Here is a 103,988-nt window from a genome sequence, read left to right as displayed (position 1 = left end):
TCCGATAGCATAGATCTGTCAGCTGGGAGATGTTTGTGAGTGGTGAGATTGCTGCGTTCTCTTAGCTTTTTTATTCTAACAAATTAAAATAAACTCACGTCAAGAAAGGAAATATTCTTTCACCTATTTTCCTTATTAAACAGAAAAATACAACTGTACACATTCTGAATTTAAGACTATTTACCAAACTAAAACTAGCTGAATTGCCTTGTTAACTCATCTTAAAAACTCATTGTTCATTCAACGCACTCTTCTTTCAAACTCGACAGAAACAAAATAAAAATTCCCAAAACCGTCTTGTTCAGTCTTTCCACTGTTCCAACAATCGTTAACTCTGGGTTGATCGAAATAACCCTTCATAACCCTCTGGGCTTAAAAACCTCCTCCTCCTGGGCTAACCCTGCTCCAGAGCTCCGAGCTCCCAGTCCGGGCAGGTTCAGCTAATACACATGCAGTACAGCTAATAGGACAGATAGCTGCACAGCTACCGGCAGCTACAGTTCGCAGCAGTTCGTGGTTACTCTGGTTATATGCTGCCCCCTATTTGTTTGGAGTATTAACTTGACAGGTGGCAAATTCTTACATATTGCACAATTGAGAACAGTTACTGGGACCACTGCAGAAAATTGCAGATGAACATTTAATATCCAAAACCTGACATCACAGACACTACTGCGGACCATACGTGGCCCATCCACATTCCATGTTTCCTCTAGTCTTGTTATGTTGTGCAGGTGTTTCACTGTGGAAACAGGTCTCTACAAAACAAAATGAATGCAACAAAAATAGTTTCTCTCATGGAAGAGCGTTTAAAAATGTGCATGGCTTAGCAGACATAGTCTCTTAAGGGCTGTCCACACCAATAACTATAACTACAGCTGTGTTAGCATCCACACTGATTAACAATAAAGTGTAAACAGTGGTCCCAGTGGGCTGCACACTCCAGCTGTGTTTCTGTCTTTTAGGGAAAAATCCAGAAATCTAGAGGTATAAGCGTCCACAAAGTTATTCAAACAGGAGAGTTCGGAGAATCAACACTCTGTTACGAGAGTTGTCGTCTTCTAAAGACAACTTCTTTCATACTTTGGTAAAAAACAGAACATCATTAAGGACTTCAGAGACCCCATCAGTGCTAAAGACCATTTGACAGCATGTCTCATGTAACATTAGTTTTTTATGTGTGATTTGCAGCCTAATATTAAGTTGTATCCCATAATATGTCATGGTTTTTGTTTTTCTTCAGTTAGGTGGATCAAGGTGAATTAGGTGAAAACAATCAAAACCAGAGGGAAAACAGATAAAGACAGGAAGTGAAGCAAGACAAGACACATGAGCAGGAAAATAACAAAATAAAACAGGCAATAACCAAAGAAAGCCCAAAACCATGACGTAATATTGTTCATCAAATCGATCTAAAAGTGATCCCAACGATATCATTGTAGTTGTGGTGTGGACTCTGCCATCCGCTTGAGTTAGGACGATTTTAAAAACTATATATTTATAGTTATTGCTCTTGTGTGGACAGCCCTAAAAAACAATAAATAAGTCTCATATCTCCCAAAATAACAAACCACTAAACTAGTGGATTTATTTTTATTTTTACATAAATCATATAAACCAAGTGTTAAATAATTACTGTTACAGCTGCTATGATAACACTGTTTAAAGAAAGAAGCTGCATGTCGTGTCTGAGGTGGATGACACTGACTGTAACACAGAATCCTCAGTGAAAAAGACAGATCTACGACCCTGGTTTGCCAAAGGTTTATATCTTGGCTTGCAGTGAAAACACCACACTTTCTACAGTAATTTTGATAACTACAACCATTACTATCATAGTATTAACATAATTATTCAAATCAGACAGTATATTGACAGTGTATGGAACTATTGTTTGGATAGCACTCATTTGGGACAGGTATATATACATGATCAGGCATTGTTCACATCAATTTTTCCAGTAGAATCCAAACAATGCTCAGACGCAGTTCTGATATTAACTTCAGGGGCAGCCAGAAGTTGTTCTGACCCAGTTGCAGTCAGACAGGATAAAGCCCCGATTGTCCTCCTCAGCAGTGCAGAGTCCAGTATGTCCAGGCTCAAGCAGACATGGGTTCATAGGTGTGGAAGTGGATTCCCTTGGAGCAGGTGATCTTCATTACCGCTCCATTCAGACTGGAGTCCACGATCAACCTCATCATGCCCTCTGCTATCAGTGACGGTCTGGAGACAAACAGAGAGGGAAAAGGTTGAGATAACACACACACACACACACACACACACACACACACACACACACACACACACACACACACACACACACAGTCTCTCTAAGTAAGGGCAGTAGGAGGTTTATTACTGTCTTTTTAGGGGGGGGGTCTGCACAGGAAATACATCACTAATTACTGATCTGAGTGTGCGTGTGATCAGGAAGTCATCTGGCCTCAACTTCCTCTTTTACTAAATGCTTCTCTCCGGCTGCTCGTCTCTGAGCTGCACAATTTGAACTTTTAAAGAAAGCTTCCCAGAGCCCTAAACAAACACAGTCTGGTCAGTCCAGTATTAACACATTAATGACTAAGGACTATATAAAGTATGTTAAAGAAAAGCCCTGCAGGTGTGTTAAAAAAGAAAGCAAATGCAAACACAATGTTAAATATCTAGTAAATATCTAAATAATAGCCTATTTACACTGGACCAAACATATTATTGAAACAGAAGTTGACTTGAATCCAATGGTACCAAACTAGAGATACAGCACTTTACAACTCATTTTATCCCATAGGGATACATTATAAAAGGTCTGAACCAAGAAAAAAATTATATATAATTTTTTCTATATTGTTACTTTCCAGAATGTGTGTATTAATATGAGGAAGATCTGATAATGCTAACCTACTGTACTAGAAGTGTCTTCCTGGAAAATGACATTAAGACATTAAGACATTATGACGTTAATGTAACCTGACTGATTTGAAAACTTTCAGTGGATTTGTGCTTAGCTAAACTAGGACTCCAAAGGACCAATGTGTAAGACTCAGTGGCATCTAGCAGTGTAGTTTCAGATTGCAACTCTCTTGCTTCACCCATCCCTTCTAAGTGAACGGAAAATGTTAAATGTCCTATCTAGAGCCAGTGTTTGGTTTCTGGGCTACTGTAGAGACATGGCAGTTCAACATGGCGCACTCCTTGGAAAGGCTCATTCTAAGGTAAAAAAACCCCAGCAATTCCTATATTCAGGTGATTATACACTACTTAAAAACATAGCTATGAATGTTATATTCCATTTCTGCCAATAGATCCTCCTGTTACACACTGGACCTTTAAGCATTGTAAGGAAATGATAAAATTCCACAGTGGACATTAATGGGTTCACAGTTCTGATCAATGCTCACTACTATCTGTAATCAACCACTATAGTGAAGTGATGGAGGGACATCTGATTCTTGCATAGCTGTCCTACTATGTCTCTGCTTTCAGAGCGTCTCCAAATAAACACATGCCAAGTTTCCTGAAAGATGAAGTATCATTCGGCTGCCAAGTCGCTGCTTGAGTGAAATAAGAATGTAATCAGAACAGAAGGAGTGGCTCTGAATATTTTCAAGGACACATATTTTTAACTGCAGTTTGTTTGGAAAGAGCCATTAGTTCACAAACACAGAACATCACCAAATCTGACATCCTAAGTGGAAAGAGCAAAGCACATTAGTAGATACAGCTGAATGTCCTCTGGTTGACACGGCTCTGGCTTTGTTGACCAGTAACTGCAAGTACTAGTGACACATTAATCAATGTAATTATTCCTATTACTTGTATTTACATAACACATTCCACATTGAAAAGCTGTATTCTTACAGCAGTACTCTATAAAACCAGAGTACATGAAGTGAATGTGTGGTTTCTATACTGTTATTAAGTTGACTGGTACACATTTCTAGTCTTCTGACCACAAAAGCACCCATTCACACAGTGATGGCACGTGCAACTGCTCATCAGGGAGGAACTAACCCTTCACACACACTCACACACCAATGATACAAGTGCATGAGAACTTGTGGCCAAATGCAGGATACAACAGACCAATGCTGTTGTATTTCTAGATCTGTAGCTCTCATATACATGTATGTACAGTGAATGTGTAGAGTTTTGTATTGCACTACTGGAATTACTTTAATGTCCTCAACCTGCATTTGAAAGTACATAGTTAAACTAGCCTATTAAGTGTTAAAAAAAAAAATAAAACAAAATGTAAAATGGATTGCACTTATATAGAACCTTTTTAGTCTTCCAACCACTCAAAGCCCTTTACACTACATGCCACATTCACACATTCACACACATTCATACACTGATGACAAAGACCATCACAAACACAATTGATAGAAAAGAAGTTCCTTTAAGGAAAGAGGTGGAGAACCACTGCTATAAGTGTTGTAATGGTCTTGGTTTGATGATTAATAAGAAATAAAATAAATGAATGAATAAATGTATAAGAATAATTCAAAGACAAATGTGATACATAATCTTCATCATCACCTTCTTAGCACAGCGGCACTCTTCTTTTGCAAGCACATTAACACCTTTGCATTGGTTTCACACATTTCTCTCCCCCTCTCACCGAACAAAACAGATCTCACTCTAAAGCGCTATTGGATTAACTGTGTTACACTAAAGGAAAGCATCTATTCACAGCTGATAGAAAGTACTTATTATTATTATATTACAATACTTATAATTCATAATGATGAATTTCTAATGCACCTGTGTGAAACTCCTTTGCACAACTCTTCTATCAGATAGCACCTCAGCATTGTTATTTACAAGCATGGATCATAGAAGCCTGTAGTGTACATGAACATTTATTTCTGAGTTTTGTTTTTTAAAAAAAAAAGGTTCTTGAAGAAAGAATGTGGTTCAAAAGCAGTTGTAGAGTGTAGAGGTTGCTTTTACTTCACTACATTTGTCTCAAGGCTACACATGAACACGTGGCTTTTGGGCCACATGTGGTGGACAGAAACAGGAAACCAAATGAGCAACATGACTTACAGAGTGGTTAACAAACATTTGCAAGCAGCTTCCTAATTTAACAACAAACTGCTCCTACAGTTGCAGGGTGCTGTTAAAGATACAGCTTAGGTTTCAAGATGTGAACTATTTGACAGCTGTTGAACTAGAAAATGCATTCCCTGCAGAAAATGCATGTGAATGGTTCTATGGTGAAGAGAGAATGCAGTACAAAAGCTGGACCATAATGAATGTTTGAGTGTGTCTAGTCTAGATGGATAATGAACAGTTCCTGGGCACAGAAAGACCTGCACACAAGAATAAAATGAATAGTAGTACAATAGTGCAATTTTATAATACAGTAACAAACAAACAATCTACAGTACAATCTACAGTACAATCTACAGTACAATCTACAGTTCAATCTACAGTACAATCTACAGTACAATCTACAGTACAATCTACAGTACAATCTACAGTACAATCTACGGTACAATCTACAGTACAATCTACAGTACAATCTACAGTTCAATCTACAGTACAATCTACTGTACAATCTACGGTACAATCTACAGTACAATCTACAGTTCAATCTACAGTACAATCTACTGTACAATCTACGGTACAATCTATAGTTCAATCTACAGTTCAATCTACAGTACAATCTTAAAATCAATTCTAGCTATCAAGTAATCAATAAGAAGACTGATTTAAAGACCATAAATGACTCAAAAGTCCAATTCAAACCGTTGTTCTCTCAGTAAAAAACATGAATGAATGAAGTGTACAGTAATGTCCAGTCCACTATGTAACAATACATTCACAGTGAAACTAGTTACGTGTGTGTGAGTAAACTTACTGTAAAACTCCAAACTTGCTCATGCTGCGTTTGAAATCGTCCTTGAACTTGACAAACTTGCCCATGTTGTCCTCGTGCTCCACTGAGTGCAGTAGAGGAGTGTCGACGAAGGCCGGACACAGGACGTTGATGCGAACGCCGTAGTTGCCCAGAGAGGATGCGTCCTGCGAGAACAGGTACAGTGAGTGTTGAAAAGGATTTCATTTCATCCATTCTGCAAAAGCTCAAGATGACTTTTTACACCGTCTCATTCACTGTGCGTGCCTTACCGCCATAGCTCTAGTGAAGCCGATGACTCCGTGTTTAGTAGCAGTGTAGACAGGCTGATGAGGAGAATGCAAGAAGGCTGAAGAACAAGAGGAGACAAACACGTTACCAACGGCACCGCAGAGCAAAGATTAATCAGTAAACAAGTCATGTTACTGTGGTGTAGCTCCTTCGTAACCTAACATTAGCATTTTACTTCTGGCGAATCAAAAATCCTAAAAGTAATGTTCATTTATGAAGATTATTAAAAGTTTATTTTCTGCAACAATCCAAAATATTGAAATACTAAGTCAATATTTTGAGAATGTTTATCATTATAATGACTTACAGAATCTTTTTTCCCCCTGTCACATGGGTAGGAATGGGCTTCCATAGTATACACACCCAGTCATATTTAGAAGAGGACTGAAACAAAAATATGCTAATTCACATTTGCATGAACACATTTCCCCAGAAAACGATATACTGACACAGACTTGTTCGTGTTCAGACAAGTCTGTGTCAGACACACACACACACACACACACACACACACACACACACACACACACACACACACACACACACACACTGATGTTATCAAGAGTGAAATAAGTGAAAACTGATGACCATATGTTTGCTGTTACTGGAGGCTGAACTGTTCTAGAGCTCCAAGATGATGTGTCCGACTACAAGAACATCCTCTGAAATCTTACAACAACACACAGCTCTAAAGTAAGCATATACAAATGTAAAAGATCCTCAGATGACCTTATTTTAAACAATGCCTATATTGAAATTCCACGAAAACACACAGCAGCAAAGTTCTTGTAAACTTAGTGGAATATTTAGCAGAATCCAGTTCTAACTGAAACCTATTAGAAAAAAACATTCCTGCTTTATTCTTAATGTGCTGCACAAAGGTCACCTTTAGTGCATCACCTGTATGTCATGACTAACTGAAACACTATGCACATTACAGTAAGAATGCACTGACAGTAGCAAATTCTTTAGAGTGAAATATGGGACAGAGCTCTGCCCCAGGCTTTGTTGCCTGTAAGTAATTACATAATCTGTTGGTAAGAGTTGACATAACAGCTACTACCTGTGCACAGTTTCAGGAAACACTATATCTATTGGAGAAGAAAAAGGTTAGAAAAGGAAATAAACAGAGGAAACTGTTCTGGTGAATGTGATTTAATGCATTGTTGGGGTTGGGGTTCGGGGAGTTTTCCGAAATAACTCATATTTTGGCCAAACATGTAGAATTCATATATCTGTTGGGTGGAGCTCTGATTTATGTGGTCTTCTTGATTTAATTTGCATGTAATTAAATAAATAATTCATCCTTTCTTTATCCAGCTGTCTGGACTTCTGTTGGAACAATATTGGATATTTTGTATAACTTAGATCCATAGCTATATATAGATTTTGAAAAATGATTCTAATGTTTCAATTCAATTCAATTCAATTCAATTTTATTTGTATAGCGCCAATTCATAACAGAAGTTATCTCAGGACACTTTTCAAATAGAGCAGGTCTAGATCGAACTCTTTAAAACATTATTTACAGAGACCCAACAGTACCACCATGAGCAAGCACTTGGCGACAAGGGCAAGGAAAAACTGCCTGTTAAAAGGCAGAAACCTAGGATAGATCCTTCGGCTCTAGGTGGGTGGTCGTCTGTCTCGACCAGTTGGGGTGAGAGAGAGAGAGAGAGAGCGAGAGACAGAGAGAGAGAGAGCGGGAGACAGACAGACAGACAGGTGCACAGCAACAACAGTATTGGCAATGGCAATCTAGCAGGACCATGGCAGGAGGCTCCACCAGGGTCGACAAGAACCTTTTTCCTGAAGTTTCCTGAACCTTACAATCAATATTATATAAAAAAAACTTCCCTCTCACCCTCTTGGGGTGGTATCTGTGTCATCCTCAAGCTCGGGTCCTCTACCAGAGGCCTGGGAGTTTGAGGGTTCTGCAAAGTATCTTAGCTGTTCCTAGGACTGTGCTCTTCTGGACTGAGGCTTCTGATGTTGTTCCTGGGATCTGTTGGAGCCACTCCCCCAGTTTGGGGGTCACTGCCCCGAGTGATCCTACTACCACGGGGACCATGCTCACCTTGACCTTCCACATCTGCTCCAGCTGTTCTTTCAACCCTTGGTACTTTTCAACCTTTTCATGTTCCTTCTTTCTGATGTTGGCGTCTGCTGGTATGGCCACATCTATCACCACCGCTTTCTTCCGCTCCTTGTCTACCACCACTATGTCTGGTTGGTTGGCCAGGACCTGTTTGTCAGTCTGGAAGCTGAAGTCCCACAGCACCTTGGCCCTGTTGTTCTCAGCCACCTTCTGTGGTGTGGCCCATTGGGATTTGGGTACTTCTATTCCATACTGGGTACAGATGTTCCTGTACACTATTCCAGTCACTTGGTTGTGTCTCTCCATGTACGCTGAACTGGCTAGCATCTTACACGCTGCTACTATGTGCTGGACTGTCTCAGGGGCATCTTTGCATAGTCTGCACCTTGGGTCAGATCTACTCTTGTAGATCTTGGCCTCTATGGCTCTTGTACCTAGGGCCTGTTCTTGTGCTGCCATGATCAGTGCCTCTGTGCTGTCTCTGAGTCCAGCCTTTTCCAGCCATTGGTAGGTCTTCTCGATATCAGCCACTTCTTCAATTTGGCGGTGGTACATGCCATGTAGGGGCTTGTCCCTCCAGGTTGTCTGCTCCTCTTCCTCTGCACTCTCATCGGGTTTCTGTTGCCTGAGACATTTACTTAGCAGTTCATCCTTGGTGGCCATTTTTCTGATGTACTCTTGGATTTTTGATGTTTCATCCTGGATAGTGGCCTTGATGCTCACTAGTCCTCGGCCTCCCTCTTTCCGCTTAGCGTACAGTCTCAGGGTGCTGGATTTGGGGTGAAACCCTCCATGCATGGTGAGGAGCTTTCTTGTCTTGATATCTGTGGCTTCTATCTCCTCCTTTGACCAGCTTATGATCCCAGCAGGGTATCTGATGACTGGTAGTGCGTACATGTTGATGGCTTGGATCTTGTTCCTGCCATTCAGCTGACTTTTCAGGACCCTTACTCTCTGGAGGTATTTGGTTGTGGTTGACTTCCTTGCGGCTTCCTCATGGTTTCCATTAGCCTGTGGGATACCAAGGTACTTGTAGCTGTCTTGGATATCACCTATGTTGCCCTCTGGTAGGTCAACCCCTTCAGTTCTGATCATCTTGCCTCTCTTTGAGACCATCCGGCCGCACTTGTCCAATCCGAATGACATCCCTATGTCGTTGCTGTAGATCCTGGTGGTGTGGATCAGCGAGTCGATTTCTCGCTCATTCCTGGCATACAGCTTGATGTCATCCATGTAGAGCAGGTGGCTAATTGTTGCTCCACTTCGGAATTGGTACCCATAACGTAATATATATATATATATATATATATACTACTACATCGTGACACACAGAACACACTGACTCTGCTTAGGTTTTTTACCTCTTCCAGCTCTTTGATTTAGTTACACAACCCATAAACTCCACTCTCATCAACTGCCTTTCCATCAGTTTTCTGTGAAAAACCACTGACGTATGTGCTTCAGGGTCTGTGAAGGTAAGCCAAGGCAAACGTGTCTTAAACTTGTTTTCTTTCTAACGACCAGCAGGGGGCAGCTCCATTGGCTGGAAAAAAGAAGTCTGATAGTATTGAGTCATGTGCCGAAAGGACCAGACTTCACACTTTTCCTAATGACTTTATGGTCTCACTCTTTAGTTTCAGTCTTCTTCCATTCAGCATGATGTTCATTTAGTAAATGATGGTCCCATTTAGAGTAAAACAGACCATAAAGCAGGGTATGCCTGAGTCTTTCCAGCTCACTGCACAGAACTCATCAAACTGTCGAACCAGGCAGTTCTGATCAGATATTAATCAATATTCTGTTACTGTGTTGACTATTTCTCTCTTAAAATCATTTCAGAAACATATTTTAGTGTACTGTTTATCTGGAATACAAGAGTGTGTGTGACCTGCTACAAGTCAAAACTAGACAGTGAGCACAGCACCATTCCTGGCTCCAGAAAACCAACTTGGTAATGGTCATAATACCAAACTCAAGGCTTCTAAACGGTACTCCACAAAAAACGAATGTTGTGAAAAACACACGCTACCTGCCCAGCACTAAATGACAGATAAATTTAGCAACTAACTAGTGAACGTAATGAAACATTTAGCTAACAAGCCAAACAATTTTCCTCTAGAGGTGATGGAGATCAAAACAGAGGTAACAGGAGAGTGATTATTGGAATACATCCCACAGGTGGTCTGTGGTGCAAAAAAAATGCTTCAAGATCATCCCTGTCCCCAAAAAATCAAGGACTACAGGACTCAATGGCTACAGATCTCTCATCCTGACCTCTGTGGTAATGATGTAGTTTGAGCAGCTTGTGCTGTAGACCCCCATTACTTTGATTCTAGCTCCCTCAGGAAAACTTAAAAAGCAAGAAAAGGGAAAAATTATACTGGTGGTAATGATACTTGGCGAATAGCAGCAAAGAGTCACGACAATACAATGATGCTTTGTGTTTCTCTGGTATAACCAAACAGGAACAAGCTAACAGCTCACTCATCCAGTATGTGTGGTTGATTGATTGCTTGGATTAAGAACAGCATGTTATCCTTTTATGAGGAGAAAAAACCTAGTGACATTTTCACTAATCCTTTTAATTAACTGCTTCCAGTCCCATCAAAAGCTTGCGTGGTCTTTAAAGTTGTGTAATGTATACATAATGTGGTCTGGTGCTTCCTTAGAACAACTTATTCCTGCAGGGTTTTTGTTTGAGTTTAGACAAAGGTTACAGCTTTTACAGACCTGGCCTGGGAAGTATTGGCCCATCAGGACTATATAAAACCATAAAAGAGCAGGAACTACCTTGTAAAACGTGTGTCTGTGTGTGTGTGTGTGAGTGAGTGAGGGTGTGGGTTTGTAGAGAGCAAAACACAGATGAACATTTTTGGAGTATGAACTTTTCCATGACGGAGACAGAGGTACAGAATGATCCAGATCAACAGTTTCTGTTCTAGTGGATGTCTGCCAACCTTGTCTCATGTATTTCCTCCAATAACATGCACTCAAGGAAGACAGGAACTGTTTTCATAAGCCTGGCTTCCAGAGACTTGGAGAAATTCATCATCCGTGACATTTTGACATAAATATGTGTGTCCTTTAGAAAGGAGTGGTCCGTAAGACATGTGCTTAAAACTAGGACTGAAGTGTCACTGGTCTCTGCACACATTTATATCTTGCAAATTTATTGCACAAATCAAATTAAACAAAGGTAAATGATTAACTTTTCTTTAATCTGTAATTTGAGACTTTTCAAATTCAGTGCAATGTGCTCTCATCTCCTGGCTCAGAGGTCGCAGACTGTAGCATTACATAATACACATTTCAGAACAACCATTCATATTGACAACGTAAAATAGCAGTATGATATTTTGAAATAGCAGTGAAATTTTTCATAAACTAAACCTTTATGTTCCTTCATTCTCGTCGGTGTTTACAATCCACCGTTGGCCAACGTGCAGGATGCAGAGCGCATGCTCGCTGATCAGATACTATGTGTGGAGCGAACAAGCCTGTTCTCTATTCCTGCATACAGGTAAAAATTAAAGCTCTGTAAACTTGGTGTGAGGACAACAAAGAAGTGGAACAGTGAAGCTGTGGAGGGTCTTTGAGCGTGCTTGGCTGTACTGACTGTTATGTTAGCAACAGTTTCTGTGAGGAGGGGTATGTAACATCATGGCCCAGTTGACAAACCCTGGTTCACAGCTAACTGAGAATCAAAATACAGGTTTAACATGGTGGTAAGAGATGCTACGTGAACTCTGAGAAACTTCAACACAAGTTCTCAGCAATTGACTCTGGATCTGTCTGAAAGGGTCAACAGATCACCAACTATAAACCTAAAGCCCAGCCACTCCACTACTGACCTGGTCAATGATCTGAATGTGATTACTGTCAAACTGAAAGACAAAGGCATGGGCCTCTCCACAGCTGTCAACCTCAGAGGGCCCTACCACAATGAAGACTATCCTGGAGAAAGACTGAAGAGGGAGAAGCAACAGACTGTTCAAGAGACAGAACCCGTGAAGAGCAGCAGAAGAGCTGTCTCTCCTTCCAGCCTGAAGCACTGTGCTGATCAGCTATCTCTGGTCTTTATCTTTAACAACTGACTGGAGACATGCCACATACTACCATAGCACTCAATGGCTACAGATCTCCCGCTCTGACCTCTGTGGTAATGATGTAATTTGAGCAGCTTGTGCTGTCTCACCTCAAAACCAGTTTGGCTACAGAGCTAGCAGTGGACAATGCAGTAAACACAGCCTCCCACTTGATCCTCCAGCACCCGGACTGCTCAGGAACCTATCCAGGATGCTGTTTGTGGATTTTACTCTGCCTTTAACACCATCATCCCAGGCTCTACCACAGAAACAAGATCTCTCATCTGGGGATGCTTGACTCCACCTGCAGGTGGATCACTGACTTCCTGTCTGACAGGAGGCCGCACCACCATCTCTCGTGGGGAAAAGTTCGCCTACAGATTGACCATCGGGTGACCTGGTGTGGACAGAACACCTTAGAGCTTAATGCTCTACAGACAGTGGAGATGATTGTGGATTTCAAGAAGAACCCAGTCCCACCCACCTCCCAGTTAACACTGGAGTCCTTCAGCTTCACCCAGGACCTCAAGTGGGAGCATCAGTTTCACCACCAAAAAAGCTCAGCAGAGGATTTACTTCCAAACCAACCCTTTAAAATCGGTGATGGTGCACTTCTACACTGCCATCACTGAGTCCATCCTCACCTCCCCATCACCATATGCTATGCTGCTGCCTCTCCCGAAGAAAAGGGGAGACTGCAGTGAATCATTTGCTGTTGATAAGGTGTGTGTGTGTGTGTGTGTGTGTGTGTGTGTGTGTGTGTATGTGTGTGTGTGTGTGTGTGTGTGTGTGTGTGTGTGTGTGTGTGTGTGTGTATGTGTTACCTGCCATAGAGGACACATTGATAATGATGCCGCCTTCTTTGCCGTACTCTTTACTCATGTGTTCCAGTGCCAAGTAGGTCCCTTTAATTACAGAGGTCTGTATAGATAAGGAGACAACACAGGCAAAAGAAAAAAAACAAAAGGCAAATTCAGCATAAGTGAGCAGGAAGTGAAACCAAAAGGAAAGAATGTTTGAACCTACTGATAAGTGGAGGTGTTGATACAGATGTCCTCTTTGCAGTCAGTTTTCACTGAAGATTTTACTTACCTAATTATATAGAAACCAAATCCCCTCAGTGATAATGAGATAATATGTATGTGTTTAATGGACTTCCGTAAAATATATGCTGTGCCATAATGAAATGAACCAGTTTTTAAAATAATTTGTCGTTTTCCCCCAATTCCAGCAAATGATAACAAACAGATGATGAAATGCATACAGTATATCACAAGGGTAAAGGTATAAAACTCAATGTTGCAATGTTCATTATGCTGCACAAAGTGTTGGAAAGAACACACAACATACAGCACTACATATTTTGCTATTGTTAGAGCTTTGCTGAAGCCAAACAAACTTTGACCGCTAAATTCTTGTTTACTTGGGACCCTGAATGTACTCAGTAAATCTCATGTTAACCTTTAGATTTAGATTTCTACTCTGGAGAAGTACAAAGTTTGGGCTGTTGCTGATAGGGCTAAGTTTAAGGCTAGGTCCTATGGGGATCTTGAATCTCCACAAAATATTTCATAGCAATTTGGCCAGTTGATGTTGTGATATCCTGCTCCGACCAACTGACACCACCATCCTAAGGCTCTGTCATTAGCATTAATGGTTATTACATCCATTATTACATTATAACATGGTGCAAGACAGCTCAGGTAAATAAAAGCCCAATATTTTTGCTATATTTATTGCAATAAGCAGCTAGCTTTGGAAAAAAAGAAATGTTTCTAGAAAATAACGTAGAAGAGTCTAGTAAAAGGAATGTTGGGAAAGTGCATTAAGTGCATGTCGGTTTATCTGAATGAGTGGGATTAAACTATGCATAGCATTACCAAGAGATGGCATATCAGATGAAAAAGATAGTGCCCTGAGGTACCCACAGCTAACATCACTCTAGTGCATCACTCCAGTGCTGTCTAGGGTGCTTTTCCAGTGATAAAGTGCCCTCTGGGGTTCCCTTGTATGCCCCTGCCCCTCACACAGCTATCACTGTTCCCACACCAGCAGTGTATGTAACAAGGTCTGGTCACATTGTACTGAAAACAAGCCTGTTTCTCTTGTGACATGATGCTCAGTAATTCATTTGGGATTAGCTTTGATTTACAAAACAATGCTCTGCTGATGCAACTATGACAGGAAAGGAAGGACTGTAAAGGAGTAATTTCAGTTAAAAATGTTGGTATCAAATGATATGATATGGTCTTAAATCTACTGTCCATTTACTGTTGTTCACTTCTCTTCATTACGTTCTCTGAATGGATGTCATTGCCGTTCTCATTTTATGGCATGGCTGCATGCAGGACAACCATCTGTACAGCAGCTCAGGACTCAAGAGTCTAACACCCTAAAGACAGGTACTGTATCTGAGCAGCTGAAGAACTGTGTCAACTCATGTGAACTCTGCTTTTTTGCCTTTTGAGTGATGGGGTTATGAGTATAAATTGGGAGGCTGTCCATGTTTTTCCAGTGCTGGAAGTTGAGCTGCATGGTGAGATTCTACTTAGGCCTGCTGATGTAATGGAGGAGTCTGAAAAGCCTCGAGAGGGGATGTTGCACTCTGGGGTCTTTTAGGGACAATGAGGCCTCCAGTTTGACAGCAGAAGCATTAAGGATATCAGTAAAGCGTTTTTTCAACCACCACAGCGGCAGTGTTGCTAGAACTGGTTGAAAAGGTCATATAAGATATCGCCAGCTCCACATAATGTTATTTCAGCAGTAGAGTTTAAACCCAGCAGCCTCCAGACAAAAGAAATTGCATTTACCTGAGGGAACTGCTTATGCACATGAATGCAACCGGACACACTGAAATCTCATCTTAAAAATAAAGCTGTGTCTTTCCTTCATATTGGCTCATTTATGGTATATTGTTTTCTAAGGCTTATTAAACCAGTTACATTTCTGCATGCATACAAAGTCATAATTTTGTGTAAAAGTCTTGTGTACTCACAATTAGTAACGTGGTGTTTTTTCTTATTCTTTTTGGATACTTGCATGGTTGCAAGGCTACAATTTATCAATTAAATAAATATTCTGCTGGACAAGAAATTACATTAAGTTAATGTAATATATTGTAACCACCAAAAATGTATATATCATAGTATTTTAGTATTAGAAATAGCAATAACTTATATTCTACTGTTGCTACTCATCAGTGAGTTTTTGGTAATTTGATATTATCATAATATAATAGCTGCAGTACGTGGCTTTTAGAAAAATAACTTTCACTATATCCTGGCAGTAGCACATGAGACAGATAAAAATCAGGTTCCTCTGACTCCTCTTAGTGCTCCAAATGGCATTTGTGAGAATCCACCGGGTCTGAATGAAAACAACCAATCAGACCCGAGAAAGATAGTTGATTGCTGAGTCCTGTTTTCGGGTCATCAAATACCAACATTTTGTGTTGGCGACTTGAAGACTGTTGATTGTTGAGTCTCCTAAGAATGAGACTCAACACACTAGGAGGAGCCAGAGAAACCAGATTATCTGTCTCATGACAAAGTTTCACCAAATATGACCTCTGCAGCTTAGTAGTAGTGTTTGATTTGTATATCAGAGTATCCTCCTGGGTTTAGTGCACTTATTTCGTTTGTGCATCCTGTCCAGAGCTTCTAAGAATTAGAAAAAAAAAGATCTGATTACCAGTTGTCTGTCTGACAGTAATGTAGTAGTCAAAGCTGATGACTGTCAGCAAAATAGTCATAACGGAAGAGTGCAAAGATAACATTGTAGTTCTGCCTTATCGGCCAATTACACCCTTGCTGTCAAACTAGAGACCTGCATGTTTATCATTATCTTCTAGCAGACTGGGCTGAGGGATTATTATCATTCAGTCATATCAGATTTTGTATGAACTACTGGCAACACTCCCTCAGGTTTCTACTGGTTGGCCTATGTTTCAAATAGAAATTGATGAAAATGTAAATGCACTGGCTGCTCTATTTCTTTCAAACACAAGAAAACTTGTGGTCACTTTGAAACCACAATGGGTCAAGTTTCAAATGAGATCGTAGAAGGATCCGTCTGAAGTGAATTTCTTATTGCCTTAGTAGCTGTTGGTTAATGTCCTAGTGGGACAGGAAAACAATGGCTCCATTGGCAGAAAGTGATTTTGTCACTGATTATATACAGAAGCACTTACTGACTTAGATCTGATTTAGGCCAGAAGGTTGTGTTTCCAGGCATTTTTGTAACATTGAGAAACCAACTTAAAAGTTTAAGTCAGTCTATATACTGTATGTATGAAGTCTTATTGTTCTTTAAACAAAAAATTTAAATGTAAGCGTGGAAATCACTCTAAACACTAAGTAAATCTACACGAGTGATGTTTTCTGATAGTGTCATCATTCATCAGATGAGAAACACACAGGATAAAACCTTTTCCAATAAGACATTCATTCATTTATTGGGTGAAAAGATTGGACCTTTAAAGTTGGACAGCTTACTGTGCTAACTGTTAGCTAACAGTGAACAGCACAACTTAAATTAGAATATTCAGCAACACAAAAAGTTTGGCCTCCCCAGTCTCACTCCACTTCCTTTCTAACTGATGTCTGTCATCAGGAGCGGAGGTCACAGACACAAAAATGTGATGATTTGGATTTTGAACACCTTGCCAAAGGACTGCAGTTGAAAATTAGCTTGCTGGCTAACATTGTCACATTAATGAACTAATCTTTCTGGCAAACACACACATACATACACTGGCCTGCAGTGCGTCTTACATCTACCATTTCTGTCTCCATCTGCATAAGGCTACTACTGATCCTGGCCCTGTGTGTGGCCCTGCTGTTGCAGCTTTTATTGACTGCGCGGTTCGAACTGGCTGTGGCAAAGCAACTGATGATTCACTTCTATTATAAAGATATGTAAGCACTGTTTTCAAGTCTCACAAAGTACATGTACTAAGTGCTACCTGGTCATGTTGTTACTTGTGTGTTGTGACCTGTGATCCCATCTGGATCACATTCCAACCAACTTCTTCAAAAGTGTTTTGACTGCCGGTCTGCTTAGAGCTTTCAACCATTCTTGGCATTCCATGTCATGTAGACTCAACGAGGTTCAGCAAATCTCTAACCTGCTGTTCCTCAGCACTGTTCTGGAGGAAGGTGAACGATCTCCAAATTAACAGTACTTTAAAAAACTACAACCCCTCTCTATTCCTTGCTTTTTCAGTGCTTCAGAGTAGCAATATTTTACACTGGTTTCCTCATGACGTCCTACTTCTAAAGAAACATCAGTTACAGTGAGTTAAATTGATTTTAGTTAAGGAATGAACATTTAATTTAGAGTACCACATGGCTAAATAATGTGTCCACTACTTTAATTAATCTTAACAACTAGGCATCCCCATCTGCAAGTAATCTGAAATATTGATTTCCTTAACATGTGGATGACACCTCCATAAACTTAATTCTGATATATTTAACCCTATGAAAGTGCATCTTTCACTAACTAACTAATACATCTAAAGAACATTATACGGGTCAGACATTTTCTTTTCTTGCCAAGATACAGAAGAGTATTGACCACTGAAATGTATTCAGGCATACAAATGGAGCTAAGCCTGCGAGCTAGTTCAGGCAGTCAACTCGAGCTGCGCTGCTATACACACATGACATGCCTCACTCCATAATCACTAACCAAGCGCACCCTTCCAATCTGGCGCTCTATTTAAACTGCACAATTTCCCAGCTCTCCCTCTGCTCTGTCAATGCCGCTGTTGCCCTGCATCTGTATTGCTGCTGCTGCGCTGTAATCCCCACCATCACCCCAGCATCCACCTGTAGGCTCTGACTGGGGGTTAAGGTATTTGGGGTCGGAGCCCAGATGCCAAAATGTTATGCTGCTGGAATAAACATTTCAAACATGACGTGAGAGTGTTAGTAATTTAAGTCATTATTGTTTTGTTGGCATATTTTGGCAGACAGGCACATTCTTGCTTTCAGTAAGCAGATGAGACAGGCTAACAGTCAGGTAAACATGTCCACTTCCTGAGGGGGGTACGAGATATTAATGGATAGCTTATAAGTACACGCCACTTTTCAGGACATTTCAGGATATAGTGAAAGAAATTTATAAAAGTTACCTACTACAGACATTAGCGTGTTATTCATACACCAGTTGGTGAGACCAGGCAGGAGGGGGATGTGGTCTTGAGGGTCACTGAGAGCCTCATATGAAGTAGATACTGGTACATGTGCAAGCAGTCCTTCCTCCCACATATGCAATACATAAGTCAGGCAGTCACCGATAGTGGGGGCTGTATTTTGTACAGATTGAAAAGCTCAGTAATCAGAAATGTGTGATTAGTTTGGGCTGTGTAAACTTGACCTGACTGAAAGTGTTGTCATCTTACCAGGTTGACTTGTATGGTCTTCTCCCAGTTCTTTTCATTGTTGATGCCGGCGTTGTTGATAACGATGTCCAGGCGACCAAACTTGTCCACAGTGCTCTGGAATGCATCTATTCAACAGAAACAAAAAGCCAGCAGTGACTGACTGTATACACTAACACAGTATCTTATACAGTAAGAGCTCAATGAGGATGGCTTTCTTCCAGCTTCAGCTCACTCAGTGACAACTCCAAATCAGAGCAGAAATACTACTCTCCACTGTTTTGCATTGATTATGACTGTGTAAGGATCATCAGGAAAAAGGGACACAGGGAGGGGGTAGAGTTGGCACATAGTGTCTGCCATGACAGAAACTCATTGCCATCATGAAAGCACACTGTTTATACAAGCACAGTCATTTACTCAATTACAGTGTACTCTGGAGCACTGAGCCACTCCTTCATCCACAGCTGATTCTCCAAACACACCATACTGAGTATCCTGGTTATGGGATTTTGTAGTGTCCTAGTTATGTTTTGCACACAAATAATAATAATAACAATTAATATTATTATTATTTAACTTATTTTGTCATATTCACTGAAACTTTCCCTATATCCTGACAGTAGAACATGAGACAGATAATCTGTGAAACAATCAGGTTCCTCTGGCTCCTCCTAGTGCTCCTTATGGTTTTTGTAAGAATCCACCGGGCCTGAACAAAAACAACCGAGGACCGAGGACTGATTTTTTTCACAGATTATCTGTCTCATGTACTACTGTCAGGATATAGTTAAAGTTTCAACAAATGTTAAGATGTAAAGACCCTTCCCCAAAATGAAACTGTAAATCTATCCATGATTAGCCCTCTCTAGGGACGGCCTGTTGAGCTCTCAACTCAGCTCACATACTACAGTGTAGTGTTAAGGACTGAAGGTAATAGCCCATATACTTGAACAATGTTTATACCTATAATAAATATAATAATTCAATGTTTTATGTGAATGTTAACTCATGTTGTTTGTTTGTATCGTTTTAAATTTGATTTTACAATAAAAAAAGGAAAATGTTTGTGGCAAGAAAGAAAATCTCACTTGAAATTCTCGATGAAAGCATTTGTGTGTTTTTCCGTTGCTCTCTAACAATGAGAAGCCACTCCTCCCCCACCAGAGTGTAAGCCCTCATGTTTTGCTTCCTTGTGTATGTTGCCAAACTGACTGCAGTCATGCTGATGGAACATCTGCAGAGAGACAGTGTGAATAAGGGGACATGCATTGGGCTCTCACACAATGAGCCTACTGCAAGTTCTCCCCATGTGAGCAGACAGATGTGGTTGGATAAGCAGCTGAAGGCAGAAACCTGAGATGGTAAAACCTGCATGTGTCATCACCTGCCGAATTCCACACAGGGACACCGTACAATTAGAAACAAACGAACCTGCTCTTAATAGACTCATCTGCGCATGCACACGCACAAGTGTCAGGAAGTACTAATACTCCGTTATTGTACTTAAGTGGCTTTTCAGGTATCCCTACTTTATTTGAGCATTTATTTTTATGACAACTTTTGATTAATCCTCCACATTTTTACACAAATATCTGTGTTTCTTTCAGTTTCCTTTCTTTAGTTTGAATGCATTTGAGAGGAATTGTTAATTATTATATATTTTTGCATCAAGACTAGTGCATACCACGCGTGACAGACAAAACACGGCAAAAATGACAAAAACAAAGTAAAAGACCTCCAATGGATGAAACAGACAATAGAGGGAGTTATGACCCAATTTAAAGTTTCAGTCAACTTTGTACAGAAACAGCCGGTAGAAATGTCCTTCAGAGAAAGTGAGAGAGCACTTTTTACCAATACGTACTTACTATTAATGCTTCTTAATGCTTTGAGAACTTCAGAGCCTGCACACTGCAATAAAATAGTTTAACTCAAATTGTTTGAGGAAACTGATTGCCTTAAACCGTTTAAGTTTATCAACTGTTTATCAACAAAATATTTGATTTGAGTAGAAATAATTAAAAATTTGTTAAAGTACCTTGAGTAAATTAAGTTAATTGTACCAATTCCATTTAAACTAGTAAGCATATTAATCTGATATGCAGTATTTTTCCAAACGTATTTAAAATGTGTTAACAGAATGTATCTGAATAACTAACTAATAATAACTAACTTAAATCCATCTTCTTTATACAAATGATACCACTTACGTTGAATTTACTCACTTTTCTTCAACTAAAGCAGCTGATAAAAACAATGTACAATTAAGTGATTATCCAAATGGTCGAATCACAAATCGCAAAACACTGTGTGTCAACTTAAAGAAAACGAGTCATGTAAGTGCACTCAAAACAATGGAGTTATTCAAGAGTTCATTTGAGGTCAAGTTGAGGTTAATTCACAGAAATGAGGTACTCAAAAATGTTTGTTTTTTTTAAAAACTTATTAAAGAAACATTTTCTTAAAGTAAGTTTTTTGGTCACTTTATTGAGCTGAATTTAAGAATGTTTTACTTTAATTAGAATATTAATAAATAAATCTTACAATAAGACACAATTTCTTCAAACCACATAATAAAAATAAATGACTTTTTCGTAACTGAAGGCACCAGAAGAACAAAGCTTTTTTACTTTCTTGAGATTCCTTTTTTCCAGTGTACTTTTTCACTTTTACTTGAGTAAAGAAGTTGAATATGTCTACCTCCGCCACCTTTGCAAAACACACATGCAAAAATGCACTGTGCGTGCTTGCAGAGAAACATACAAACCTATAAACACAATGAATTTCTTCTTATCACACACACAAACCCACACACATGCACACATATGCACATGCACAGACTGTCATTGGCTCTGCTGCAGGCTCACGCTGTGTCTACATCAACTGTAGTACTATCACACGGTTAGGAGTAACACCAAACAGCATTCCACAGCCGTTAGCCTGCAGGGATTTACTTTTTCACTGTCAGACAATGAATCCTTGTTCCTCTCCCTCGCTCCCTCGCTCCCTCAAAGACACACTTATTCATATACACAGACTTTAATTCACTTCTTCTTCTGTTTCTCACCCTGACACGCCCACACACACACACACACACACACACACACACACACACACACACACACACACACACACACACACACACACACACACAGCAGCAGCACTAACAGGTCTGCAGAAAAAGAGAACGTGAGAAAGTGCACAGCAGTTCATGGAGCAGTAAGCAATCGAGTTGAACCAATAATTGAAATACTGTAAAATAAATGCTCATGTGGCTGCAAAGCAAGACTAGAAAAACTTTAGCTGGACCACGGGTACAACCTGTTGGTATGACACACTGGAGTGACCAGGGCTCGCTGTTTCCACACACATATTGTGTTTGACTGAACCCGCTCTTTCACACCCGCTGAACCAACTCAGAGCGCAACAGCTCTTTCCAGGAAAAAGTTTCTAATGCGTGCCAAAAATAGTCCCTCACTCTTAGGGTCTTTCTGAAGTCACTTCCTCATTCATCACAAGGAAGTTTAGAAAGGTTGAGCAAAGTGCAACCCTCCTGTGAACACTCATATTCCACAGGCTACATGAGGAGTCATAATAAGAGGATTACACACCACAACACACTGAATGCACTGAGGAAATCTTATCTAAGTTTTCATATTGTGTCATTCAACAAGTAGTGAGTGATGTTGTTATCTCTGCGCTCATTGTCCTACAGACAGCATTACCTCTCAGTGCGTCTCCATTTGACACATCACAGGGAATAAAGGTGCAGTTGCCCTCTCCAAACTCGGCGTCCAGCTGCACCTTGCATTCTTCGCCACAGGTCTTGTTGAGGTCGACCACTGCCACCTGAACCACAGAACTCTGTTAGTGAGCTGGACCTTTTAAATTCACACACACACAGACACACACACACACGGACACAGACACAGGCAGAGCGGGAGGAAGTTTCTGTCCATCTCTGCAGAAGCTAGTACTAATATTTTGGTTTCAGTGTTATCATCTCACTAGTCAAATCAGGCTGCATAGATAAGGGACAAAAATAAAAGTCTAACGACATCATACCACAGTTAGTCTCGTTTCACAAGGTGTGAAAGAAGTTCTCAGAAACTAATTTACCTCCTAAGCCTCTTTGCTTCACCTTTCTTACCCTTAAAGTGCACGTTTCCTTCACTGTCAGATCCCTCGTTAATAAAGCCACTTAATCTTACAACATTATTAAAACAAACTTTGAGACTCATGAACTAGTATAAGACACATTAACACTTGGCCCTATTTCAACATATGCCCTGACCTTTAAAAACATATAAAAGCAGGAAGGCAGCTGTGGAGTGACAGTGACATATTGCTAAAGAAAACAAATGTGATAAAGTTGAGATAAGTGAAGTGAAGTGAAGAACTTAAAGCAGTGTTAGTGTGCATTCACTCAATTCAAGTTGAATCAGTAAAAGCCCAGCAGACATGCAGACAGTGAAGACTGAAAGACATTCTAGTGAGGTCAAAACAGGTTGTGTTTGAGCAGCACAGATAATAAGAGTTAAAGCTGCATCAGAAAACATGAAGTTAAAGCACTGAAGTGATAAAGTTCTGAAGCTAACAGCACTGACCTTGGCTGAGCTCTGCAGTAGGGACTGGACCACGGCTTTCCCAATGCCTTGAGCCCCCCCGGTCACCAGAGCCACCTTCCCATTCAGAGACATGGTCCCAGCACAGCAGCAGCAAAAAACCCTTCACACTTTTGTTCTTCCTCCTTCTGCCTCTCACACTTTGTTTCCTCTGGTCTCTCTCTCTCCTTTCTATGTCTCGCTGGCTTTTTCTTCTCTGTGTCTTCTCTTTCTCTGTCCTCCTCTGTGCGCTTGTGCACCTATCTGCTCTCCCCGTCACAGTCATAGGCTTTCTCACTCTTGTGTGTGTTTTCACTCCTTTAGCAGGGCTGTTTGCCTGCCCCCCCCAGCTTATCAGTCTAGGCAAACAGTGTGTGTGTGTGTGTGTGTGTGTGTAAGAGAGAGAGAGAGAGAGAGAGAGAGAGAGAGAGAGAGAGAGAGAGACAGAGACAGAAAGAGAGAGAGGGAGAGGGAAAGAAAGAAAGAGAGAGAGAGTCAAAGGCTAAGTAAACTCTGTAGGATAGTAATTACAGGTTTTATGCAGCTAGTTGTACCTGCCCTCCTGCTTCCTTCAAACCTCCTCCTCCCTTTTTCTACACTACTCTTACTCCTGTTTCATCCATACACCTGAGCTCTTCACACACGTCACTGTTTCTTGACGTGAGAAAAAAAAAACATGAAAAAAAAACTTGGACATCAACCATTGACGAAGCTGCCAACCTCACGTTCTCCTCCTCCTCCCTCCTCCTCCTCTCTACGTCCATGTTAGCTTATTGTGTGTCCTCTGTTTAATTGCTCTTACACAACATGCTTTTCAGTCATACATCACACCAAGGTTCAGGTCTCTGCATGTTGACTGTGCTGAAATAAATGGAAACCAATAGCTGCTATCCAAATATGTAAGAATACCAGCAAGACCACAGTGACTCCAAGAGAACCTCCTAAAAAACAACACTGAAACAAAAGAACACGTTTTTGTTTTCATGTAAACACCACTATTTATACTTTGCAAAATATCAGATTCAAATTCAGGAACATCCCTACACTACCCTCCTCCTTCTCCTTCCTATACACCCCTCCTTCACCTCGTCGTCCTTATCTTGCGTCCTTCCTCCGTTCTCGAGCGAGAATCTGGAGATGTCTCCCCTCTGGTTTTTGGGATCTCCCAGGACCTGAAGTGCAGGCTGAACACAGGCGCCGTTGATAAAAAAGGCCCAGCAGAGGATGTACTTCCTGCGCCTGTTGGGGAAGTTCAACCTGCCCTAGCAGCTGCTCATCTGTGTCACAGTCTGGATTGGACTGGCCTCCAAACAGGACAAGGCTGCAACAAGCAAGGTAGCTTATGGTCAAATGTTAACTAATGTTGGGAAACTGCAGTTAAATATTGTCAGTTCATTGCTTTTATGACTTTTCTCTATGCAATTTTCTAGCATCTACCAATATGTAAATAAATAGACTGTTACGACACCAAGCCCCCCTAAGTTACAGTTGCTTGTCAATCTTTTCTTTCTTGCACTTTACAATGATAACAGCAGCACCTTTGAAAAAACGGATCAGTATCACGTTATAACGTGATGTGTTGTTGTAATGTATTGTAATAAGAAGATGCCTTTTAAGTTATAGCAAGAGATCTTCATACTATTACGACATACAAACTCATCAAACTTATCATGTTATACCAACAAACCTTTCTTGTTATAATACCTCTCATTCATAGTTCTCATTCAGGGCCGTGTCCAGACTTTTTTAACTGGGGTGGCACAAGTGGAGCACTGACTTATGCAGGTATATAATAGACCCCAGTCTGCAGAAAATAACACATTTAAGCTATAAAAACTGCATGGGATTAACATGAAGTGGGCATGTCTGCAAAGACTTGTGGGTACCCATAGAACCCATTTTCATTCAGTATCCAGAGGTCAGAGGTCAAGGGATCCCTTTAAAAAATGGCCATGCCAGTGTTTTCGTTGCCAAAATGTTTCCTAAATTTGGAGCATTATTTAGCCCCCTTCCCAACATGCTAGCATGACATGGCTGGTATCATTGGATGCGTTAGGTCTTCTAGGTTTCATATGATATCGGTATCTTCACTCTAGCTGGAGTGGCAGAGGTAAGGATAACGGGGTGACACCAGTGACCCCCCTCTGTGAACGCCCCTGTTCTCATTTCTAGCCAATGACCAGCAATTTTACTGGAACGATGATTTAATCAGCTGTAGCAAGCCAGAAGTGGTGAAAGAAGTATTCACGTCTTCTACTTAAAGAAGCTACCAGGAACTTTGATTTTGTGTTGATTCTGGCGGCCCCTCTGGACAAAAATGGTAGTGTTTCTACTGTCTCGTTTCATTGATTTCAAGGAGAATCTGACCGAATCTATCCCAGTGACAGACATTATACGTAACCTCATAGAATATATGTACAGTAGGTCATATTGAGGCATCAGAGTTAAATTCAGACTGTACCTCACATATTCATTAATGAATCATTCCTTGCACTTTTGCTCTTGTGGTTTTGGGATGGATCTGCTTTGTTAATTGGACCAATGATCAAATTCCTTTTGCCTTACCTTAATTGATTAATAGCTATATAAATAAATGGTAATAATTAGGCATATTTTGTGAAGCCATGTGCAGGAAAGGTACGGATTCAGCAACGGCACGCTTGATCCAGTGTATCTCTCCTCTGTACCGTTAAGAAAGGCAGCATTACACAAGTAATCCAGGTGGACTGAGAGACGAGAGAGGACAGACAGACAGTCAACATTAATCCAATAGAATTTAATTGGAACAATGTAAAATATGCACATCTTATTTTACAAAAAATAGTGTGTGTGCTCTCAACTCTGTACTTGGCTAATGTATGAGAGGGCTGCGTGTATTTCCACCTTTAAAGCTGCAGTAAGTAACTTTTATAAAAAATAACTTTTTTTCATGTTTGCTGAAACTGATCTTTTTACTTTTTCAGGCCCAGTGGTTTCTTGTAAATGCCATTAGGAGCACTAGGAGGATTTTTTCACAGATTATCTGTCTCATGTACTACTGTCAGAATATAGTCAAAGTTTCAGCAAATATAACAAAAAGTTATTTTCATAAAAGTTACCTACTGCAGCTTTAAACCAGCATACGTTATATATTTATATTATATAATTACCAGTTTGTTGTGTTTTGACAGACTGTGAGACTTAATTCTGACTGAAGATTTACAACAAGGGTGTGAGCAACATGACATTTTGTTTAAAAATGTGTCTGAAAAAACAGTTTAATGAAATACAACCTCTGAGATATGAAACTGGTCAGTTTTCAACTGAGCTGTGATGTGACTGTAGTCAGACTAACACTGTGGTGAACTGAGACTTGTGATATGCACACAATTTAACAAAATGTCCACACACTTTTACCACATTTGAACCACAATGCGGGTATAAATACAAAGCAAACATAACAAACTTCATGGCTCAGATTAAACATTGTGAAACCTTTTCAGGCTTGTGTGTATATTTTTTACATACAGTGTATTGAACTTACTGTAGGGAAAACTGCAATGGAAATCTAACTCGTGGCCAGGGGTGTTTCCAGACTGTTTTAACTGGGAGGTGTGGGGGGTGTGGATGTGATAGGTCTTCTAGGTTTTAGATGACACTAGTATATTCACTCTAGCTTTAAAATGGGGCCTGCTACAGCCTCTGAAACACAGTTGAAGAGGAGGAGGTAAGGATAATGGAGTGGCACTTGGGGTGCTCCAGGCCCCTCCTCTGGAAGTGCCCCTGTCCATGGCTCCAGTACTTCGGCTCAATTTGTCTTTATAAAAGTGAAGGAAGGCATATTGTGTAGAAAAGTGTTTGAAAATCAGTTCAGATCCGTCTCATCCAAATAGCAACAAAAAGAACAGCAGGACAATAACAGCCCACAGTTTCATGACTCATACAATACTGAGTCAGATTTTTCAATATTTTAAAACCTCTTTCTCTTTGTACAAAATTAATAATCTTTGACCTAACACAGAAATGTACATATAGTATTGTGTAGTTTTGTGTGTGTCACAGCGTGGTAAACTCGTCCAGTTTCTCTTCTACTGGCATCAAGACACTTTAGTTTGTGAGGTTGTGAGGAAGGCTGGCATCCACTGCTAAACATTAAGTACAAAGCCCCGAGTAGGAAACTCAAACACACCCAGTTCTCATTTCTCTTCTGGTCGATTAGACCTCTTTACAGACGATGTATGCTGGGAATTACATGAGGTCACCAAACGACTGCACACGTACTATGGCAAGCACTTTTAACATCTAATCAGCAGCGGTAGTAACAGCTGTAGATATTAACAACTAACCAATTCATTTCTTACTATCTTCATTGTTTTTCATTAATTGTTCTTTTTCAACGTGTAGAATTAGTCAGCTGATTAGATGTAAAAAGGACTTATAAACTTAGTGATCAGAATGATAGTGGTGGGAGGTTTTTCCTCATAAGCAGGTGCAAGCAACAAGAAAGTGTGGAATAAGTCAGCCAAACACAGCCTGAACATGGCCGCATGGTCCTGCAGAGAGCTCTAATCAGTGAGGAGCAATATTAAGGATCACACAATAACAACAGGCCATGTAGACCATATTTCGATTTTGAATTCATTGTCTTCCACACAGTCACTGATTTGCATTAATTTTACATGATGGAAATCAGCTTAAAACCTGTTTGAGATAGTTGCACTGCTGTTGGTGATCCAGACCTTTCACCTTAAAATCAAAATAATTAAGGTGAAGCACAGCGCAAAAAAGCCAAAAGGCCATTCTATCATCTTAAAGGTCCAGAGTGTAACACTGAGGAGGATCTATTGGCAGAAATGGAATATAATATTCATAGGTATGTTTTCACTAGTGTATAATCACCTGATAATAGGAATAGTTGTGTTTTTACTACGTTAGAATGAGCCATTTTTATCTACAGAGGGAGTGGGTTGCCTTACGGAGTCCGCTATGTGTAGCTGCCATGTTTCTACAGGAGCCCAGAAGGGATGAACAAACTCTGGCTGTAGATAGGGCTTTTCATGGTTTTTTTGCAAGTTTCTTGGAAGCCGTGTAGTATTTATATATGAAATACGGGCACAATACTCAAACTAAATGAATGGCTGCTGCTATATGCTATCTAGTAAAATGAGTGAACATTAAATTTGAAACATAGCTGCAGATATCTTTGATTTTTAAGTTGGTAAGAACTTGTCTGTAGACAACAGAAATTCCCGGACTAATGGAAACAACAAGAAGTTGTTTTCATTTGAAGCATGCAAATATTTCTATGGGGGAAACACTGGTGTAAATAACCCACAGCGACTGCACGGAAAGGCTTCATGTTAACAAGCTAACTGGACATCCTTCCAGGAAACACAGGAGGCTCGACTTGTAGAACACTGCAGTCTTTGAGTGGGAAAGTTCAGTGCTGAACTAAAACTGCACCAGTGTTTTGCATGTTGTAGTCCATGCAGGGGACATCTGCTACAGAAATGACAACCATGTTGGAAAGCATGCAGCAGCAGAGAAATGAAACTTGTGTGGATTGGATGAGTAATTGGAGCACCAACAGAGCAGCAACTAGCCATCAGGCAGATCCTGGGTCAGGGCCAACTGTGCGAAAGCAAACACTTCATGAGTGACAGTGCATTTCTTCTGTCACACAGCAGGAATGCTAAATGATCATACACAACTGGTGTTTCTGCAAATTTAAGCCCAGTTATACTTTTATTTTGGATTTTGAATGTAATTTCCCTTCCTAGGCAGTTCTCTACTGACTTCCCTAAAGTATGTAAATCTGAAACAGTGTCCATCATATCACTGTGACGTATCTCAAGCAAGTTTCACAAGTCCGCGAGTTGATCTGACACTGAGCATTCTGAACTGAAAAACTAAAATAATGCAGCATGCTTTGAGAAAAGATGGCAGGAAAATTAAAACCAGCAAAATGACTGTAGCACTCACTTTGATTGGAACAGATTTCAAGCACTCACAGCTGTCTCAGCAGAAAGAAAACACATCTTGTAATACTACAGCTCAGCAGGCTACTGCAATGTTTACAGCTGACAGGAATTAAGGCTAGAGCCAAGTTGTTCCCAGAAAACACATTGAAATTCTAATGAAGGTGTGTACTCAAGGGTCAAAATTTAATAATCCACAATAATTTGGCAACAGACTTTCACTAAATTCTTTTCAGGGGGACTAATTACTAACTGATGTAGACTTTTATAGGACACAGGACACTTAATTTTCACCTGGAATACAATCACTCTTTCATTTAGATTTTTCCAAATTAAGTCATTTAAAAGTTTGATCCAGCACTGGGTTCCCTCCAAAATCTGATTGCTAATGTAAAATAGTGGCTTGTGAATGTAATCTGCAGGAGATGGGGCTGCTCAGAGACACAAAATTAATGAACTTTACTTCTCCCTTTATCGTTTGATCAGAAAAGATTTCCACACATACAATAGTTTCTACAGTTTGGAGCGACTGACCTAGGTTTTCTAAACAGGTAGAAGACACAGAGACTGTTGTTCTGAGTTTGTATTTTGGATGAAATCCCTTCTCTGTCACTTAATTACATTTTCAGCTGAAATGACTGAATGCTTGAGTCAGAAGGAAACTAGGAGGAAATTACCACAGCATTACTCATTGTGTAAACAGGGAATCAGTGCAGGGATGTTTTACCATTTGATGGTTCAATAAAAACAAGTCATGTACAGTGTGTGGGTTGCTGGTAACAGCTGTGCATGTGTGTAATGAGTTTGAGAGCTGAGGTGTGGGCAGAAACTGTTATTTATTTGTGTGTGTTCCCTAATATTTCTTTGAGGAGTCATCTCCAGTCTGTTACAGTACATTGTCTGCTGCTGTCCACAACTCTACTGACTAATCAGACCATGATTGCAGCCTTTTATCACGGTTGATGTTGAAATGAAATTCTTCCCATATCTGGAGCATTTTAGTTGTTCGCTGCCTGTAAATGAAGTGCTTTGTTTCTCAGGCTTTTCTGGGTCTCTGTCAGTGTTTGAAGTCTTGAAACAAATGTAAACATCTCAGGTTAGGGTGGATGTCTCACTGCAGCAATTTCAGGGAAGGACAACACAGTAGGAGGACTACATTTCATCCATAAAGAACTGCAAATTTGATAAAAAATATATATAAACTAACATGGATTTAGGTGGCAACTTCAGTTCAACCGCTTTCTGGTGCTCTCAAAGGGATCCTGTTTTAAGTAAAAACACTGACTTTGTTTTGGTTTGGCTCACTACCATCAGAAAACTGAGGATGGTGATGACTGCTGACCGATCAATCAGTCCACTTATTCCTCTGTCTATCAACATATCTTAACAACCTCCTGACTAGAAATCACCAAATAAATAACAAAGAGAAGAAGATTTAACCCTTTCCATTTTCAGTCACAAAGTACCATGCAGTATTTTGATTACATTTAGCCTCTGGCGGGATTCTAATGATCTCATGACCTTTTATGTACCTCTGACGCCACGTTTGGTGAAGGTGTGGGTGGGTGTGGGTTTGAAAGTTGTCACAGACTCATGATTACAGCGCTAATCTCCACCAATTACAGTACAAATGATTGTGCCACCCATTGTGCGTATGTGGGTTGCATAAGCATTAGAGCGCACAGTTCTGATTTGATAACACTGCACTCGAGTGACAAGGGTGTAAGCTAACACTGACAAACGGGACTTCCAGTACACTGAACACTGAGAAATGACAATTCTCATAATAACCCCCCTTAATGACTCAGTGTCCCATAATTAACCCTTCAGTAACCCTTCTCCACTAGGTGCAGCACATGTTTTTGACTATTACGTCCTACTGAAGCACTTAGAAAGGTCTTACCAGCATGTCCTCAGCATGTACAGTTTTTAAAAGCATACCGAGTGGAATTTGTGCAGTTTGTAAATGCACCATCTGTGGCTCAGAGGAAGAGCGGGTCGTCCACTAATCGGAAAACTTGTTGGTTCGATCCCCGGCTCCTCCCGCCACGTGTCGAAGTATCCTTGAGCAAGATACTGAACCTCGAATTGCTCCTGATGTGTGTGTGAATGTGAAAGGGTGAATGTGGCACGTAGTGGAAAAGCGCTTTGAGTGGTCGGAAGACTAGGAAGGCGCTATACAAGTACAGGTCTATTTACCATTCAAAGTTGAGTGAGCTAGAGAGCGAATAAAAAGAGGGAGCAGCGTTAACAAGAACAAAGCAGTGAATCAAAGAAATAGGATGCAACAAAACTATAAAGCTGATTCTGAACGAATCATCCATCACCGTGACAGCGAGAGGACTTTTAAGGTGAAAGAACAGGTGAATTAGCCATGCTCTTCCAATCAGCAAGAGATAAATACCAGAAAACCTGGCTGTAATTTCCCAAATTACTTGGCAAGGAGGAATGATTATATGTGCCACAGCCAGGCTCAGGGGAGAAGGCTTCACATAAGGTAAGACATGAAGTGTTCTTTAGACAACTTGTAAATTAACATTAACCTGTTAATGCAATCAGCTGTGAAATTCATGCAATCAGGTCTGGGTCTACTGACTGGGTTCGGGTCCAGCATTTCTCAGTTCTGCATGGGTCCCAGCTTTCAAATAACAGACTGTGCCGGCTCGGGTTTGGGTAGTACATTTCCGGGTTGGCACAAATCTTTGGACCTGTGAAGACCTCTATTCCCCACCTGACACCTTACACGCTGCCGTAAGTTGGACGCCCACAAACATCCTGAAAGCAGCACAGTAATAGGAAAATACAGGCAGAGGGCAGGGTCTTTGCAGATGCAGACACTTCTAATGAGTTGTAACTGATGATTAAAAGGGATTATCTTTATGAGTCTATACAGTGTTTTCTCATTCTGTCTTAAAAGAAAAAAAAAGCCACATGGACTAAAAGGGGTGTAAGGGTTTTGTGGTTGTGCTTTCTTCGAGCATTCACACATGACTTGCTTCAGAGGCTGGTATGTTTATTGCTTACACTGGGAGAGTGCGTATGAGCTCACTAAACTCAAGAACCACCCATGAAAACTGATTTGCCTTCACACTTTTGCTGTGTCACACACAGCAAAGACCAAGGTTTTAATTAGACCAGAGGCAGCCAGATCTCAGCTCTCAGATTGTCCACCAGGAGCCAGGGCTTAGCTGCACCCTGCCTACTGCATTTCAATGTGGGAATCTAGTTTGTAGAGACTTATACATTAGTATGCTGATGAGACGCTTCCACAGGGCACTGGACATCTGCAGACACTGCTTTACTGGTTTAACTGGTCCGTCATAGACATCTTCCATTCACACATCAGCCACTCCTGACATGCTTTCTATGCTATGCAGTCCACTTAATAAAACACATGCACTCATTGGCTGCTGTAGTCAATTGTGATTGGTGGAGATTACCTCTGCTCCAGTCATTAATCTGTCATTTGTCTATGAAACAACCTGTTGCTGTCTCTTCCTCTTGCAGTACAAAAATCACTTAATGCAGCTTCAGAACAATATCAATCTAATGTTGGCTGTCAGACAGTAGATTACATTTAACTGATTTCATTTAGATAAGAGAGCATATTACATGCTTTTTTAGAGGCTATATAATGCCTGTTGGAGGTTTCCCTGTGCTTTATTGTGTTATTTAGATTTTTTGTGCATGTAAAAGGTCTGAAAAGGGACAAAGCCCAAAGTGCACACAAAAGAACAAAACACTGCACCTGCACTGCCTGACATGCCTCGTTTGTATTCAGTCTTCTCTTCCATTACTATATTGCATCACATTAGAACATGTACCACTGAAACCTAGTGAATCTACATGGTGGGCTGTGCCTGCTAAGGCTTATGGGAGCTGACCAATCCAAGAGGGGGGGTTGGGTAGAGGCAGACAATGGCATGTATGAGAAAAATAACATGTTTTATAAACACTGAAGCATGTAAACCTATCATAGTAAACCAGAAAATGAGCATAATATGGCCTCTTTAATCTTCCAGGAGCTAAAGGCCACACTCTCCCCACTCTTCATCCACTGACGTCAGTGACCACTGAGGTGACATGGAAGCTGTTAATCATCTGTTGAGATTCATTGTGTAACAGAAACAAGCACTGGCTTTAGTCAGATATGAGCAACAGTCCACTCTGTGCTGCCATGCAGAGGGTGGTGGGTGATCTAGCTTTGTGTTTCTGTACATTGTTAGTGAGAACTGATATGAGCCTTCAGAATCAGGACATTTTTGCAAATTGAGGTCATCTTGAATGGCCCTCAAAGTCAGGGTTAAGGGACAGGGAAATGAGGGAAGTCAATGAAGTTTCCTCATGTATTATAGCGGTACAAGAATGTATGTGTGTGTGTGTGCGGCACATATATGAATAATTTCTTCTCTTTCTTTCTCTATTGCTTATGTACATCTTCATGTCGAAGTATCTTATAAAGAACCCAGTAGAATATATTGAAGAAGAGAAAGGCCAGAGGGAAGCCGGCCCTCGACACAGTGTCAATCTTTTTGGCCCTGTCGATGAATAACTTCCTCATCTCTTCGATGCTTTTACCCCCTCCACCTGCTGTTGCTCCAGGTGGATTCTGGGTAGTGTTTGCTGTGGCTCCTGGGGTGTTCAGTACAGTGACAGTATTGTTGGCGCTGGCCTTCGAGTCCTTGCTGTTGCTGGGAGTGGAGGTCACAGCAGCTGTGGAGGTTAGTCTGCTCTCATGTACTTCCCCTTCCTGTTGGGGAGACAAGGAGGAGGAAGAGGAAGAGGAGGAGGAGGAGGAGGGGTTACAGGTCAGATAATAGTGCTCATTATTATTCTCTTAACAGACGCATGTGCATGTGCATGTGCTGCTGAAGCAGCCTTGAGCACAGCACTGAATGAGGGTTAAAAATGTATATACTGCTTTGTGTATAAGCAATATTGGCCTTGGATAAGTTAGGGCAGAAATGTAAAATACCATACTTTATGTGTTTAGAAACTATATATACTGGTGGTCTCTTAGAAGTTTACATATTTGTTTTCTAATTATGGTTCAGTATTTTGTTTCAGAGGCTCCTGTGCAAACACCCCCAAACATGAAGTTTTGTCATTAAACTGGAAATTCCAGTTGACCATTTATTCATATATTTGATCATTTTACAATCAACAACACGTCCTGTGCAAATTAAAAATGCTAAATGTATTATTTCATGAAACAATTTAATAGGTTCATAACTGGCCATAATGTAACATTTCTTAAGCTTGCTCAATATTTTAAAGGTTTCCTGCAGACACTGTTCTCAATAAGAATGGTAAGATTCAACGATTTGCATCTGTTCATGGCAGAAAAGTTCAAGATGCAGCTGCATGGATTAAAAAAAGTGTGCACTGGATACAATTTGGGATGAAATTGGGATGCATCACTTCTAACACACACCGATCAGCCATAACATTGTGAGCACCTGGGCACCCTGGTGGTCCCATACCAACAGACTGCTCTGCACTGTGTGTTCTGACCTCTTTCTATCAGAACCAGCATTAACTGTTTCAGCAGTTTGAGCTACAGTAGCTCGTCTGTTGGATCGGACCACACGGGCCAGCCTTCACTCCCCACCTGCATCAATGAGCTTTGGACCCCCATCACCCTGTCTCTGGTTCTTTTCCTTCCTTGGAGCACTTTTGATAGATACTGACCTCTGCAGACAGGAACACCCCACAAGAGCTGCAGGTTTGGAGATGCTCTCACCCAGTCGTCTAGTCATCACAATGTGGCCCTTGTCAAAGTGGCTCAGATCCTCACAGTCTTCTAACGCATCAGCTCTGAGGACAAAATGTTCACTTGCTGCCTGATATATACCCCACCCACTGACAGGTGCCATGATAACCAGATAATCAGTGTTATTCACTGTCAGTGCTCACAATGTCCAATCGGTGTACATGCATCGGTGAAAAACTATTTATTTATATGTATTTATGCATGAGACCCGATGTCTTTATTATATAAAAATGGGAGCATAATTTAAGATTTCATTGAGCCCTCCTCTCTAAACAGACTTTTCAAGCTGCTTAAAGCTGCAGTAGGTGCTCATATTTGCTGAAACTTTCACTTTATCCTGACAGTAGAACATGATACAGATAGTCTAAAAACCTCCACCAGAACTAAAACAACCAATCCGTGCTGAGAAAGACTAATTTTTGATCATTATCTTCAAACCAATCACTCAAAACCTCAGAGCCAGAGGAACCAGATCTTTTCACAGTTCTCATGTACTACTGTCAGGATATAGTTTCCTACTGCAGCAACATTTCTAAATAATAAAGGCATAGGACCTCTACTAAAAATGGTTTTACTGATGCAAAGATGTTAGAAATGATGCATCCCGATTTCATCCCAAATTGTATCCGATGCACAGCAATCGGATCGACGAAGCAAAGAAATACAAATCTAACTACCTGTACCATATTAAATTGCATAGCATCATATTTTTTTGCATTGCGTCGCGTTGATTCAAATCGTGTCAAATTGCAATTCATTGTAATAGGGGTGAATTGTGTCGTATTGCATTGGTAGTAGCGTCATGTGTATCTTTAATGTATCAGATTGTCAGTAGTCAAACATATAATTTCTCTCAGTCTAAAATCTAGCATGTCATGCTAGTGTGAGGTATCAATAAGACCTATCCCGGAGCTAAAGGTCCCAAGATAAATCTGAGGAGGCACTGAGGGTTAAGAAGAGTGAGAATACACAAAATTACACAAACTTAAAAATCCCTCAAATGAAACAATCCAAGGAAAAATCCCTCTTTGGTAGAACTGTAGTCCACAACAAAGCCTTAAATCTGTGATAAGGGCTCACAAATAGACATTGACCTGTGAAAGTGACAAAGGTTGGAAACCACTGATCTATGGTCCATTAAAGTTTCAACACCTGTTCAAAAAAAATCTTAAGTGTTCAGCAAATATTGCTGGAGTCATGACTGTTGATTGTTCTAGGTTCTATTGTTAACATGCATCAGGTTTCAATGGGCCTGCTGAACTTCATACTTTAGATCAGCATTATATCACCACCTACAGGCTCAGTGAGTATCAGATTAGAGAATAGGCAGCAACCTGTTTATAAATATATCAGGTTATGATCCCAACAATTCTGAAGCTACATGGACAGATACAAAAAGTATACTAGGTTACTGATTATAATTTAGGCTTATTCTGGAATTAACAATTGCATGTCATATATTCTGTGTGATCCCTTTTGATCTATTTTTTTCTCGGGGGCTTTTATTGCCTTTAATTGATGGAGTGACAGGAAAAATGGGAGAGAGAGAGGGGATGACACACAGCAAAGGGCCAAAGGACAGAGTCAAACCCATGGTCTCTGCAGCAAGCACATATTTCTTGCTACATGGGGTGCCCGCTCTATCGGGTGAGCTACCAGGGGGACCCTGCGTGATGCTTTTAACCACGCTGTGTGCTGTTTCTGGTCTTTTGACCACAATCTTTTCCTAATGAGTTTTTGTGCCTAAACCTAACTGATCCGGGTTTCACAGACGTTAACCAGGCAAGCTTTATTTCAAAATTCTAACTGGACATTGTATTCTTGCTAACTTCACAGCATATACATCCAGAAATGATGCTAGAGTGGTACCTGCCATATTTTAACCACTGATGAAACTGCAGTATTTTGACATGTTGGGAGTGAGAACATGTTACATTTCTATTTCTTCTTTCAGTTTTATTTATATATCCGTTGTCGTGTCCTTTATAACTCTCTATATTGACAACTGCTACATGAACATTATAATGATATGATATGATTATCGTGACCCAGTGTCCCTGTCCATGTCCATGTCTTCACTAAACCAGCAAACTCACGACGGTGGAGGGTCACAACAACACAATGGTTGGGTCATGCAAGTGAAACATGCACAAATACACAAACACACACACATACGGTATGTACTGTACCATTACCCTGTGGTTGCTGGTGCAGATGTTGGTCATAGATCCATACAGAGGGTCTGTTGGTTTGAGGCCGTTGTCAATGTTAACGCGACGGAGGGAATCAGCTAGCTCCTCTGGATCAACTGCACCTCCACTGTTCTACCAGTCAACAGCATGCACACCAGCAGTCAACAGACAGAAACCAAAAGAAAAAAAAAGCATCCAAAAACAGGGTTGGGACACCCATTCATTCAGTCAACCTGTGTCTAAATGTTTATGATAATGCTGTCAATTACAGTTTGTTTGGGTGGGTCTCAATTCTCAACAGTTCAGTTACCTTTATACAACAACTGAACAAAAATATAAATTACTGCATGTTGAAACCACAAACTTCAGTATTAAAGCTGCAGTAGGTAACTTTTCTAAAACAATTTTCTGTCATATTCTGACAGTAGGACATGAGACAGATAATCTGTGAAAGAATCAGGAACCATCCAGAGGAACACTATCTCTCTCATGTACTACTGTCAGAAAATAGTGATTTCAGCAAATATGCCAAATGTTATTTTAAAATGTATAAAAGCTTTAAAACTTCAGGTAAAGACGCTATGAAAGAAAAACAATCTATGTCTTTCTTTCTTAACATCCACAGTTGTTCCATTCTAGTATTGATCCAAACAGACCAAAACCTATCTTGAATAAGCATTTTTGTGCTTTTTACCCATCAAAATGCTTCCCTTGTCTTTAATGTATTGTGCTTTTGTTAATGTCTCATCATGTTCTGATGCTGGGTCGTTCCAACCAACTCATCCAATCATTTAAAACTGCAGTAAGAAGTAAAACCAGTTTGCGACAGCGTACATTAACACCTGCAGTTCTCTCGGCTGCCAAAAACATACAAACATATTCACACACAATATACTTAACTTGTGGGTTGAATCCCACAGGACTTTAGAACATAGGGTCTGGGCAAGATGCTACATGCTGTTGTTTCAACCCATTTTATGAGTATTTCCTCAACATAAATTCAGCTGTATATTGACCTGTTTTATCAATTGTAGTCATTACCAGTACCAATCTCAAAACACATCGGCTATCGTCTGAGAGGATTTAGTCTCTGGGGGCAATGGCCAGTATTTGGCTTCTGGTGTAGCCAGTGCATATCCAAGACTTCCTTTGCAGTTTGATTAGCAACTTGATACATGAGAATGACAGGTACAAGATGAATGAAAAGCAAAACTGACGTCAAACAATAGCCGATGGGTTCCAAGATTGCGTTTCGGCCAATATGTTCAGCCTCATTTGCTTTGCACACAGACTGTTAAGCTAAGCACTATGGAGGACTAAAAGTGCCACAATTAAATAAATAAATACACCATTAAATAATTACTTAAATGTGTCATTAATTAATTAAAATTGGAATTAAATACATAAATGTGTTATTAAATGTGTCATTAATTCATTCAAATACCGATTCATTTAATGTAAAATACATATATCATTATTTCACTATTTATTTAATTATTTCATGGTCCTGCGTTGCAGTGCTTCATGAATTACTGTAATCTGTCAAACTGACCCATCAAACTCAGTGTGTGGGGCTAACGCAAATCTAGCCTGATCCATTGCTTTGGTCCGAAGTAGAGTAATGGTAAATGGTAAATAGACCTGTACTTGTATAGCGCCTTTCTAATCTTTCAACCACTCAAAGCGCTTTTACACTATGTGAGACATTCACCCTTTCACACACATTCACTCAGTGATGGCAAAGTCCATTGAACAGAAACTAACAATCATACACATTCACACACCGATGCACGGCATCGGAAGCAATTTGGGGTTCAGTATCTTGCTCAAGGATACTTTGACATGTGGCACCAGGAGCCGGGGATTGAACCCACAACCTTCCGATTAAGACCCGCTCTGTGTCTGAGTCACAGCTGCCCAGTGCATGGATAGAAACGATGAAGGATCTTCATGAACTTTCTAGGGCAGCGGTCACTAACAGGCGGACCGTGGTCCGAGTCCGGACCCAGACGCAACAGAACAGAAGATTTATGGCGCTCTCTAAGAAGAGAAAAGTGGATAGCGAAAATAGAGCTTTTAACCCGGAATGGACAGATTCATTCATATTCATTCTTCCCACTGGGAGCACATAACCAGTGTGTCTCATGTTCAGAGTCCGTGGCGCTGATTAAAGGTGCCAGTGTGAAACGGCACTATGAGACAAAACACAAAGTTTTAATCAAACATACCCACTCAAGTCTGAACTAAGGTCACAGAAAATAAGAGGTCTCAGATCCCAATATGATCAATCAACCAGTATCCTGACCTATCCATTCACTGCCCAACAACAACAGAAAGTGGGGGCGTAAGATGTGTTGATATTCATTTATTATAAAATTTGTTGAGACTGTTAATCAAGATATGAAACAGTTAACAAAGAAAAAGGGAAAATCAAGCTGCTGCTACACTTTATTTTTCTAAAGTTAAACACTTTATTTTATTTTTTAGACTTAGACATTTTAGACTTAGCAGAGGATGTGGAAGCAGTACCTGCTGACCCAGAGCATGTAGCGAGTAAAGCAGAGAAGCTTATTGAAGTTCTTGGAGTTATTTCAGCACTTTCTGACCAAGATATTGACCACAGAGTGACTGCAGATTTATAAGAAGTAGTCCAATAGCGCCACCCAGTGTATTGGAATGTGTTCACTAGCTCTGCATCAATCCATTATCTGGAATTGATTTGCCTTGGCTTGATGCTCAGCGTAACCAATCAGGCGTTAGGATCCGCCTACCAACTTTGATGGGTCAGTTTGACAGATTAAAGTAATTCATGAAGCACTGCAACGCAGGACCATGAAATAATTAAATAAATAGTGAAATAATTATATATGTATTTTACATAAAATGAATCGGTATTTGAATGAATTAATGACACATTTAATAACACATTTATGTATTTAAGTCCAATTTTAATTAATTAATGACACATTTAAGTCATTTTAATTTAATATTATTTAATGGTGTATTTATTTATTTAATTGTGGCACTTTTAGTAATCCATAAAGCACAGCCAAAGCATTTTATATATATATATATATATATATATATATATATATATATAAAAAAAAAAGTTTTTCTCATTGTTATGCACCAATGTACCAAGGCAAAATCCTATTTACAGAGATCAGATCAGTATAGGTCTTACATTTTCTTTTGATCATAAGATCAAAACATATCAAGCTTTGTCCAGACAAGGCACCAATCAGTAATTTCATTGGTATCTGCCAATGAGATATTAGTAGGTATTTTACCCTGTTTTGTGTTTCACTACAATGTAAAGTGAAGAGTTACACAGAGTTTGGACAGATATTAGGACTGCATACTAATTTATTTTTCAATTCTGATTCTACCAGTTCCCTATTTACTTTACCTTTATTTACAGATTTGCCTCTCTGAGACTGACTGATACATATCAAAATTATCGATTTCCTCCTTTAACCCTCATAATACCTTCCCATTGACTATGCAGTTGTGTTCCTCCATCATGAATTTGACCCCAGTCTGGTTTGACTTGTTTAAAAAACATATGGTATGAATTATGATCCAATACTGTGTTTTACCTTATTAGTCAACTTAATACCAACTCATTAACACCAAGCATGACCCAAATTTCTATAATTTAGGTTCAGTAAACCTCATTTATGCAAAATTATATTGCATTTTTTCGGAAAAAAAATCGGAATAATTTTGACTATAGTTAATATAATAGGAATATATGTTGATTGATTATCACAGTCTGGTATATGTCAAAGTTTAGTCAGGACACTGTTTTGAAAGCATTTAATTTATATTTGTTATTTAAATAATGAGACCTGTTGTCCTTCGGGGTGTGTGTGTGTGTGTGTGTGTGTGTGTGTGTGTGTGTGTGTGTATTTGTGGTGTGTGTGTGTATGTTATATGCATGCATGTGTGCGTTATATGCGCTGTGTGTGTGTGTGTGTGTGTGTGTGTGTGTGTGTTTGCACAGTGTAACCCAATGGCCCTTCTGGGGTAAAATTACAGTAGGGAAGAACAAACGTGTTCTAAAGTTCAATCAAACACCCAAAATTCAGTGAAAGTGGTGAAAATGTATTTTATGTGGAGCTCCCATACCATGGAACCATCCATGTTATTTTGGTGAAATTATATTTAAAAAATGCCATATTTATGACATAATGAACATTGAAATGGGATCAAAAATGACCCCAAGACATTATGAGGGTTAAACTAAATGCTGTTTGTGTGTTTGAGTTGACTGAATGCTGAGATGATCCGTTCCCAACGCACAGAGATCCTAATCATGCACTGACAACAGGCTCATTCTCTGTTTGGATGGCCGTCTGTCAGAGAAATAATTCAACTAAAGAATCATAAAACCACACAGATGAAGTTGCAGCCATGCTTTATCATGCACTGATACAGTAAGTGATGTGTGGTGTTTCAGGAAACTCAAACATGCACAGTCAGATGCACTGACACTTCATATCTACTGTCACATCAGGAATGGTGTCGTTTGCTCTCCAACATCATTTTCTTTTTTACCCCTCCCTTCCACTTTCTCATCTAATGCTGTTCCTGAGTAGCATACTGCAATAGCAACATGTCGCCAAAAGGTGACAGCCTCAAACCACAGAAGTACATTATTACTGATCACACTGGATGATGTAATGTGGACTGTAGGAGGATTTTTTGGTACCTTGCTCTTGCTCTTGGGAGGCCGCCTGAATCGCAGCAGCTCTTTATGTTGCCTCGACACAAAGTTGACCGCAGCATACTCCAGCAGTGCAGAGAAGACGAAGAGGAGACACACAGCCATCCAGATGTCTATAGCCTTGACATAAGAAACCTGTAAACACAAACACACACACACACACACACACACACAACACACACACACACACACACACACACACACAAGTGAACTTTAAGATATAGGGGATGTCGGTTAGTTGCCATTTTGCCGTTTTGACATTTTTGGTTTTTATAACATTTTTAACTACATATGTTCTGTAGATGCAATATTTTTTTGGACTGAAACCTGCTTAACTCCAAACCTGGGTGACCAGGGTCAGGCCCAACCAGAGGCAGAATAGGGCCTGTCTTCCTGTGATGTGAAGTTTGCAAGTTACTAAATTATTATGTCGCAAAACATATAAAAACTAAATGTTGATGTTCATAAATATCAACATTTATTTATTCATAATTTTGCTTAATAGTTGCTAAAATACCAATATTTATATATATATCTTTTCAATGCATTTTCTCAAGTTTGTATTCATCCATTGATTAGACCCTATGTGGCTCAAACATAGACATAGGTTATATGTTCTAGAATTGCGCAGAGTGGCAGCCTAACATGACAGCTCCTGCTCCACCTCTTATTTTTTTCGCCTTAAATCTTACTACTTCTTTATTCCTTCTTAAATAGCACTGTGTTTATTGTTGTAAATAGACCTCCAGTGTTGGTAGTTGATTTTTTTACTTTTTTAGCCGTAGTTGAACTTTTTTAGTTTAGTTTTTTTAAATATAAACAATGTGTAGGAATGTGGACACAACAACCACCACACAACAAAACACTGGAGGTTATTCACGTGAGGACTTCCTACGGTATCAGGATTTACGTGTTGCATGCCCGAGGGAGATCCCGGTGGAGTTAAGGAGACGAAAGAGAGGAACCAGAGCAGGCACGTTGGTGAGGACCAAGAAGACAGAGAGGCGGTGGAGATACAAGCCATGTCTTCCCTCGGTTGTCATGGGAAACGTACGCTCGCTGAACAAGACGGACGAGCTCTCGGCCCTGGTCAACAGACAGCGAGAGTATCGGGAGTGCAGCATATTATGTCTGACGGAGACATGGCTGAATGACATTACACCAGACTGTTCAGTGGAACTAGCCGGCTTTTCACTAGTTCGGGCAGACAGGAAGAAACAGAGCGGTAAAAAGTCTGGAGGAGGGCTCGCTGTCTTTGTGAACTCTAAATGGTGTAACCCTGGACATGTTGTCAAGAAGGCAGAAATCTGCACACCTGATATCTAACTGCTGGCCATAGGGTTAAGGCCGTACTATCTGCCCCGTGAGTTTACGGCCACTATTGTCGTCACTGTTTACATTCCTCCATTGGCAGTAGCGGCGCACGCCTGTGACGTCATCCACTCCACCGTTGCAGACCTGCAGACACGTCATCCCAGGGAAGCTGAAAGCCATCATGGACAACCCCTGTCATCCTCTCTACACTGAGCTCAGGCAGCTCAGGAGCATCTTCAGCTACAGACTGACCCAGCACCGTACCTCAAAGCGGTTTGGAGGCTCATTTGTACCATCTGCAATCAGACTCCACAACGCCACAGCTCCCAGTTCCTCCAACCCCAGCAGACAAAGATTAGTTTAGAACTCCTACCTACAACGCACAAACCTTTTGCACTATTTATATTTAATTTCCACTTTAGTAGTTTAGTAGTTTTAGTTTAGTTTTAGTTTTTTAGTTTTAGTCAAGTTTAATTTTTCTGCTCATATTTCAGACTCCATATCCTACTTGAACAACAAATAGTGTATATACTTTAATTTATAGTTTTTATATCTTCAAATATTAATAATATTAGCAATATTTTTACTGTGATATTCTTTGTTTTCTGTTTTTGCGCTGCTTTGCCCTATTGCTGCTGTGTCAAAATTAATTTCTCCTTAGGGGAATAAATAAAGGAATTATCTTATCTTATCTTATCCTTATTCTCTTTCATAATAGTAAATCAATAATATTTTTTACACAAAATATAATTTTAATTAATTTCACTTCTTCTAATGTATTTCTTAGAGCAGTGGTTCCCAACCATTTTCCTAAAGGGGCACCTTTGAGTAAACTTACAACCCCTGACTAAGTGACATATTTTATAGGTATTTCATATTATATTCAATGCATAACAATAACAGTAGAGAACAACCGATAAACTTTACAAACCCTGTGTAAACCCAAACAGTCAACCCAATGACTGCAGGAAGTTTGAATAAAATTAGTGATTTGGATGAATTTTGAGCAGATTATTTCCTGTGAATATTTATCCGAGATTAGTTTTTCTGATATTTTTAGTAACTTTTTACTATTAAAAATCAGGTTCCTCTGGCTCCTCCTAGTGCTCCTGACGGCATTTGTAAGAATCCACTGGGCCTAAACAAAAATAACCAATCAGAGCCGAGAAAGATAGAAAGATACTTTGGGTTGGTGGCATGAAGATACAGTTAGGTCCATATATATTTGGACACAGACAAGTTCTGTTAGTTTAGCTGTTTACCAAAACATATTCAAGATACAGTTATATAATTAATATGGGCTTAAAGTGCAGACTTGCAGCTTTAATTTGAGGGTCACATCCAGATTGGAGGAATGGTTTAGGAATTACAGCTCTTTAATATGTAGCCGGGACCAAAGGTAATTGGACAATTAACACAAACGCTATTTCATGGGCTGTATGGGCTAGTTCCTCGTTAACCCATCATCAATTAAGCAGGTAAAAGGTCTGGAGTTGATTCCAGGTGTGGCATTTGCATTTGGAAGCTGTTGCTGTGAACCCAAAACATGCGGTCAAAGCAGCTCTCAATGGAAGTGAAACAGACCATCCTTAGGCTGCAAAAAAAGAAGAAATCCATCAGAGAGATAGCGGAAATGTTAGGAGTGGCCAAATCAACAGTTTGGTACATCCTGAGAAAACAAGAGCGCACTGGTGAGCTTGGGAACTCAAAAAGGCTTGGACATCCACGGAAAACAACAGTGGTGGATGATCGCAGGATCCTTTCTATGGTGAAGAAAAACCCCTTCACAACATCCACCCAAGTGAAGAACACTCTCCAGGAAGTAGGTGTATCAGTATCTAAGTCTACCATCAAGAGAAGACTTCGTGAGAGCAAATACAGAGAGTTCACCACAAGGTGCAAACCATTAATCAGCCTCAAAAATAGAAAGGCCAGATTAGACTTTGCCAAAAAACATCTTTGGACGGATGAAACTAAGATCAACCTGTGCCAGAATGATGGGAAGAAGAAAGTATGGAGAAGGCTTGGAAAGGCTCATGACCCAAAGCACCCCACATCTTCTGTAAAACATGGTGGAGGCAGTGTGATGGCATGGGCATGCGTGGCTTCCAACGGCACTGGGTCACTAGTGTTTATTGATGATGTGACAGGAGACGGTAGCAGCCGGATGAATTCTGAAGTGTATAGGGATATTCTTTCTGCTCAGATTCAGCCAAATGCAGCAAAGTTGATTGGACGGCGCTTCACAGTACAGATGGACAATGACCCAAAACACACTGCAAAAGCAACCCAGGAGTTTTTTAAGGCAAAGAAGTGGAATTTTCTGCAATGGCCGATAGGGCTGGGTATTGTTAAGAACCTCACGATTCAATTCGATTTTAATTCTTTAGGTCACAATTCGATTCGATATTGATTTAAATTCTTCAATATCGATTCAGTAATAAGTAGAATTACACAAATGATTAATTAGAGTACCTGTTGATAATTTTAAAAGCTTTGGGACGGCGACTTCCACCATGTGTTTGCGTGTTGGTATGGCGTATCGTGGTTTTAGTGTGTATACCATCTTCTTAAAATCCCCATTTTCCACGACACTGTATGGTCGTAGGTCCTTACGTATAAACACAGCCACATACTCCGTTATCTTCTGTGCGCGGGCAGAGTTTGGCGGCAGTTTGCAAAGGAAGGATCTGTCGAGTTGTGTCTGTTTTGAATCCACGGGTTTAGCCGCGGGTTGCTGCAGAGCATCTGCATGATGTCGGCTTAAGTGGTTGCGCAAATTTGTTGTGTTATTGCAGTATTTTAGTACTGCCTGGCACAGCTTACACAATACCTTACTTTTGTCTATTGTAACACTGCTGCTACTTGCTTCGGTTGCCATGTTGTTGTTGTGTGGTCATGTGCGGTCTCCGTCCATACAACGCAAGTCACACAAAGGTGTTGCTCACCGCGCCCCCACTGGCCAGGGGCTTGAATCGATTCAGAGGATTTAATGAATCGATACTGAATTGGGAAAAAATATATTGCAATGCATTGATGAATCAATATTTTTACCCACCCCTAATGGCTGAGTCAATCACCAGATCTCAACCCGATCGAGCGTGCATTTCATTTGCTTAAGACAAAACTTAAAAGTAGAAAGACCCACAAACAAGCAACAACTGAAAACAGCTGCAATTAAGGCCTGGCACAGCATCACAAAGGAGGAAACCAAGCGTTTGGTGATATCCATGGGTTCCAGACTTCAGGCAGTCATTGCCTGCAAAGGATTCTCAACAAAGTATTAAAAATGAAAATTGTATCTATAGTTCTGTTAATTTGTCCAATTATTTTTGAGCCCTTGAAATGAGGAGACTTTGTTGAAAAATGGTTGCAATTTCTAAACGTTTGATAGGATATTTTTGTTCAACCCCTTGAATTAAACCTGAAAGTCTGCACTTCAATTGCATCTCAGTTGTTTAATTTCAAATCCAATGTGGTGGCATGGAGAGTCTTTTCTTCTCATTGTTCTATCAGCTCTTGGTTGTTTTAACTGTGTACCTTTCTAATGCAGGACGATGCTGTTTAGCAGAGAGTAAAGGCTCTGTGAATATAGCTATTATGGGTTTTGTTAATATCTTAAATAGTAATCTAAAGTTTTAAAATAACAATTTCATTAAGCTTTCTTCACAGAAATGAATGAAATGTTGACATGCCTACCGTATATTTAAAAAAAGAAAAAAAAGTTGTCTTACACCCTTCATCAAGAAGGCCTCGCGACCCTTAGTCGGGGTCAAGAGGTTTGGAAGCAGTGTCCTATCTATTATACTACACATCTTCTGACACTCCTTTCATTACAGAAATTATTTCAGGGTTGCAGCTGCTGCCCTTCACACCCACACACACACACACACACACACACACACACACACACACACACACACACACACACACACACAGTGCCACTGATACATGTGGTGTCAAAATGATGTATCCACCTTACTTTATGAAATAATGACTTATTCAGACACGTGTAACATACTAGAGTGCAAAGTTCTGTTGAGCATGGGAAACATGAGAAACCTCCTAACCTCTGAATACACACACACACACACACACACACACACACACACACACAGCCATGTTGCTGAGGTGTATGTGTGCAGTATGTGTGAGAAAGATGGCTGTGCTAATAAGGGTTATGTAACAAAGTGCTCCATGTCAGATTTTTTCTCATGCATACAAGATACCAGAACAAGACTAAGGGGCTCTTTCTCACACACGCTCTAGCGGATGCATGATGTGTGTAATCAACACATACTTGTGCTTGCCCATGCAAAACATTCACCAATAAAAAAGGAGAAAAAAATAGAGGCATTTCAGGTCTCGGGAGAGAGAAAAAACAACTATGCCACACACATGTGCATTCTCTATGTCCACCTCCTCCTCCAGTTACCTACCTATATACTGTATGTACTGTATATAGAAAGTATGTTCTCCTAAATATGCCACTATATCGGTGCTGCACCAAAGGCTGAGTTCAACCCTTTGAACTAAATGGACACAATCTCTCTGTGCATCTATGGTTACAGTACAAACAGGCAAGTACATCCAGCTGCAGCTGCCGCACAAACGTGAAGGAAGTTCCAAATATGGTCTGTGAGCTGGCTGTGTCACAGAAGTGACTGCGCCCAAAACATATTGACATTTAAATATACCAAACTCAAGGCTCATGCGAAATTCATAAATAGGACAAGTTATGGTAGGGGTCGGCCCATAAAGTGAAGTTTGCAAGTTATTCAATTATTCACTTTACAAAAGGTATAAAAACTACATTTTGATGTTAATATATATATAGCAGGTAACCTAACACAGTTTATAGTTCATCCTCATTATTACTGCAAAAATACCTATATTTATTCTTTCAAATTATTTAATTTTCCTAAGTCACCTTTAGTTTGCATTCATTCATTTAGACCACATTCTTAAAGTTATATATTTGTGGCTCAAACGTAGACATACGTAAGCCTCATTTCTTTGCTTAATATATGCTAAAATTGTTACCTTTACTCACATTTTCAGTTTATTTTTGATCTGCTATGATCTATAGTCTTCCTCAGCCACCATTACTTTGTGCACAAGTGGGTGTGCTTTGGAGGAGATGTGGTTTGGACTCTGCAGCTCCTTTACTCCCCTTGCTGTTAACAAATTCTGATAATTTATTTTGTAGTGTCTGAATAGTGCGGATTCACCAACATGGAAACAATAAAAAAAAAAAAAACGGCCTTGGGTTAAAACATTTAAGGGTTCAGTGGGGTATCTTGTTGAATAGCACTTCAGCTTTATTATACAGTGTGTGTTATGAGGTCTCCAAAGAGAAAAAGTGCCGTTTCTCCCATGTTGTCTTCAACAGAATTTCCACTATATATCTATACTGTACAGGAGACTAGAGTAGATCCCTGTACACACTGGCTAAGAGGTAAAGCGCAGACAGCCAGACTATCACAGTTTCTGACAAATACAGACAGACAACCCTTCACGCTCACATTCACACCTATGGGCAATTTAATTCTCCTAACCTGCATGTGTTGGAGGAAAGTAGGGCACCTAAAGGAAGCTCACACAGATACAGGTGAATAATTAAATATACAAACACAGACCTTAGGCAGTGAAGTCCTGGAGCCAGAGCTCTGTGTTGTCATGGTGAGGACAGTGGTGATGCCCAGTGCCACTCTGGCTGGGGCAGCATCCATGTTGATCCAGAAGGAGACCCAGGACAGAATGACAATGAGCAGAGAGGGGATGTACATCTGGATCAGGTAGTAGCCCATCTGACGCTCCAGGTGGAACCGCACCTCAATACAAGTAAATTTACCTGCAACAAAGCAGAGACATGCTATAAGAATGTTTACTTATTTATAATTACATCATACATTTAATAAGCACAATAAACAACAAACAAGCAACAAATATGAAGCACAGTTATCTTACATACAGCAGATGTCTATCTGACAGTGCTGTAGCTTAATTTAAAGGGGAGATTCCAACAGTGTTTAATTCAATGCCATGTCTGAATATAACAGAGTCCTATAATAACTTTAGTCCCTCCAAAATTGATAATCTTGTTAATAGTGCTGCAGGCTCACTACGATCAACATTACTCTATCGCTCCTATAAAAAGGAAATTATTAAAACATAGGAGATTAGCACCTTGGTACAACCACCAAACCCGCCAATTGAAGCAAAAAACAAGGAAATCAGAAAGGAAATGGCGCTCTTCCAAATTATTAGAATATCACTCAATTTGGCAAGATGCTCTTAAAATGTATAGAAAGGCCCTCCGTAATGCCAGAGGAGCCTATTATTCAGTACTAATAGAAGAAAATAAGAATCACAGCTCTGTTGAGCCACATATCTCCATAAACTTAAGTAGTAATGACTTCATGAGCTTCTTTTATAATAAAATTATTACTATTAGAGAGAAAATTTGTCACCAAATGCCCTCAACAGCTATCACTGGCTCTCCAAGTTCAGGGACTTTAACTAATGTAAACTCAGATATATATTTAGAATGTTTTTCTGCTATCAATCTTCATCAGTTAACTTCAATAATTTCTACATCGAAGCCATCAACCTGTCTATTAGACCCGATCCCAACTAGGCTGCTTAAAGAAGTCGTACCCTTAATTGGCTCTTCTTTACTGGATATGATTAATCTTTCTTTATTATCAGGATATGTACCACAGTCCTTTAAAGTAGCTGTAATTAAACCCCTTCTTAAAAAGTCCACTCTTGACCCAGGGGTTTTAGCCAATTATAGACCGATTTCTAACCTCCCCTTCCTCTCTAAGATTCTGGAGAAAGTAGTCGCCAAAGAGCTGTGTGACTTTCTACATAACAATAGTTTATTTGAGGATTTTCAGTAAGGATTTAGAGTTCATCACAGCACAGAGACAGCTCTGGTTAAAGTTAATAATGACCTTTTGATTGCTTCCGACAATAGACTTGTCTCTGTACTTGTATTATTAGATCTTAGTGCTGCATTTGACACCATTGACCATGATATTCTTTTACAGAGACTTGAGCATCAAATTGGCATTAAAGGAACCGCACTAAGCTGGTTTAAGTCATACTTATCAGATCGTTCGCAATTTCTACATGTTAACGATGAATCTTCAATAAATACTACAGTTAGTCATGGAGTTCCACAAGGTTCTGTACTTGGACCAATACTATTTACTTTATATATGCTCCCTTTAGGCAACATTATTAGGAATCACTCCATTACCTTCATTGCTATGCAGATGATACGCAGTTATATCTATCGATTAAGCCCGATGAAATTAATCAATTATCTAAATTACAAACATGTCTTAAGGACATAAAATCCTGGATGAGCTGCAATTTTCTGATGTTAAACTCAGAAAAAAAACGAAATTCTTGTACTTGGCCCCAAAAACCTTAGAGACTCACTGTCTAAAGATATAGTTACTCTAGATGCCATTACCTTGGCCTCTAGCACCACTTTCAGGAATCTTGGAGTTATCTTTGATCAGGACATGTCATTTAATTCCCACATAAAGCAAACCTCCAGGACTGCCTTCTTTCATTTACGTAATATTACAAAAATTAGACACATCCTGTCACAGACAGATGCAGAAAAACTAATCCATGCATTTGTTACTTCAAGGCTGGATTACTGCAACTCTTTATTATCAGGTTGCCCCAATAAGTCCATTAAGACGCTCCAATTAATTCAAAACGCTGCAGCACGAGCACTGACAGGAACTAGAAAAAGAGCTCACATCTCTCTTGTACTAGCTTCTCTGCATTGGCTCCCTGTAAAATATAGAATAGAATTTAAAATCCTCCTCCTCACCTATAAAGCTCTTCATGGTCAGGCCCCTTCATATCTTAAAGAGCTCATAGTACTCTATTACCCCACTAGAACACTACGTTCTCTGAATGCTGGGCTACTTGTGGTTCCTATAGTCTCTAAAAGTAGAACAGGAGCCAGAGCCTTCAGTTACCAAGCTCCTCTCCTGTGGAACCAGCTTCCAGTTGTGGTTTGGGACGGGCCTGCCACCACTGCTAAAAAAAATCCTAGAGGAAACACTGTTATCATCATCAGTCACTACTATTGGTGTAGTTGTTGCTACTGTTGTTGCTGTGCACCTGTCTGTCTGTCTTTGTCTCTGTCTCTCTCTCTCACCTGGGCGGCTGTGGCTCAGAGGCAGAGCGGGTCGTTCCTAAATTGGAAGGTTGTGGGTTCGAACCCCAAATTGCTCCCGATGCCATGCATCGGTGTATGAATGTTAGTTTCTGTTCGATGGACTTTCCCGTGAAAGGGTGAATGTGGCACGTAGTGTAAAAGCGCTTTGAGTGGTCGGAAGACTAGAAAGGTGCTATACAAGTACAGGTCCATTTACCATTTACCAACTGGTCGAGGCAGATGACCACCAACCTAGAGCCGAAGGGTCTGTCCTAGGTTTCTGCCTCTTAACAGACAGTTTTTCCTTGCCCTTTATTGCCAAGTGCTTGCTCATGGTGGTACTGTTGGGTCTCTGTAAATGTTATAAGGAGTTCGGTCTAGACCTGCTCCATTTGAAAAGTGTCCTGAGATAACTTCTGTTATCAATTGGCGCTATACTAATAAAATTGAATTGAATTGAAATGAATTACAAGGCTGGGTAAAGTTTGCTGCATTTACCTGTGCTCCAACCTTGCTCAACCTTCTGCTCAAATTTGGATTTTCTGGCTCTACTAACTAACATTATGGCAGCAGGCATTCACTTTATGCCCTTCTTTTAAAAAAGTGCCATCAGAAACATATTGGTGAAGTCACAGACAGGGGCGTGGCTACTAAACTTAGGGGTGTAACAATACAGTAAACTCACAGTTTAATACAATTCACAATCCTGGGTTCACAATATGATTTTCTCACAATGTTTTTAATAAAATGAGACTGAAGACTGTGGCTGATAAGGTAGTTCTCAGAAAAAGATCCACAAAATATATGTTTTTTTTATCAAATCATAGAATTTCTTTTTTCTTTGTCAAACTGAAACTGATGTCTTTGCACTTTGACACTATAATTAAAAATGGACATAGTCTCTGTGACGTCACCCATAGGTCTTGACTCCGACAGCTTCTGGCTAATCCAGAAGCGGGCAAGGACGTGGAGCGTAGTTGGAGCTGAGTGTGGATGAATGAAGCCTGGTTACTGAAAACAGCCGTCTGTGACGGCACCCACCTGTCACTCAAAGCATTGCCTTAATTATGCAAAAAACGTAATATAAATTAAACGGATGAGTTGTATAAAATTTCACACAGTTTTTTGTTGCTTTCGTGTGGGCTTCATTAGCAGGCCACGCAGTTTGCCACTTACTACTAGTGAAGTCGGACATTGAACAAGCAAATCCAAAAGTAGATAGTGCTCTCTTTTAGTTAAAAAGAGGACCATGATTAATTTTTCATCTCACTGATTTAAATCTTTTTATTTGTATCCTAATTGAACTGTCACTCAACATATTGTTACATTCTACTTGGTCTTGACTCAGGGTCAGCTCATGCAGCCCAAAATCTATAAATATCTATAATCCCTGTCCTCCTCTGAGCCTCCTGAATCATTCAGTGTCCCAACCCCCCACACAGCGCCTCAGGTCGAAGACACCACATCCATGTTTGTCTACTGTCTATGGTCAGATCCCATTTAATTAAAAGATGACATCAGTCTGGATGTCAGGCTGTTTGTTTCTCCCTCTTGCAGCTGATTTTTTTTCTTGACTTGATCCCAGCAGCACAAACATGACTGATGAAACGTGGCAACAGTTTCACCCCGTGTGCATGTAACCTTTGTTGTGATGCTTATGGCAGAGTGTATATGTATGTGTGTGTTACCTGTGTTGTAGTGCTTGGTGCAGTATCTGAGGTCTGACTCATCTTTGAGGATGAACTGTGGGAGCGTGAGCCCTTCGGCCACTTGGACTGGTCCGTTCTCCTGCCACTCAAAGATCAGGTCGTTCATGGTGTAGCCAACTGAAAGAAGCAAACAACAGGAAATTTTATGGAATAATATTATGCAACAGAAAGATAAGGAGAATAAATCATTAAAGTGATTCATGATTCTCTGACATTTTAAATAATTTCTGTTATTTTACTTAATCTTACAGCAAGTAGGCTGACTGAAGGCTTAGAGCTGCTTTCTGAGATTATTCAGTCTTGTCAATTGTTGTACTTTATTTGTCAAATGTCACTCAAATCACACTTTTCAAATCCTCTGATGCCTGTGTAAAAAATAAAAAAGAATTGTATTGTATAGTATTGTATCAACTTTGTCACAAAAATGCTATTGTTGGTACATTAATTGAGGAATAAAAGAAGAAAGAACAACAGAAAAACCAAACCAGCTTTACCTTCAGCAGATTTAGGTAAAAGTTCTGCTTTTAGATTTTTAAGTAGTATTGGCAAAATGTAATTATTGAAAGTAAACAGGCTCCTTGTGTAGCACAATGAGTTAGAGTTAAATTAGTATTACATTATTGAATCGTATACATAATCTAATTACATGTTACCAGTAAGCAAAGTTAATTTACTTTATGCTTGAAAGTGATTCCATCATCCATTTCGTGAGAAGCGCCACATATTTTTATATGTAACATGTAACTAGAAGCTATAGTAGCTAATAAGTAGAGCTGTCAAAAAAGAAGCAGTGGAGCAAAAATTACAATATATATATATAACATATTACAAATCATATAATATTAATAATAAATTAAGAAGCGATGAACGGGCCCTCGCACTCCACATAACTCGGGGTGTGCTGCGGCCGCGCCACGTGCCGGTGTAACACGTGCGGACCACAACATGTACATTTCACGTAAATCCGATCAAAATCGCCATGCAGCGCTTACTTCCTGTTGCACTATATCTGAATATTGTCATCTAGACGTGTTCATTATCAAATGTGAAGTTTCATTGAGATTGGACCATGTACGCTGAAGTTATGACAACTTCCTTTTGTTATGGCGAATCGTTGAAATTGGATGCCATGCCATGGAATCGACGGAATGTCGTAAATAGCACAACTACTAAAAAAAAATAGAATATAAAATAGAAAATACTAAATCTTGCGCCACGACTGACATGTGCGAAGGGTTTCATGAGTTTTCGAGCACGGGAAATCCTCCAAAAATGTGATTCATTTGTTACTAAAATAATAAGAATCCTTACAGATACAATAGGGCCTTCGCACAGTCAGGGCTCGGGCCCTAAAAATCTATCAAAGATCCACTCTGTAATCTTCTTCATACTGTCCATATCTTTGACAAATACGAACAAATGGCTGGCTTTGGTAGTAGCGTATTTTTGTCCATTTATTCCAGCTACAGTACTGCTGCCCTGAGGTTAATTCTGACAGAGCTCACAGCCCAGTGTGTAATTAAGGTAGTTACATGCACAAGTCAGATGAAAAAAGACTTCGAAATACACTTCACAGCGACAGTGCACAGGCCCATGATCAGTTAAGAGGTGGCACAGGAAGCTGGATGCTTGGCACAAACTGTAACTGTGATAATAAAAATAATCCCATCAAGTTTTTTAAAGCACAGTATTGGAGAGTGCTCCAATAAAACATACATACATCCTTATATCCAGCTAAATTATGTTCCATTCTTCAACCATGCTTGGTGAAGGCTACTAATGGGAAAGAGTGGGAAAAGTACACAAACTGCACAAACAAAACGTATGAGCATAATGACAGAAAGTGGAAGCTACATTAACATGCATGCGGTCCGTGCACTGTAGGGATTTTTGGCAAAAGCAGAAACCAGCTGGTGCATGCTGGTACAAGCCTTCAGCCATAAACAAAAAATTGAGTTCATCTTGCCTTTTAAGGTTCAGCTAAAAGCGTGTGAAAAGCCTATGTATGTTAAAAAAAAACAACAACAAAAAAAAACAAGAAGAGACTATGCCGGCAGCCTTCCCTTGCACACAAGGAAGCGTCTGTGTTTGGCTCTGGATGTTTTTTAAATCTTGCAGTTGCCCCTGGTGGTAACAGGGTCTCCAACTGTCAACTCAAAGCACTTACAAATTCTGCAGCTGCATTTACTCAAAACACTCATTTCATCTAGTAAAAAAAAAACCACTCCTATTACTGTTACAAATGAGGTTACCTGTGCAGGAACATCAGGTTACCCTTCAGTTTGAATTAATTCTACACATTCTATCTATATGTAATGAGGAATATTAATTGAATTGGAGATGGAGATCAAGGCAGTTTTTCTCTCTCAAACATGCATCATGTCATGACTGGAGTAATTTCCTCTCATCCTCTCTCAGTCTCTCTCTCTCACTCTCTCTCGTGTGCGTGCCTTCGTGCTTCCTGTGTTCTCTGCTGCATGACATCAGAGACACAGCCATGAAAATAATCCATAGACATATATACAAATAAAGAAGGAGCTAGATCTATGTATGGTAATGCCTGTGGCCAGTGGGCTGGAGCAGAATAAAACCACCAATGAAGACAACTAATCTGTTCAAGTGTTATCTGTCCCTCCGGGGCCAAGCTAAGCTCCTGATTGGACAAAGGATGAACTAGTCATCATAACCCTATCAACATTATTAAACGACTTTGCGTTTCCTTAAAAAGACATGGCCACGTGTCTGCGTTAGGGCTGTTTCATAGAGGGGGAAGTGGAGGGGAAGGAGGATGGTACTAAATATACTTTGGTAAAATGTATGGATGAATGAACATGTGAGACACATGGCAAAATAAACAGGATAACATGGAAAATTATATATGATCTGTAACTGTTTGCATATCATTACCCACACATTTGTACTTCAATGTAAATGATAGTATCAGAGTTTATACACTGTCCATTTGTTCTAATTCATTTGATTCTTTGCAGTATCCTGCTCCAGTCTGCACAGGTGGTGCTCCCTGTATGAATCCAAGCAGCATGCCAAACAGTCAGTGGTGTGCACAGTTTAAGTCCCTGTGGGAATACAGACAGACCCTAACGGTCCCATCACCGAGGTATGGAATATGCATACGGCACAATGCACGACAAGCCACTGCAATTATGATGAATAATAAACAGAAGCAGGAGGACCGCTGGCTGAGTGATGTTAACTTATTAATCAACCATGTGTGGCTGACATTGTTGATTTGTGAGGATGTGAGAAGGCTTTATTTTTTAAACAATTTGATCGTAAGTGCTGTTTGCAGGTCCTGCTGTCACAAAACCCTTGTTTAAAAAAAAAAAGAATGTATGTAGCTGCTTGTGATACCAAGATGAAACAGACCGCCTTGTTCAGGTGTGAAAGGTGTGAGTTGGATATCGGGTTTGTTGACAAGGCTATACTGCCTAGGTTGTTCCTCATATCTGTAGCGGGCTTATATTACCAACAGTGGACAGAGGTCAGTACACCCCCAGTTTGGAGAAGCAGACAGGAGTCCGGCACAGAAGCAGAGCAATGCACTGCTGTAGGGGTTGCACAGAAACATATTAGCCCCCCCCAAAAAAACCAATATTTTTTTTTGTGTACGCTATATTAAGAATATTTTCACCACTTTAAAACATCTTTAAAATCTTCAGAAATGTGAAGTTTTGATAGGAGCATTGTCTGTTGTTGTCAAAGTCTCCTCTGTGTAGTAAACATCACAGATTATAGATGATAGTGAAATAATGCCTGCTGCCTTTCTCTGTAAAAAAAGACCACTAATACTGAGCTAGATATAACCAGTTCCAACTATGGTTTGCATAATATCCCAGATAGATATTATGGTTTATGCTAGTTTTGAAAATGAAGCCAAGCAAAATTAGCTTACCCCACTCGCAGATTTTATTGCTCAAAACAAGAGAAATATATAATATTTAAGAACATTTGGCTTGTTTTAGAATTGTTCTTATATGGTAAATCCCCCTCCTAAGAGGTGGGTATACTTTCTATATATGTACAACTACACCTCTGTGTGCTAAGAAAAAATTGTCCTAACTGCTATCTGGTGTGACTGAAAGAATCCAAATATGTAAAGTATTTATACTTATATACCTAATACTGTATATCCCCATTTCCAACTGATTTTGGTTAGGGTTAGGAACGGCAAACAGTGTGTGTGTGTGTGTGTGTGTGTGTGTGTGGGGTGTTTATACTGTACTTACAGCTCTCCAGCTGCATGATACAGGTCTGAACATCCATTGGGAAGTTTTTTAGATCCATTGGACATGACAGAGTTAGTGTTAGTCTGAAAGTGAAGACAGCAGAGAGAACAAGCGAGTCAAAGACAGTGACAGGGTTTAAAGTCATTCATACCTGTCGTACACATGTACAGTATCAAAATGCTTTTATCTGGGCTCATTTTATATTAATGCACCACTAAGTGGGATATCTTTGAGGCTCCGAAACAGAAGCATAACCTCTCTGCAATATCTCTGACATTTTTACTCTTGCTTTCCATCACATCCACTATAGCGAGTAAGACCACAAATATAACCTGGTTCTTTTATTTTAGAATCACGTGCAGGTTAAAGCATTTCACATAGACATTAGAAACAAACACAGAAACTTGCATAAAGCAATACAGAACTACTATTAGCATGTAATGTTGAAAGTCAAACAGTTGTGAGTATTAACAGTAAATCTAGGCGTAAAATAAACACATTAACACATTCTTTATAAAATATTTTTGTCAAGGCGTCGAAATGAAGTGACTGTTTATTTGGATCTCAACAGAAACGAAAAGAACCTTTAAGTTTTTGTGTTCTGGACAAAAACAAATCAGAATAAATTACAAATAAGTCTAGTCTTAGATGACTGTTATGCCACATTGTTTTGTTCAGTTTACATTATGTTGGTAGGTTTCAACAGGTTAAATTTCATGCTTTTTCAGAGCATTATGAATACTATTTAAGACTTATTTTACATCCATACTGACAAAAAAAATGTGTGAAGGAAAATTCATATTGTTGTTACAGCATGACCAATATTTTTTTCCCCCAGAAGCGCATTAAAAGCGAGACTGAAAATGCAATTTAATACAAGTAATGTTGATATAATTTTTCAGTCAGGTCCTCCATAAAAAGCGGAATCCTAATGGTGCACCATCATACTAGGGCTGCACAATATGATATATACAGTAAGTATATATAGGGACTATAATATATAAAAACATCATGTTTCGATTATTTTGACAGATATTGTGATTTACAATATGATTCATGATTATTGTAGGAAATATAGCTTTTTCATCACAAATTCAATTTTCACCAAAAAAAAAAGTTTTTTGAGGTCTGTACCAAACAATCAAACAAAGATTTGTAGGCCAGGGACTTTTTGCAGCACTACAGTACTTCATTTTAATGCTGGTTGTCACATATTCTACCTTTATTAAAACAATGCATCTCTTGCGATTTGCATATTGCACATGGCCATAATGCAATTTAGATAATATTTCGATGAACTGTGCAACCCTACATCATACAGACCTACAGTGCTTATGGTGATGTATTCCCACCACAGATAATGTATTCCTCCAAATCTTATTTCCAGCTGAACTGTGGGTGCACTGTGCGCCTCTAGCTATTAAAATGCTAAAGGTCCATCACCGTGTGTTCAAATCACACCCGGCTCTGTGATTCATTAATTCAGGGCCATGTAGCTTTTCGCTTTGTTCAAATTCAAAGGCATGAGTAACTTGAAAAACAATCACCCCCACACTTACCTTATAGAGTACAAAACATTCCCATTCTTAAATATCCTGAGCAGTTTGTTGTCTGTAGTGACTTCGTGAAAGTGGGCCCCCTTCTCATTCGCGAAGAACAGATCTGGTTTCCATATGGAGTCTAACATAGAGGGGTCCAGGTCCAGAGAGTCATCTGGGTATTCAGCATAGGCGAGCCTGGGATCATTCCACTGCTGACGGAGGAAGATATTCACACGGTAGTCCTACAGGCGAAGAGAATAACATGGATAAATCACACACAGTGAGACATGGAAAAAACTATTTCCAGGGATGGGTTACCATAGGTGAACAAAAATAAAACTACACTCATCATTTCAGGCCATTTCTGGACATAACCAATCATCCAAGCTGCTCAGTGTATCATATTTTTATCCTGTTAGTGACCTACTCAAGGAGGCAGAGGGGTGCAAATGATCTTGAGCCCTGTACGCCAGCTGTTCCATTGGATGCAGTGATGTTGAACAGCAGTGGTGGAACCATATTGTACATGAACACATATGTTCCAACTGGATTCTTGATTTCTGCATGCACAAGCACACCTTCCACCACATTTGTAGGCAGCTGCAGCCTCCTCATTTCCATCAGCATATACGGCGCACAGACACAGTGGGTGGGGGAGGCATGGGCACTAATAAGTGGCTACATTGTTGCTAGTTACAGGTTCATGCTCCTAAACCATTGCTTATTTGCCTCAGGTAAGCAAATCATAGTCCAGTCCAGATTGTCCCTGAGGTGTCTAGTGGTTTCTAATCCATGTGGGAACCAATTATAAGAACTAGTAACAGTATTCACAGGAAAAGATTTGTTTTAGTCCCTCTCCAGTAAACAATCAGTCTTTATTTATGTTCCTACAGTGTGCTGTTTGACTGCTGTCTGTGCAGTTTGACACTAGAAGGATGTTGCTCTGTGCTCATTGAACATCTGATTTTAAGGGGCGGGGCCTACCAGTATGATTTGTGACATCACAAATAGATTGGAAGTCAGTCCTGGTCCAGTATGCAACCTGTACAGTGTGATGTAGAAACTTGAAGCCACCAAGAAGTTGTGATGTTGCAATCACAAGAACTAACGCAAATTCAACCAATCCCGCTAAATTCTGTGTCTTGCCATTTTGTCCAAAAAAACCTTTTTCTGAATTAACCAATCATTGTAATTCCCTGTGCAAAACTTTGAGCCATACATCACTAAACTGACTTCAATGTTTCTAGCTCTGAAGATGCAGACCGTGCAGACATGTATGAGGTGAAAGTCTCACATTTACCCTGTCTGAACAGCGAGATTTCATTCTCACTGGAACAAGTTGCCTTTGATTTTTATGGAGCCCCTTGAGGGTCATGGGGGAAGAAAAAAAATTGGTGGGTAAAAAAAAAAAATAAATATTTTTGTTTCCCCCCTGAGAACCTTACATGGGAGAAAAAAAATACATTATATGTATGTCATATTTTTACTTTCTAAGTTTTTTGTCCTCCCCCATGTCCCTTAAGGGGCTCTGTAGATATTTAATCAATTATAAACAACAACAACAACACAAAAAGCAACTTTTTTCCTCCAATTTAAAATTCCAAAGATTTACATCAGGCATTTTAGCCCATAACAATCCCAAACAAAGCTGACAGAATGGACTTTACAGTGAAGTAGGAGACATTTTGTGTCAAGAAGGAAAAACTTTACAAATGAACATATTTGCATATTCAGAGATTCTGAAATTGTTATTGAGGTAGAAAGAGGAGATGGAAATTATTATTATTATAATTTCCATCTTTCCATCAGACACGCATTCTGGTTTCCAACTTAATACTAGGGCTGTGTATCAGCAAGTATCTGATGTTACAACACATATGCCAGTACCAAGGTTACAATTCAATATATTTAGATATATTGCAATACTGCAAAGATGGCGATATATTGCAATATTTCTCAATCTATTTTTAGTAAAAACTATCATAGTGTAAAGATAGGAATGCAAAGATAGATCACAAGACAGTTATAGTGCAAGACAATTACACATATTGAAATCGGTGAGATGAAAAATCAATCGTGATATCAATCATGGTATCAAAGAAGACAAAGAAAAGGAAACATGCATTGTTTTGCACAGTTTATACCCTACCTCAGAAATTAAAAAAGGATTCTATAATTTGATAAAGAAAATATAAAGTATATTTAGTAGATTTCTGTCTAATTTGTCTGGAGGGGATCTTCAAGAACTTTTGGCCAAAGTACTACTATGTATCAAAATCACAAAAAACACTAATCTCTTATTCAAACCTATTAAAACTATTATTACATCCATCTGACTCAAAGGCTATTTTACAAACCATCTGGAGCCATCTTTGAGCACAACAGGAATGAGCTGCTTTAATCTGTTAAATGAGGGCTATCTATGTGGGAATTACAAACAATAAGAGGAGATAAACCACGCTTAGATGGGGGAGGGGGGAGGCTGCGCATAATTCAGCAATGTTATCAAGCAGGAAATGCTTTGGTAAAAAATGTTGGTCATTTGATCGCAGGGCGTCTCAAACTGGTCCCTAGGTAGTGCGATACTGCGTGCCTTGATGGCAGCACCACTCCACTGTTCGGCGAGTTCAGCTCCCTAGAAAATTCCCAGAATGCACTGTAAAAAGCAGTGAGCGCTCACTGACTGGAAGTGACATCACCACTCTTCCACTTCACCACGCTTCCTACTGAGTGAACCAGAGTGAGTGCGCAGTGAACACAGATGCGGCTAATGAAATTACACAAGGGTAGGTTTGATTTAGGTGTGACAGTAAAACTAACTGTTGCCGATGCTTTCAGCCTACATGAGTCAAACATGCAGATTTTATTTTATGAGCTGCGTCTTCTGTGCACGACAAGACTCCCCTTTAGAAGTATTATAACAGTTTTATATAGCTGTTTATTAACCGCATCCTTTATTTTTCCTTTCTGTTTACACCATAAATGTCATTATCATCGCTGCCTATATATCATGTACCAGATTCATCATTGTCCCAGTGCTCACTGATGTACAAATGTAATCAGAGCTAGAAATATAATTCACTGTACAGTGATTCACTGTCGTCCTGAGGTTATCCTCAATAACTACAGATGTTATTTCTGGTGGTGTCGCGATTACCCCAGTGTCTGTGCACCAAGAATTAAACACACAAACCTTTCTCTCACTGGTGTATCAACTGTTCTAGACTATCGGGGGATTTCCCATGGTGCACTGAGCTCCCCTCTTCCTCTCTCTTTCTGCACTCATTCATGTTCCATTAATGCATGTTACTAACTTCACTTCTTCCCCGGAGTTCTTGTGCTTTCTCGTCTCGCAGGTTCTTATCGATCCTGGTGGAGCCTCCTGCCATGGTCCTGCTAGATTGCCATTGCCAATACTGTTGTTGCTGTGCACCTGTCTGTCTGTCTATCTGTCTGTCTGTCTGTCTGTCTCTCTCTCTCTCTCTCTCTCTCTCTCTCACCCCAACTGGTCGAGACAGACGACCACCCACCTAGAGCCGAAGGATCTGTCCTAGGTTTCTGCCTTTTAACAGGCAGTTTTTCCTTGCCCTTGTCGCCAAGTGCTTGCTCATGGTGGTACTGTTGGGTCTCTGTAAATAATGTTTTAAAGAGTTCGGTCTAGACCTGCTCTATTTGAAAAGTGTCCTGAGATAACTTCTGTTATGAATTGGCGCTATACAAATAAAATTGAATTGAATTGAATTGTTCTGCCAGCACAAGACTATGCTAATGCCCCAACTGCATACTATGTACTCATTTTCAACTGTGCTTTCACAAAATTATAAAAAAATATAAAGAAATGTAGGCGTAGTAAATGAAAGTCAAAAGGGACTTGCAGCTTGTTTTAGAAGACTTAAGCTAATCATTCATGTAAAAGGAGAGAGAATAATACATCAATATGAATAGTATCAGGGTTCCCACTCTTAATATCAGAATAATCATTTTTGAGCACCTTTCCAGGACATTTTCCACTTTTTCTTAACAATACAGGACAGCACTTCCTTACAAACGGTCGTATAAGCTGCAGTTTTGGGCAAATTACTACATTAACTTATAGTTCACATCAAGTAGAACTTATTTTATTTGATAGAAAATGAATCATCTATCAAGTTAAAATGTACAGCAAATCTGATCATTAATAGACTGTATTGATGTAGATATTGGAAATTTCACCACAGCTTTGGAAAAAACTGACTCGATGCTGAAAAGATCACTGCAAGTCAGTTCTCCTTTGCATCTGGTAAAAATGCTTTGAATTACCACACAGTTTATCCCACTAACAGTTCCAGGAAAACATAAATAATTTCCAGGATATTTGGTCATTTTAGTCGATTTCCAGGTGTCTCCATGACTAGAAAACTACTCTCCTATTTTCAAGGTTTTCCAGAACGCATGGGAACCCTGAGTATGTAGACCAGAATGACTGAAACATATCCCATCCTGTGTGTGTGTTCAATTGTGTTGAGAGGTGTATTATGCTGGGGAAACATATATTACCTGCATTACTGTGACTACATTTAAACCCACACTAATTATTCTAAATTTGATGATATAAGAGGCATATATACAGCATGTTCCGTTTGGATATTCCTAATTTTCCTTATTCCAAATTGAGCATTTTCAGATTAAGACTAAATTAAGTAAGACGTTATTATTCAGGTTTTAGGAGTATTCTTTGGACATGTTTGCAGCACATTCAGAATATGAGTCTCATTTGGGGTTTTTAGCACAGTTTGCCTGCTTACAGTCAGCTCTATGTGTTGGGGTAGCATGGTGGCTCAGTGGTTAGCACTCTTGCCGCAAGAAGGGACAGGACCTTTTTGTGTGGAATTTGCATGTTCTCCCCGGGTCTGCGTGGGTTTTCTCCAGGTGCTCCAGTTTCCCCCACCATCATCATATTTTAGGTTAATTCTCCTGTCCACTGGCTTATCTTTGAAGTTGGTCCCCACTGCTGCTAGTACTTAGGAAGGGTTAAATGCAGGGGACAAATTTCACTATACATTGTACTGTGTATGATTGTATATGTGATAACAAAGTTGATTCTATATATGTTCTATATAAACAAAGCAGCTAGCCAGGTTTGCAAGGCTTGAGTTGAGACGTACGTACAAAAGAAAAGCCCAATTTCTGGTCGGAAGGAGAAACACTCTACTTTTAAACATTGTGAAAGAATTGGATATCAACAGGTTTTTGTGCAAATATCCCAACGCCAATCTTTTCAAGAATGCGGTTGAATGAATGAAAGAGGGAGGCTGTTCACACGACTGAAAAGGTAAACGTAGTCAATTACATTGGTGGACATTAAGGTTGCACAATTAATCGAAATAATATGGTCCAATATTCAAATTGCAGTTTTTGTTAAAGATAAAATGTGTGACAAATGGCATTATGATGAAGTACCATGGCCTACAAAGCTTGTTCTACAGATGCAAAAAAACATGTTTACTTTACAGACCCCAACAAATGTAATTATGATTAAAATAATAATTTTTTAAAGAGTTTTTCAGTGAAAATGAAAATTGTGATGCAAAATGTTTTTTACTATATCGTGTAGCTAGTGGATATTACTAATTATTGCACTTATGAACTATAACATATTTAAATACATTTTTACAATACATCTTGAAGCTGAGCCTTGAATGTGTCCATTTGTCCATATAAGTTTATGGAGCATAAAACGGCATTAATCAATATTTCTATATTAATAATGGCTCAAATGACGGGCCCACAGAGGATTATCATCTGATGCTAGAGCTTCCCTTCGCTCTACAGGGCTTTTTAGCCTCTTGTAGCTCTCTCTTTTGGTTTTATAACCCATAAACTCTGCTGTCATTGACTCAATCTTTGGCTGCAGCAGGCGGCTGTTCTAGTAGAAAAAGCTTAGATAAATCCATCAAAGAGCTGAAGAAAGACATTTCTCTCAGGAGTTGGGTGAGACAAGCAGAGTGAATATTGGACTTAGATTCTATCTGGTGGCCAGAAATGTGACTCCATAACGAATGCATCCTGACATTGTAAATAGGAAATTGTTTGGCATACAACTTTATAATATGTTAATATGTCAATGTTGTATTTATGGCTCAAAGTGGTCCCAAAAAAGGATAAAAGAATGAATGCAGCTTTAAAGAACCATCACAACCAACCAGGATACAGGCGCACTGCAACACAACAGTGAAATTGTTCTAGCACTGGTTTTAACTTGAAGCAGTGTGTGTGAGGACAAACCTGTCGCATTATCATGTCTCCCCATGTAGGCATAAAAACTAAATACTGCTCGCACACAGATACAGAATGGATTAACAGGGATGGAGAGACTGAGTGAACAAATGAAAAAGAGAGAGTCTAACAGTAGTAAATCTGTTTAACATGGATAGCGTGTGCAGACCAGAGTGAACCAACCTGGCTCTAAGCCATCTGCGTGTGTGTGTGTGTGTGTGTGTGTGTGTGTGTGTATCTACTGTATCTGTGACAGTGGGCATTCAAAAATAAATCTCTTCCAATGACCATCAAACAAAGAAGGGACAAACAATCAGCATTATTAATGGTTATACTACCATTAAAATGTTCTGCTTTTATTTAAAGCACAGGTGTCTAAAACCACTAAAATGCAATCTTTGTAAATGTACCTTCTGATAATGTATATGTCCTGAAAAACCAAAGGGATAATAGTGAATTTAAGGGAAATTCCGAAATCTACCTTCATTTGTCTCATTATCACCTTGTAGTGAGAACTGGGCTCTTTGTGTTCAGTGGAGTGTTTTGGCAACGTGCAGTCCTGATGGATGTTTTCCACTTTCCACTGTTTAAGCAGGTAAATCTGTGCACAGAATGCCGCAGTATTAAGTGGCAGGCAGTGGGACGGAAGCTGAACAAGTAACCAGCTACCTGGAGGCGAGTGGGCGTTAACATCCACATCCTAGAATGACCTTGATCGTTTTCTGAAGCGGTTAAGTCAACAAATAAACAAACAAAAGAAAAGCAGTGTATCCATTACAGACACAAATGCATCAGAAACTAAGAATACAACTAACTGGGATAGAGCAAGTACTCAGCTGACACAATACAGATAATGTACTTTATACGAGTATCATCAGAGTAAAATGAATATCTGTACTCATTTATATACGGGGTTCACACTCTTTTTAAGAAATCATTTTCCAGGAGTTTTTCTTGACAATACAGGACAGCGATTATGGCACATGCTTTTGTGGTGCTTATTCCCGCTGCCGCGTCAGTGGAACAAAATAACGGTTTAAATCAAGTAGAATTCATTTTATTTTATAGCCTTCAACTAAGCTATAAGAAAAGTATAAGTAACAATTATCAAACCGTATTCAACTGTATTTGTACTTACATCTCTTAAATACATCATAAAAGGCAATTGTTAACACCATCTACATCCTAGCTGTTAACGTGTGGGAGCTGAAATTCTATCCAGCTAAAGTTATACTTCCTTTCGTGTCAGTAAAACATATTTAAAAACGTGTTGTGGATGTGTTAAGGTTATGTCACTACGCTCTCTTGTTGATTAGAGGAAAAGAGGAGTAACAGATAAAAAGACAGATGGTGAGAAAAGAGGAAGGTCTTAATCCTATGTGACATACGGCCACTGTGTATACATATCTCCCCTCTCTCTACAGCTCTTTGTATAGTGTATCATGTCCCTGCATTTACACTGACCCCTCACTCTGCACAGTCCTTTTACCCCTTCATTGGCGTAAAAGCCAGAGTGAGCTTCTTTCAACTTGTCTACTGTACCAATGATAAAACAAAAAGGGTTATGACTACAGATATCCTCAAAATAAAAACTGAAAAAGCATCTTGAAAACTCTTGCAGAATTAAAATCTAAATCTAAAAATTAAATACAAATGCTAATACTTCCCTGCGGTTATGTACTACAGACAGACTCAAAAAAGAAATCACACAGACAGAGGGCCAAGATGACACATTCACAAAGCTGGCTCACTGTTGTGTAAACACACATACTGTCATGAAAAATTCATTCAAGTCAGATAAATAATAAAAGTCAAATGAAAGCAATATTGTACATTCTGAAATTCCTCATGACAGGGCTTGCTTGGTAGGCAAACACACAAACACACACACATACAAATGACGTATCTGTCAGAACAACTCCCAGCGGTGCAGAAAGCACTTAGACCTTGTCGCTTCAATCATCCATCCCCTCGTCCGTCCATCCATCCATCTTTAGAGAGGGCTCGACTGATCACAACCAGTTCTGCTCTGCTAATTATGCAAGAGGCAGAGTGCGACAGGAAGTGAAGTGGTGTCAGACTGTAGCGAAGCCTCACAAATGAAACAACTGACACACACGCAGGAACATAGTTATATCTAACTATCAATCAATAGTGTCAATCACTGTTGCTTTATGAAGGCTAATACTCTTGTTTTTGGACTGAAGCTGCCATTTGCAACTATTTCTTGCTTTTAGCCAACAAGACTAACACTGTGTATACACAGGTGCAGAACTGAGTGTTTTGGTGGTAGAAATTCTTTTGGTGTAAACCTGTTAAGAGCAGCTATAGCCCTTTTCCATACACATGTGCCAGCTTGGCCTGATTTGGAGCATCAGTCCAATGCAGCAGGGATTTACCCTTGCATTACAACAGGGTTATCTGCTTGAAGGTGTGTCTTTAAAGGCAGAGAGAGCCATAGTGGTTACAGACTCACAGACCTACAGCCGTCAAAGACCATCTGATGTCACCACAACTGGAATGGGTGGGGCTTCAACCAGTACTCACTCAACTCCGGGCTCCGGATATGGTCCATCTTTCGTACAACTCGATACAGCTCGGTGCCTTTACACTGGTAATTAAAATACAAATCACAGCGGGATGGTTTGCAAAGTGCTATTGGCAAAGCCCTACTTGTGGCTTATAAAGTCCCCATTGTTTATTTGACAGCATGAATGAGCAGGAGTATGTTTAACCAGTCTGTTACATCGCAGTGTATTCAGGAAAGTATCTTCATCTGTGACCTGAGCTGTCTCATGGTTTTTATAACAAATCCAACATAATATTTCAATTACATTTGGAAGCTAGAAAATTACTTATTAACATTATTAATTCAATTCAATTCAATTCAATTCAATTCAATTGTATTTGTATAGCGCCAATTCATAACAGAAGTTATCTCAGGACACATTTTTTATTAGGGCTGCATGATATGGTTAAAACATCCTATTGCAATAATTTAACAGATACTGCAATTGCAACAAGATTGTTAGACCAGGGCCTCTCTACAGAACTACAGTTGTTCATTATAATTCTGTTTTAACACACACTTTAACTTTATCAAAAAACTGCAGCTTACTGTGATTGGGATATTGCATCTGGCCATATTGCGATTTCGATAATATTGTGATTAATTGTTTAGCCATACGCATTACAAATATATATAACTTTGTGCCCTTGTTGTTGACTAAGCATGCATTGCAAATGTGGATGGGTGATATCCGGGAAAGATCACAGGTACTTTGAATCCACCAGTATCTTTGAAGTATTCAAAGCGGTCTTCATTTCCACACATACTACAAGTTCTACTCCTGTTTGTCCTATCATTTGTCCCTGGTCAGTGGACCCCTAACAGGATCAGACAGCTCTGCAGCTCTCCTAAATCCTAGAGGAGATGAAGTGACTTCCACGCGTTAAAAAAGTTGATAAAATGCTTTTACTCCTGTGCCAGATGGTTTGCCAATTTAGTGACATTTTTACTAATCTAATGTCAACATACCTAAAGCCATACAAATCCTGGTCTATGTAAGTGTGTGTGTCTGCATAATATCGATGTACAAAGCAGCTTCTGTGCAGCCAGGACAGACTTCATGTCACTTTAAAGAATTTGCTGTCAGAGTCACTAAATGTCTTTACTGCACATCTGCTATTCCTGTCTGCCTGTCTGTCTCTTCTGATTTCTATCTCCGTCTGCCTCCTTCTGTCATTATTTCTACTTGTCAGTGTGTCGTCCTGTCTGGCCACGGTTTTAAGCTTTCATTTCTTCCTCTTGTGGAAGGTGCTAATAAGGAGTGCAGCTGACCCTATCTTAATTTTTTAACAATAATAATGATAATTAAAACACTTCCTCAGAAATACTACCTATACTGCTATCACTACTTACATTTGAATAATGGCAGTGATACTCCCAGTAAATAAATGATGCTACCTGTGTAGTTTAAAGGATATCTATGGAGCTGTGGACAAAAATGTTGCCTTGAGTTGTTCTAAACTTGACCCTACATACCAAATGCAATTTCAAGCTCTGAAACTGTATTTGATAATTTATAGCACATCTTGAGGCTTGATAATGATGACAGACTGCTACTCTTAATACCTTTACTATCAGCACATGACCGTCCAGCTCAAAGCGTCTGAACTTCTACTTTTTGGGTACATCTGCTTTCTACTACAGATTTTTTTAAATCCAAAAAAATCAAAGGTGAGTGGTGTGTGTCAATCCACAATCATTCCAAATGTCAACATATGAGATATCATTTATTAGAGTGTGAATTGTGCTTCTACAGTAGATTAGATTAGAAACATATTCTGCTGTACAGCTCATATTCCCTCTGGTTAAAGTATACAGAATCTCCATCTTATATGCACTAATCAAGGGAGCAGTGATCAAAGACTTGAATCACCAATGCTGCCCTCAGTGCCCTAAAATTCCACATTCTGGTTTAATGACATCTGATCTAACTGAAGCATGACAGCATCCTGTCTGCACACTGAGAACAACCCAGAATATTCATTGACTGAGCATCCTGTCAAGGACAAATGTATCTACTTCAAAATATATTTGTCTGATACTAGCTGCAAAGTGCAGAAAGCCTATTAATGTTTACAATTAGTAAGAGTGATGCCATTTACTTTTCACCTCTAATGCACATAACGTTGCCATGTGTATACATGTGTTTCACCAATGACAAATTCATCTGTGTTTGTGGGGAATGTGTTAAGATGCTGGAACAACTCCTGGAAGAAAACAAAAGCCCTGTAAGTGGATACCTGTACATAACACGTTGTTGTTAATTCAGTGATGTGATGTGTGATTAGGTTCATTTTACTAAGAAAATTAAGATAATCAAACTTATTTATAGGTTGCTAAAAGTAACCTGTACCCATTTTGGGTATGAATTAGTGCTGTCAGATAAACGCATTATTAACGGTGTTAACGCAAACCCATTTTAACGGCATACATTTTTTTATCGCGAGATTAACGTCCTTTTTGGCCTAGCACACTTTGTAGTTTTTTTCACATGCTGTTGCAACAACTAGCAACATTAGAAAACTACAACACCACACTGGATCTAGCTAGACCGGAAACAAAACAACAGGCACGCCGCACACACTTGTTTAAGAGTAGTAGACGTTACGTTTTGAGTGGATGGCGAGTGCGAGACGCCGAAATGGATGCCACTAATATTCTGAATGGAAAGTTTACTTTTAAAAAGTTGCCAAATGGTTCCATTGACAAGACCAAAGTGATCTGTGTGTTTTGTCGTTGTGAACTGAGCTATCATCGCAGCACGTCCAGTCTGAAATACCACTTGATGGCCAAGCACACAGCTGATGCGAATTCTCCACCCCCTCATCAAAGCCAGGCGACAATGGATGATTTTTCAATAAAAACAACATTTGCACAAAGCAAGCCGATCCACTTTTCCATGTTGATAAGAGCATTAAAATGAGAAAAAATAATGGGACAAAAAGAAATCAAGGGACATTTAGAATAGATAAAAATGTGCAATTAATTGTGATTAATTGCGAGTTAACTATGACATGAATGCGATTAATCGCGATTAAATATTTGAATCGTTTGAAAGCACTAGTATGAATGCTTTTTGATGAAACAAGATTTATATAAAACGTTTGTATAAACACTAGAGCACCAACAGAGCCCAGTCTCCATTGCCAAAAGTAGTAATTTTACCAAGTAGATATTCATAAAACACACTTCTATCACTAGACTGAAATTAAACAAAATTTACCAAAACCATCTTTCCAACAATCACCAATGCTGGTTTTGTCGAAATAAACCCTTAATTAACAAAGTTAGCCCAATAGCCCCAATATGGGCTGCTATGGCTACCATGTAATGTTAGCTAGGGACAAATGCGCCTGTCATAGTTATGTCCACTAAAAGCTCTTGTTTTTGTCAATGACAGGCTCAGATTGTGTCTAAGTGTCAACATTATGGAAAGGATCCCAACAGAGATAGATATTTTGTTTAACCAGAAACAGCAAAATATTGTTATCACTCGCCAACAGACTCCATAGACAAAAAAGGTAATTTTATCCGACATATCATCGTAACAACATCTCTATCACTGTACTTACCATGGTGGTTTCAGCAATGGAACCAAAGCTGTTGATGAAAATGTTACAGGAAACATTGACTGGAGGACCTACAGAAAGACAGAGATAAAATGACTGCATTAGATAGATACAATATACAGTAAATCATACAAAATATTTATAAAAGATATACAGGTTGCCTGAGTGTATCAGGGCTTGTTTCTCTGAAACAGTTTGGAGTGTATTTTCTGCCCTCTAGCAATAAACAAAATTACTTTGGAGGATGCACAGTACATTTACATAAGTGTTGAGCAATTACACCTGCAAGTTGGATGCCTTAGAACTTTAATCTTTAATAACACCATTGGGCTCAATGAAGAGGAAATTTTAGAGGCCAGTTAGGAGTGTTGGTGTGTTGGATTGCATTGTATAGAAAAGTGTTGTGTTCACTCCCATCTATATATATATATTGACATGTGAACTGGCAGAGATATCTTCAGAATATCTGACCCTGACATATATCTTCACAGCAACCTCACAAAGAAACTTACTCTACAAATCTACGTTCTACCTCCTTTATTTGCTCAGTGTTCTTTTGCAAGCCTTTCGTTTGAAGCACAATGGAAGTCGGAGCAGAACTTCAATGAATTTCAATGAATGTTCAGGTAAGGCTGCTCAATTAATCGAAATTTGAACATGATTACGATTTTGGGGCCAAACGATCTCAAAACTAATAAAATCGGAGGGAAACGTTTTTTTTTAATTTTCTGTTGTGCAACGTTGTATAGAAAAAAGCTGAGCCCCTGAATTGGGACACAGCCACAGTCTGCGTATTTCGCTCATGCGTATTTTCCGTCCCTCCCCCGCAGCAAGCACTGCACATCATGCGCTCGGTATACGTGCCATTCCCGACCTGTCGCGCGATGTGAATGGGAAGTTTCTGAAGTTTTAAAAAATAATCGTTTGAATAATCGAGATTTCAGTTTTGACCCAAATAATCGTGATTATGATTTTTTCCATAATCGAGCAGCCCTATGTTCAGGATGACCGCCAAGAAAGTTTGATGACTGACTTTGCCAGAATCCAAGTAAAAACTGTCTTAGCAAGTAGCATATTTGTGAAAAATGGACTGCAGATAAAGTTCAGATGAAGTAAGGTACTAAGATCAACAGCAGCACTTTACTGATGTATGTAAACAGCCATTGTGGCAGTGGTGTGGGTTTTCTCTGTCTGTCTGGGGGGTGGGGGGGCAGTCACAGCTGCAGGTTTTTGATAATCAGCCATTAGCCAACTGTTTACCTCCCCTGCTGTAAAGCTGGAGCTCTTCGCCTGCTGACAGTGCATGCTAAAAACTTCTTTAGAGTTGATATGTTTCATTAAGTAGAGTTGCCAGAGCTTTAATTTTGTGTATCAGGAGTTGTTTGTTTGATTCTGGATTCTTGAATAAAACCACCAGTGTGAATAATCACTGCCTGGCTGGGCTGAGAGTTTCACCTGTGACAATAGTTTAGCTGACAATAACATTTAGCTATCATTTGAAATGATTTATTAGGTCAAAAAGGCGTTTGCGGTTAAAAAAAATGCCTTGCATCGAAAACTCAATGATAAGTTGTAGTGCAGAGGGGTTTACAGTAAAACATATGCAACCCCATGCAGTCGCGGAGGATGTGGGATTTCAGCATATGATTAGTAATGTGGCCATTTTTGTATTAAAATGACAAAGCAGCATCTTTTGCTTGCACTTTGTTAAGTTTTTTGAATAAATGTACCAAAAATTTATCAAACCGAAAACCATGACCCTAAAGCTGTGATATGAACTGAATTTTGTTCTCTTCCACCCCTAATTCTTATATCTAGATTTACATTTATAGGAACAATCTAAAGAACCTAAGTTATGCTGCTGTCCGGTGTCTTTGAAGTCCTGTTTTGTAAGAAAAATTAGAAATATATACTTTGTTGTCTGTGTATTGTACTGTATTACATATTGTGCCCCCACATTAAGATCCCATTTCTAGGAACATGTTCAAATGTTTCTGCTGTCACGGTTAAAACAGTGATTTGTGATTAATGTAAAGGCACTTTAATTCAATTCAATTCAATTCAATTTTATTTGTATAGCGCCAATTCATAACAGAAGTTATCTCAGGACACTTTTCAAATAGAGCAGGTCTAGACCGAACTCTTTAACATTAATTACAGAGACCCAACAGTACCACCATGAGCAAGCACTTGGCGACAAGGGCAAGGAAAAACTGCCTGTTAAAAGGCAGAAACCTAGGACAGATCCTCCGGCTCTAGGTGGGTGGTCGTCTGTCTCGACCAGTTGGGGTGAGAGAGAGAGAGAGAGAGAGAGAGCGACAGACAGACAGACAGGTGCACAGCAACAACAGTATTGGCAATGGCAGTCAAGCAGGACCATGGCAGGAGGCTCCACCAGGATCCATGAGAACCTGCGAGACGAGAAAGCACAAGAACTCCGGGGAAGAAGTGGAGTTAGTAACATGCATTAAAGGGACATGAATTCAATTCAATTCAATTTTATTTGTATAGCGCCAATTCATAACAGAAGTTATCTCAGGACACTTTTCAAATAGAGCAGGTCTAGACCGAACTCTTTAACATTAATTACAGAGACCCAACAGTACCACCATGAGCAAGCACTTGGCGACAAGGGCAAGGAAAAACTGCCTGTTAAAAGGCAGAAACCTAGGACAGATCCTCCGGCTCTAGGTGGGTGGTCGTCTGTCTCGACCAGTTGGGGTGAGAGAGAGAGAGAGAGAGAGAGAGAGAGAGAGAGAGAGAGAGAGCGACAGACAGACAGACAGACGCACAGCAACAACAGTATTGGCAATGGCAGTCAAGCAGGACCATGGCAGGAGGCTCCACCAGGATCCACGAGAACCTGCGAGACGAGAAAGCACAAGAACTCCGGGGAAGAAGTGGAGTTAGTAACATGCATTAAAGGGACATGAATGAGTGCAGAAAGAGAGAGGAAGAGAGTAGCTCAGTGCACCATGGGAAATCCCCCGATAGTCTAGGCCTATAGCAGCATAACTAAGGGATGGTTCAGGACTCACCTGATCCAGCCCTAACTATAAGCTTTATCAAAGAGGAATGTCTTAAGCCTACTCTTGAATGTGGTGAGGGTGTCTGCCTCCCGAACCACAACTGGAAGCTGGTTCCACAGGAGAGGAGCTTGGTAACTGAAGGCTCTGGCTCCTGTTCTACTTTTAGAGACTATAGGAACCACAAGTAGCCCAGCATTCAGAGAACGTAGTGTTCTAGTGGGGTAATAGGGTACTATGAGCTCTTTAAGATATGAAGGGGCCTGACCATGAAGAGCTTTATAGGTGAGGAGGAGTATTTTAAATTCAATTCTACATTTTATAGGGAGCCAATGCAGAGTAGCTAGTACAGGAGAGATGTGATCTCTTTTTCTAGTTCCTGTCAGTACTCGTGCTGCAGCGTTCTGAATTAATTGGAGCGTTTTAATGGACTTATTGGGGCAACCTGATAATAAAGAGTTGCAGTAATCCAGCCTTGAAGTAACAAATGCATGGATTAGTTTTTCTGCATCTGTCTGTGATAGTATGTGTCTAATTTTTCTAATATTACGTAAATGAAAGAAGGCAGTCCTAGAGGTCTGCTTTATGTGGGAGTTAAATGACAAATCCTGATCAAAGATAACTCCAAGATTCCTGACAGTGGTGCTAGAGGCCAAGTTAATGCCATCTAGAGTGACTATATCTTTAGACAATGAGTCTCTAAGGTTTTTGGGGCCAAGAACAAGAATTTCGGTTTTTTCTGAGTTTAACATCAGAAAATTGCAGGTCATCCAGGATTTTATGTCCTTAAGACATGTTTGTAATTTAGATAATTGATTAATTTCATTGGGTTTGATTGATAGATATAACTGCGTATCATCTGCATAACAGTGAAAGTTAATGGAGTGATTCCTAATAATGTTGCCTAAAGGGAGCATATATAAAGTAAATAGTATTGGTCCAAGTACAGAACCTTGTGGAACTCCATGACTAACTTTAGTATTTATGGAGGATTCATCGTTAACATGTACAAACTGAGAACGATCTGATAAGTATGACTTAAACCAGGTTAGGGCAGTTCCTTTAATGCCAATTTGATGCTCAAGTCTCTGTAAAAGAATATCATGGTCAATGGTGTCAAATGCAGCACTAAGATCTAATAATACAAGTACAGAGACAAGTCCATTGTCAGAAGCAATCAGAAGGTCATTATTAACTTTAACCAGAGCTGTCTCTGTGCTATGATGAACTCTAAATCCTGACTGAAAATCCTCAAATAAACTATTGTTATGTAGAAAGTCACACAACTCTTTGGCGACTACTTTCTCCAGAATCTTAGAGAGGAACGGGAGGTTAGAAATCGGTCTATAGTTGGCTAAAACCCCTGGGTCAAGAGTAGACTTTTTAAGAAGGGGTTTAATTACAGCTACTTTAAAGGACTGTGGTACATATCCTGATAATAAAGAAAGATTAATCATATCCAGTAAAGAAGTGCCAATTAAGGGAACAACTTCTTTAAGCAGCCTAGTTGGGATCGGGTCTAACAGACAGGTTGATGGCTTCGATGAAGAAATGATTGAAGTTAACTGATGAAGATCGATAGCAGAAAAACAGTCTAAATATACATCTAAGTTTACATTGACAGAAGTCCCTGAACTTGGAGAGCCACTGATAACTGTTGATGGCAGTTGGTGATTAATTTTTTCTCTAATAGTAATAATTTTATTATAGAAGAAGCTCATGAAGTCATTGCTACTTAAGTTTATGGGGATATGTGGCTCGATAGAGCTGTGACTCTCTGTCAGCCTGGCTACAGTGCTGAAGAGGAACCTAGGGTTGTTCTTATTTTCTTCTATTAGTGCTGAGTAATAGGCTCCTCTGGCATTACGGAGGGCCTTTCTATAAATCTTAAGATCATCTTGCCAATTTGAGCGATATTCTGATAATTTGGAAGAGCGCCATTTCCTTTCAGATTTCCTAGCTATTTGCTTTAACTGGCGGGTTTGGTGGTTATACCAAGGTGCTAGTCTCCTATGTTTTAATAATTTCCTTTTTATAGGAGCGATAGAGTCTAATGTTGATCGTAGTGAGCCTGTAGCACTATCGACAAGATTATCAATTTCAGAGGGACTAAAGTTGTTATAGGACTCTGTTAAATTCAGACATGGCATTGAATTAAACACTGAAGTAATCTCCTCCTTAAATTTAGCTACAGCACTGTCAGATAGACATCTGCTGTAGGAAGTTTTGCCTAATGGCTTATAATCTAATAGTATGAATTCAAAAGTTACTAAATAATGGTCAGATAGGAAAGGATTATGTGGGAAGACTATTAAATGTTCAATATCAATGCCATATGATAAAACAAGGTCAAGAGTGTGATTAAAACAATGAGTTGGTTTATTTACACTCTGACAGAAGCCAATTGAGTCTATTAATGATATAAATGCATTACTAAGGCTGTCATTTTCAACATCCACATGAATATTAAAATCACCTACAATAATTACTTTATCTGATTTAAGGACTAAACTTGATAAAAACTCTGAGAATTCAGATATAAAATCAGAGTACGGTCCAGGAGCACGGTACACTATAACAAATAGAACTGGCTGCAGTGTTTTCCAGTTTGGGTGAGAAAGACTAAGAACAAGGCTTTCAAATGAATTATAATTTAGTTTAGGTTTAGGGTCCATTAAAACGCTCGAATCATATATAGCTGCTACTCCACCTCCTCGGCCTGTGCCTCGAGGAATGTGAGTATTAATATGACTGGGGGGGGTGGATTCATTTAGGCTATTCATTTATGAATGAGTGCAGAAAGAGAGAGGAAGAGAGTAGCTCAGTGCGCCATGGGAAATCCCCCGATAGTCTAGGCCTATAGCAGCATAACTAAGGGATGGTTCAGGACTCACCTGATCCAGCCCTAACTATAAGCTTTATCAAAGAGGAATGTCTTAAGCCTACTCTTGAATGTGGAGAGGGTGTCTGCCTCCCGAACCACAACTGGAAGCTGGTTCCACAGGAGAGGAGCTTGGTAACTGAAGGCTCTGGCTCCTGTTCTACTTTTAGAGACTATAGGAACCACAAGTAGCCCAGCATTCAGAGAACGTAGTGTTCTAGTGGGGTAATAGGGTACTATGAGCTCTTTAAGATATGAAGGGGCCTGACCATGAAGAGCTTTATAGGTGAGGAGGAGGATTTTAAATTCAATTCTACATTTTATAGGGAGCCAATGCAGAGTAGCTAGTACAGGAGAGATGTGATCTCTTTTTCTAGTTCCTGTCAGTACTCGTGCTGCAGCGTTCTGAATTAATTGGAGCGTTTTAATGGACTTATTGGGGCAACCTGATAATAAAGAGTTGCAGTAATCCAGCCTTGAAGTAACAAATGCATGGATTAGTTTTTCTGCATCTGTGGATTTAGTGAATCCACTTGAGCTGCAGTCATCTAATAAGTATTCAGATATAAAATACTTTTGATTTATTAAACCTATAGTAAAAATAGACCAATTTAAATGAGTTTCAGAGTTTCCCCAAGGGTATTTTTCAGCAATGGGATGGGGAAGGCAGTGTACCGGTAGTGGAGTATTTTCAAAGTAGGATATTAGTACTTCATTAAAGGATCTGTTCCTTCCTCCAGCCACAGCCTAACTGCATCTGTGTGTTACCAGGCAAGCCTTCCCCTTTAAGAAGTCCACCTTTCTCTTGTGGGTATCCTGTGCTGTTTTGTTGTGGGAAGTAGGTCCCGGTGTGTGAGGTTGATGTTCAGTAACGTCAGGTTGCAGTATAATAGTAATGAGAGGTTGTGTGTTGTGTGTTGTGTTGTGTTTGCTGCCACAGTAAATATAATATAATAAAAGCTAGCTAACAGATAGGAAACAGCTTAAAGGCAATTGAAATAGTCTTAACTGGAGGCAAAATGTTTTGCAGCTGCTAAGCTGGAAACCGCACGCAATCAGATGATTGGTCACGTTTTTTTCTCTTATGCTTTTATCTGCAGATGAATAATGACTTGTAGATGCTTACTAGCTTTTCAAAGTTAAACACTGATGTTGTGTTATTGTGCTAGGCTAGTTTTACAACAGACACACTGTACAGAGTTTTCCATTTGTTTCTGCTTGAAATAATCCCAAACTTTGGACACTTTCTGTTCTTTTCTCTGCCCTGTCTGTTCTCCTCACTACTCGCTATTTTCTCTTTTTAAAGTGCTGCGACAGTAATCATCACTCATGCAAAACACAGTGCTTTAAGGCTGTATATAGTTCTATGGATTACTCGAGGGATTGTTTCAGCCTAAGAATCCACCTCAGAAATGTTGACTGTAGCAACTCTTGCTGGCACTAAGTTGATCTAAAATTAAAATAAAGAAGTTTGAGAGAGTAATGAGAGAACAAAGGAGCATAACTGGCCTTGGCAACTGGATTTTGGTTTTCATTTTAAAAAGCAAAAGGATGGAGCAAAACATAGATGAAATTGTGAAGCAGCCTTTTACTGCGAAGGCTAACGTCAGATTTCCAGTTTGTGAGGTACCTTATTATGTGCACAAAACTATGCCTGACAAGTTCTACATGTTGCAGTGTCTGTTCTCAGGAAGGGATATGGTAAAAGGTTAAGCTCAAATTCAAGTGAAGCTCCAACACAAGCTTTTACCAAAGTCCACTTTCCCCCCCTGTCTGTTCTTGTGGAGAAATACACACAGACACATAGCAAGGTAGATACCTTTAAAGTTCGGTCTTATCCTGGCATCATATCCAGATGTCCTCCCCATCAGTTTGTCCAGAAAATCGGAGGGAGACATTGGAACCTGCCGTGACCTCGCAGCATTGTCCGCCTCCTTGCACTGCCCCACGCTGTCACAGGAACAAAACAAAGATAACGCAAGTCATCATCAGTGACATTTTCACAGCAGGATGTGTATTTTGCAACTCTCCTTGTCAACTGATGTAAAGCACCATAGTGAGTCACATCATTGACTGGTTCTGACAGCTTCAATGTTTGCTGTTCCAAAAGCCTCGACAGATTCATAAACACCCTGTGGAGAAAACCTGCAAAACACAACTTAAATTTAAAATCTGTGACCAAGTAGTTCAACTTTGGTTAGTTCTGATACACAAAATCACTGTCTTCACAGTGCTGACCTCTGAGAGAATGAGGAAAGTAGTCCAAAATGAATCAGCTGTGGACCGACGTCCAATTTTATGTGAGTCTGATCTAGCGTAATAACACAGCTCCAAAAAAGAGGAATGGTGACACAGGAGGATGTGGTGTTGGCATTTAGATGTAAAGTTTTGTTTTCCATCGGCCATCAAAATCAAGCCCCGTAATTCAATTCAATTCAATTCAATTTTATTTTATTTGTATAACGCCAATTCATAACAGAAGTTATCTCAGGACACTTTTCAAATAGAGCAGGTCTAGACCGAACTCCTTAAAACATTATTTATAAGGGAGGGGAGAGAGAGAGAGAGAGAGAGAGAGAGAGAGAGAGAGAGAGAGAGAGAGAGAGAGAGAGACACACACAGACAGACAGACAGACAGAGGTGCACAGCAACAACAGTAGTAGTAGTACCTGTAATCAGGTCGGTAATCAGAAGAAACCTGGCCTAGGACAATACTAAACCCATATGAATCTCAATCGTTCATGATGAATCCACTGACTCAAATTCACCTGCGACTGAATCCTTATCTTTAAATCTACTGTAATATTTTAGCAGAATTTGGGTGGTGGCTGGTGCTAATTTCCCACCCTGATTGAAATAGCCATACCATATTAAATAATAACGCTGGGGAGCTCTACGATCGTCTATGGAGTGAGCCTTTTGGCGTTTGTTCTATTTCTTTCCACGAGCTGAGAGAGAATCTAACAATCTATTTTAAAAATGATAATTATAAATGATATATTAAATGATTTGATTCTGATAAATGATGAAATGTGCATCCTATGCTTAGCATCCCTGTTTAGTTTCAATCCCAACCCCCACAGTGAAATGTGAAAATCTGCCGAGCCACTATATTTATTAGAAACACTATGACTGCTGTTTGTGATTGTGTTTTTTGAATTACATACTTATTCCACATATTTGTCAGTCGTGTCTGAACAGAGCAGAAGACAACCAGACACACATACAGGTAGGAAGAGGAGAGAAGCCTTGGACGCAGATCATCGCAATTTGGTCCTTTTAACTTCATTCATTGTTGCAGAAAAAATGACACCCCGCTTAACCGGGATATTCATGAGGTAATTAAAAATATGTGTGATTAGAAAAGAACAGAGGAGCAGGTGAGGGGCCAGACTAAGAATGGTTCACACAGAAGACCCCATGAAAGAATGTAGAAGATGTAGAGAGACCCGCACCGGAGGAAGCCCAAGGTGTGAGGCGTTGGGCGGGTGTGGGGATACTCACAAGTCCCTGGTTGAGCGCCCGCTATGTTGGAGTTCACCCCGGTGGACATGAAATAATTAATGACTTTGGTGTGCTTTGCTGGTAAGCCAAAGCTTAGAATGTTACATCCAAGTGTGAACCTATTGTGACGTCACCCATTGGTCCGTTTGAAGCCTTGAGTTTGGCCTTATGGTCATCACCACAACGGTTTGTCGGAGCCATTGGAGGTGACGTACTGCAAGTTGATCTGCTCAATGGCACAATGTGGATCGCCTGGTCACACATGATCTTGTATTCCAGATAAACAGTACATTAAAATATCTGAAATGATTTCAGAAGAGAAACAGTCAACGCAACAGAATCTTGATTCATATTTGATCAGCACTGCCTAGTTTGACAGTTGATCTGAGTTTGGTGTGTTGAGCTGGACTCACTGAGAGTGACCTGTCAATCACAAGGTAGCCCCGCCCTAAAGTATACCCTGCTTTATGGTCTGTTTTACTCTGACTGGGACCATCATTTACTAAATGAACATCATGCTGTATGGAAGAAGACTGAAACTAGAGATTGAGATCATAAACTCATCAGGAAACTGTTTACTGAGCTCATAAATAAAGTGTGAAGTTGGCTCATCTCTCTTGAAGACTGCATGGTATCGGTCTTTTATTGCAGCCAATGGAGCTCCCCCTGCTGGCCTTTACATCCTTACATTTACATGCAGGTTTAAGACACAACTTCACAGACCCAGAAGCTCTGTCCATTATAGATACTGTCAATGGTTCCAACTGATAAACGTGTGAGTTGATGTTTGTGTCATTTTTAGGGTTAACGCTGTTTAGAATGGTAGTTTTACAGTAGCACAGCAAAAGTTGCCTGTGCATTCCTCTGGTAGTAGCTTCTAAATGCCAAGCTGAAGCCAGATGATCCTGAAACTACACTTTTGTACGTGTTTGTCAGTTGGGACAAGAAGGAACATTTCCAAAAATAACTCTGCTTACTGCCAGGGTCATACTGTGAAACACACGCGACACGGACACACACACTCTATTCAGCCCACGCAAGTGTAGTTTCAGGATCATCAACCTTTACTTTGGCATTTGAAAGCAGCGCCCGTTTACCCCAGCAGGAAGGAACCTTACACAATCCAGAAGAATGGTGTTTACCATGAGTCTGATTACTCATTTATCCTCCTCTGAACATGCACTCACACTAGGGGTGACAGTAAGAGACAAAGAAACCTGTACTCATTTATTTCCAAAAGCTCTGGGAGACGAAGAGGGACATAGAGCAGAGTGACAGCTGGAGGTGGGGTCTTAGCAACAATGGGACAGAAGGAGGTTGAACAGAGTTCAGCTAAAAGCAAAAGAGTGGACAGAGGTAGAGCTGACCAATAAAAAGGTTGATATGATTTATTCTCATTTTCTTTTGTCAATTTTCTGTAAATTCAGTTCAAATTTGCTTAATATTTAAATTGAAACCTGACTAATGTATATTGATAATAAATAAAATGCTAATTAGGTGTGTTTGCATGAGTTGTGCTGCTACCTGAGCACAAGGTTTCAATGTGAGGAAAAAAACATGGAAAAAAGAGCCCTATCTGCTACTGCAGGTTATTTTGTTTCTCATGTGACAACATATTTTTTTGCTTTCTGAAGATGACGAAAAGGTGCCAATAACAGGTCTCTTTGTTATCTATAGCGGAAAAGCGTTGCTCTGTGTTTTAGAACAAGCTACTGTATTTATGTGTATATACCTATACATTTATTTATATTCTATATATTGTGTTAGATATTGTAAGTATTATTTCTATTTCTTTAACGTTGTGTGAGTAGAACAACTCTAACAAACAAATTTCCCCCTGTGGATCAATAAAATATTTCTGATTCTGATTCTGATTAATTAAAACTCTTTTGCCAACAACACTGTTTTGATGAGCCTTCATTAAAATTAGGGGTAGGGGTAGTAGGGGTGCACCAGTGGCGTGCACAGGGAGGAGGCAGTCGCCCCCCCTCTTGGCCCAATTGTTGAAAAACGCGTGCTAAAGTGTCCTATTGGGAGGCAAAATACACTAAATTGCCCTCTTGGGTGGAAAAAACACTCAACTGCCCTCTTCTAAGTCCTATTATTAGGTAGATGCCTATTGCATGTTTAAGGAGCAGCTACCTCACCACGTCTTGTGGGAATAGCTTTTCAAAGCTAGCCAGTAAAGTTAAAAGTTGGGTTAGCATTGCATATCAGGGTTTCCGCCAGGTTTAAGTTGACTCCCCGCCGGGGTAAGCATCTGGGATCATTTTTATAAATGCTTTCTTGAAAATGCCTTTTAAACTTCAGCTTGCAAGTTAGGACAGAAAGTCTTGTTAGTAGGCTAATGCTATTGAGAAGGCTAGCGGCTAATGCTAGCAGCTAGTTGAGAGAGAGAGAGAGAGACCAGTGTGATGATCAGCTAAGTAGAACAGAGCTGGGTGAGCATTATAAACTGTGAATGTAGCTTTAGTGTATATTATGATACACTTTGCAATAAAAATAGATAATGCAGTCAAAGCAGATTCCCTGAATTTTGTGAAGGCTAGATACATTTAGGCTAGCTAATTTGAATGAGCCATGAATGAGCCGCAATTTATTCCACGGAGCAGTAAATGTGTCTCAGACCTTTTCAACAGCTATGGCTTAAGCTTTGATATTGTTTTATTTTAATTCCATTTCTTTTGTTGCTGTTGAAAACACAGCATTCAGGAATGAAAGAATGCACATTGTCTGATTCTCTATAAGACTCTTCTTGAATTGTTGATTCTTTAAAATGTGTGTTGAGTAAATAAAATTTATAACAATGCATTATGTGGCCATATTTTAAATTCTCCAGTCAGCTTTTGGAATTTTGCTTAATGTGTTTCTTTTGAGTTGTCAAATCATTAGTTTAATGTGTATTGTTCCCTGTGTGATTTTATCACAGAGCCCTCTTGGGTGAAGAAAATACATTAAACTCCAGAAGACTATTAGGACCAAGAAATACTATGACACATTACTGTTACAATGACTTTAATGTTGGGCCCTTTGTTGATCTATATTGAGCCAGAACTATATCTCACAGAAGCAGTTTGGATTATCTGGTGCTAATATGGTGTTAAAATGCACTAGAATACAGGAAATGGCATCTACTTAACTGAAAATGTTCTGGGGGAGACCCCCAGACCCCCTCGGGATTTATTTCCTTCATACATCCATGTCACTGTGTGTTCTTCACAGTCCAACGTTGAAATCCACACAGTTCTCGTGGATGCTGAGCCTAACAGCAAACTATCCTGAGTAGTCTGTCTAGCAAATTATTACGTCATTCCGATAAGTCCGATATCATGACGAATAGCCCCGATAGCATATATAATTTTGTCAGCATTATCAGAAAAACTCTTTCTGACTGGGAAAATTCAAGAATACCCCCTCATGTCGAAAAGAACTGGTTAACTCGGTCAGAATTTTGGTAGTTGCTGACTTGAATTGATATCCACAGTATTTTTCCACATGTTACACATAAACAATAGAAACACAAACTTAAAAAGGCAGAAAGAACGACTAGCAAACGTGGGAACAGGGAATTTCCGTCACACCGTGAATGCAGCACAGCGTGCTTACGTTTGAAAACAGACAACATGGCGTCGATTGTGTGGGACTTTTTCAAAGTTTCTGAAGAAGAAAGGTCGCTTGTTATTTGTAACAAATGTTCCAAGCAAGTTCCACGAGGAGGTAAAGTAGCACAAGCTTCAATACGTCAAACCTGAACCTACGTCACCTGAAACTTAAGCCATCGCTTCGACGGAGTCTCTCTCTCTCTCTCACTCTCTCTCTCGATCGATAAAACAACTGAACCTCAAGGTATTCATTTGAATGGAACCATAAGCCAAAATAATTTAAACTTTAAAAATGTATTCTAAATTTTTTGTTACTATGAATGCACTTTTTCAGTTTGTTTACACAGACAAGTCTAATCTACATTTTATTTATTGTTATTGAGGAATGCACTTTTTCAGATTGTGTTTACATAGAAATGTTTAAATCTAACTTGTGTCAGTGCATCAGTTTTCTATATATATTTATTTTTTTGAACTTCTGGAACACACTTTTTCAGTTTGTAATCCCGATGCATGTATTTGCATCAGTTCAAGGGGCCTTTTTTTTTTTTTGAGAGGCTTGCCAAAAGTTTTTCATTGGAAAAAATATCAACATTTAAGAGTCAAAAGTGTTTTTGGGTTTGTTCATTGTATTAATGTCATGATCTTAGGTTATGATCATAGATATATGTATGTGTGTGTGTGTGTGTTATTGGTTATCGGTATCGGTATCGGCCTTTAGGAGCTGAAAGTTATCGGTTATCGGTTTAAAAAAAAGTTATCGTGCATCCCTAGATGTAGGCCTTGTTGTAAAGAATCGCTATATTTTATGGTGACAGCCCTAATAGTAGCAGCTTAGTGTATGTTAACATATAAATCATTACATCCACTTATATGCACTACATATTTTTTTTTACTTGATATCTCATATAGTGTGCCCTCAGATCTCAGGACACTGGCCCTGCTGACCCTGGAATCAAGAAAAAGAACTTTAGACAGCAGTGCTTCTCTGTCAAATTCAGACATAAATGTGTTCTTATTGTCATGTCTGACTTTAGCACCGTCTAACTTGGCAGTGATACAACCTCTTATCCTGCCCTCGGCCAGAGAGTGCTGACACAGTAGTATGCCGCTGGGAGCCGGGTGTACAGCCGCTTCCTGGTTGCTGCATCACCACACACACTGCTGTCTGTGTGAGTCTGCCCATGGATATGGATGTGTCTGCAAGGAGTGTGTGAGTCATGCTCAACATCATGTATGTATGTATTTATGTGTCTGTTTATGTTTTTTTCTCTGAGACAACAGCCCAACAGTCTTTGTACCTGGTAGTGGATGCTGCTCAGTTCTGTTGCCAATGTTAGCGGTCGATGAAAATTAAATATTCATGGAAATATTCGATTATGAGTCAGATTTATTAGATTCTAAATGATTTTGGTGACTCATCTCACCCCTGTTTTAGTGTCTCCACCATGCCCCTCGTCATGCTATCAACAGAGTGGGGCTCACGTTTGGTTCTGGATTTAAACCAGGCACAAAGGATTTAGTGGTATGAAGGTCCAGATTGTAACTAACTGAACACCACTCGCATCTGTCTTTGACGACCTGGATCTATCTAGAGCCATTGTGTACTGTGCCTACTGTAGAAACTTGATGGTTCAACATGGTGCACCCGCTGCGTCTGTAGATAAAAACGGCTCATTCATTTAAGGTAACAAAAACACATCAGTTCTGAAGAAGTGCCTTACACTATATCTAAGGCTGAGCCCTGCCACCCTAGGATGGAGGTCACTTCGGCCACTTGTTTCTGCAATCTCGTTCTTTATGCCACTACCCAAAGTTTATGACCAAAGGTGAAGGTTCGAATGTAGATTGATCAGTAAATTGAAAGCTTTGACTCAGGTCCCTCTGCACCACAAGTGCGGTACAAAGCCAGCATTGCTGCGGAGTGCATTTTGCCCTCACTCGTGAACAAGACCCTGTGCTAAATGTCCAGGCTCGACAGGAGAGCCAAGTCAATGAGTACGTTTTGAGGTCGTGGTTGGCTCAGACATGCCTGTCAAGAGCAGGTGCAGCAAGTATATGATATCAGTAGTTTATGTGAGCAGTACAGGGACAATTTATCAGTCCAACCTTTTCACTTACTGCTGGTTTTGCCTTTACTGGTGCTATAGTTTATGCCCACAGATAACGTTCAGAGACACTGCCATCAAACTAGAGGCCTTAGTCTCTAATTATTTAATATGGCAGTCTTACCATGCTAGCCATTTTGCTCTACCGCTCTCAGGAACAGTTTCTGTCTTTGGACAGTATGGTTAACAGTTGCATTTATGCAGAGTTGTCAGCTCAGAGCATCTTAAATCAGCTGCTAAGCTGCTTAGGTTGCTGTAGCGCTACCCCTTCTCCATCTTTTCTTCTGCAATTTCTTCTCCTCCTCTTTTTCCTGCCCCCTTTATCTTCCATACTTTACTCCGTCTTTAAAACATGAGCGAACAATAGGAGGCAATGTAGAGAGACACAGAATAACATCCAGTCCTTATCAATAATGGATGAGCCTTCTATCTAGAACTACCGTCTCCCTCACACACAAAGGCCATTTAAAGGGGAGAGATGAATATATTTAATGTGTATTTTCTCTCCTGTCTTAATCTGCTGCTGCTGTTACTACAGTTACTCCTAATAGTAGCATCACTACTGGTTCTATAATAACAAATTCAATGGTGGTTTCTAAGTGGAGGGGGAAGTGAGCACAACTTTCCATTCATGCTAAGACCTCAGACACTGATCTGTGGATGTGAAACAACCAAGTCAACCCAGTGATTCCCCTATTTTCATTCACATTTCATCTCTGGCACACCTCTGCTGCAAAATTATGAGCGTCCTCCTCTAAAATTTCAACTGGTCATTAATATCAATGCGCTACAAACACCCTACGGTTGATTAACTCACTCTCTTCAAGTGACGGTGAACACAAGTAAGTTGTCAGTCCAACACAAGAGCTCACCAGCTTCTTCATCAAAAAAATGATTTTCTGAATCAAATGTCCGTTATGTTTTGCAAGTCCATTATACAATTGAATGTAGAGTGTCGTTGACAGCCCTAGTCAACCACCATGTTGTTAGATAGATTTCTACACAGGCCCTGGTATTATATAAGTACTCATCAAGAGCTCGTAATAACAGCAATAACAGTGGAATGCACAATGCGTGTCAAAGGGGAAAAAATCCAAGCCATGGCCACTTGTGTCCATAAATAAAATTAGCCATGTTTCCATCTCAGCCCAGCTTAGGAAGAAAGCCAGTGAGAGCTCAGTTTAGACCCAGAGAGAAAGACTCACACAGCCCATTATGGTTTTTAATCTGAACCTGAATGATAGTGGGTTGTGCTTCTATGGGCCCTTTCTGTTGTGCTGGCACATTACAAACGCTGTGTGGATTAGGCCAGAGCCAAATGTGTCACACTTGAATTTGCATTCTATGTGCGGTTGTGTGCTGCGTCAGCAACTGAATCATTTACAAGCTACAGTTTCAGAGAATTAAACAAGAAACATGGACAACATCAATAGAACATCTTTGTAAAAGTTGGCTTTTCAATGGCTGATTGTCAGGACTTGGCAATTACACACAACATACACAAAGAGCAGCTTGCAATATACATTTAAAACCAAATGTAAGCAGGATAAAGTATGCAAAAACTCAGATATGATCTTTAAACATCCTTATAAAAGATGGTTGTGCAAAGGCAAAGCTCACTTATTATAGCCAAATGACCTTAAATCATTACAGTAAAGGGTTGAAAACAGTAAAAAGTGAGGATGTTTGTGCCTGTGACCTTTATCAGTGTACTAAAATACAGGCTGGATCACACAGCTAGTGTGAGTCCCTTGATCTAATTCGAGCAACTTTCTGTCATTCTGATTTATTCAAAGTCATTCTAAAGACGTACTTAATAACATCTGCAGTAATAGACAAGACATGGCAATAAATAAACAGTAAAGTTCACAAGCTGACAACATCTGAGTTTGTTATTCATCCTAAGTCTTATCTAATATGAGCCAGTCAGAGGCAGACGCCAGTGGTAAGAGGATAGACTAATGAAATACTAATGCAGGAGTACTGACAGGCACTGCAAAGTGGTGGCAAACAAGTTTTGCTGAGACACATTTTTCCAAGTAAGCTTGAATCTGGTTTTGTACATTAACCTAAAAACACATTACAAGCTGTTACAACTAGGGATGGGACCATGTATGATATAATCATATATTGTGTTAAAAAACACTAAATGTATCGTGGTGACTTTCCATTATCGTGATAATCGTGAATATTCACTCACATGACTTGACCTGAAAAAGCTGTCTAGCTCTCCAGCATACAGTCCCTATATTGATTTCCTGATTTATTTTAAACAAGGGGACAAGGGGGAGCCCGAATCTTTATAGTCATTCCAAAACTGCATTAGTGGCCACAGTGACCTAAACTATGACAACTGTAAGTAAGTAAGTTTTGTAGCTTTAAAAAAAAGTAAATAATAATAATAAAATAAACAATGGGGTGATCTTCAAGTGTGCAAGCTGACAATGTTAAAGAGCTCTGTCTGTGCTCATAGAACTACAACTACATAACTACATTCAGTTTGTTTTATTTTGCACTAGCTCTAACTAGCTCCATAGGGTTAAGTGAGCAACGCCTGCAATGCAACAAAAAAATTAGCATCCAACAGTCACACATTAGTCATACTCATTCTCCATGTACGTTAGACAAGAAGCAAGAGTCTTCTGGTTAGACTGTACAGAGGGTAGCAACTAATCCAAAGAATACAATCACGCCGGGGGGGCTTGTCTATACACCAAGCTGGGAAGATACCCATTGCACAGTCAGCAGCTGCCAAGCTAGTAGTGGGTGACAACTATACCAGGCTTATTAATGCATACCACTGAGAGACAAGACTGGCTCTTCACACTGACCTGAAAAGAGGCAAAAACTACCCCACAGTTACACTGACACAAAAGAAGCGACATCATTCAGCTGCCTCTCCAGTCTGCCAGCACCAGAGCTGTATAACCGAGGTGGTAAAAACATAACCCTGTCAGCCACCACCTGACTCCTGCATGGAAGCCATTGGAAGTTTCAGAGACAACAAACATGCGTGGGGTTCATAGCGCGGCTGTGCCTGAAGAGGCAGAGCGGGTCGTCCTCTGATCGCAGTGGCAGATCGATTCACAGCTCCTCCAGTCCACATGTCAAATTGTCATTGGGCAAGACACTGAACCCCAAACTGCTCCCAATAGTCAGACAGCACTTTGCATGGTAGCTCCCTGCCACTGTTGTGTGAGTATGTGTGTTAGAGGAACATTTTAAAGCACTTTGGATAAAAGCTCTATTCAAATTTACCCATTCATCATTTACTCCAAACTTTCTACTAATCAGAATTAGAATCCGATTTAGTTTTTTTGCCAATTTGCTGGAGATTAACTTGCAATGCCAGAACGGAGCTCAAATTTGGGAGGGATCCATTTGAAACGATCAAAAGGTAGTTTAAGATAAAGGGGTAAAGTCAGGACAAAGGCAATGCCAGATGTCTTCCACGGCATAGAAAAACACTATATACATTGAACAACTGTATAATGAGTGAAATCAAGAAATGATACCTGATACAATACAAAAAGTATGAATATTACTGGCTTAATACCTTCTATGTTTCCTTCCTAAGGAACAACAAAAATAATTTCTCCATCTTTAGTGAGATAAGGTAATACAGACTCAGACTCACAAATCCCAGAGGATTCACCATCAGCATTCATCTGTACATATACAACATATCACCTGCTCTCTGCAACTAAGATGATAAAAAGCCCAGCCCAGTCTGGAAGAGGTTTGGTCTGAAGTGCTGACAGAATTATTTATAACTAGCTCTCTGATTATGCAATAAACCATCCCCATGAAGCCAACATGAAGAGACAGAGAGAAGAGGCCTTTTTCATCTGGCCATACCGAGTGTGCCTAGGAGACCCTGGTTTATCCCTGCCATTATGTAACACCCTATCTCTATCAGCACGGCAACAAGCATGCAGGAAATGTTGCAAGTAAAATATTCAAGATTGCATTATTGTAGTGTATGATCTGTGGATGACAGGCCTATTCAGACCCTGAGCTATCATTAAAAAGGAATAAAAAACTATCCCAGCTTATCACCAGGGATGCCCACAACATACATCATCAATGTAGACTAAACATCAACTTACTAAGCTTTTGTCTATTGACTTTTACCTCTTGTGCTAATACAAGTTTTCACAGTGTACATTTGTACATCATGCTAGTCTAAATCTGATCATTTAAACATGTTTAATCTTCTCTGCATAAATTACAACATTGCAGTGAATCAGTGTGGAATTTAATGCACATAAGTGTGTAGGTGTCTACTGCCATATCTACTATTGATGTTAGACTTATGTCCATAACGGACACATTAATAGAGTCCTTACCGCAGAGGCCCAGGTTCGATTTCAACCTACAGCCCTTTGCTGCATATTGCTGAATATGCATATATATATTAACCGTTTCAGCAGTTTGAGCTACAGTAGCTCATCTGTTGGATCAGACCACACAGGCCAGCCTTCACTCCCCACATGCAGTTCCCCGCTTTTCTTTCTTTGGACCACTTTTGGTAGGTAGAGACCACTGCAGATCAGAAACACCCACAAGGTCATGTAGCAGTCGCTCAAATCCTCACACTGCCCATTTTTCCTGCTTCTAACACATCAACTTTGAGGACAAAATGTTCACTTGCTGCCTGATATATCCCCCCCATTTACAGGAGCCATGATAACCAGATAATCACTGTTATTCACTTAACATGTCAGTGCTATATATATGTGTCAGGGCTGCCCCCTGACAGTCAACTGAATGGTTAGTCGCAGAAAAACTAAAACGTTGAATTCTGTTCAGGAGTTGCGCCTTGTCACCGGGACAAGTATCAGAGGATTGTTGCAACAAAGGGAGTCACTTACCAGTGCATTGCTGCATACGCTAACTGTACTAGCTGCTGCCACTAACTAGTTAGCAGTCCTTTTGGCTGACTGTACCTGGACTTGGAGCTCAAAGGGCAAGGGGAGTTTAAACACTAGTAGTGTGTGCATCGAGTGGGGAAAGGACTCAGAACAGAAGAGGCTTGAAACGGAGAAAGAGGAGCTAATTTATTACTAGTCAACTAGGAAAATCTTTAGTCAGGGTAAGCCCTAATCAGTTCATAATCACGTAAGGCTAAAAGCAGCCAATCTTCACATTTTAGAAGCTGGAAATATTTGCCATTGCTTGAAAAAATTACTTAAAAGAATAATCAATTATCAAAATTGTAGACTAAATTAATAACTAACATGTTATTCTGTCAATCGAGTAACTGATTAACTGACTAATCTAATAAGTTCATTATTATGCAGGTAGTTACTGACGGACATATCTCCGCTCAACTGTCACACTGTGTGAGCAGGAAAAGGGTCGCTTAGGTAAGATGGTGTAGGCCGGTGAGAGAAAACCCTGAAGTATAATTTCCATTCCACTGCCACTGAAAACTTTGAAGAAGAAACTAGTATAAAAGAAAGTAAATAGATTGTCTGGAGGCCTGAGCAGTGACATTTCAGAGAAAAAGAAAAAAGAAGAATGGCAGAGGGTCACTGATGCGGTTAGTCATGTAAGTTCTGAGAACCAAAAGCTGGAAGAAATACAGAAAAAAGTGGTAGGATTTTAAAAGGAAGGCCAAAAAGTGCATTAGCACACAAAAGCAGAGCCACTGTTCTTGGAGGAGGAGGGGAAGGGACACCATGCTCTCTGAGAGACACTGCTGCTGGCTCCACTGTCACACACTGCACTGACAACAACACACATCTAAATGTGGAACTCTTACACCGAGGCAGATCAAAACATTTCAGTTTGAAAATGAATAGTTAGTGCTGACCTAAAGGGCAAGTTACAAGAACATATTTTCTTACCTATCCCTCTTGGTATGTGCAAATAGTTTCTTTTACTCAGGTTTTGATATGTATCTATGAATTTATTGCCTCACCCTACTGTCTAGAAACAGATTCTAGATATGAATGTAGAATCTTTACAAATGAATGTAGAATATGTAGGCGAGGGACAAGATTAAAGCGTCAGGAGCGTTTGGTTTTCAGTAGTATTTAACAATCAGGCAACCAAGAAGGCTTTGCTTGCATGCAGGTAAACAGTCCATGTGGAGAGCAAAAGAGGCAGAAGGTATAAGGCTAATTGTCTTTGCTTAATATTAATATTGAGTATCATTATGTTTATAACTATGATGATGATTATCATAATAAATAATAATAATCTACATTAATATTCAGGGAATAAACACAACTATATATCATTATTAATAAATTCCCATTGAGAAAAAAACTTGAAACTGCATAGGTTAGAAATTTGACATTCAAGCTTTAATTACAGCTAATCAAAAAGAGAAGACAAGAGCTGCGTGGGTAACACCGCACATATTTGACCCACTTACTGCCCCAGCCAGAGGGTCGGGAAGTAGCCCGGGCCTCGTTATTGCTTTGAATGCCGACGAGATGGGCCTGGATTCGGCCACATCTGCCTGAAAGGGCTGCACCACCCAGACGAGAACTTCCAGGTTCAAGAGGTCCTTAAAGCGGACCTTCCTGTCGGGCCTTATCATCCTCAAGTGGTCAATGTAAATGAGGACACATATTGTGCATATTATGCAGTATGTAACTTTCTGCTGTTACATATGCAGATTCATTTAACAGATTTTTGCTATTTCAGGCAACTTAAACCCGGTAAATGTCCCATATTTCGGAATTTCCCTTTTACTTATAGACTTATTAAAGATGTTTAAAGACTTTTGTATGTTTGTGACGAGATGAAACCGTTTTATAAAGCTGCAGAACAGTTGCAGCAGTGTCTGAGCTGGAATCCAGAAAGAATCCTGTCAGAATCCTGCTGTGACTCAGGTCAGGTCGCAGGTGTCTGTTTTAGAAGGTTTCAGAAAATTGTTAATGTTTATTATGACTACATAGTTTGTGTTCATGCGTGTTGGCAATGTTGTATTATGTGCAGTATGCCAATAAAGCCACTTGAATTGAATAGTGTAACAGTGTGTGTCTGGATGTTAGACGCTAAATTGCTTTCACGGGAAGTCTGACAGTGCAGTTCAAAAGATGTAACCACGGCGACTGCATTCGCAATGTGAGAAACAAATGCTTGCATGAGGACTATACTCTTCCATAGGTAATAGGAAGGAAGAGAGAGTTCATTTTAATGGGTTTATGCCGTTAAAGACATTTTGTAGATGATTCTTGTTCACATGAAGGCAGCACAGAGGCCTTGCATTTTCATGTGACCTGTACATATCTTATATTATAAGACATAGTTTTAATATTTAAATTCTCATTTTCATGACCAACATGTATAATACCACAGGCAATTCAACTATACCTAACCTTCACTATCCTAGTAAAAAAGTATTCATTAGTAATTCCAAACAGGAGGTTTTTTTAGGGCTGTAACTAAAGATTGTTTTCATTACCAATTAATCTGTTGTTAGTTTTCTTAATAGTTGTTGGTCCAGAAAATGGTAAAACATGTTGATCAGTGTTTCCCAAAGCCCAATGTGATGTCCTCAAATGTCTTGTTTTGTCCACAACCCAAAGACATTCAGTTTACTGACATAGAGGACTAAAAAAAATATTCACATTTGAGAAGCTGAAATTCTTCTTAAAAAAATGACTCAAAGCAATGAATCAATGATCAAAATAATTGCCGATTAATTTCATAGCGGCCAACTAATTGGTCAATCGACTAATTGCTGCATATCTAGTGATCTGCTCATATATTCATTGTTAGTTTCTGAAGGGCTGACACTGTCCGTCTCACTGTTGGCCTTTGGTTGCTGCTGAATCCCATTGCAGGTTTGCAAGTTATTTAGTAAAGAATAGCTGCTTTTGGTGTGAGGCTCTCCAAACACCAAAACTCAATTTCAAGGAGGTAAAAGTCTTCCTCTGTACTGCTGAAGAGACAAAGACCTACCAGAACAACAACTACTGCCTGGATGATTTCTTTTCATGTCTTAAACTATGACCAAAGACAACAACCCAACTGGCCCTAGTCCTGATGTTCTTACGTAAAATATGAATGGATGTCTGCTCTCTGCTTCACCAAAACATCATTTAATAAGGGCACTCGCCAGTGACCGGTCTTTTTAGCTCTTCTGTGTCAGTGACAATGCAGTGCTCAGTTAGAAAACAGTCATCAGCTGGTGAACTGACATAACCACAATTTCAAACTACTGCTCTCCAGATTTGGAATATGTGATTGTGCGCTGCAGGCCCTTTTCACTCTTACCTCAAACACAGGCCAATCCGCCTGCCCAGATTCAAGGCTGCATAATGTACTGCTGCATAATGTAGCACAGTAATTATCATGGGGGGGATTTCAAACATGCAAACAGAAAGACTGGCTTGACTGGCCACCCAAACAGCTGATCACCTTCTCAGCGAGGGGACAGCCATAGAGAGCAATGGGCCTTTCAAACATACATATAAAAGCAACAGACGTTTTTACTCCTTTTTTGCAACGTGCCCCTTGGGAGGTTCAGATCCTGCTGATCCCTGCCAGGCAGACACAGGCCAAGCTACAACTATGAGGAGGGGGAGCACTACAAGACTGTTTTCACTGATGCTTGCAGATGCATTTGCACTCTCACATGATTTATTTCATTTTGTGAAGAGAGCTGCCTCCCACAGAAAAGGCATCACTTCCTTTTTGTATTCTCACTTTCTAGTGTAATATATATTTCCACTTAAGAGCTGCAGACACTTGACTCCACTTTGAGGTGAAAACAGCTCTTGCCTGCTATTTTGCTTGTGTTTAATGCGAAGCCTTTCTGGTCTATTTGTAGCTGTAGCGCTTGTTCAGACTAATTAGCTGCTGGATTAATGCATACATCACAAACACTACATTTCCCAGCTACCCCTGGGGTATTTCTGGCATTACAGCCTAGGACAGCCCAGTGCAGTGACGGGGACGGGGTCGACTACTGCCTTCAGCCAAATGTTCACTTAGTGTGGAGACTACCACGTACACACAGCCGGGCAGAGCACCACTTAACTGTGCTTTTCAGCCACATGTTTCCTTCAGCAGTAACAAGTGTTCTTTTGCTCATATTTGTCATGCACCGTTACAACAGAGGCACTGACACACACACACACACACACACACACACACACACACACACACACAATAAACTAATAGTGGTCTAATGATATGGATACTGTGTACTTAGGTTCATTATTTTTTTTAGAAGTTATTAATACTACAGTGGCAACTAGCAGATTCTCTTGAGACATTTTACTCAGATTGTGATGCATTCTCACTCACAGTTACTGGCCAGCATTTGTGATCACGATATGTTTTTTGTTTTTCAGCTGATAACTGTGATGCTGAAATTAGTTCATAACCTGTAGTTTTTACACATTTGAATGCAACAAAGGCTAAGATATAGTGAGCAAAGACAGATGACTTAATATTCCAAAGCTCTGTTTCAACCAAATCTAACTGACATCACTATTGATAACAACAACAACAACAACAACAACAACAACAACAACAACACAGCTCTGACTCTTCAAATGTTCATTTATTTTTTCTGGTAAAGTTAATAAAAAAATACAAATTTCCCATTATCGATTATTTATCTGCCCCGATAATTATGGTGCATCCCTAGCTGTCATGTTAAGAATGAAACTTTCCTTTGCCTCCCAACTATTACAGAGCTTTCCAGAGCTGCTGACAATAAAAAACCTCCAGTATCAAAGAAGCCACAGCTCTATACATTAAAGACAACCTGTCCTGTAGCTTCAAGTCAAAACATTTTTAACATTCAAACATTTCAACCTGCACTGACACCTTTGATTGCGTCTTACTATAGACTTTGTATGCAACTCCTTTAATATTCAGTATATAATGTACATTTATTCAAGTGCTTAATTGTATTTATATGTACTAAAAGGAGCTTTTAACTGGTTATGAAACAGTCTCAATGTAATACTGATGCCTCTATATGACCCACATTAACAAACAAGACCTATTTCTATATAGTTATTCTTAATGCCTGCCATCGGGTCCGATTTGGTTGGATCCACCTTGAAATCAGTGAAACGAGGCGGGGGGCTTTGTCCACAGGGGCCACAAACAACAAAAACGCACAATTCGAAGACACTTGTAAAGTACAACTATCTCCCCATTGTATTGTACTTTACTTGAAAATTTAAAAGCAGAGCTATACATAGTTTCACAAACAACTAAAATATATATTTTGTGTATTTGCTGTTATCAGTAAAACGTTCAGAAAGGTTTAAAAACTAAATGACTTTAAAAAGACTTGTATGCATACATAAACATATTTGAGCAATTACAATGTACAGTGTAGATCTGTGGAACGTGTTTTCTGATGTTTAGTGGCAATTGAATCATTTACAGTATATTCAGTGGAGAGAAATGACTCCAGCTGACAGCTTAGATCTGCAGGCTGGATATGTTTGACTTTGTTCAATGCTATGCTGGATCTAGACCCCCATTATCTAATTTCCTATCTGTTTATACTTTGCATCTTTTTAACCGGATTGTCGAACTACCACAGGCCAACTGCTATGAAATGGTAGATAAATACAGACAGACTGCATGAAGTGACAGATTAGAGCACAGTGAGGCAGGCCCCTGGCCCAAATGTTTACACTGCTTTAATTCCCCTGTGCTAATAAATGAGATAAGAGAACGTGCAGCCTCTGGACAACTTCTTTGAGTGGGGACTATCTTTTTCTACTTTTTGTGACATCATCCTTAGGCTGACATAAACCTCCATGACATATTACAGTATGAGATTATACTTCATAGCCAGTACAGCCTAAGCCTGTATCAGGAAGGGTGCTTAATGGAGGAAAAAGCATGATGTCAGAACAAATTGAAATAAACGTGAAGACCCTTCACAGGTGGATGAGGACATAATCAGGGACACCCACGGGTTGGGTGACGTCTACCAAACTGGCCATGTCCACGAGGGTTGGGTGATATGTTATAATGTATTCACCCATGCGTGTGTGTGCTGCACCAGTGCCCCCCCGACTCCCCTACACAGCGTCCCAGTAGTTGTAGCTGGGAGATGAGCCAAATGTCAACACCAATCTTCTCCATTAAACAGAAAAATTCACCTTCTAAATTTAGGTTTCTTTCTTATACTAGACTATGACCTTGTTAAGCAATCTTAAAACACAACTCACCAAACAGTCTTTATTAGTCTTTACACTGTTCCAACAATCACCAACTCTGGTTTCTAACAGAGTGTGAAAATATTCTGCTTCTACGCGCTTTCGCTGCTTCTCTGATGGTCCTCTACCCCCTTCATGTCTCTCCTGTCTCTGCTGTGTCCTCATCTTCCCCATAGTCGTGACTGTATTCCCTGTCATCAAACTAGTCGAAATAAACCCTTAATTCACCTCAGTTAGATGTGAAATACACTGGCTCTACCGCTGTTTTTCCTCTCAATTGGCTTAGTGTGTGTACAGCACTGCTAAGCAGAAGCTCTTATTCTTCAGTGGAAGACCATTAAATTAGCTAAATAAAATGATAAATATTGCCCAAAAAACAACCGGCGATTGACTCAAAACCTATATACTCGCCTATATAGGAGCTATTATAATAATTATATATTGATATAGCCGTCCTTCACTTTTGCCCTGTCTGACTGAAACACTTTCAAATACATCTTGGATCCAATTTCCCAGTTTTAAATTTTTTTTCTTTTAGTCCTCAGAAAACACTAGAAAAACATACAACAGAGGCCAGCGGCTTACAATGGCTTGTAATGGAGAGAGGAGACAGGCAAATACTAAAACATTCAAGAGAGACAGGTTTGCATGCACACACTGCATTATGCAAGAAACTTATGGAAATTAAATAAAATACTTCCTCTCAGTTCTCTGACACAGGGCTTTCCACAGTATTTTTGAAGTAGTGTTTAGTGTTACACTCAATGATCAAACGTATGATTTTTGTGGTTAGTCATTACCCTCAGTCAACTGAACATTTTTCACCCCCCCTTCCTGTCACTATCAATCAAAGGCAATAATAGCTTGATTGCTTAGTCTCATTCCCGAAGTCCCAAAGCATCTGTATTTAACAACCTGGGAATGAGACTCAACAATAAACTATCCTTCTTGGCCCTGATTGGTTGCTTCGCTACAGGCACAGTGGATTCTTGCAAATGCCATTAGGAGCATTACAACAAGCTAGAGGAACAAGAGAGAGTATCTGTCTCGTGTACTACTGTCAGGATATAGTGAAGGTTTCAGAAAAAATGGCAAAAAGTACTATCAAAATGACCAACTGCAGGTTAGAGGTAACTCCTAATGCACACAGGGTGGAGGACTTTAATAAACATATGCATCGTATTTAAAAAACAGTAAAAGTATGAGATTAGTGGTTACATAAATTTCTAGGTCTTCATCCATGCTGAACATATATAAATACACAAACATACAGTAGCAGAATGCATATGTCTGATTATGAGAACGTATCGTAGCCACGTTTGTAGTATGATATGACCAGTGACCATGGATAATGTCCCTCTGCGTTCAGACAAAGAAACAACAGGGGGAAAAAACGAGAAAGAGAAAAGAGGGGGAAACAAAGACTTTGAGTATTATACAGGAATGACAAGCTCAAGGCTGATCCAGACCGGCTCCCGTTGAATGACAGACTATAAGCCTGTTAAATTTTGTCTTTGAATCCATCCATGACCCTCTAAGAAGATTTACTATGGCTTTGATCTTCTCGGCTGCTTTTCATGCTAAAGCTTGCTTAAACTTTGGAAATGTGTGTTTTGTGAGTGTTGCTTTTAAACGTGAAATACTAAAGCATGTCAAAGTTAAACGCAGCAAACATCCCTACAAAAAGTTCACTTATTAATGAAGGAGGTGCAGATAAGGAAAAAAGGAGGAGGGAAGGATGAGGGAAGGAGAAAATGCTCCTAGATATGTAAAGTCCCTTTTGGACTTTACATATCTTTACATTGCTGTCAAGGGTTTCAAAGACAAAATCTTATGAGTCTGAAGCTTCACATCATGTGTGATTGAAGGTAGCTCAAATGTCAAGGATTAAGTTAAGTGATGTCTACGATACAGCATTCGACAAACTGATCCCATTCCCCTGACGTCATCTTCAACTTAGTACCTGTGGTCCAGCATGAGGATCAGTATATTTAAATAAAACACCTACTTGTTATTAGAAAGTACTGACTGACAAGACAACAGGAATGCTAACCTCTTTAACTCTGCCAGACTCACCATGAGTCAAACAAACTCATGTTGTGCAGCCAAGGATTGTTCCAAAGATCTTTAAGAGCAACTGACTTTCAGACAAGATAAAGGTAGTAGGCTTCAAATGAAGTCCTTGTTGGATCATCCAACAGCGTTAGGGCTGCATTCAACACTTCTCAAGACTTTGTCTAAAGTTTGACGGTCTGAGAATACCTTCACACAGCGATTGGCAAGGTTGCATGTGCTAAGAAAGAAAGATCCGATTTTTTTTTATTCTTCACACAACTATCGCCTTCATTGAGAGACTGTCCTCGAGTGCACACCCAGTCCCCTGTAAGATTCATCGCCTCTCGCCCTTTTTGCTCGTCCTTTGTCATTCAGAACAGCTATACACTTTTGCCTGTACACGTTGTCACGGCACATGCAAACAATTTGTTTCAAGCATACAGAGAAATGATCAGATGTTGGGCACGGTTAAATATTTGCAATATGTTTTCAATGACACCCCAACAAATACTGGATATTTTAAGGCTTGAATCAATATATATCAAGACAGAAATACGGCACTTTACAGTTCAATTAGAAAATAGTAAAATAAAGATAGATTTGTTAAAAAAAAATACATAAATAATACAGCCTTTTAAACAGTATGCAAGAAAATTTTATTTAGTATGTCCTCCACCATTAATGCCAATACTGACATATGTAAACAGCAAATATTGGCAGATAACACTGGCCTCACCAACCAGGTAACAATCCGGACAGAGAAGGATCAGACATCCAGGCTGCAACTAAACGTTATTTTCATTGTCGACTAATCCGTCAATCGTTTCCTCAATTAATCGATTAGTAGTTTGGGACATAAAATATAAGAAAATTGTGAAAAATGTTGACCAAAGGCCAAGGTAACGTCTTAAGTGTCTTGTTTTGTCTACAACCCAAAGACATTCAGTTCACTGTGGCAGAGGACTACAGAAACCAGAAAATATTCACATTTGAGAAGCTGAAAGACTTTTTAGGAAGAAATTACAAAGAAATAGTAATCCAATTTCAAAATGACAGTTAATTTAACAGCTGACAACTAATCGACTATTTTTTGTTGCTACAGTTCTTACTGACTACCAAATAATTCAAATAAATCTAAAACTATCTGGCTGCACAAAGGAATGACAAGCTGTAGCTGGAATCTGAATCGAGGCGCTCCCTTCTGACTTTTGTGTAATGTTTTTGTGTGAGCAGAATGGAGTGACAGCAACTTTCTTTTACGTCCACCATTTTCCCCCGAATCTATCTATCTATCTGTCTGTCTGTCTGTCTGTCTGTCTGTCTGATACGCAGGTTACCGGTCGGGTAGGTTAACATACATCCAGGTCTTACCTGAGTAACAGTACTAGTTTCCAGGCGACTAAAAAGCCCGCCACAGACAGCTTCTTCCTCCTCATCTCTCTCCAGAGGCTCGGGAACCTCTGCTCTCCTCGCGGCTCTTTGAAGCTTTCAGCACCGCGAACAGCGCTCGCGCTCCAGTTGTGGTCAAACAACACGCGGGGGGCAACTCACAAACATACTGTAGCAACAGGACTCCAAAAACTCACAGTGCTCGGTTAATTCCCATCATCGGGGCGAAAAAAACAATATGGAAGGCAGACATCTCACGGAACAAACCAGTTCACTGAAAAATGTTGAGAAATGAAAAAGCGGTCGGAGCGCGCGACAGCTGTTCAGACTCTGCTCTGGGCTCGTTCTGTGCCCTCGAGAAGCACGGGGGCAGAGAGACCCGCCCTCCTCTCCGGATTGGCATAACTGACAGGCGGCTCAGCCAATCGTGTACAGTGTTGTTAATTTTTCCAGCTAAATTTCATCTGAAATTAGAAAGCCCAGCGAGTTGGATCAAATTGAACACCCACCCATGCATTATTACGCTTTATCCTCTCTTTCTCTCTCTGTCTATATAGGTCCCTATGTAGCTCTCCAGCCTCACATCCTCCTCATTTCTTTTCTTTCTTCTCTTTCTCCATTTGTCTCGTGCTGTCTCTGTCATTCTGCTCCGTTAGGCAGGAGCTCATAGAGCCGCATGTGGTTGTGATTCCCGGCTGGAAAGTAGCCTGTGTTGAGGACAGTTTGCCATATGTGGCCAAAGTAGTTGTTGGGTAGAGTGGAAATGTTGACTGAAGTTCAGATAAGAGCACCCTGAGGGGACAACAGAGCCGGCCCTATAAGAAATGTTCATTGTGACTCTGTTCTTTGGATTTCAAATCACACACCCTGACAATGAGGATAAATTGGTGACTTTTAGTTAAGTGTGTTTGATTTCATATTGGGTGAACAGTGTGAGACTTCATTGTGCTTTTTACCTGACACATTGATTAAATATTGAATTTAAACTGTTGATAGTAGTAGCTGGACATACTGGGAAATCTGGATGCACATCTTTCAGTAAATAATCAAGTTTTAAGAAAGCCATAGTATAAATAGTATTTTATATTTGAAAGTGTATAAAAGGAAATCAGGGGGAGCCAGTTTGAATAGGCCTGATGCAGATATTTTGAGACATAAGCTGCAGCCATAGCCTATAGGCTTATGTTTGTATTGTATAGCCAAAGCTAATTGTATAATACTGTGAGGCCAATTTACGAGCCAGCAGAGCCAAAGCTCAATGTTATATTTTATTATTTTTTACATTTTATATTTTCTACAATTTCTTTTTTATAGTAATGTCAACATTAATCGGCAGACTATTTTCCACTAATTAATCGTTCGGTTTGGAAAGTATCTCAAAATAATGACTTTGTGATACTAAGTCATTATTTTGAGATACTTAGTCAAAATATTGAGAAAGTTTAGTAGTAGCATAAAGGGCCTACATCTTAGATAGATAATTATGATATGTCATATTATATGTCATGCGTTGTAATCTCAAATTGAGTGTATTACAGTATTGTTAATTTAAACGTGTTACACCTGGAGATCTGCTAAATTAATACAGTCTGTAAAAATGTACAGACTCTTCAATGTACGTCACTGTAACAATACTTTTGCTTCTCAGGGGAGCTTTTCTACAGAGTCAGTGTCATAGCATGGAAACAGCTGCAGCTAATAAACTCATGGTTAACTTGGTTCAGATAATATAATGAGCAAGCATTGACATAATTAATGTTATTACCTGCAGCTGTGTTTAACCTACTTTGACATGTACAAAGCATCTCTCCTTATTTATTGAAGCTTAGTCAATGAGCACCGTGAGCAAAGATACTTACGTCTTACAGTGCATTTTGGGAATTTAGTTTGGCACTGAAATGAAGCTTAGCATTGTTCATACACTAATGAGCAGTGATAGTGACAGTGATTTTACACTAATGAAAACAAACCTATAAATATTATATTCAATTTCTGCCAATAGAGCCTCCTAAATGTTACACACTAGACCTTTAAGCACTGGCCCCACAAGTGACCAAGCCCCTAAATCTGGGGGCCTAAGTACATTTTTTGGGGCCTAAATGTATAAACAAGTAGAAATATGCAATTTACAGAGGTCGTCAGAGTCCAGTTAGAGGAGATTTTAGGTGGACAAATACACCGTTTTGTTTCCTTTTTAAGGACAAAATACACAAGTAAACAATGGATGACAGGCAACACGCTCTGAAAACTTCTGAAATGCTCTCCATGGGATTTGAAGACTTGTGGAAGCACGCGCGTCACACACCAACGTGTGAAAGGAACACTGGAGATGCCTGTACTTGGCACCACTGTCATTCATCCCTCATCCTCCTCTCACCAATGTGCAAGATATAAATTAGACATTAGGTTCTGAGAATTACAGTGCAGCAAGGTGAAACTTTTAAGGAAGCCTGTCAACTCTTGCTTCCACATGTTCTGTCCTGCTGTGACCTGTCCTGAATACTGCACTTTCGCCTTAAATATGTAACCAAAGTGAAGTCTTTTAGGTCTTTGCCAAAAATATGTTTGGACACATAGTTCATCATTTGTATGCATCAAGAAGAAACTATATCTGAAAGATGTATATTTGATGATTCAAATAATTTCCTCATTCATTCATACATTCCTACTTGCTTGAGTCCATCCTACCCTAAGCATACATGTGATTGCAGTATTAAATTATGGTCTCATGTCTAAATAAATGCCCAAGTCACTGTAATGTAAAGTAGCAATTGTACATATGTCAGATCTTGTAACATTTATTTACTCAGCACAGAACTGAATGCTGTTGCTGTAATGTAACGACTGCAGCAGCACAAGGTAAATACATTTTAGGTTAATATCCTCTTAAGC

At 39.7% G+C, this 103,988-nt stretch overlaps 2 protein-coding genes across 3 annotated transcripts; both read right to left on the bottom strand.

Moving 5' to 3' along the window:
* Window positions 1–1,555: 1,555 nt before the first annotated feature.
* Window positions 1,556–23,829, bottom strand: hpgd (15-hydroxyprostaglandin dehydrogenase). Its single transcript, XM_051386169.1, has 7 exons — window positions 23,330–23,829; window positions 22,448–22,571; window positions 18,741–18,847; window positions 13,159–13,255; window positions 6,133–6,209; window positions 5,864–6,027; window positions 1,556–2,223 (listed from the first exon to the last, which is right to left on the bottom strand). The coding sequence occupies exons 1-7, from the start codon at window positions 23,420–23,422 to the stop codon at window positions 2,100–2,102; spliced, it is 786 nt and encodes a 261-aa protein (XP_051242129.1). The 5' UTR covers window positions 23,423–23,829; the 3' UTR covers window positions 1,556–2,099.
* A 2,252-nt stretch (window positions 23,830–26,081) lies between these two features.
* glra3 (glycine receptor, alpha 3) lies at window positions 26,082–101,447 on the bottom strand. Of its 2 annotated transcripts, XM_051386127.1 has the most exons (10): window positions 101,079–101,447; window positions 79,099–79,229; window positions 71,376–71,443; window positions 58,998–59,221; window positions 57,439–57,521; window positions 53,171–53,308; window positions 48,931–49,145; window positions 41,963–42,112; window positions 37,252–37,380; window positions 26,082–34,033 (listed from the first exon to the last, which is right to left on the bottom strand). In XM_051386127.1, exons 1-10 carry the CDS (start codon window positions 101,141–101,143, stop codon window positions 33,704–33,706), a joined length of 1,533 nt encoding a protein of 510 aa, XP_051242087.1. In that variant the 5' UTR covers window positions 101,144–101,447; the 3' UTR covers window positions 26,082–33,703. The 2 variants fall into 2 exon arrangements, with proteins under 2 accessions (XP_051242087.1, XP_051242088.1); XM_051386128.1 differs by lacking the exon at window positions 37,252–37,380.
* Window positions 101,448–103,988: the final 2,541 nt, after the last annotated feature.

Source organism: Dicentrarchus labrax, unplaced genomic scaffold (assembly GCF_905237075.1).
Source record: "Dicentrarchus labrax unplaced genomic scaffold, dlabrax2021, whole genome shotgun sequence".
Classification (NCBI taxonomy): domain Eukaryota; kingdom Metazoa; phylum Chordata; class Actinopteri; family Moronidae; genus Dicentrarchus; species Dicentrarchus labrax.
Note: the sequence above shows the minus strand (reverse complement) of the source record. Positions and strands in the feature narration are given on the sequence as shown.

Bases quoted from the DNA above. Each gene is read 5' to 3' on its own strand.
- glra3 (XM_051386127.1), bottom strand. From the start codon at position 101,143: ATGAGGAGGAAGAAGCTGTCTGTGGCGGGCTTTTTAGTCGCCTGGAAA. The intron at 79,230-101,078 runs GTAAGACCTGGA...TTCCTGTGACAG, and splicing joins AAACTAGTACTGTTACTCAG to CGTGGGGCAGTGCAAGGAGG. The intron at 71,444-79,098 runs GTATCTACCTTG...GTCTTTCTGTAG, and splicing joins GATAAGACCGAACTTTAAAG to GTCCTCCAGTCAATGTTTCC.
- hpgd (XM_051386169.1), bottom strand. From the start codon at position 23,422: ATGTCTCTGAATGGGAAGGTGGCTCTGGTGACCGGGGGGGCTCAAGGC. The intron at 18,848-22,447 runs GTAATGCTGTCT...TCTGTTGAATAG, and splicing joins AAATGGAGACGCACTGAGAG to ATGCATTCCAGAGCACTGTG. The intron at 13,256-18,740 runs GTAAGATGACAA...TTATCTATACAG, and splicing joins AGACCATACAAGTCAACCTG to ACCTCTGTAATTAAAGGGAC.